Here is a 144,179-nt window from a genome sequence, read left to right as displayed (position 1 = left end):
TTTGGAATTTTTTTACTATTGACCTCATTAGTATCATGTTAGTGATCACCTTTAAGAATTTAAACCAAGTCGAATAACACCACCAAAAGAGAAAAACGAATCCAAAACAGAAAAGAAAAAAATTAGATAAGTTATATATATGATTAGATGATAGTGCGTATTCTTAAATTTATGATTGAACTCTACAGATTGCGTGGATAATCATCATCACATCTTATTCGCATACTTTCCACAGACACGATTGTTATCAGTTATCACCTATTCTTATTTGCATAAATAATGTATCAATCACTACCATACAATTTTGATTTTTTGAATTTTTCAACTCTGTAATTTTTATCATGAGATTTTTAGATTATTGAACAAACAAATTCAAACGGAGCTTAAACAAAACAGAGCTACTAAAAATAACAAAATAATAATAAGGAAGCATATTAGTGGAATAGAAACCAGAACCAATATGACAAATATAAAGTTTTTAAAATAGGTGATGGTTATGTTATGGTTTAAATATTATTTTTTATGTAAATGAAGCGATTCAATTTGCTTTTCCTTAATTCAATATGGTTTTTTTCTTTAGCAAAATTTCAGCCAAATAAAAAAAGTAGAGAACTTTTATCATACTTTCTTGTCCATGCCAATTACAATTGTCAGTTTTCCTTCTTGAGTCTCCTTGCAAAATTGTCATTCTTCTGCAAAATCATGAAAATAATTATATAGTATTTTCTTTGCGTTGGTTAGCTTCTCTTATCATTTCATTGCTATAAATAATTTAAAAATTTTGAAGAGCGAAAAATAATAATTGAGTGACACCATACATGCACAATAGATGAAATTGTAGAAGATGCAAAACTATATGCCCAAAAGTAGAAGCCAGGGTACTGTTAAACTTCAATGCGTAAATTAGTGATAATAAGTAGGGTAAATAGAAAGGAATAAACTCTATGTTGATAGCTAAGTAATGCACAACATAAAGAAACAACGGCAAAGTAATGGGCAGTTGAAACAGATAAATTTTAGCAATTTACCATTGATTTTTAATAGAGAAATGTGTGGGCATAGGAATAGGTGTGAGTTAATTCAGAAATTACCAAGAAGAGAGAAAAGTTGAATTTGACACTTTAAAAGGAAACGTCTTAGGAGAGAGGGAAGTTAGTTTTTTTTTTTTTTTTTTTTTTAAACGTTTCAGTAACAATGAAGGAGAGAGAGCGTAAAATTTTGAGACCACAACGTTTTGAAACATTGGAGACAACTATTTTGAGAGGTTATGTCTAATCATTATTTTTATTAATTAATTTAAACAATTTAAAAATGAGATAAAAAGCAAAACTTTGAGAATAAAGATAAATAGATTTCTTTGGTTTTAAAGGCATGCCGCATCGGCGAGCCTATGCCCAGCTTTATATATTTATATAGATTCTCAAGAGTTTCTAGTTGAGACTGTGCATATGCAGCTAATTAATACAATATTTGTAATGCAACACAGCCATTTTCTTTGATATACTGAGTTAGGCCATCCCCTGCTCAGGTGTTATTCTAAGTGTTGGTATGAAAAGCCAGATGCTACTGGGAACTTTAAATAAATAAATAAAAGAGTTTCTAGTTGTTCATGTCAGCATCATCATCAGCCTTCCATTAATTTATAATATGGGAATGGGAAATGTCAACAAAAATGACGCAACCAGTTTATTTCAACTCAAGATAGGTACACTGATGTTGGTATCCATGTAAAATTTATATTGTCTCCGTCCAAATTTTTGGGATATTGCTTAACCGGATACGTATTGGAGTTTAAGGAAAAAAAAATAAGACATTCGTATGATTATATATCATTTTATTAAAGGTAAAGTAAAAAAAATTAGAGTTAAAATATTTTTAAATATAAAAAATATCATTTTTGAGATCGACTAAAAAAGTGTCACATAAACTGAAACAAACAAACTAATAAAAAAAATGTCCTTGTCTTTCATCCCTCAACTCTCTCATCCAATCAGCATGTAGATCAAGGAAATATTTCCACGCCTCCCATAAGAAAGACTGCTGGTCACACGTTGACTCTCTTAGTCCATAAAAGAAGAAGACCATTTATACATCTTTAATTGGAAAAAAGATTGTATAGCTCAAAAATTCTAAGTGTTCCCTATCTCTTGACAATCTTGTGTAAACTAGCCATGGAAAATGCAAGGTTCAATAATAACATAGATGGTGAAGAAGCACCATTTGAATTTACGAATTTACTCTCTGAAATGTTCACATCTTTCCCTAATCAAAATCCAAGCAGTTCTTCATCATTACTGGAAATTCCCAAAAGTACTGCTTTGTCTTCTCCTTCTTCTACTTCAACTAATTCTTCTTCTTCATCACAGAATATTATTTCTTTTGGAAGTCAAGACTCTAATTTTCTAGAGGATGAAGATTATGATAAAGTCATTACCAGAAGCATATCTTCATCAATATCAGTGACTAAGAGGATATGTAGAAGTCCTTTGCAATCTCAAGATCATCTTTTGGCTGAAAGGAAACGCAGAGAAAGGTTTTCCCAACTTTTTGCTGTCTTGGCCAAAACCATACCTGGCCTCAAAAAGGTAAATTTATAATTTCAAATTTCTCTTTATAAATTGCTACAAGGTTTAAACAAAGTATTTCTATATGTGGTACTTCTTCAATGTATTTATTGGAATATGTGTAAATTTATACTAAATAGATACATGAATCATAAAGCGAGAACTTATAGATTAATATTCTTGTAGCGGAAGATTGGAACCGATTGAACCACGGCTGGAATCACTTGTCAGTAGAGGTGTCAATATGGACTGGCCCAGCCCAACCCAACCCACCCTAAAGGGCCAAAGAATTAAATGGGCTAGGACGGGCTGGCCCTTTTAATTGAAGAGCCTGCAAAATGACAGCCCAACCTACCCTAAGTGCGGGTTAGGGACGGCCAGTTTCTTTAAGTTATTTCGTCTTCCGAAATAACATTTTCTAAGTGATTTTTGGTACAATTTGAACATGAAACTCTTGCAATATGAAATAGAATCTTCTACCACTCATTCTTGCGCAAATTCATATCATAGAAGAAAATTTTTTAAGAAAACAAATATAAATTATTATTTTGGATCACTAATTCAGATCACGTTCAAAAGAAATTAAACATAATATAAATTCTAAGACTAAAAAGTATTATTCTAGTTTCTAATTTACTACCCAGTAGTAAGGACATATTTTTTTTCTCTTACTTTTTATCTTTTTGTTTAATTTACTTATATTTTTTAAGAAATTAATTAATTTATTATTCTTTTGGCTTCAAAGAGTCGACCTCGGCCAACCTCGAGGCCGGCGGCCAAGAGAGGCGGGCTTTTGAGCCTCACTTCTATATAGGCCAAAGAAAGAAATCCTATTAACCCTCGCTTAAATAAAGGGTTGGGTTGGGCCGGCCTCGCGGGCCAAGCCCATATTGACAGCTCTACTTGTCAGTAGTAGTTCTAACATCATATTAGACAAACCCCTCTACCATGAGAAGAGAGCCTAGAAAATACTGAATTCTATCTTTGATAATAGATTTAATCATACATTGGCCGTAGGTGTAGTACTTATCTAGGAAAAAATAGGTTAAAAACAATTACTAAAATTGTTGTATTTCTTTTTAGAGCACCCCCATATATGAACGGACTGTAATTTCACTTGAATTTGGTGTCCATTGATATTGTTATGATGGTAATCAAATTGTGAATAATCATGGACTTCTGATAGTGTATATATCTCAGAACTCGTGATGATTTATGTTATTTCATGTTCTTAATTAGTACTAATATAAAATCTATGTTTTGATATTTGGGAAGTTGCTCCAAGCTTATAATTTTTGAGAAAATTATTGGAGAGATGAGCTGTTTCCTTTATTTTTCACTGCTTTGCCTCTTCTTTAATTTTCTTCAATGACATAATAATGAACACAAAAGTAACAACAAATTAAATTTATTGTTTGATCAGTTGGACAAAGCTTCAATTCTTGAAGATGCTATCAAGTACATAGGAGAACTTCAAGAACGTGTTAGGGCTTTAGAGGAAGGTGCAGCTGGGACAAACAGAAACAGAAATTCAATTGGCACAGCACAAAAACAATATTCTTTGGCAACTACATCACATGATGACAACTCTTTTCTCACTAAGAATGTTGATGAATCCAAACCTGGGATTAATGATATAAAGGTTCAAATTATGGACAAGAACGTACTCATAGGAATCCATTGCAGCAAGCAAATGAGGATTAGCTTCTCAATAATTGCTGGAATAATGGAGAAGCTACATCTTACTATTCACCACATTAGAGTTACCCCAACCAGTCATACTTCTCTTCATTATATCTCCATTCTTGCCGAGGTAATTTCTAATTCTTTAATTTATTTTTGAAGCTAGATTATTTTTGAGTTCTTCAAACGGACAAGGTGAGCTTGTCAATATTTTGTGGCTATGCAAAAACCGATTCTAATTATAACCTGGTAGGGAAGAAAATGGTTTTCTATTTACATTTTTTATTTCTAATAAAACTTCGAAGTTTTCATTTTTGTCAATTTTTCTTTTTATTTTTTGGGGGTCAAAGAGAAACTAGTTATTTCCTTTGTTTCAATTTATGTGGCACTTTCGCTTACCAAGAGTTAAGTTGACTAATTTTTTAAGCAAAATTGAATTATATCAACGTACCTCAATATTTTAAAATTAAATATAGATTCAAATACTATACAAAAAATACTAATATAAGTTGCAATTATTCTCATATCAATATGATGAAATTTTTTTATTTTAAAATATTGGTCAATGCTAATTTATATAGTTTGAATCTACATAAATTGGGATAGAGGGAGTAAATATAGGTGCTCTAGTGAAACCCTAATGTCACAGTAATGGGCCAAAACTTTACAGGTACTAGTAGATATACTGTCTATACTAAAGTAGTTCCTGTAAATATGTTAAAAGTAAAAGGAGAAGGAACTAGTACATTAAAAAAAGCTACGAGTATTAAACTTAATCTTCTTGAATCCTTCTTTAAAAAAAAAAAAAAAAGAAACCAAGAGCATTAAAAAATCAATTTCTAAGACTATGCCTAATCATCGGATTCTACAACTGACGCATCAACAACCTGCAGTCATGTAGAATAACAGCATCAGTAGGATTTTCATTTTTTTAATAAATTGAAAATCTCTGTGGAATCCATCTCAATTTTTAGAGGGACAAGTTGTTTTTGAAGGGTCAGTGTTTAATTTGTAAAATCCTTTTTTTTTTTTGTGGAGGATGCCATTTGATTGTCATCCTAGTGAACCCGGAAACTCATAAGACGTGTAAATGCTATATATAGTTATCATTAATACTCAAATGTCTTTGCTAAAGTCTTGTCAAGCATCAAATGAATCTTCTAATACTCACACTCATTGTTGCAGATTGATCAGAATGTTGATACTAAAGTGCAGGATGTTGAAAAGGCATTCGAGTTAGCTCTTCTAAGTACAGCAAATATGATGACTTTCCAACTTTTCTTATGTTCAAGGTTACTTTAAATGCGACTTTATTAAAGTTAGAAGAACCCTTTGATTGAATTCATGCTTTGTACTATCAATATGGACAACTTCTTCAAAAATATTCTCTTTTGAGCCAAGAATCTTTGTTCTATTGACATATTGTTTAGCAATAAAACTCATTAGAGCCATTATTTGTTCATCAAGCTTTTGAGACCAATATTATTTGCAAGAATTAATTAATACATGTTAAAGGAAAATATTTTATCGATAGACTATTAATACATGCCTTTTATACTGCTTTAAGTTGCTTGTTCTTATCGCTAGTACTATTTGATTGACTATTAATACATGCCTTTTATACTGCTTTAAGTTGCTTGTTCTTATCGCTAGTACTATTTGATTGCTTCTTTTACTATGTTAGTTATCATATTATCTTGTTGCTATTACTGCTTATGCCGGGGTCTATCGGAAACAACCTCTTTACCCGTCAAAAGGTTGAGGCAAGGTCTGCGTACACTCTACTCTCCCCAGACCCCACCTGGTGGGATTATACCGGGCATTTGTTGTTGTTGTAGACTCTATGAATCTCGATAATATCTCTTGTTCTCTCTTGTTTTCTCTTATTATGAAAATAGCTAGTAACACCCCTATTTATAATAGTAAAAAACCTACTTTAACTCAAAACAAGAAAACATATTACTATACTAATTTGACTATAAATCCTAACTGGACATGAATTAAAATATCAAATCCTAACCAATTTTAGTTACAATTTTGAATTATTATTTCCAACACATGTAACATTCCAAGTTCAACTGTCAAGGTATTATTCGTTTCGGCCTCCTTTGAGTCATCTCAAGGCTTTTGGATCTCACATTTTATGTTCCTTTGGAAAAGAAGCGGAAGTCTGCGGAACTAGGATTTTGAATTTATGAGTTCGAGATTCTAGAAACAGAAAGTTACTGAATTTTTAATAAGTTATTTGATACATAATAAATGGATTTTTAATACAAATACACGATTTGCGCTCAAATTACTGTGTGTTCTGCTGATATCCATAAGCGGAATGCTCCGCCCTTGCCTTGGGCTTTAACACAAAAAACGTCTCTACAGTTTAATCCTAGACTCGTTATATGGTCTTTAATTTTCCTCAATTTACTAAGACAAGCTTCACACATAGCTTCCTTTCGAGTTCAACTGCCAACTAAGTGTGGGCATGCAGCTAAAACACACTCGAAGGATTGAGCTAGATAAGATTTGAAATTTGTGTTTGGATCAATTTTGGTTAGCCAATGATTTTTGCTTTTGCTTTTATGATTCCCTGAAACAGAACTCAGGTGCAAAATGCATAAATTAAACAAAGTTACGGTAATAGAATCCAAACATATAAAGGAATAGATTCACCTAAAACAATCTAAAGCCTCGTCCTTTTTTTTTTTTTTTCCATTGAAGAAACAAAAACTAGTTTACATCCCTTCAGAATCTCCGTCTTTGTTGTCTTGTTTCACCAAGCACAATGAATATTATACTAACTAGTTGCAGGAGGCTCGTGTTAAGCCCGAGCCCAAATTCAATATAGAAGAATAGTACTTCCTCCGTTCAATTTATATGAAGATGTTATTATTTGGCGAGGCAAATAATTTTTTCTTTTGATTATAATTTTTTCAAACTTCTTAAAATATTTTGAATCATCAGCTATATTAACTTGTAGCACTTTTCGTGTAGTTTTTCAATATGCATATTTTGGTTTAAAATATTTGAAGAATCTATACAAGAGTTCATGGACAAATTAAATGTTTGACCCTCGAACTCCAAACACCTTCACATAATTTGAGACAAAGGAAGTAACTTATCTTAAATAAGTACATGTGTCACATTTTCTACCGTGTAATTAATTTAATACCTTGAGCACAACCCTTAATAAATTAACTTTATCCTAAAAAGTAAGAGGTGTTTTCAATAAATCATCCTTAATTAAATAATACCTATTTGATACTCCCTTCGTCCCATGTGATATTTTTCACTTTTCGATAGTCAATTTGACTAAACTTGCAATTTTCAATGTGATATTTTAAAACTACATGAAAAGTACTATAAGCTGCAGCTTTCCTCATATCAATTTGTTGAAAAAATGTAATTTAAATTGTAGTTTAAATCTCGAAAAGTGAAAAGTATCACATAAATTGAGATAAAGGGGATGATCTTTAATTACTTAAAAATTCACTTATCAAAATAAGATTAATTTGAAAGAAAAGAACTAACCTTCTAGATTATGAAAAAAAAAATACTTAGCTTGGGTTAAATATAAAAACAAAAAGCAAGGGTAATCTAATAAAGGGGGAGAAGATATACTCAAAAAGTGAGTATACTACAACCCCAATTATAATCAGTGGCAGAGCCACATAGAGCCGAGGGGGTCACCACCTCGCTGGAAAAAAATACTGTTTTTATAAGGTTAAAATTATTTTTTATTTATATATAGTAGCTTTTGAACTCCCTTAGGCTTCTTCGTATGTTTACTTTTTTATATTTTGAACCCCTCGGCGGAAATCGTGATTCCGCCATTGATTATAATATCTCAAAAGTTTTCCTCAGTTATCAAATAATTTGATGTAACAGATATAATGTCGAAATGAATCGAGGGGCAACATATAAAACGTTAAAAAAGGAAAATATTAAATAATGTCGAAATGAATCGAGGGGCAACATATAAAACGTTAAAAAAGGAAAATATTAAATAATGTCGAAATGAATCAAGGGGCAACATATAAAACGTTAAAAAAGGAAAATATTAAATAATGTCGAAATGAATCAAGGGGCAACATATAAAACGTTGGACAATGTTAAATCTTAAAGTTGGACAAACACGTGTCACTTTTTAAATGTGGAACGCAAGGGAAATTAAACCAAAAGTTTGTTGGCTTTTTTGTAATTACACAAAATCTCTAGATAACTCAACAAAGAGGACAGCTCTCCCCCCAAGAAACCAACAACTCTCTAAATTCTAAAATGCCATAATTAGCCCTGTGAGGACGACCAAAAGTGTCGGATCCTCTCTCCCCCTTGGCGGAAAAAAATACTGTTTTTATAAGGTTAAAATTATTTTTTATTTATATATAGTAGTTTTTGAACTCCCTTAGGCTTCTTCGTATATTTATTTTTTTATATTTTGAACCCCTCGGCAAAAATCCTGACTCCGCCATTGATTATAATATCTCAAAAGTTTTCCTCAGTTATCAAATAATTTGATGTAACAGATATAATGTCGAAATGAATCGAGGGGCAACATATAAAACGTTAAAAAAGGACAATATTAAATAATGTCGAAATGAATCAAGGGGCAACATATAAAACGTTGGACAATGTTAAATCTTAAAGTTGGACAAACACGTGTCACTTTTTCAATGTGGAACGCAAGGGAAATTAAACCAAAAGGTTGTTGGCTTTTTTGTAATTACACAAAATCTCTAGGTAACTCAACAAAGAGGACAGCTCTCCCCCCCCCCCCCCCCCCCGAAAACCAACAACTCTCTAAATTCTAAAATGCCATAATTAGCCCTGTGAGGACGACCAAAAGTGTCGGATCCTCTCTTATATATACTGCTAGATGGCCTATGCCCGTCTTTCCACCTGACCCAACACTTTGATTATAGTGTATTTATGTATGTAGTTGTGTTTGGATAGTGATAATATATATATATATATATGATAATATATATATATATATATATATATATATATATATATATATATATATATATATATATATATATATATATATATGTTCAAAACACGATTAATATAACATTGTAGTTTGTGTTCCGTATCTAAAACTTTATTATATTCGTGTTTGCTATGAATACAAAGTCGGCAAAAATTTATTAATACTTTTTAAAAGTTAGAAGACTTGTTTAAAAGAAAACTATTTTCCTCTCTTTGAGATAAAACAATAAGAATATTTAAGATCGATACTTTCAATTTTAATTCAATTAATTTAAAGGTGTAAAATACTTATTATTTTTTATCAAATTTTGATTTGGATAATTCTAATTCAAATTATTAAATTAATTTTACACGTTTAAAACGAAACAAAGTAGAAATTGATTTTCTATTTAAACGAAGAAATACTATTTTTTAATTTTTGGTAAATATTCTCGGTTTAGCTCATTTTACTTGTCTTGTTGTCTTTTGCATGATTTTTTAAGGAAATGTGAATTAGAATTATAATTTGACTAATTTACCTTATTCATTATTTGATTTCCATTTGATATTAATCTCTTTTCACATTTATTAGAGTAAGAATAAAAATGAAAAAGTAATTAAATTCTATCTTATTTTAAACTATAAATATTTTAAGTATATTTATTTTAGTAAACATAACAAATAAATGACATGGCGGAATAGCAAATATAACAATTAAATATCTAGATTAGATCTCAGGCTAATATAAGAAAAGAAAGGAAATTATATGTATTTGCCTACTTAACCTTTTGAAGAAAAGCAATAATATGGGGTCCATATTTTTTACTGTGCAATAATTTCATTTGCTCCCACTAATGGGTTAATACGCATGTGGCAATGAATCCACTATTATTGACTTGATGGGGATACTTTGAAAATTACATGAATATTGTTTGATTTTTTAATATATGAGCTGCACTTTTTTTTTCTTTGACATTGCTTGTGTTTTTAATATGAGGTCCACTTTTTTCCTTTTTTTTTTTTTAATATTGCTTGGCGTTTTTAGTATGGGGTCGAACTACAAAGCATAGGTAAACCGATGCTTCTATATAGTAGAAAAATAGAAATATAATAAAGTATTTCTATCTACTTTTTAGAAGAGTTGGTAATATAAAGTATAAAATGTCATTTTTTTGCCCTTAAATAAAAAAGTGGATGGGATCACAAATGATTTTTTTGCCCTTAAATAAAAAAGTGGGACTAAAGGACGGACGACGATCTTGCTTACAAACCGGCTCTTCTATATAGTAGTAAAGTAATATATATTATGTTCAAAACACGATTAATATAACATTGTAGTTTGTGCTCCGTATCCAAAACTTTATTATATTAGTATTTGTTACGAATACAAAGTTAGCAAAAATTTGTTTATACCTTTTAAAAGAGAAGAATTATTTAAAAGGAAACTATTTTCTTCTCTTTGAGATAAAACAATAGCAATATTTAAGCATCAGTTGATACTTTGAATTTTAATTCGATTAATTTAAAGGTGTAAAATATTCTATTGTTAATGTATGTAGATTGGGCCAAAATAATACCTGTTATTTTTTTATCAAATTTTGATTTGGATAATTCTAATTCAAATTATTATATTAATTTTACATGTTTAAAATGAAACAAAGTAGAAATTTGATTTTCTATTTAAATGAAGAACTACTATTTTTAAATTTTTGGTAAATATTTTTGGTTTAAATCATTTTACTTGTCATGTTGTCTTTTGCACGATTTTTTAAGGAAACATCAATTAGAATTAGAATTTCACTAATTTACCTTATTAATTATTCGATCTCCATTTAATATTATTTTTTATTTTATGACATTAATCTCTTTTCACATTTATTAGAGTAAGGAAAAATGAAAAAATAATTAAATTCTATCTTATTTAAAATATAAGTATTTTAAGTATGTTGTTGTACAATAATTTCATTTGCTCCCACTAATGGGTTGATACGCATATGACAACGAATTCATTATCATTGATTTAATGAGATACTTTGAAAATTACATGAATATTGTTTAATTTTTTAATATGGGATGCACCTTTTTTTTTTACATTATTTATTTTTTTAATATGGGATTCACTTTTTTTTTTACATTATTTATTTTTTTAATATGGGATTCACTTTTTTTTTTTTTATATTGCTTGATTTTGTTGATATGGGGTCCACTTTTTTCTGTGAGTTTGGAGATGGTGGGTTTCACTTTTTTTTTTTTTTTTAATATTGGTTGGTATATAGTATGGGGCCCACACTTTTTTTTTTTTTTTTTTAATGTTCGGACGACAAAGCATGGGTCTAAACCCATGCTTCTATATAGTTAAAAATTACTAGATGGCCTATGCACAGGCCTAATACTTCGGATTATAGTGTATTTATATATATGTAGTTGTGTTTAGATAGTGATATATATATATATATATATATATATATATATATATATATATATATATATATATATATATATATATATTATGTTCAAAATACGATTAATATAACATTGTAGTTTGTGCTCCGTATCTAAAACTTTATTATATTCGTGTTTGCTACGAAAATTTATTAATACTTTTTAAAGAGAAGACTTGTTTAAAAGAAAACTATTTTCCTCTCTTTGAGATAAAATAATAGCAATATTTAAGCATCGATTGATACTTTCAATTTTAATTCGATTAATTTAAAGGTGTAAAATACTTATTATTTTTTATCAAATTTTGATTTGGATAATTCTAATTCAAATTATTAAATTAATTTTACATGTTTAAAACGAAACAAAGTAGAAATTGATTTTCTATTTAAACGAAGAAATGCTATTTTTTAATTTTTGGTAAATATTCTCGGTTTAGCTCATTTTACTTGTCATGTTGTGTTTTGCATGGTTTTTTAAGGAAACCTGAATTAGAATTATAATTTGACTAATTTACCTTATTCATTATTTGATCTTCATTTGATATTAATCTCTTTTCACATTTATTATAGTAAGAACAAAAATAAAAAAGTAATTAAATTGTATCTTATTTTTTAAATATATATATTTTAAGTATATTTATTTTAGTAAACATAAAAAATAAATGACATGGCGGAATAGCAAATACAGCAATTAAATATTTTGAAGAAAAGTAATAATATGGGGTTCATGTTTTTTGCTGTACAATAATTTCGTTTGCTCCCACTAATAGATTAATATGCATGTGACAATGAATCCACTATTATTGACTTGATGTGGATACTTTGGGAATTACATGAATATTGTTTGATTTTTTAATATATGGGGTGCACGTTTTTTTTTTTTTTGACGTTGCCTTTTTTTTTTTCATGAGTTTGGAGAGGGTGGGGTCCACCCTTTTTTTTTTTAAAAAAATATTGCTTGGCGTTTTTAGTGTGGGGTCCACTATTTTTTTTATTTTTTTTTAAGCGTGGCTGACGACGAAGCATGGGTAAACCGATGCTTCTATATAGTAGAAAAATAGAAATATAATAAAGTATTTTTATCTACTTTTTAGAAGAGTTGGTAATATAAAGTATAAAACGTCATTTTTTTGCCCTTAAATAAAAAAGTGGGTGGGACCACAAAGGATTTTTTTGCCCTTAGATAAAAAAAGTGGGACCGAACACGGACGACGATCTTGTCTCTATAAACCGGCTCTTCTATATAGTAGTAATAGTAAAGTAATACATATAATTTTTTTATCAAATTTTGATTTGGATAATTTTAATTCAAATTATTATATTAATTTTACATGTTTAAAATGAAACAAAGTAGAAATTTAATTTTCTATTTAAATGAAGAACTTCTATTTTTTAATTTTTAGTAAATATTTTTTGTTTAACTCATTTTACTTGTCATGTTATTTTTTACACGATTTTTTAAGGAAACGTCAATTAGAATTGGAATTTCACTAATTTACCTTAATAATTATTTGATCTCCAATTAATATTATTTTTCTTTTATGACATTAATCTCTTTTCACATTTATTAAAGTAAGGGAAAAATGAAAAAGTAATTAAATTCTATCTTATTTTAATATATAAGTATTTTAAATATGTTCTTTGTACAATAATTTCATTTGCTCCTACTAATGGGTTGATACGCATGTGGCAATGAATCCATCATTATTGATTTAATTGTTTAATTTTTTAATATAAGATGCACTTTTTTTTTTTGATTAAGCACCGGGTGTCCGAGTCTCTTTGAGCCCCGACTAATCCCGGGGGTGCACAGGCCCTCGGCAAGGAGTTTCCCGCAAGTGCACCACGGGTAATTCAGGGTTTCCCATCCATGGCCCTCGAATTGTTTGCACCCGTGGTTTCGAACTTGAGACCTTGAAAGGGAGCACCCCAAGGCTCAAGTCAATTGCCACCAGGCCAACCCCTGAGGGTTAGCCTTATAGGATGCACTTTTTTTCTTTTTAACATTGTTTGTTTTTTTAATATGGGATTCACTTTTTTTTTTTTAATATTGCTTGATTTTGTTAATATGGGGTCCACTTTTTTTTTCCCGTGAGTTTGGAGGTGGTGGATTCCACTTTTTTTTTTTTTTTTTTTTAATACAGGTTGGTGTTTAATATGGGGCTCACATTTTTTTTTAATATTAGTTATTGTTTAATATATATGGGGCCCATAATTTTTTTAAATATTAGTTGTTGTTTAATATATATGGGGCCCACGGACGACACTTAATATTATTTTTTCTTTTATGACATTAATCTCTTTTCATATTTATTACAGTAAGGAAAAAATGAAAAAGTACTTAAATTCTATCTTATTTTAATATATAAGTATTTTAAGTATGTTCTTTGTACAATAATTTCATTTGCTCCCACTAATGGGTTGATACGCATGTGGCAATGAATCCATCATTATTGATTTAATTGTTTGATTTTTTAATATAGGATGCACTTTTTTTTTTTTTTTTTTTAACATTGTTTGTTTTTTTAATATGGGATTCACTTTTTTTTTTTTTAAATATTGCTTGATTTTATTAATATGGGGTCCACTTTTTTTTCCCGTGAGTTTGGAGGTGGTGGGTTCCACCTTTTTTTCTTCTCTTTTTTTTTTTTTTTGGTGTTTAATATGGCCTCACATTTTTTTTTTAATATTAGTTGTTGTTTAATATGGGGCCGACATTTTTTTTTTTAATATTAGTTGTTGTTTAATATATATGGGGCCCACAATTTTTTTTTTTTTAATATTTTTTTTTATATATATAGTTGTTGTTTAATATATATGGGGCCCACAATTTTTTTTTTAATATTAGTTGTTGTTACAGTACAAATATATATAAGGCCTACATTTTTTTTTCAAAAATTGGAACGGACGACAAAAAAGTGAGCCTCAATTTCTCGGAAAAAGAATTATATTACTCCCTTCGTCCCAAAATCTAATATATATACTTATTTTACCCTTATTATTAACTATTGGGTTGGAAAGTTCTAGACAATTTTGCAAAAAAAAAAATATATTTTATTGAAACGGATGACGCAATAATTAGGGATGAAAGTAGTAAAATTATCATTCTATTTTTGGCTCATTAATAAGTGTGATATTCAATATATACAGTACAAATACAAATAATATAATCTACTACATTTTTCGAAGCTTGTATCGGGCATGTTACTTCTATTTATCCACCTGCTCAAATGAATTGCTCTAGTGGGCCGCAACCTCAGTGATATTGTTTACGAATTACAAAAATATTCTATTAGTTACTAAATAATTTCTCGGAAAAAGAATTATATTACTCCCTTCGTCCCAAAATTTAATTTACTATTTCATACTTATTTTACCCTTATTATTAACTATTAGGGTTGGCCTCTATTTAAAAGCTATATTTTTAATAAAAAAAATTTAAATTTTTATTGCATATAGTTGAAAACTTTTAAAAGTATATATTTATATTGATTTCACACATTAACTTATTAATAGGTTACTAAGCAATAATTAGGGATGATATAGTAGTAAAATTATCATTCTATTTTTGGCTCATTAATAAGTGTGATATGTCAATATATGACAAATAAAAATGGACGGAGGAGTATTATGCAGTGTATTACTATTAAATAACCCTAGAACAAAACTTGGTTTCATGGAGATCCACATTAGTCAAAACAGACAGAACTAACAATAACAGATAAGTTAATCCCTACTTATGGCTTTTTGTCGGACCTGCATTATGTTGTGCCCAACAGACTAGTTTGAATTGTCTAATTATTAAAAGGTTGGAGAGGAAGTCATAGGTATTTCAGAAGAATGAAAAAAGCAATTAAGATCAGAATTCTTTTCTTTTCAGTTTTTAATTATGTCGTTCTAAACTGAGTATTTAGAAGACAAAATTATGTTTTTCTAAACTTTTTAAAGTCCACCGACCAGACAAATATTTGAGCTTCTAGATGCAACGACGACTTAGGTAACCTTTGATTTCCTTTAAGAATGTGATGTCATTTGTTCCTTTAAGAATGTGATGTCATTTGTCGTCTTCTTCTTCTTCTTTCCAATTTGGATGATTATGACAATGAATACGAGAAACTATAGCTTCAATATTTTGAACAAGTTCTACGAAGCTTCTAACTCTAAATAATCATTTAGTACAATGAACTCAATGCGTGTCAAATCAAAGATGGGGAACGAATTTATAATTTATGCAAGGACTTTTAAAGGATTTCCTTACAATGCCTTCTCGAATGTTTATTAATATGTCATATGTGCTCAAGCAGATATAGAATCCTTAATTTAAGATTCTCTCATTGTCCTTATTATGTTAATTGTAAATTTAATTTCAGACGAATCTTTATAAAGATATTTAATTACCTGCTCAACCTTACCAATAAACACATCAACCTCATGATTATTATTTTAAAAAGAAAGGACATTTTACGTTGCAAAAGTACGAACAACTAAGACTTCAAATAAAAAACAGAATAAATAAATAAATGACACTTAAAATTGGTTGGTTGATGATTACACGTGGCTGCTATTGCCCTTTCCTTACCTATCTCACTTTTAACTCTCAATTCCTTTTCTTCAGTCTATTCACTTGGGGCTTGTAATTATTCGGTGAATCTTTGTTAGCCCCTTACTCCCTCTAATTTACATTGTATGGTATTTTTAACTTTTATATGTAGTTCAGAATAAATAGTTTTACATGATCAACAAGAATTAATAGCTATTTTTTATTTTTTTTCAAATTTATCCTTATTTAGATAAATAAAATTTTACATAATCAATGAATTATATTAAATTGGTACTATTAATTAAGGATAATTTAGTGAAAACGCTTCCTACCCTCTAGGCGTAAGTAAATTTTTAAGGGGTGCGTCCGAGCTAAAAACACCATATCATATGAATCTGAGGGAGTATTAGATTACCCTTTAAAATATTTCATTATTATTTTGGTAAAATTTAGGTAACTGTGGAGCCATATTTTCACTTCAAATGGGAGTATTTATTAGATATTACTAATTACTCTCTCTCTCTCTCTCTTTTTAAAAAAAAATTGTTTTTATTACATAGGGGGTAGGGGAAGGGAAATGGGGAGGGAATTACAATGTGGGGATTCGAACCCTCACCAACAAGGTGAAAGTTCAGGTAGCCAACCAACTAAGCTACTAGATCCCTACAATTACTCTCTCTTCATTTCAATTTATGTGACACTTTTCACCAAGAGTTAATTTGACTAAACTTTGAAGCTAAATTAAATTATATTAACTTAATATTTTGAATTAAAATTAAGATATTTAAATATACAAAAAGTACTACTCTCTAACTCATAGGGCTATTTTTGTCATTTACTAGCCCTTTATTTTCTACCTTGAAGAGATACACGTGATATCCAAATTTTACATTTTGAATCCCTCTTTTATTAATTTGCCTCTTGTCTTAATAGAAACAAATCATTTCAAAATTTAGGGCACTTTATTTAAAGGAGAAAAACTTATGGAATGGAGTCATCTTTTGCAAAGAACGTTTTACTGCTAAAGTGGGATTTCTTGGGGCGAAATCCGGATTAGTCGGTCCTCACAGTGGAAAAAAAATAAAGAAAAGTTTATGAATGAGTTAATCTTCTTCGTTTTTTATTTTTATTTTAAAAAAAGAAAGATATTAAGGAAGGTAAATTATTCCTTTTTGTTTGCATAAGCAACATGAAAAGGGAACATAGAGTAGTTTGCATTCCTCTATAAGAAAAGAAAAAGAATAAAGGAAAATATTTTCTCCTTCCAGATTATCCTTCCTTTTACACACCCGAAAGACAGAAAGAGCATTTTCAAATGTGAATGAACTTGAAAATTTTGACGTGTGAAGGGGTATAAGTTAAAAGTTAGCACCTGATCATGAGCATTTAATGTGAATAAGCTAAGGGTTCTAGAAGACGTTTAATTGGAGGAAATGTGAATAAGCTAAGGGTTCTGGAAGTATCATTTTATTTATAACAAGTGAGGTTGAAAAGATGACAGCTTTTCACACGTGGCTGGGGTGTATTACTTTATAGTATACTTGGAAAAGTAATCAATATTCGTTCAAGTTTTATTTTTTTTGGGGTGGTTGCGGGGTGGGGGAGGAGGGGAAAGGAGGTTGGGTAGTGAGCTATTCAATGGAGACCTAATCCTTCTTTTGGGTTGCCTTTCTTCAGAAGTATACGTGTTCAATTCTTGAACATTTTTGTTTCTTGTCTTTAATTTATCGTGGAAGGCAATTAGAACTCAAAAATCTTCTTTTCAAGTAAGTTAATTTCCTGTTCTCTTCTTACAATATTGTACCGATCTGTACTTTCATTTGCAACTTGTTGAACCTTAATTTCTTCTGTTAATGCTAATCTCCTGAAAAATTAGAACACCATTTTAGACCCCAAAAATCTAGAAGAGAAAATTAAACCTTGGTTTCAAAGCATTATAAAGAGATACTCCATTAACTCTTTATGGTTAGGATAACTCAATAAATGCAACCTTGCTCAATATAGGCATTAATACTTGTACTAATTAACAAGCTTTGTATTTTCTAATCTTTATATTCTTTTGTTTCTATCTTAGGGCATGGAATATACTGGTAATTTTAACTACGAAGATGACTTATTCTTCGACCTTAAGCCGAATCTTTCTCAAGATATATATTCATCAACTCCATCAGCTTACACCAATATTGAAGAGAATGCTCAAAAAGCTCTTTCTTCTCCCTTACTTTCCTCTAATTCTTCCTCTTCTGGATTTCTCATTTCGTTTTCATCATCACCGATTAATCCTCAAGAAGAAGAAGAAGATATTGTAATGATAAGCTCTCATTTGGAAGAAAATGCATGTCAAGAATCATTAGGGGAAAATAATAATAATAATAATAATAATATTATGTACAAGAGAAGTTCTGTACAAGCTCAAGATCATGTCATTGCGGAGAGGAAACGAAGAAAAAAAATGGGCGAGCTTTTCATATCTTTGTCAAAGATTGTCCCTGGTCTAAAGAAGGTAAACATCCCTACTCAAAACTTTTTCTTTTCTATCTTCCATCTTCCTAAGCTTCAACAGAGCGATATGGACACTGAATATTCATATAACCGGTCCAATATGCTTGAATTAAGTTGAGGAGTAGTACTTTGCTATGTTTCAATTTATGTAATTTTTTTTCTTAGTCTGTTTTAACAAGAATGATTTCTTTCTGAATTTGGAAACAGTCTAAGTTAAACTTCTCAATTTACTCTTAATAATAAACAATACCCACACAAATATTATGACGTGTAAAATCACACAAGTCTCAAAAGTCTTATACCACACAAATGTTATGGCATATTTAAGACCACAATTCCAAAAGTTTTTATTTCTTTCTTAAACTCTATACTCACCCAAATAGGTTCATAAATTAGAACAGATGGAGTAATAGTTATTATTTCCATTGTTCTCCTGAAAAAAACACAGAGTAAAATAAAAAGGGAGCGAAAATAGTGAAAAGGCTACATTTTCTTAACTTGTATTTGGTGCTTTTCTAGACTTTAATTTACAAGTTTCGCATTCAGGGCAAGGTTTATAAAATTAACAAGAATATCGGTTTCTTGTAAAGTGGACTAAGTAGATCTTGTAAAACTTTCAATAAAAGTTTGGGTTCTTAAAATACAGGTGGGTGTTTAGTGTTAATTAGTTTAGAAGTGAACTAATTAGTAGGTCATGCATTTTTTATTTATTTTTTACCTTTGTTCTTTAATTTACATGTTGTGAATTTGTGATGCTATTTATATTTGATTCGATCACTTATAATAAATTGTTACTTAAAAGGCTTCAATATATATAGATCCTTTGATACACAAAACTAAATATTTTCGACTTGTTTCTTGGAGAATATCATAATTATTACATTAGACAAGATATTGTTGTAAATATGGTATCTCAAAAAGAATGTCTAAGTTCATTCCATTAAGATAATATTAATGGGGGTCATTGATATGCTAATCATTTAATCTTCCAACGGTTGTCTCCATTTTGTAACAGACTCTTGTCCTTCATTTCATTGACATGTACTTCATTTTATGGTCATTAAAAATTCCTCTTCTTATAAACGTTGGGTATCTCATATTCTTGAGCAGATGACTTCTGTTGCCTATACATATTCTAGTCCTTTTCCTTGGGAGAAATACAAAAAGAGAGAGTCTTTTCACATATTATAGTGTGCTGGGTTTTATTTCTTGTGAAATCTTTGTTAGATTCTGGGTCCTAGTTTTGTACTAGAAGAGCTTGTTGAATCCTGGGGGATGCACCCATACCGGGTGAAATATCCTTAAGGACAGTGTCTTAATTGACATGCCTCAAGCTATGAGATTGTTCAAGAATTTCATATAAGTGTTCGTGATCAAGTATTTTCCGTAAAATTTCCAACAATCTTAAGGATATTTCTGACTTTATTCTTATGGAAAATCAATTACACAACAAGATATAGAGGACCGGTAAATCCAACCAATGTCAACATGTAAGACAAAATAAATTTTCTTTTATCAGAGATAAAGGTATGTGTTCCGAGCTTAATTTTTGCAGTTTAGTTGCCTTTAACTTCTGAATTAGCATGGTTATTTAGTTTCTCTTTGGATCAGTGATAAATCAATTAAATGGTAATTGAACAAATTGGTACTCTCTTGAAGAAGTTGTATTACTGTTAAACAATTTGATTTGCATATACTATCTACTTATCAGTTGAAAAGAAAATTGGTGTGTTGTGCATGTTGCTGCATGATATTTGAGGAAGTTTGAGATTTCCATATTGGTACATTAATTTAGCCTTTCCCTAAAACAAAATTCTTGTATATCGAGTAGATCTTGAGACCAGCGGCTTATGCCTTGACAAAGCCTGGTTATTTTTAGTCCTAGATAATAGTTGGGATAAGACATTGTTTACAGTGTTTTGCTCCTTTTGAGTTGAAGTATTTAAGGTTACTATTAATACTGTTATGGTTTTTAAGAATTTTCATTCATGTTCTTTCTAACCAACCATCAACACTTTGTTACGAGGGAAGAATGCTATATATAGCTTATTTTTTTTAGAGGAATAAGTATTTTGTGTGTAGCAAAAGAAACTATCAATGTAGAAGAAGTGTCGGAGAAATGAAATCCCGGTAAGTAAAATAAATTTGACTAAGCGGATGATATAGTTATTGTGGTCATTTCTCAAATGAATTTTGTGGCTAATGTGAGAGATTGGGTGTTAGACTTTGGTGCTACAAAGCGTATTTGTTCTAACATATAATTTTGTGTTCTACACCCAAGTTGAAGAAGAAGAATGATTTATTTATGTTGGTGATTCTAGAACTACTTAAGTTCTTGAATGGAAAATGTTCTTCTTAAACTCACATAAGAAAAATATTGGAATTAATTGAGGTGGTCCTAATATCTGAACCAATTTGATTTCTATGTGATTATTAGGAAAAGTTGTGTGATTATTTTATTTGAATTAGATAAAGTGTTAATCAAAAATAATATTTTTGTGGGCAAAGAATTATTATATATAATCATGCTCTATTTGTTGGGTGTTTTTTCTATGTACATGTTCTTAAGTGCTGCAATTTGATATTTATCTAAGTCTTCTTTGATATTGGATGATGGTCTGTGCAGCAATTTATTGTTTTAGAAAATTGTTAAACGTCACACGGAAAGAGGAAAAAAGGAAAAAAAAAAAAGTTATGGTCTTTGTGATCTGGTTTGCAGCAATGAAAGTGTTGTTTAAATTTTTATTTATCGTATATAATTGTTAGACTTCTCGTTTTCCTTTCTTATTTTCTCTTTGATCACTTTCTAATTTTTCTGAGGACTAGATAACTTAGTCAACCACTGTAATTATTACTTACTGCTTATTTTCAGTGTGTTATAATGTAAATGTTTTAGTGATCTGGAAAAAAAAAAAAAAGATTAGGACAATATTCTTCATTAGAAAATTGAATATGAATGTCATGATGTTATCCAAACGATTGAATTGCTTCCAATGCATTTGAATGGCTTTAATAGAGTTACAATAATGGACAGTGAATTGTTGTCAGGACGTTAACCTATGTTATTTTTTCTCTATTTTATCTTTGATATATTCTTGGGTGTAAATTTGTGTGTCACATATAAAATAGGATACCTTATAAAATTGAAAAAATCTTGTATGAGCTTTGGAAAGATTATGTCTTAGACCGAAATATTTGAAAGTATGGGGGTGTCTTGTAATGTTATGGTATCAAATATAGTAAATTTTTTGTTGTACTAAAGAGGTACAATAATGCAAAGTGGATCTTAAAATCCACAAGCGGTCCTGTGTTTATCCTTTGTGGGGATGTCATAACATGAAAATCAACTAAATAGAATTTATTATTTTGGAGTTGTTGGTGATGAGGCTAAGTGGTTACGAGACTTCTTAGGGAAGATTTCAATTGAATAAAACCAACATCTTTTGTATATATATATTGTGGTTGCAAGCAATAATAATCGTAGGAAAAATAAAATTTTATTGGCAAAAAGTAGACACATGTATTTGAGATATAATGTGATAAAACAGCTGTTGTGAGATGGGATTATTTACGTAAATAAATGATGTGAAGTCGGAGGTGAACTTGATCAATTCATAGACTATGAGAAACATCGAGGGGAATGAGATTTTTTAGTCAATTGAGAAGATCAACAATGATGGTAACCCAACCTATGTGATTGGAGATCCCATGAATTAGGTTCATATGGGTAATAACAAGTCATTAGTTGATCAACTATGCACTATTAAATTATGTCTCTTCCTATGGTGTGTGAATATAGTGCAATATCGCAAGGCAAAGTGAGGCTGAGTTAAACCTAATCTATTACCATATCCTTTATGGGTGGTGTATTCTTTCACAGAATACACTTTGAGAAGTGGACCTATATGAGTGTGGAGCGTGCCGCTCCTATGAAATTGTGACGGATTTCTAGAGCACCTATGAATACCAGGACACACCGTATGGCCTCCTTAGCGCAAAACCGCGATAACGACAAAGATTGTGCGAGTATGATGTGATAAAATAAGACAATAGGCTTACAAAAGAATTCTTAGTTCATAGAAGTTTTACACTTCACCATTTATTCTGTAAGTATAATCTTGTTTTATCTAGGTCTGGTTCATAGTCTACGCGACACCAGATTTGATGCGTTGTACTCATATGTGAAAATCCAGCAAAATATTCGTTCTCCTTCATTTCCTCTTGATATATGTGAAAACCCATCAAAACTTTTTCCTATGATATTTCATAATAAATTATTTTTGAGATATATAGGGGATTGTTGTAAATATGGTAACTCAAAAAGAATGTCTAAGTTCATTCCATTAAGATAATATTAATGGGGGTCATTGATATGCTAATCATTTAATCTTCCAACGGTTGTCTCCATTTTGTACCGTACTCTTGTCCTTCATTTCATTGACATGTACTTCATTTTATGGTCATTAAAAATTCCTCTTCTTATAAACGTTGGGTATCTCATATTCTTGAGCAGATGACTTCTGTTGCCTATACATATTCTAGTCCTTTTCCTTGGGAGAAATACAAAAAGAGAGAGTCTTTTCACATATTATAGTGGCCTTTTTTTGGGTTTTATTTCGTGAAATCTTTGTTAGATTCTGGTCCTAGTTTTGTACTAGAAGAGCTTGTTGAATCTGGGGATGCACCCATACCGGGTAAAATATCCTTAAGGACAGTGTCTTAATTGACATGCCTCAAGCTATGAGATTGTTCAAGAATTTCATATAAGTGTTCGTGATCAAGTATTTTCCGTAAGATTTCCAACAAATATATGATTGTATTTTTTTTCTGTTTGGTTATCTATAGTTAGACAAGTCTTCTATCCTTGGAGATACTATACAGTACATGAAAGAACTTCAAGAACAGGTAAAACTACTCGAACAGACAGAGAAAAATACCTGCGAAAATAATGATTCCTCTACCTCCAAGGACCAAGTTGAAGGATCAAAGATTAAGGCAAGGATTTTGGACAAAAGTGTACTTATTAACATCCATTGCAGCAAACAAGATGGAATGGTGGGAAGAGTGTTATTCCAAATGGAGCAATTGCATCTTTCAGTCCATGACATTAGGATCATGCCTTTTGGTCGGACCAACCTTGAAATATCAATTCTTGCTGAGGTACTTTAATTATTGACACTCTTAATCTTCAACTAGGCATAAATTAGCTTAATTAGTTTGTACCTGCCATTGAACAACTGTGTTTAGGTTTTTGAGATCTCAACTTATCACTTGATACCTTATTAGACATCACACACAAACTAGATCTAGAGATATAAAACCAAAATACATGAATTAATTTCAAGAGTGGTCATCAAACATTTAATTTATTCCAAAAGTCACAATTTTTCTTTGTAACAGAAAAATAACTCAACTATGATTGTATATACTATATCACAAAGAAAAAATGGCCAAAACGACTTTGTAATTCATTGAACGAAAGTACACAAGTAATTAAGTTCTCGCTTCATCAACTCACCTTACATATTATCTGTGTGACACTACTTAAGATAAAATAAAAACATCATTTTCTGACCCACTTAATTATAAAAGACCCATGGTGTATCGTAGGTGAAAACATCGGGTTAGCTTGGATTGGGAAATGAGTTTTCTTTTGTGTTATCTATGGCATCACACAGATATACGTAAGCTAAGCTGCTGACGCAACTATACTTATATGATGATTTTATGCATGTGACAACCTAACCGAATTTAGCATGTTTTGGCCTTTCTTATTTTATGTTATATATAAGCATTGTTGAGTTATTTTTTGCTAAGAATAATAACTTTTATCACTTTGGGACAATATAATAAAAGTTGAATGATCATCATTCGTAATATCTCAAATTAATGGGAGAAGGTATGCTTTATTGCAAAAAAATTATGTTCATATGTTTGTTCGCACTTCTTGCAGATGGAAAATGGATGTTGTATAACTGTGGAGGACATTGTAAAGGACCTCCAAATCAACCTTCTGGAGCAAGTTTAGCATGAATGATCTCTCCTCCTGATCTTCTCTAGGTTACCTTTTCCCTTGTTGCCCCTAGACCTCGTAAATAATAAAAAGATACATTTTTAATTACCTATGTGTATAATTAATTGAGAGCTCTTTTTGAGATTGTGTGATACTTACCTCTCCTTTAGTATGCATTTTTCTTTGTTGAAATTATATAGGAAAAAGGGTCAAATATACCCTTCTACTTAAGTTTATTGGCTAACAACTTTTCCCTCCGTTAGCCAAAGTAGTCAAATATATCCCTCCGTTAGCCAAAGTGTACACATATACCCCTTAATGGATGGAAATCCCGCATCAACCAAAATTACTCATTTAACTAAAATTATCAATGCCCTATAAGTTAGACCCGACCCGACCCGACCCAAAAAATAATTTCCCCCCGACCCTAAAAAAATAAATTAATTTCTGTAGCTCCTTTTAAAAAAAAAAAAAAATGCAAGTGATCGTATTTTCTTAAATTTAAGCAACATTTGCTATGTTATTTAAGAAGAAGAATATTATCGTAGTGTTATGTGTTGTTTAATTTTAGCTTTACTTATTTTTCTTAATTTCTAAGCACAAATTTGCAGCGTATATTTTTTTTAAAAAACTAAAAAAAAATAATCTATCGGTAAAACTATTTTCTCTGTCGAAGCTAATTTCATCATCACGTTGAATGTTTTTCAGTTGCAGATAATTTATCAATTTTAATTGTCGTTTCATTTTTGTAGAATCAATACATCACACCAGTAGTAATAACCACAAACATACTCAATTAATTGCACTATTATTCGATAATATTTTCTTCTTCTTAACATCGCAAATTTCTGCTAAAACATTAGAATAAATACACACACACTTGCAATCTCTCTCTCTCTCTCTCTCTCTCTCTCTATATATATATATATATATATATATATATATATATATATATATATATAGAGAGAGAGAGAGAGAGAGAAATTTGCGATGTTAAGAAGAAGAAAATACTATCGAGTAATAGTGCAATTAGTTGAGTATGTTTGTGGTTATTACTACTGGTGTGATGTGTTTTTTAATTTTAGCGTTACTTGTTTTTCTTAATTTCTAAGCATAAATTTGCATAGTATTATGTTAAGAAGAAACGAGAGAAGAAATTATTTGTCTTATAATAGGAGATTAATCGAGCATCTTTGCAGTTTTACAAGTTAATTTCTGTAGCTTTTTTTTTTTTTTTTTTTTTTTTTTTTTTTTTGGGTATATTATGGTGTAGGGAAATTATTTTTTGGGCCGGGTTGAGTCTAACTTATGAAGCATGGGTAATTTTAGCTAAATGGGTAATTTTGGCTGATTTGGGAATTTCTATCCATTCAAGGGTATATGTGTATACTTTGGCTAACGGAGGAGTATATTTGACTACTTTAGCTAACGGATGGTAAAGTTAACCAATAAACTAAAGTAGAGAGATATATTTGACCTTTTTCCCAATTATATATACCAGAGGAAAATTAATATTTTTCCTGAGTTTGGGATTCCTTTAATTTCCTTTTTTTTTTTTCTATATATTCCCCATTTGGTGTTAGAGCTTGATTAATCCGGATTTGCATCGAAATTGGAGATAAGCTCTTTCTATTACATTTACAGGATTTGAACGTGACAACTCTAATTAATGTTGGAGCGGTACCATTACTATCACACCGCAACTTTTGGTAACAAGTATCGTTGTCTCTTCTGTTCTCTTTGGGACTCTTTCTTCCCATTATGTTGGGACTTAAATAATCTACATATATATTAAGATTTTTAGTTATATATATATATATATTGTTAGTGTACAAAAATATTATACTATCAGGTCACTTTTACCTATCATAATAGCCTAGCAGGTAATTAATATAATCTTATTTTTAAGATTATGAATTTCACATTTTAAGAAAATTCCTGTAAATTAAGGGTGTGGTATATAACTTAAACCCAAATATTATTAACTCCTTCAAGATTGATGTAATTTGCTAAAGGAAATATCTATGGCTAATTTTTCATTTTAGGACTATAGTGTGAGAACATCATTTAACTAGACATTAAAATATTAAACATGAATGGAACCAAGTGCTTTAGTTGGTCATGTTAAAACTTCTTTCTTCTTCCCACCTTAATTAAAGCGACCACAGGAAAAACCTCAGCGTGTTGTGCTCCATGGTCGGTGAAATTGTTTTTTAATTGTCATTAGACAACAAAATAGACCTGCTTTTATATAATGGCAATATAAAAACGAACAAACAAATTCCACGCCTTAGGATCGGTGGAAACTTCAGTTGGTAGTTCTTGAAACATTACTAATTAAATAATTAAACTTTCATTAATTTTAATTTTTGCTTGTTTGTTTACAATCTCCCATGCTTCTAGGGTTCATTTACAGCACGTGGGTGAAAACGCGGTCAAACAGTGGAATTGTTAAAAAATGGAATAAAAAAGTTGACGCAGGAGAATCTATCAGAACAAATTAAATACAATACCAATTACGTACTACAAAGACACAGAATTAACTATTCAAATCTAAAGTTCAGACTTTCCGACCACTTTTGTTATGCTTGTGTATTGAAATTCACTAATTTTTAGATGGAAAAAATGGATATGGGGAATATAAAATACTAAAAGTTGGGTTTCTATTAATCTTTTAGTGGCCATTTCTTTCAACTGCATTATTATTTCTTGCAATTAATTTAATTTAATGTCCGTCATATTTGAGTAGAGGAAATGACTTAGCAGCAATTAACTTACTGTCACTAAATAATTGCCGCTAAAAGTAAGTAGGGTAATGTTGTAAATCTTCGTCTTGTGTTCTTTATTCATATTTTCTAATAATATTAACTAAAATAAGATACGCCAGTCAAGCATATCGCTCTTTTAGTGGGGATTTGTTCTGACCTCAAGATAAGATTTCCTTACGGAAGAATCAAATAAAAAAAGGGGGTCCATTTCATTATCAACGATTCATTAGTTGGATTTTCTTTGTTTAGTCCAATACTAGAGGTATAACATTCTTTTGAGAGTGTATACGGTGAAAACTGAGGTAATTTGCATACGGTGAAAAAACAAAGTAAATGTCGCGGCTGTCCAGTACGAGATCATTAGCCTTGGGTAAGATCGAAGGGGTCGAGGGCCAATGAGTTGTGAGTTTGTCCGATTAAACATCAGAAACCGAGGGTCTATGAATAGGTTCAGAGGCCCCGAGCCCGAGGGGAAGGCACTCGATTCAGGTTCGGAGTATCCATTACGAGCTAGGTTACACGTCGCCAAACCGTTCTGTGATTTGCGCTAACACCCATATGGAATCTCTGACATCCTTACGGGGCGCCGTTTTATGAATTTTTAGGGTTTTCTTAAAGGGCCTTTTTAGGGTTGTACAAGGGTCCATCTACTATTTGTTATGAATAGGGGGTGAACCCCTTCATTTTAGGGCTAGTCTTTCACACATATTCACATTTGTAATCTGAAAATCATTATATATCCAAGTCTTTTTACTGGTTTGGCTCGGCACAAAGGCGTTTTCTTTCAAATCGGACCAAATCTGCAGAGACGAATAATCTCGTTTTCTTGAGCTACTTTCGTTCTTAATCATAAATTTATAGCTTTACTTTTGCATATTGTTTTCGTAAATCATTAGTCCAACCACATATCCTATAAATCACGTATAAATTTATTCGTTATCATTTTAAGGGAAAACAGAGAGCTCAAATATATATATAAAATATAGGAGAACCAGAGTTCGATGGCACCAGCCAGCACGAAGTACAAATACCCATCTGCTATTTTCATCCCAAAACTAAGAAAAACCACAGTGATTTTTCTGAGAGAAAATTATAGAACACACAAAAGCTCAAACACACGCCAAGAGAGGAAAAAATAACTGGGTTTAAGCTCATGATTAGAAGTAACCTGTTCGATTTGCCCAGAAATTTATGTGGTTGCTTTTGTTGGTGAATAGTGCTGATAAGAAAGCAGATGATGCCATTGAGCTAAAACTTAACCATTAGATCACCAGCTGAAACAATGGGAGGCGAAGAATGACATTTTCTTGTTGATCCATTTCAAGCAAATAGTATGTGCTTTGGGGAAGAGAGGAAAGTAGCTGTAGATGTTCTCTACATGTGGTGAACCACTAAAAGGACAAATGCCCTTTCTTTTACTTTTAGATAGGTGCTTTGAATGGAACGACAGAAAAGTTTGTTTGATTGATCTCTTTTACTTTTATGTCCTTTTTTTAAGCGAAAGGTGCAACTATAACCGCCTCAACTTTGCGATATAGAGTGAATATACTCTCATTAAAAAAGTGATATATATATATATATATATATATATATATATATATATATATATATATATATATATATCTTTATCTCTACAAAATGGTGTAAATATACTCTATCCTTACAAATAATCAAAATATACCTTTTCTTTAACAAGAGTTAAAATAAAAATTTAGCTTTTTTTTTAATTAAAAAAATGTCATGTGGTTTTAAATAAGAAAGTCTACCTATTCTTTTTTTGAGTAGACAAATTTTTCTAACGCCACATGTTAAATTTTTCTCTGGCATGTTGGGTCTGGTTCGTTTAAAAAAATTATCTCCATGGATTTTTAAAAAAAAATATGTATACTCATTTTTTTAAATGAACCAGACCCGACCCACCAAAAAAAATTATCATGTGACTTTAAAAAAATATGTTTACTAAAAAAAAAATAGGTAGACTTTTTTTTTAAAGCCACGTGGTATTTTTTTTAATTAAAAAATAAACTAAATGATTTTTAAAAAAAACTCCGTCAGCAAAAAAGGTATATTTGCACAATTTTATAACGACAAGGGTATATTTACACCACTTTTACAACGGGGTATATCTACTCTAAATCGCAAAGTTCAGGAGTATATTTGCACCTTTACTCTTTTTTTTAATTATATATTATTTGTATTCCTATTTTGTCCTCGTGGTAATTTTATGAAAAGAGTGATTTTATTGTTTTACAAGAAAATAAAGAGATTGGGGGTTTTTTTTTTTTTTAAAAAAAAAAAAAGGTGCGAGTTTGATTAAAAAAAAAAAGGCACATATTAACGGTGCAAAATGCCAAGGACTCGTATAGTACACACATAGGTTATTTAGTAAACCATTCAAAAAGTTTACTTTGAAATTTGAATTATGAAACTCACATCCTATAGCTCCCGATGTTTCAGCGATCAGCACAATCACATTAAATTACGCATCCCAATGTGGTAGAAAATGCTATGTTGATTTCAAATTTTTGATCAAAATAGTGTCCTTTGAGTGACAAATTCAACAGAATTTTGTTGACCAAAATGGTGAAAACGCATCCTAGTGGAGCACCTTCAGTGTGTGGTTTGCACTTCTAAAAACAAACGGTCCATTAAAAATACTTACACTGAAGGTGATCTATAATCCATGAGCCTTCAATAGATATACATTTCAAACTTTGGAAAAAGGTCCATCTAGTGTAAAACACCGCCGTGTAAATTTGAAAAATAAGAAAATCTGAAAAAGTTAATTGTTTTGTGTGATATATAGCATGACAGCCTTTCCAAACCTAAACGCTCATATAATGCCACACACCTTCAGTGAACTTACAAAAATGCCCTTCGCCAAGAGAGCCTTCAGCATTATTTTCCCGTTCCTCTATATATGGAGCCGAATACATTATTATGTATATTCAGTTCAAAAAATTAGTGCACATTGCCCTTGAATGCACACTTCAATCTGAATTTTCAAAAATAAGGGTAGTGATTTTCTTCATAGTATATTGCTCTTCCTATTTGAGTATATAACTTACTAATAACAGACGTATTTTTGCGCAGTCTAAAAATGTCAAATGCACGTCGTGGTAGAGTTGCATTGTATTGGGGCAAAAAACAAGCAGAAAAAACAAGAAAATGCCGATGAATTCGAGTTGATTTATGAGGCAACTGAGTGGGATGGTGAAAATTGGAAGCAACTGGAGGGGTAAAAAATGGGTATAATGATTAATAATATTATAATTCTATAAGATAAAATCGGCAATATAATATAAATAAACACAACAATTAATAAATAAATGTGGTAAAAAATTAATACACAAACTAGAAAAGTAATAAAGTAAAATAAAAGCAAAAAGTTACCTCTTGAAAATGCGCTTTCTTATTTGAACGGTTGATTAATGCACAATTTTTTTGAATAGAATTGATGTCCATCTTCCAAATAATGTTTTGAAAGTTTTTTTTTGTTTTGTTTATGAAGTAGCTCTTGACAACAATGGTGAAGGGGGACCACAGAAGAGTGGTGCGGAAGAGGGACATATACCATCATTTATGGAGAAGCTCTTGACAGCAATGACTAAAGGCGTTTTTGTAAGTTCACTGAAGGTGCCTTGTATTGTGTGAGCCTTTGGGGTTTAATTTAGTCCGCGTACCAAACGATTCCTTTAGGTTTGGGAAAGACCGTCATATTATGTCACATCACTACAAAAATTTTACTTTTTTAAATTCTCTAATTTTTCAAATTTACACTGAAGGTGCTTTACAATAAATGATCCTTTCTCTACTTTACAATAGATGATCCTTTCTCCAAAGTTTGAAATATCCATTAAAGGCTCATGGGTTGCAGAACATCCTTAGTGTAAATATTTTTAACGGACCGTCTGTTTTTATACATGAAAATCGCACATTGAAAGTGCTCTATTAAGGGTGTGTTTTCACCATTTTAGTTAAATAAAATTCTGACAAAACCATTTATTGGATTTGTCCTCAAAGGACACCATTTTTTATCAAAAATTCGTTGATTATAACAGAAAATCTCACGTACGTCGGTCTTTTCCTCTTGGGAAAGGCCCTTTTTCTTTTAAAAGTAATGAGAGGTTCAGTACGTGTTCTAACAAAACAAACTGGACTAAATGGCATAATAAAACATTAACATGGTCCAAAGTGTCTAACTTCAAACTTTAATTTAAAGCTGAGAGGGACTATAAAACTTTAAAGTAGCGAGACAGTTTCAATGTTTTTTCTGCTCACAAAAACTCATAGCCGAACAGAAGTAGTTCTACTGTTTCTCATTGATGCAACGCTTATTCTTTGTTCAATGTCGGAAATACTGTTACACTCATGCAATTGCATCAAATTCTCAGATTTCTCATTTTGCTCGTTTGGGCCAAATTCAGAATGCCCGAAAGGTGTTCGACGAAATGCCCAACAGAACTGTAACTTCTTGGAACTCTATAATCTCTGGGTATTTCCAAAATCACCAACCCCATGAAGGCCAGTGTCTATTTAATCAAATGCCTGAGAGAAACATTGTTTCCTGGAATGGGTTAATCTCAGGTTATGTAACGAATAGGATGGTGAATGAAGCAAGAAAGGTGTTTGACAAAATGCCTCAAAGAAATGTTATTTCTTGGACTGCTATGGTTAGAGGATATGTTGAGGAAGGGTTAGTTGAGGAAGCAGAAAAACTGTTTTGGCAAATGCCTGAAAAGAATGTCGTGTCGTGGACTGTGATGTTAGGTGGTTTAATTCAAGAAAGGAGAATTGATGAGGCTAGAAAGCTTTATGATATGATGCCAGTAAAGGATGTAGTTGTAAGGACTAATATGATATGTGGTTATTGTCAAGAAGCTAGGTTAGATGAGGCTCGCGATCTTTTTGATGATATGCGAAAAAAGAATGTGGTTTCTTGGACTGCTATGATATCAGGATATGCCCAAAATGGTAAACTGGATATTGCTAGGAAACTATTTGAAGTCATGCCTGAGAAGAATGAGATCTCATGGACTGCAATTGTAATAAGTTATGTGCAATATGGTAGATTTGAAGAGGCGTGGAAGCTTTTCGAAGTGATGCCTGTAAAAACAACTCCTGCTTGTAATTCCATAATACTTGGAATAGGACAGAATGGGGAGGTTGCTAAGGCAAGGATGGTGTTTGATCTTTCGAAGGAGAAGGATAATGCAACATGGAGTGCAATGATCAAGGTTTATGAAAGGAAGGGTTATGAGTTAGAGGCGTTGGATTTGTTTCATCGAATGCAAGTAGAAGGATTTAGGCCAAATTTCCCTTCGTTGATAAGCATTCTTTCAGTTTGTGCTAGTCTTGCAAGTCTTGATTATGGTAGAGAGATACATGCACGGTTAATCAGAACCGACTGTGATGATGACGTGTATGCCTCCTCTGTATTAATCACGATGTACATCAAATGCGGTGATTTCGTTAAGGCCAAATTAATATTTGATAGATTTTCTCCAAAAGATGTGGTCATGTGGAATTCTATTATAACAGGTTATGCTCAACATGGTTTAGGAGATGAAGCGCTAGAAGTGTTCAGAGAAATGTGTTCTTTAGGTATTACCCCAGACGAGGTTACCTTCGTTGGAGTTTTATCCGCATGCAGCTACACTGGGAAAGTGAAAGAAGGGAAAGATATCTTTGAGTCCATGAATTCAAAATATCAGATGGAGCCAGGAACTGCACATTATGCTTGCATGGTTGACATGCTTGGTCGAGCTGGCCGGTTGGATGAGGCAATGGATCTGATTAACAAAATGACTGTAGAAGCAGATGCAATTATTTGGGGTTCTTTGATGGGTGCATGTAGGACGCATATGAACCTAGATTTGGCAGAAGTTGCTGCAAAGAAACTTTTAAAGCTTGAACCCCAAAATTCTGGGCCCTATGTCCTACTTTCTAATATTTATGCATCCAAAGGTAAGTGGGCTGATGTTGCTTCTCTTAGGAAGTCGATGCAGTCAAGGGAAGTGGTTAAATCACCTGGTTGTAGTTGGCTTGAGGCAGACAAAAATGTTCATATGTTCACTGGTGGACAAAGCACACCCCATCCCGAGCATAAATTGATCATCAAAATGTTAGAAAAATTGGGGCCTAAGTTAAGAGAAGCTGGATATATTCCTGATGGAAGTTTTGCTTTGCATGATGTGGATGAAGAAGAGAAGATGCATAGCTTGAATTTTCACAGTGAGAAACTAGCTGTGGCTTATGGACTTCTTAAATTGCCTGAAGGTATGCCCATACGAGTAATGAAAAATCTTCGGGTTTGTGGTGATTGTCATTCTGCTATTAAAATAATCGCTAAAGTCACAGGACGAGAGATAATTCTGAGAGATGCCAACAGATTTCACCATTTTAAGGATGGAGTATGTTCTTGCAAGGATTATTGGTGACTGCGCTGTTACTTCTGTGCATAATTCATAAAATGCAGCTTTGGTGCTGTGGTCACCGTCAGTGGTGAGAATTCATCTAGCAGCCAACTCTATACATTCATTTTTAATAGATTATGGAAGAGTATCATAAAACCCACTAATGGGGAGCATATCATATCAAGTTACCGGAGATATAGTGTATGCTGTGTTTGTAGAACAAATATAGAGGATTATGTTGTCATGACTTTGCTAATTTTTTTTATTTTACTGACATTAGTTGTGTGAGGTTTCTTTTTGTCTCACAAAAAAGTGGACCCAAAAATGTAAGATTTGGGTCCACTTTTTTTGTGAGACAAAATGAAACCTATGTTAGTTGTGTGAGACACATAATACGGTTTTTCCTAAATTTGCACGGTCTGTCAACCTACTACAACTCTCCACCTTTATGCTGACTTGGTACTTGCTATGTGAAGCTCACTTGATTTATAACCTATCTACCATACTGTTCTTGGTATTATGTGAAATGATTTACAGTTTATATAAGCTTTAAACTTGGCTTTGTTGCTATCTTCTTTTGGCAACTTTGTATTGCTTTCCATGGAAAAGATGACATGACAACAGTCAAGCGAGAGTATTAAAAAGATGATCACTGCAATCTGAGTGTAAAATTCAACTTTTAATTAGTTGAATTTCCATAAGATCTTGAAGATTCAACATTTTATTAAAAAAACACATCTTATTTTGCAGACAAATATCAATATCCGTGCTGTAGCTCATGGTTGTTCAGAGTACAATGTTACAGTAGTTGTTAAGCAAGAAGACTGTGTGAGGGCTTTACGTGCTGTGCACTCAAGATTCTATTTGTCAAGAACTACTATTTCTGAAGGGAGTACATTGCTTGACCAGCTCAAGGATCAGGTCTTTCATTTCAAGTTTTATGCTATATATTTTGTATTTTCTACAACTATTGAAGTTAAAATAGGCTTTCTTCAATTGAGTACCATTATTTCGCCTATTAATTTCCATGAGTTAAAGGTTGTAGAAAGTTTTTCAACATCTTTTCTTTTGATTGGCAGTCAGCTGTCTTAAAGGAAAAAATTCAACATTGACTTGCGCGCGATGGGTATGATCGGAATAGACTCAATGCTATTAAGCGGCATGTAAGTCTTGAAAATTCATCTTTCTTCTAAATGCTCAGTAATTTATGTCTTACAGATGCATTCTTTGGCCCTTAGAATTTTTTATCGAGTGATTTTTTGTTTAGAATGAAGGAAAGCAGCATTTTACTGAATAAAACAGTTCAAGTGCAAAAAGTCGGAAACTTGAGTTATGATTTCTAAAATTGTTACTCTAATGGATAAACAGAATAAGATTGTTTCAACAATTTGAATTTGACGACTAATTGCAGAGATAATCCTTTTTCTTTCAATCAAATTTGTTTCTTTATAATCACTGCAGTAAAAGTTGGAGGTTACATAGTAAATTTAAAATCTTAACTGCTTAACTGCAGCTACCTATCCCGGAATAATACATTATGCTTTTGCCATTGGATGACATGTTTCCAACCTTGCTCAGGGTGCTGGTCACTCAGAAATGAAGAATGAACCTTCTATTAGTCAAACTTAGGGAACCATTTGGTCTCTTAGTTCTCCCTTCATCCCGTCTTTTGATTAGTGTGAAGATTAAAAATATAATATTTGATTTTTTTTTAATTAGATATACCTTTAAGTTAATAATTAAAATGAACAAATTCAGGTGGCTGTTGGATTAAATTAGCAGGAAGGTGAAACAAGTATATGTTTAGATTAGATGAGTTGCCAAGTAACTTTTACCTTTATAAACAGGGATCAATGATCAATCTTCTTGGGTGGAAACAGGAAGGTTGGTCACAGAAATTGAAATGGGAGGGGTACTTGCTAATTGGGACTTTTGATTTGAGCTTCCTTTACAAAATTAGTAATTGCGTTTAAGTGGAATAATAAAAAATGAGCAGCTGCTGACCAGGCAAAGAAAAAAAGTGCTCCTAAAGGTTTCATCTAAGCTAGACTTCTAAAATATATAGACTTAATACTTCCTTGTTGTTCATATAAAGAAGCCTGGATTATCTGTCGTTGGTTCTTGAATTTTGCGTGTTGACTCATAATTCATTTATTCCCTCTCTTCCTGTCCTTTAAGCTGATCTCATGTTTTTTTGTGTCTGTAGCTTTTAGGTTTATAGTTTCAATGTGACTAAGGAACTTCCAAGTTTTTCTATGCTACTGATATTTCCTCAGTGTCAATCTCTGTGTGTCATGGTAGGTCTTTAATGAGATTGAAAAATTGTAGTTTATTAGGAACTTAATATCTTCTCTTTCCTTCTCCTTAATTTTCACTATCACCAATCTAATGTTCATTACATTGTTCTTGCTATTGGTGAACTTCTTGGGTTCCAAAAGATACATAGCCTTTCCAGCTAATTACAAGACATTCTTTTCAATGTTGATAGGGGTATTGATTTGTCGAATTTGAAAGAGCTGTTAAGTCAAAAAGGAGAAATGGCTGACTTGAATAAGTTTGTTCAGCATGTGAGCGAAACGCACACGCAAGTATACGTGGTCGTACAAGTAATATAGAACTTTTAAGTCCAGATATCGATCCCACAGAGACTTAGATTTTACTGTTAAACTAATTCAAATTCGAATAAAACTATTCAAGAGAGTGAAAATCAAAGTGTTTGTTGTGACTAAACTAAAACTGAAAAGTAAACAATTTATGATGGGTGTTTTTGTGACTGAGAATATTTCGACAAAGATTGTAAGGTTTACAGATGATGGAGAGTTTCAGGGTCATGGCTTTCGACAATCCAGTTGATCTTCTGACAATTCTACCTATCTTATTTCCTGGGTTACTGGTTGACGGGTTAATTATAACTTTATGAGTATCTTCCGAGTTGCTCACAAGCCTGTAGATGCTACTATAACGCCTATATCCTTATGGTCGTCAAAGGTAACAAGAACGCATTTCATTCTCCGTATTCAACTAAGCAAGGCTAAAGGGTATATTCCTATCCTCATTAGCGAAACAATTATATCGAACAAGCCCTATTTATTCTTATTACGCATGCAAATTCCCTATCCCTAGTTCAATTCACACACCACAGATAGTGTTCAACTATTGGCCAGATAATCAAACAATTAAGATCAAGAATAAATAAGCAACCCAAAGTATGGAAATTTAATAGATAATAATTGTCGCCAAACCAACTATCATGTCTTTCGCCACAACCCCAGAATTAAGAAGTTTAGCTACTCATGATTCTATATGAAGAACAAGAATTCATGAAGAAACTAGGGTTGAAACGAAGAAAATAAAATAAAACTAGAGAGAAAGTTAAGATGACGGCTTACAAGTCTTAGAATAATCCCAACACGTTGTTTACCACTAATGATGCCAGTGTGGTGGCAAGATTTCTGAAGAACATTTTTTCTAGGTTTGGAACCCCTCGAGCCATCATCAGCGATCAAGGTACGCACTTTTGCAATCGGCTTTTTGATAAATTGTTGCTTAAATATAGGGTGAAACACAAGGTAGCGACTGCTTATCATCCTCAGACGAGTGGTCAAGTGGAGGTATCGAATCGAGAAGTTGAGAGAATTTTGGAGAAGACTGTGAGCGTGAGTAGGAAAGATTGGTCGCTGAAGCTCGATGATTCTCTGTGGCATACAGAACAGCCTACAAAACTCCTATTGGCACATCTCCTTATAGGCTCGTTTTTGGTAAGGCATGTCATCTACCGGTTGAGGTTGAGCATAGAGCGTATTGGGTGATAAAGAAGCTGAAAATCTAGACATGGTACAAGCTAAAGAAAAGAGATTGTTGCAATTGCACGAGTTGGATGAGTTTCGCTATCATGCATATGAGAACGTGAAGATGTGCACGAGTTGAAATAGCACTTTGATAAACTATGTCAATAATCAAGTTTTCAGCCCTTCGTAGTTATATTTTCTTTCCGCCGTCTTTCCACTCTATCAAAGAAGGGAAAAGATGACAGTCTTTGTGAAACAATTGTTTTTATATCTATTTGAAATGCACCTCAAAACAAGACAAGCGAGTAAAGAATAATAATCAAGTTTTCAGCCCTTCGTAGTTATATTTTCTTTCCGCCGTCTTTCCACTCTATCAAAGAAGGGAAAAGATGACAGTCTTTTTGAAACAGTTGTTTTTATATCTATTTGAAATGCACCTCAAGACAAGACAAGCGAGTAAAGAATAATTATATTAATAGCTAGAAAAGGAAGCTTCTCATGCTTTCTATTTCATATTTTCCTTCCTTCAAGCGAATAGTGCTGCCTCGCTTTAGCTAGGCTGAGAATACGATTTCACTGCTTCCAGTGCTTGAAGCTGAGAGCTCTACAATGGCAATCATATACACATTACTTCTATGAAGCTACTGTTGGAGCTGGACTACCAAATATTAGCACCTTACGTGGTCTTCTTGAAACTGGGGACAAGATTTTGCGGATTGAGGGTATTTTTAGGTTTGTATCACTGATATGAAAATATGAGTATGCACTTTCCCGGGATTCATATGAAATTCATCTATCCTAAATTGCATATTGTTATAACGAAGCTATCTTTGTCTTAGCTAGAAGACGCACCAAGGAGTGCAAAATTTCTCTCTTTAGTCTGATTCCTTTGCATTCATTTTCATGCATTTATTCTTTCCTTTTCTTTTTTGGGCAGTGGAACTCTGAGTTACATATTCAGTAACTTTACGGGAACAAGAGCTTTTAGCCAAGTGGTGAAGGAGGCGAAAGTGGCTGGTTATACTGAACCAGATCCAAGCAATGACCTATCTGGAACACATGTTGCTAGGAAGGTATAGGCTGATAAGTTTGAATGTTTTGATTCATTGTGATTAAGTTTTAACCCAACACAAGATTACATTCTTCAGTTTCCATTTGTTCAATGCTTTGGCTTAGTGTTGGCATTTAGCTGAAATTAACATTTTGGAAGTGCCACTGGTGATGAAATTTCCAACCATGACTTAGTGTATCATAAACAATAGCTTTCAATTGACTTCCATCCTGATCCCACCTTGATGTGTTTACTCACTTATGCCGATTTTCCTTCTCGCCTGAGAAATAACAACCAAGATTTATTTTTGAGTTTGCTGGTTCCCCTCGCAGTTACTCTCTTAAATAGATCGAAAAGAAAACCAACTTCCTGGAAATTGATGCTGAAAGAGTTGGTTTTTTTGTCTTGTGATAGAAAATCCATGTGACAATTTTAGTTGGATGATTTCTATTACTTGGAGCCAAAGGATGATTTACTTGGAGCCAAAGGATGCATTGCTTGGAGCCAAAGATGTGGAGGAGAATTGAAATGCCATGTAGCACACTTGGAGCCCAAGTCATTTTATGCCTATAAAATGAGAGGCAATTCTTCTTTGTTCATAATCCCAAAAATCATACAATCCATTGTAGTGAGTAGAGAGTTGAGAGAGCAATTCTCTTAAGTGTAATTGGGAAATCTCCCCTTCCTTTGTTAATAATATAAAGACAACTGTTCTCTGGTGGACGTAGGATCATTTTGATCCGAACCACGTTAAATCTTGTGTTCTTTCTTTTACGTTTCCGCTAACAGATGCTACCTAAATCATGGCTGATGTTTTTTTGATATGCAATAACTTTTCTGTTCCAGGTGATAATTCTTGCTTGAAAAAGTGGATTCGACCTAGAGCTTTCAGATATCCCTCAGAGCCTTGTGCGAGAACCATTAAGGGTGAGTACGCAGCTTATATACATGTAATATTAATTGAATAGGCATATTTGTTCTCTATAGAGTGACATTTGGTGGGTTTTTCAGGCTACTGCATCTGCCGAGGACTTTTTGCTGAACCTGCCAAAATTTGATCAAGATTTGTCTAAACAGAGGAAGGAGGCTGAAGATGAGGGGGAAGTAAGTACTCCGGACTTACATAATTGAGCTCGAGTATTGTGATGAACCTGCTATACTCCCTCCATTGAAGTTGATTTTTCCCATACCTTTTTAGACCGTTGAAATTCTTTTAAAAAAATTATCCTAAGCATGCAAGTTTTACAATTAGTTTGGGGTTGCTGCGTAGTTGATTCATATATCGATTGATGCAAGCTTTCAATTATATAACAACGTTATGTCCACTTTTACAATTTGCCAAGTAACGTCTTCTTAATATTTGAGAAGCCAAATGTAACTTGTGTATCCTGCATGTTACCCAATTTAATATCAAAAGATAAATTTTCAAGCATCATTTCAGTACCTTTGCCAAGTAAGATGGGAACATTTATTTCCGCATTGGAGCAATATGACTTTATATAGGACTCAGAGCCCTTAGAATCCCAGTGTGGAAGAGTTGTTCATTTTACACATTAAGTATCTTGCATAAAAAATCGTTGACTTTTAGGATTGGTTATGAACCAAATTTCCGATTTTAGGGTAGAACTTATTTAATTATTGGCCACCGCTAATATGATTTCAATCTTTATTTTCTGCGTTGGCCAAATAACTGACTGCTGCTTTTGTATGTATTTGAGAGAGAGATTTCCTTTCTTGTATTTATATTACCCCATTTGAAAATGTTGATATTCATGAAGGTATTAAGGTATGTTGGAGTAGTAGATGTTGTCAATGGAAAAGGCTCTGTTGAATTGGGGAGATACAACAAGCAGCATCCATTCACCCAACTCTCTGGATCAGACAACATAATTGCATTCACACTGAAAGATATTGTAAGCACCCCTAATAGTTCGTGGTCCGGGAGCTGGGGCTGAAGTGACTGCAGGCGGAGTATTCAGTGATATTGCGACTGGCCTCATATCTTGGTGCTCCGTCATAATTCATGGACTTGCACATACTCCTTATTCCACGTTTTGTCAGTCATCACCTGCTCCTAGTTGCAGTTATATAATTTCATGATTGTTGTGAATTTTAAGCAACTGATAGTGTTGCTCATTTTGTAACATGGCACTTATCATCTATTGGAAATCGTAGGTTGCTTATTTAGGAATAAATCTGATGGTATTAAAGCTGTATCATGGTCATAAATCATGATGGATATATCGTGTAGAGGATACACCTTGTTAGTGAAGCATGGTGCTGTTGTATATCAATTCAACTAATTAACTGTCCAAGGCATTGTATCCTGTTGCTATTTTTGCTCTCTACTGTTGATTACTACGTATTATGGAGGTTTTTAGAGAACCAAAAGTTCAGCACTTTTTACTTTGTTGATGATGGGAATAAAAAATACGAAATACTCAACAAAAGTTTGCTCTTCACATGGCATAGGAGGAACGATGAGCAGGAATGAATCCCAGAAGAATGTGATAACAGTAAAATACAGCAAAAATGATAACTGGTACATTAAGCCAGTGACTACTACATACGGTTGCATTATGGAAACCAATTACTATAAGTTTACGGGAGTAATTTATAGAGAAAGAAAACAGAAGGCACGCAATGGCAGGAAGATCAAAATATGGTTGGATAAATGACTGGAAGTGTCTGCATTGAAAGAGCTGTTTCCCGAATATAGTCATCTTCAAGAATTGCACAATATCAAGATGCTACATCAAAAAGGATGGAAATTGAATCTCAGAAGAAATTTCAGTGTCTGGAAATAGAAAGGTTTAATTTAATCCTCCGTTGCAAAAACTGGAAGCAGTATATATGGAGGTGGATAAAGACTCCATAGTACGGACAGGCTGCACGGATGGAGGATTCTCAGTTGACTCCTGTTACAAAAATTTGTTTCAACAGAAAATGCAGTAACTCAACTCACTGTCCTTGGAAAATGATTTGAAAGATAAAGAGTTCCTATAAAAGCTGCAAGCTTTTTATGGATTACAACTCATGGTGCCCGTTTGACACAAGAAAGCTTACAAAGAAGACGATATCAGTTATGCTGCAGCAAGGATCATCAGTATGTTTCTGCCACTTATTCGTCCCTGAAGTTATTTGTTCTGCTTCATGTAATCGGTTTTCTTTCTTTTTCGGTACCGACTCTTTCTAGCTTTTCTTGTGTTATTCATGTCTACTATAAATTGTTCTGCTCCGAGTCGATTGAAACTAATATTTTGTTCATTTCTTTTTCCTTTCTATTATGCATGATTTGGATGTCGCCTGAATGGAAAAATAGTATGATTCTACACATATAGCTACTGAGAACCAGAGAATGATATTCTATTTTAAGGAGAAATAACTCCTAACTCCTAGAACTTTGCTACAGAGGCAACAGCGCAGATAGGGGCGGAGCAAGCGGGGGCGTGGGTTCGAAGCCGGCTAAAGTGAGTTTTTATCGAATCATATATTTGTATTAAATTTTTTGTCAAATATTTACAAATTATTAATTAAGAACCCAATAACTATAAAGAATTAGAACCCCGAACCTACAAGCTTCGAATCGTGGCTCCGCCTCTGAGCGCAGAGGTGACCAAATAAATGTGCACATGAGTTCTTAAATTCCTTCATGCTCTATTAGCAATAAGATAAAATTCTGCATACTGCATGCAACATCAAACTCATGGATTGGGAAAACCACTAGTTCCAAATTTTAAGTAAGTGGCAATAAAGGAAAGTTATGCAAATGAAGACCATTTATCCAACAAATGATCACACAAATTCTTTGACTCTTGGAGCCACCCTTAAGCTAGGCAGCTGCTACTGAAGTCTGCAAAATTTACCATAAAAAATTGCAGATGGTTTGCTTTTTTTCTTTTTGACTGTACAAGATTCTGAAAAACACCTTCAACTCTAGCTCAAGAACCAAAATAAGAAGGAAAGCTCAATAAAGTCTTGGAAAACCATACTTCAAAGTATCATCATCCAAAAGGATCCAAGATCAGCCACCTTAACATAAGACATCAGTTGCTATAGAAACTCAAGTGACTTCACCATATCCGTTACTAATGACCAGACAACTGAATCAACCACATGTCTCGAGGGGAAAACAGGAAAGGGTAGGAAAAAGATCAACTCAAATGTACTATTTACATTCAGAAAAATTAAAATTCCTGTGGATGTTTAAGTACTTGCAACCAAATGCTTAAAAGAAGTCACTTTATAGGGAGATCCGATCAGATTATCAAGTCGAAATCAACCCAATACTGTCCCAAACGTGATGAAGAAGATAAAGAAGAATCATTAGATTCTTGATTATATGATGATGAAGTAAAAGTAGTGTGAGAATAACTTTGGTGGGAATTAAGGTTAAGAGGGAAACAGAGGAAAGTCCAAAAACAGATACCAATCTGTTGAAGAGGAAAACAGATAACAAGATCCAATAGTTGCTGGCTGCTTATTGTTTCGGGCAGACATGCCAGCATCTGCCAAATTTCTGCTGATATTTTTGCCACTGACACCACCAATACCCCATTGAATGTCATATTTCTATGTGCATCAGTGGTATTTTCTTCTTCTGTTCTCTTTGAGTTCTACTCTTAACACTTCTTTTTCACCTTTCTGTCATTTTCCCCAGCAGCTTCAAACAAATTCTTGTCTGTCAGTTGAGGGTGTCAAGTGGGAGAAAGGGTCACAACTGGAATATATATGTCACAACTTTTTCTGTAGACCAAAAGTGAATTTTAGGTGAGTAACTGTCCCAAAATGTAATTGATAAAACATTCAGATCTGGATTGAAAATAATCTTACATTGGTTATAATGGAGTATATAAAAGTATCATGTTAATAATTCACTTGAAAGAGGACAATAATTAGTAGCTGCCACTTTCCATCATGATAAAAACTATTGCTTTATTTGGACATGCATATCATCTAGCCTGACTCGTATCCCAAATAACATGGGATGATTTGCACAGATAAAGATTCCGGGTGCCATCATTTAAATTTTGCTCCGGTAAAAAAGATGGTGCAAAAATAACCGTTTCGCCAGATTATGGGAAGCTAGGATTTCTTATTTGATATAGGGCAAGAAGTTCTGACGATCACCATAACTTGTTGCAAAAAATTTCAATAATACTTTTTTTCTTCAAAATAGATCCAAATTGTTCCAGATCAATTCCAAATTTGATTTTTCCAGCCTCCTGATATCAATCCCAAAAATTTCAATCATTATATTCAATTCGAACCTTCAAAAATTAATAGACTCATTTTGTTTTATTCTACAGACAAGCTCAATAGAACTCATCAACGATGTTCTTTAAGTTTCTTCAAAACCAATTCACAATAATCGCAAATAACCAAGGAATCTCCAATTTTCTACTACATATATAAAGAAAATGAAAAAGAAGAAGAAGGAAGAGGAGAAAGAGAAATTCATGGCAAATATATATATATATATATATATATATTTGCACAATTTTTCTTAATGGTGTTAAAAAATGAAACACCAACCATTCAAAAAAAGCCACTCGCATAAATTCCTGAGTAATATTAGAACGTTAAAATAATAGGAGTATCTTTTTAACCCATAATTCACATGGGTCTTTTTGCTTTTTGAAAGAAACAAAAAACCAGTAATGTAGACACGCAGTTTCCTATTTTCTTGGAATAGTTAACTAATCAAAATCAAGCAACTCATCACAATATAGATGGTGAGGCACAGATGAGTTGTGCATCATGAAATATGCCAGTCAGCATATTCAACATTTAAAATAATTTTTCCTTGCAGATCAAAAAATTGAACACAAACAACTAAGTCGTTTGACTCCATAAAGTTACTATTGCTTGTTTTATACTAGTAAAATCACTCATGTTTTATTTTCTCACAAAATAACTTTTACACAAAAAGCACTACAAAAAGACATAAATGGTCTCATAAATTCGAGTGTAGAACTAAAATTGTCCTAAAAATATACCTTTGTACATATTAAACCTTTTAAATTTCTCAGAACTAAATATTTTGATCTCCTGTTAAAATTAACGAACAATCACCTAGGAAAATGTTGTGCAGATTCAAGCAGTATTGTGACATTAACTAAAAATCATGACTATAGATATCATCAGCTTATCTTTTGTATATTAATGAGTATAGAGTAATGCTAAACTTAGCAATTTTAGCAGGGACAATATACTTTAACGTTACAACCAGATTTGAAACAGAATTGGCTCTTCTAAAAGTATAAATAAAAACAAGCACTATTGTCTTAACGCAATAAATACTGTAAGTTAGTAGTATGCTCTTCTTCTTCTGATTTCACATATATTGAAAAATAGTAAATAGTAGTTAGTAACACTTATGTTTATAATAATACGAAACTTATACATTTTGTGAACTTTCTAAAAAACTTTATTTTAAAAATTTTTTTAGAAGTGCTTTTCAAAAAAGTACTTTTGGCTAAAAAAGCAATTTGTGTTTGGTCAATTAATTTAAAAATACTTTTGAGCAAAGAATTAGTGTTTGGCTAAGCTTTTAAAAAGTGCTTCTATGTGCATTTTTCTCAAAAGTACTTTTCAAAAAAGTGCTTTTGGGCAAAAACTATTTTTTTAACTTCTGAAAAACTGCTTCTACTACTCCTCAAAAGTATTTATTTTTTCCCAAAAGCTTGGCCAAACACCTCACTTTTTTTAAAATAAGCACTTATTAAAAAAATAAGTACTTTTAAGGGAAAAATAAACTTGACCAATCAGGCTATTACTTTGATTAGAAATTTAAAGATTTGTTTAAAAAAGAACTAGCAAATACCAAATCGTATACAATTTGGACTTTTATTCCAACTTTGAATCAGTCTCCCAACCATTGGAGTGTGTAAAGTGTGGAGTAGGGATCTTTTGGGGTGGTCTTTAAATTTTGCCTCTCATATTTGAAATCTTTAAAATTTGCCCTTCGGCTAACACCCATAGGTTTCTGTTCGAACCGCGCGAGGCAAAATTTTAAAAAAAAATTCGCAAAGGCGAGTTTAAATTTCGCTATGTTTTCACCGGCATCTTTTGTTAAGGAATTATAAAGTTATGCCGGACCGGCATACTTATGCCAGGTGAGCTACTTGGCATAAGTATGCGGATAAAAATCTTTTTTGATAATTCCTTCAAAGTTATGCCGGTCCGCATAAAAGTTTATGGATAAAGTGGATCCATGCCTACTATGTCAAAGAGTAGGATTTGACCAATTTAACGATTGAGGACATATTGGATGGTTAGACAAATTATTGGTTCTTGGAGAATCCTGGAGCAAGTGCATACTTCTTCTCAACTTTGGAAAAAGCTTGATTCGAACTAAATTCTTGCAATTATTAGGTAATCCTGAAAGAGTCAAGGCGAAAATTTATGGTGTTTCAACATGCCACTCGACCAAAATATATTTCACAATGTGATTGTGCTTACATGGAAGATATTATTGCTAATAGGATCATACAATGGGGCTTGGTGTAGAACCAATTTGTGTTATGTGCAAGTGTTGTGATGAAGAAAGTTTGCCCATTAAAAGTATGCCCCCAATCGATAACTTTGTGAAGGAATTATCAAAGTATATCTTGACCCAGATACTTATGCCTTATGGGCAGACTTGGCATAAGTATGCGGATCCATGATTTTTGATAATTCCTTCATAAAGTTATCGTCGGTTGGCATAAAAGTTTATGGATAAAGTGGATCCATGCCTACTATGTCAAAGAGTAGGATTTGACCAATTTAACGATTAGCAAAACAACATATTGGATGGTTAGACAAATTATTGGTTCTTGGAGAATCCGGAGCAAGTGCATACTTCTTCTCAACTATTGGAAAAAGCTTGATTGGAACTAAATTCTTGCAATTATTAGGTAATCCTTAAAGAGTCAAAAACTGAAAATTTATGGTGTTTCAACATGCCACTCGACGAAAATATATTTCACAATGTGATTGTGCTTACATGGAAAAAATTGGCAACGCTAATAGGATCATACAATGGGGCTTGAGTGTAGAACCAATTTGTGTTATGTGCAAGTGTTGTGATGAAGAAAGTTTGCCCATTAAAAGTATGCCCATTAACTTTGTGAAGAAATTATCAAAGTTATGCGGACCTTAACATACTTATGCCAAGTACTTATATATTATAAGTATCTTTGGGTTCGGCATAAAATTTGTAATTCCTTAAACAAAAGTATGCTGGTCCAAGATAAAAAATGATATCAACCCTTGTCTTCCCATTTTTTTTTAATTTTTGCTTGAGCCATATATACTAAACCGCGAAGGGCAAAAATTAAAGAACAATATGAGGGCATAATTTAAAGACCACAAATATGAGGGGCAAAATTTAAAGACCAAAAAAAAGAAGGGCACTCCAGCGCAAAAATTGTAGGGATCATCTGGAATGATTTGGCAATATATGTATACTAGTTATGTAGGCCGTCTTCCGGCCCAAACTCAAGATATAAACGTAGATATTTTAACTAAAGAAATATAATTTGTGTTAGTACAAGTGTACAACAACAACAACAACAACAATCACCATATACCCATTGTAGTCCCATAAGTGGGTAGTTATATGAAAGCAAAATTTTCATTCCACTCCTTTAATATTTTAACTTTCATTTTGATGAAATTATTTAATTCAAATCAAATTTGGAATCGAAATTTGACATTATAACTTATGTATCCTAATTTTCTGAAGTTATTTAGTTCTAAATAAATAATCTATACATAGTTAATGAACTTTTAAGACAAATACATAATTTAAAAAAAAAAAGATGGAGCTACTCTCTCTTAATCGGGGATTAGGGGTTCGAACATGGATATGGAAAAAAATCTTTGGAGGAAGCGCTCCCCCGAATAGGCGCGATGCGGACCTGCGAATTATCGGATTAATTCGGCTCAAATGCGGATATCGAGCACCAATCGGAAAATCAAAGAACGTGAAAAAAATGAGGTAGGAGGTTCGATAGCTTTTGAAAAGTAGACTTTAAAAACAAAAACAAAAAAATTGACTTAAATAAATAAAATTAGGACCTAAAAGTAATTAATTAAAAAGTTTTAAAAAAATTTGAAAATTATTGTGAGGACTACAAAAGTCCCCAGGTTCGATAGCTTTTTGAAAAGTAGACTTTAAAAACAAAAAACAAAAAAAAATGACTTAAATAAATAAGATTAGGACATAAAAGTAATTAATTAAAAAGTTTTTAAAAAATTGGGAAATTATTGTGAGGACTACAAAAGTCCTCACATTTGCTCTTATATAATATAGTAATGTTGGTTTTAATGTAGTTTTTTTTGTTTCTCACCTGGTGTTCGGTACCCGCATTAGAACCCGACCATTACTAGAAAGTTTCTATTTTCCCACTAAAAAATGATCGGTGGCTATTTCTCACTGAATGTCGGTGGAAAAAATTAAAAAAGTAGTGTTTTCACATGAAAAAATTAAAAAATTTCCCAGTGTTTCAATGGAAATTTGTTTCCCACAATGCATTTTATACTTTTAGTTAGGTGGGAATGAGGTGGAAAAATCTTATTTTGTAACACAAATTTCCCACTAAATGTTGGTAGGAAAAACCTCGGTTTAATAGTGGATTATATCCGGATTTCGCGATCATTTTTTCATATCCAAGACTTGACTACCAAATCTCTAGTTAAAGAAAAGGAAAATGGGTGCACCACATCCTTTTGTTGGTAGGTTTTAATTAATGGAGTAGTTAAAGTATCATGTTTTTGTTCATACTTCACTTGAATGGGGATATCATTAGTATAGTTGCTATCATGATAAACCTATTGCTTTATTTGATATGTACAGCGTCTAGTCTGACTAGATTACCAAATAGTATTTGTATCAAACCATTAAGAAACTATTCTTTTAAACCATAACTCACAAGGACCTTTGGCTTTTTCAAAGAGACGAATTGAAAAACCAGCACTGTGGACACGTAATTTCTTATATTAAATAGATAACTAATCAAAATGAAGCAACTCACCACTATATAGACGTTGAGGCATAGATGAGTTATCACTGAGAAGCAAGCAAGTCAACATATTCAACATTAAAATGTTTTTTATATGACATTTTTTTCTACTAGAAACGTCAGTTTCTATACATGCATCGTCGTCCGTTCCAAAAAAAAAAAAAAAACGTCAATTTCTATACATGGATCATCGTCCGTTCCAAAAAAAAAAAAGGTGAGCCTCATATTAAACACCAAGCAATTAAAAAAAAAATCCGATCATCTCCACCCATATTAACAAAATAAAGCAATATTAAAAAAATAAAAAATAAACCCCATATTAAAAAACAAATAATGTCAAAAAAAAAGTGCACCCCATATTAAAAAATTAAACAATTTTCGTGTAATTTCTAAAGTATCCCATTACGTCAATAATGATGGATTCATTGCCACATACGTATCAATCCATTAGTGAGAGCAAATAAAATTATTGTATAACAAAAAACATAGACCCCATATTATTGCTTTTCTTCAAAACGTTAAGTAGCCAAACCATACAATTTTTTTTTTTTTTTATATTAGCGCTGAGATCTAATCTAGATATTGAACTGTTGTATTTGCTATTCAGCCATGTCATTTATTTGTTACGTTTACTAAAATAAATATACTTAAAATATTTATATTTTAAAATAAGATAGAATTTAATTACTTTTTCATTTTTATTCTTACTCTAATAAATGTAAAAAGAGATTAATGTCGTAAAAGAAAAAATAATATCAAATGAATTAATTGACGTTTCCTTAAAAAATCATGCAGAAGACAACATGACAAGTAAAATGAGTTAAACCGAGAATATTTACTAGAACCAAAAAATAGTATTTCTTCGGTTAAATTGAAAATCAAATTTCTACTTTATTTCGTTTTAAACATGTAAAATTAATTTAATAATTTGAATTAGAATTATCCAAATCAAAATTTGATAAAAAATAATAAGTATTTTACACCTTTAAATTAACCGAATTAAAATTTAAAGTATCAACTGATGCTTAAATATTGTTATTGTTTTATCTCAAAAAGAGGAAAATAGTTGCTTTTTAAACAAGTCTTTCTCTTTTAAAAAGTATTAATAAATTTTTGCCGACTTTGTATTCATAGCAAACACTAATATAATAAAGTTTTAGATACGGAGCACAAACTAAAATGTTATATTAATCGTGTTTTGAGCATAGTATGTGTGTGTGTGTGTGTGTGTATATATTATCACTATTAAACATAACTACATACATATAGATACACTATAATCCAAAGTGTTGAGTCCGTGGACAGCACGGACATACGCCGTCTAGTTTATTTAGAAGTCCAACACGAACAACTAAGTCATTTAATTGAGTTGAAACTGCTAAAGACAAAAAATAGGAATTTACAGTAGAAAATTGTGCTTTATTAATTAAGTCGGTGAATGATGGAGGTAAGAAAATGAATGTTTCCAAACAGAGAAACTAATAGATTAATCTTGTGTCAAAAATGTGGAGACAAGATATAAATAAGGGAGATTAACGTGGATGCTTATTTTACAAATTCTTTGTTTAGGTTACAAAATTTACCCCTAGTTCTGTGTATATCAATTTACTTGTGCATACTTATTTTATAAAACTTGTACGCAACATGTTATGTTGAATAACTGTATAGGTTATCACAAGGTTAGACTTTCTAGCTCCTATTGTTTGAAAAATATTTGGTTCTCTGTATTAATTACCATCTGAAATGATTATATATAGCTACGGCCAGCTCATGTTGATCCCTTTTCAAGAAGTTAATAGAATATGTCGTCCCTTCGTCGAGTGTACCAACATAATTGATTGGAAACTATTAACAATAATTTAGACTATGGAATCATCAGTGTTTTTAGGATAAGGTAGGATCACGCAGGATTCTAGATCTGAAAGTTAATCTCCAAAATAGCCCACATTCAATGCATCTAACCGCCTCTAGAAGTTTATTAATTTATTCTTTTCGTCAGTTTAATATTGTGATTAAATTAATTGTTTGATTACAAAATTTACCCTTTTGTGTACAACACTTATAACATGTTATTTGGGATAACTGTATTGCCAGCTCATGTTGTTTCCTTTAAAAAGTTACATTGTCCCTTTGAATTGAGTGTATCAATCATATCATCTCATATCATATGGTAACATTTTTTTTTTATTACATAAGAGGTAGGGAAAGAGATTACAACGTGAGGATTCAAACTCTCATTAACAAAATAAAAGTTTAAGTAGCCAATCAACTGAGCTATTAGATCCCTACATATCATATATTATCACATACTTGTGCCTCATAAAATAAAAGCAATGTACAAATAGGTCATAGTTAATTTTTCATCTTTGCATGTGCATGATATCCAATAATTAGTTGGCCACTAAAGGAGCATCAGTGCTCCTAAGATTTTCAATATTCAATTTTTTTTAATTTTTTTTTAATATTAAGCCATCATCAATGGTTGTGAATCCTTGATGTGGGGTTAGGCTTGACTCCTACCATGTCTATTTCAATGCACAAAAAGTTACATAGTTAGAGGGGAACATGTACCAAAACCTCTAATAGGAGAGATTACATTGAGAGTCAAAAAAAATAAAGGAAGAAAGGAATTAAGCCTATACAGTTCCCTTTCTTTAGAGTTCAAATGACTAGCGGTAACTTTTATATTTTATTACCGTAACATATATCATGTATGTAGATAAAAGTTTATGAGGTACAAATTTTGTAATAATTTACACAAGATAGCATGAACAATATGTGTGTCCAATGACAAGATTTATAAAGACACAAAAAAACTCATGCAAACTGTTATACCTATTACCAAAAGCTGCTAAGAATTGAAAAATATAGCGAATTGCATACATTTTCTATTAACAATTAACATATAAAATTTAGGGGTCGATCTTACTCTTCTATCATATGGAAGCTGAATTATATATTGCAAATACAGTTTTCCTTTTTTTCTTTTCTTTATTCCCACCTCCAAATCTAGGTGATCAAGAGTTTAAGAACTTATTTTTTTAATTTAAAATTGATTAAGTGGAAAATGATCATCCCTTATAAATTTATTTGGTCAATGATTTGTCCTAATTTGCTTCAATTGATTTGAGCCCGCTTTAGGCTCCAAGCATTCAACCTGGAGATCTCAACATGTTGGGATCCATTGTTGAAAACAAAAATATGGGCATCATTGCTGATGGCTGAAGTAGGATAAACTCTTGTTGTGATGCAAACTTTTCCCCCGCCACCAAAGTTTTCTACTATGGAATGATCAATCTGTTAAAAGAAGAAAAAAGGTAAAGGAAAAAGCATATAAGTCTAGCTAGCTCAAGTGACAAAATCTAACATCTCATAGTCAAGAAGTAATAGATCGTTTCGGATCTCACGTGAAATTTTTGTGCTATTTTCTGTAGAGAAGAAAGATGGGTAAATGTTAGTAATTGATCAGGTCTCAGAAAAGCTTTTGCATAAGGGGACTTATCAGTCAAGTTGCTAACTTACAGCATATTAGGGAACCAGCAACATCAGCTATATGTCAAAGCCACACAATTAGCTAACATTCAATGAATAGTTGGATAAGCAAGACACTGCTTCACCCACAATTAGATCATGCCTACATTTTTGGGGATAAAATTTGGAAAATGTTTGTTTTTGGGGATAAAATTTGGAAAATGTTTGTGACTTGAGCATGTTAACAACCAATCTTTTTTGCACAAAATAGGATCATTTGCACTATGATAGAGATCACCAGATCAATAGAACAATCACATGACCCAGATGCCTTGCTCTCAATAATCACACACAACAGTTCGAGCTAGAATATGTTACATGTATTGCATTATTCAAAAATTAGGATATTTTCATTTTGATAGTGAACCTTACCAAAGTCCTCAGTGACAACTTTTCCGTAACAGGATCAACATCCAAAAAGGCTCCGTAGTTGGTTTTATCATACTCCAAACCTAGAGATGACCTGCATTTGGAAAAAAGAGAGAGAGAGAGAGAGAGAGAGAGAGGACTGAGAATCAATTAACTTTAGATTTGTTTTTCCAGAATCCTTAATATGTGATAAGGAAAGAGAATGTCAATTTTTATTCATACTCTAGGGGTAAGATCTGTGTACACTTTACACTCTCCAGATCTCACATTGTGGGATTTCACTGGGTATGTTGTTGTTGTTGTTGTATTCTTGAGTGACCTTCCTCCTCCTTTTGCAATGTAAACCTAAACCTAAAATGATTTTTGTGTACAATAGATTATGTACCCTATACGTATCCTAAAGGAGAGGAAAGGAGGGACATACCTTTTCAGATCACTGCACATTAATACAATAAACTTGTCATTCTTTCTGAAAATCCTAAAGAACACTGCAGTAAATTCTTGAATGTCACTTGAGGCCAAGACTAGCAAACCAAAAGGTCCTACACCAGTACTGTTGGCTGATGAACCTCTTTGGCTGCATATCTCTTGTGGATTACTCCAACGTGATTCGAGCACCTCTGCTTTCTCAAGCAGTGGGATTGAGAAGGAGATTTCTACATCCGCCTGAAACAATATCAAGTAGCAGTATAGAACCAACATATATCCGTTTGCAAAAATAAGAAACGCCACTTGTATATTAAGTTTTGAGGAACTTATGGACCAATTTACCCCCACACACACATGCGCACTCTAATTTTCACGCCTACCTTTGTTGCCCCAACCAGAACAAGACAATAACTACGTTCATATGCATCAATTTGACCTCCAAAAGCTGTGTCAAGAAATTTCCAAATGATTTTAGCATTTAATGACCATGTTCCACTTCAATTGCCATTCCGCTTTAAAAGAAAACTAAGAAATGGAGAAGGTAAAGATTTCCAATTTAAAAGGCGTTTTGTTGCACAAGACATTTGTATTTAGTACTTTCCTGAAAGTTCTTGAAATGCAATGGAAGTTTGTGCAATTCAAGCCTATGTTTTAATGCCAGATTGACAGAAGTATACCTGTGCACCGGTGACACCTGATACTTCAAGTACTGAATTTTTTTTAGTGTTGTAACTGGTAAGTTAACTTTATTTGTCCTTAGCTTTTCGATTTCCTCAACTGGCCATTGAACCAATTGTTTTCCAGCTTTATCGAGCCAAATTTTCCTCAGAAACGACTGTAAGAAAATGAATATATTACTGACCAACAATGAAGACAATATTACAAAAGCATATCAATTAAGTAGTTTGTTAGTACTATCAGAAAAAACTCAGACTAGATAGGGGCAGTGAACTTTATAGTTGTTCTCCAGCGTGAGTGCTTAGTACTGATCAGTACTGGCATGGCAACTCATAAAACTAGATGGATATTGGGAGCAGTGTATATTATCTTTGATGTAGAACCAAAATTAGGCCAGACTACTCAATAACACTGTTCTCTAGGCTACCAGTCACGCGGCCAGCAAAATTATGGTCAAATGAACAGAACATGAATCTAGTAAACGGTAGGCCTAGTCTGCTTGAACATTTATCATAGTATTTTCACTTGCTGTTATATATAACATGTCCAGGAAAAATGTAAAGATGAAACTAAGGTCAGAATACCTTGCAAGACAAAGAATCCAAAATTAATCCTAATAATAATTCATTAGATTTTGTGAATTGTGCCAAAGAAGTGGATTAGAAGAAAGGCAGCAAGCAAATTACCTGAAGATCAGACCATCCTTTCATGATATCGATCTCCCTACTAGTAGACTCATTGATCCAAGCAATAAAGATCCTCCTCTTCTTGTCACTGTCAAAGAAAGACTTGGAAGCATAGTACTTTCCGTAATCTAATCTTAATCCTGATTCATTGTCTACAGATCCCACATCTGGTATAAATATATCGTTGTGATGGTCATAGGTTCCAATAGTGTAATAATCAACAGAAGAATGAGCTACGCTAACCTTGAGTACATGTTTAACTCCGGGAAAATCCACTGAAGCATCAAGTCCCTCTTCCCCGTCATTTGATACAGGGAAAAAATCAGGGCACTCCCACATTCCAGTTTCATTTGACGAATGCAAGGGTTGGTCAGCTTCAATCCAATGATTAAAATCCTTGCTTTTGTATAAAAGAGCAGTTCCATGGTGTTCTCTTTCGTTCCCTATGATAACTCTCCAACTTCCATCAGGCCCTAACCATGCGGTAGTTGGGTCCCTAAACAAAGTTTTGCTTATGGCGTTAGGTTTCATGATCGGATTATAAGGCGATTTAACCCATTCTACAAGATAAGGGTCGGATGGATCTTTGGGCATGGCTAGATTTTGAAATTGGGTATTTTGTGAGTCGCCTCCTGTATAGAGTATAGCTGGTGTGCCATTTTGGAGAATTGTAGCTGAACCTGACCAGCAACCGTTGCTGTCATATGTGCTTTCTGAAGGCAAAAGTGCGGGAGGATGAATAGTCCAGTTGACAAGATCAGTGGAAGTAGAATGACCCCATGTGATATTTCCCCATACTGGACCTTCAGGATTGTACTGGTAAAATAAATGGTATATTCCCTTGTATATCATCGGTCCTGCAGGTTTCATTTAACTTATGAAATATTTTATATTACAACCATAACTCCTCTAAACAAAAGGTCCACAAGTAGATAGACAAGAAAACTTACCATTAGGATCTGTGGATCAGACGATAAGTATTCCCAATTCACCAGCATTACAAGTCCACAACACGATCAATCGGTCAAACAGAAATCATTCATAGAAAAATAGTTTAAAGAAGAGTAAAAAAGAAAAGTTCTGAAAAAGGAGGAGCTTTATATTACAAGAATATACCGTTCATCCACGATTTTTGGGAGGTTGGAAATGATATACCATTTCTGCAAAGGTTGACAATCATTCCAAATATCATTAGACTTGAGAAGACTAAGACATTGATTCATACTGTTGAAAACTTCATGCCCGAGAATACCTTCACCAAGTACAGCTAATATTGTTGAAGTTAAGAGCAGAAAAACATAAGAACAGCCCATGAATCTGGCTTGGTGAAACCAGTAAATCTTTCTTTCTTTTTCTGTTAGTGCAAAATGATGCACACAATTAAAAAAGCACTAACTGTATACCTATCCTCCGTTGTACAAGTCAAAATATATATCCACAAGCAAGTGGAGACGTCCATATATCTTGTAAGGGGTCGTTTGGTATATGTATTTAATTTAAAATTTATTTTCGAGCTTTTTGATCGTGTTTAAGAATGTACCATTCATCCAATTTTTGGGAGGTTGGAAATGATATGCCGTTCTGTAAGGTTGATCTTCAGTACTATTTGTTGACTTAAGAAGAGGAAGATAATGATTTACACAGTTGAAAACTTCATGCCCGAGAATACCTTCACCAAGTATAGCTAATATTGTTGAAGTTAAGATCAGCAAAACATAAGAACAGCCCATGAATCTAGCTTGGTGAAACCAAGAAATCTAACTCTCTTTTTTTGTTAGTGCAAGATGATGCACACAACTAAAGAAGTATGTATCCACTATCCCATGCTACTCTTTTGTACTATTCAAAACAATATATTCCGACTAATCCCAAGACGCCAATCAAAAGAAACCATATACTCGCATCTTGTACAAGTGAAAACGATATAATCCTAAATTGTCGGTATGTTTGAATTCAATCATCATGTTCACAAAAGACACTTACCTACTTATTTTATTGGCTTAATACCTAAACACGTACTTTATCAGTGTCCCTCTAACTAAAACTTTTTCCAATTTAACACGTCTACTTATCTCCTGTGGCCAACAAAGACAAACCCTGTTTCATCCTCCTCTACCTGTGTCAGTAACTGTCTGTCCAGCAAATAAACCGAAAGATCGCTGAAAATAAGTAAGCAACGATTGATTCTCAAACAAATTCTAAGTCCATGTGTTAAACTAACGAGCTAAGTCCACCAGCTGAGATCTAAATTGACAGTTCCTATTCCGATTTAGAAGTGGCCAATCATTAACTTTTAATTTTTAACAGTCTCATTTTCAGATTGATCCAACGAATTGGAAATCAAGTTGGTAGAAAATTGGATGGATGAAACGTCTCACTTCTTCCAAATTTCTACTGTGAATGCGTAACGTACCACACCTAACAAAAGTCTACAAAATAATTCTATAGAAAAGATAGCTTGTTCCAAATGAACCTTTTTTATCCATCAATGAACAAAAAATGGATGAAACTTTTGTAGCACGAACGAACTCTTTTATCTACAATTGACATGTAAGATTTACTGATATGCCATTACTGTTCTAAATCTAAATATCTGGATTTATCGAGAGTTACTCATAAAAATAATTTAAGATTACTTCTTTCTTTTTTTTTGAATTTATCACCAATTATACCTCATAAACATATTAAGTTATTAAACTCATTCAACTCCAAATGAAATTGATAATTTTTCATAAAAAATGAAACAGATATACAAAAATGACAAGAGACCTTATTCCTTCTCCTGAGTAAATTTATCGTTTAATAAATTTATTATTTCGTTAGCGAGGGGCACTAATTAAATAACATCATGAAAAAGATATGTGGTACTCATAACTTGTATCACTTGCATGATCATGTCTTATATCTAACAGCCATATATACTCGCTGCCCAACTAATATTTTTATATAGTAAGAGATATTAGTAAAGCTAAATAACGGCAAACAAAAATCATGATTATAATTACAGAAAATAATAAATAAATAAATAGCATCAAGTACGTAATGATACTAGAACAGGAAAGAACTTACAATTCTTAAAAGATCACAAAATAGAGATGTATTATATGCGAGAAAGAATATATTGATGAAGATACCAAAACACTAAGAATTGAGTAGGGTTAAAAGTGTAAAAAAAAAAAAAAAAAAAAGAGAGAGAGAGAGAGAGAGAATTATCAAATAATAAGGAAATAATGGTAAAAAGAAATAAGGCAGCGACTTCACCACATTAAAGCTGTCGTTACATGAAATGGTGATTAAGGCAGTGACTTCACCACATTAAAGCTGTTGTTACATGAAATGGTGATTTATAAATACACCTTTGCATTTTTTGAAACAGTGATTTTAACAATATAATGCAATAAAATTTGTATAACAATCGGAACAATTATTATATTAAATAATCATACAATACAATACAATACAATATGATGTGTAACATAAAATTTATATAACAATTGAAACAAGTTTTATATTAAAATAACGATACAATACAATATACTGTGTAACATCCATCCAAACAAATAATATAATAAAATGGTGAACACCTTTTTTCGTACCTCCAAATCTATTGGAGATCGAAAATTTTAAAACATACATTTTAAATTTTAAATTGATTAAGAAGAAAATAATCATCCATGATAAACTTATTAGTTAATGATTCAATTGATTTGAGCCTGCTTTAGACTCCAAGCATTCAAATCGGAGATCTCAACATGTTGGGATCCATTGTTGAAAACAAATATGTGGGCATTATCATTGATGGCCAAAGTAGGATAAGCTCTAGTTGTGATGCAAGCTTTTCCTCCTCCACCAAAGCTTTCTACTATGGAATGATCGATCTGTTAAAGAAGAAAAAAAAAATGTAAGTCTAGCTAGTTCAAGTATACAAAAATAAATATCTCATAGTCAAGAAGTAATAGATCTTTTGGATCACATGTGAAATTTTGGTGTTTGTGGTGCTTTTTATGGTGGCGGTGCGACAGATGATGTGTGAAAATGAGTTTTCGAAGTATGATCGTGCATCTGTATATCTATCTGTATATTCATGTATATCATCATTATCCAATTATTTCATGTATATCCATAGATACTATGTATATCTGTGTACATATGTGTTTGATATACAGTGATATACATGATATACAGTCATGATATAGATTATCGCGTTTATGTTCTTCCTAGCCGATTTCAGCTCTGAATTTTCATTCATAGCTAATCTAAATAACTTCCAAACTTTGTAAATAGACTTGTCCAGGTGTTTCCGATAACCAACCCACTTAAAAATTGTAGAAGTATTTTTAGTTGGAAAAGTAGAATCAATCTTGGCTAGAAAATGTGTTGGAAATGGGATTTTCTGACGACCTGTCATTTTTCGGCTGCAGAGGTCTACGTTAAAACTATATGGGTTATCGAGGAATTGTTGAAGAAGAGAACAGTGGTGGTTGAGAAAAATGTGAAGTAAAAAAAAAGAGGCAAAGTTATAAGAATTACTTATTGCCAAATATTTTTTCAGTTATAGGTACCAATGTCAATAATTTGTAAAAGTTATATAGAAATGTTCATTTCCCTACATTTTAGGATAAAATTTGGAAAATATTTATAATTTGAGCCTCTTAACAACTAATCTGTTTGTACAAATATGATCATTTCGTAGTATGATAAGATCCCATATCAATAGAACAATCACGTCACTAATTACAAGTCTTGCTCTAACAATCACACATAATATTTCGAGTTTGAATATGCTATATGTGTTGCACTATTCAAAGATTATGATATTTGCATAATTTGATAAAACTTACCAAAGTTCTTAGTGATAACTTTTCTGTAACAGGATCAATATCCAAAAAGGCTCCATAATTAGTTTTATCATACTCAAGCCCCAAAGATGACCTGCATTTCAAAAAATTATAATGATTTCTAAATCTACAAACAGAAAAATAATAATTTGTTATTATAATAAAACTTACTCTTGAAAACCAACTTAATCTAAACTAGTCTTTGTATGCAACATATCATGTACCTTGGCCTATAGGTTTCTTAAAAGGGAAGAAAAGGGAAAGATACCTTTTTTGGTCACATCCCATTAGCACAACGAACTTGTCATTCTGTTTGAAAATTCTAAAGAATACAGCAGTATATTCTTCAATATTATTTGATGCCAAGACTAGCAACCCAAAAGGTCCTACACCAGTGTTGGTTGATGAACCACTTTGGTTAGCTATCTCTTGTGGATTAGTCGAATTTGATTCCAGCACCTCTGCTTGCTCAAGCACTGCCAATGGAATTGAGAAAGAAATTTCTACATCCGCCTGAAACAATAATAAGCAACAGTATAGAACCATATATCAAGCCAACATAAAAGAAAGTTATTTTGTTGCACAAAACATTCATAATGAGTATTTTTGTGAAAGTTCTTGAAAAACTCAGTGGAAATTCGTGCAATTCAAGCCAAGTTTTGTTTTGTAAAGATTTAACCTTAGCGTTTCGATTTCTTCTATTGGCCATTGAACCAATTGCTTTCCGGCTCTATCAAGCCAAATTTCCCTAGGAAACGACTGTAATAGTATAATAATTACAATAATGACCAATAATTAAGATAATATTATAAAAAAGAAAACTAATTCAGTAGTTTGTGAGTACAGCCAAAAAATATTTAGAGATGGATACGGGCAATGAATATTATAGCTATTTTCTAATTGGTACTTATAATTAGTACTGAGTATTGGCAACACTTAGCTTAAAGCAGACATATCAAGCCAAATTTTCCTAAGGAAATGACTGTAATGTATAAATGATTACAATAATGACCAATAATATTTATATATATTTTTATACAAATCAAACAATTTAACTTTAGCAATTAAAAATTATAAATATTAGTTAACCATGTTTAAGTAGTAAATCCATGTATCAAAGATATATATTTAGGAGTTTTTATTTAATATTCAATAACAATGTTGAATTTTATAGTATTTCAAAAAAAAAAAAAAAAAATATGAGATTAGACATGTTCGAAAGAAGTGCTCCCGGTCTAAAAAGCTTTTCATTAAAAGTAAAATGAAAAATTTAAAGTCAAAATTATTTTTAAATATAACAATATCTCTATAAAAACCTTTCATTGAGAATGTCATTTTTTTGACGGTTTAATAAAAAAAATAGTGGCACGTAAAATTACACGAATGGAGTATATGAAAGGCGTAAAACGAATTAATTACCTGAAGACCAGACCATCCTTTGATGCTATCGATTTCAGGACTTGTAGACTCATTGATCCAAGCAATAACGATCCTCCTGTTCTTGGCACTGTCGAAAAAAGATTTGGAAGCATAGTACCTTCCATAATCCAATCTTAATCCTGATTCATTGTCTACAGATCCCTCATCTGGTGTATATATATCGTTGTGACAGTTATATGTTCCAATGGTGTAATAATCAATAAAAGAACGAAACACGCTATTCTTTAGTACGTGTTTAATTCCTGGAAAAATCACTGATGTGTCAAGTCCTTTTTCACTGTCAATTGATACAGGAAAAAAATCAGGACATTCCCACATTGTAGTTTCATTTGACCAATGCAGGGGTCTCTCTGTTTCAGTCCAGTGAATAAAATCCTTGCTTTTGTATAAAAGAGCAGTTCCTATTTTTTCTCTTTCGTTCCCTATGATAACTCTCCAAATTCCATCAGGCCCTAACCACGCCGTGCTTGGGTCCCTAAACAATTCTTTTTCCTCTTCATTAGGTGTCATGATTGGATTACTAGGCGATTTAATCCATTCGACAAGATAAGGGTCGGATGGATCTTTGGGCACGGCCAGATTTTGAAGTTGAGTGTCTTGTGAATCGCGTCCAGTATAGAGCATTGCTGGTGTGCCATCTTGGAGAATGGTAGCGGAACCTGTGAAGAAAGCAGAGAAAAATTAGAGAAGAAAACATATATTTCATTGCCATCAGTCCCATATATATAGAGCTCAGAAGCTAAATAACGAGGGAAAAAATCAAAATGGACCAAAATAATAGCAAAAAAAGATAGTATCCAATCTACCTATAGCGCATGACACCTAATGAAGAGGAAAAAGAATTGTTTATACTTAATGCGGATCTCCTAAAATTGAGCTACAGGGAATATACTTAATATTGGCTACAGGAAACATATTTATACGAAAGAAATGATAAGGATGTGAAGCATGGTATCAAGAAAAATATAACAATACAACAGCGAGATAAATAAAGTAAAAACTTAACACAATATTTTCACAAAATCTCAACAACCTGACCAACAACCTTTGATGTCATATGGGTCTGAAGGCAAAAGAGTTGGTGGATGAATAGTCCAGTTGATAAGATCAGTTGAAGTAGAATGACCCCAATGGAGGTTTCCCCATAATGCACTTCCAGGATTGTACTGGTAAAATAAATGATATATTCCCTTGTATATCATTGGTCCTGTAGATTTTATTAATTTTGTAAAGTTAGTGCAACATATAACGGAATTTAATTAGTAGCTAAAGAGAAAGGATTAAACGGGCCAATTGCAATGTTTTTGTTCATCTAGCAGCTCCGTGATTTACAAGAATGGTTTTGAAGTGAGAGGTCTTGAACATTTTTATTCATGTCGTTTGGGTCAGTATTTGTAATGATTTGACTCGCGTGGATAAATTAGGTAGCACTGTTCTTTTTAATTACTCTACTAAGTGGTAAGGAGTACAATATATTTCTATTTTTCACCAAAAAAGAACTAGATTTTGTGAGATACTTTGGTCATTACTTAGAAGACCTTCATTCTAATGTACAATGCACAATTCTTTAACTCTTCCTTAGCTAGTTCCGGATATACTATTGAAAACCTTTCTACTTCAGTCATAAAAGTGGTGGCATTATTGGACAATGAAATTCTGTAAAAAGTTTTCTAGGACAACATACAGAATAACATAAATTATTAAGGCCAAATGCATAAACAATGTCTTTTCCACTCCGTCTTCCTCTTGTTTACTCCTCTAACCACCGCCTTAAAGTTGTCACAAAATTTCAGTTTGACACCTCAACTAAGACTTGTTCCTATTAGACACTTCAAGTATATTCAAAGTGTACCAATTAAATACAAAATACTCACATGGCAAAAGATTTGTTCCTCAACTTCCTTTAGGCACGTGATTGATAAAAAAATATTATTTTACTTTTTTCTTTCTTAAAAAGCTCACATTTTATATAATTTATATCTAGGAGCAAGAACCGGTCACCTTCAAACAACCCATCAATCTCTAAACAGGTGTGATATATTAATTTTACTGGTTGAAATTTTAATGAATTTCTGAAACTCTTGAAGATAGTTATGTTGAGAAATGAGAGATTGAAATTGATTAGCATGATACACTTTTACTGGTCTCATGATTGTTTTACTTTTTGAAACATTTCTAATGTAAAAAAAATTCTCTAACTGTTGTAAAACACAAATAATTACCAGCGGAATTTTCCTTAAGATTGTTAATGATCTGTTACTTTTGAACCCATCTCCAACTCTCTATTTGGGTTTGGCTTAACAATATGATAATGTCGTTTGGCGAGGAAGAAGATGACGAGCGGAGGAGAAATCTGTATTTATTTTGGGAAATAAAAAAATGAGGGAAGGGTGATGATTGAAGGGAATGGCTTCTGTTTGGGGAAGAAGACCATAAGGATTTTTTTTGCTTTTCTTTTCTGTTTATTTTTTTGTTGCTAAAACCCCACTTTTTGGTTAATTTGACTAATAAGCCACGTGGCTATTTTTGATTCGTTACTTTTTTCATGTCACCGCGTGTGAATTACACCCACTATTTCTGTTTAACTTGTTAGTCACTAGATGTTTAATAGACACACTTTAAATATACTTGAAGAAGTGTCTAATAGGAACCAACCTTAATTGATGTGTCAAAATGAAATTTTATGAATGACTTTAAGGGGCTACTTATGTATTTGGCGAATTATTATATTTAACTTAAATACCGATGTAAATTTACTGTGGTATCCCGATTATGGCCAAAATCAATGTGGCAGAAAGACCTTTGCTATATAGAAAAAGGATAAGACAAAAAGAACATTCATTTCTAAGTCCAAAGGATGAGACAAGAAGAACATTGATTTCTAGGTCCAGGCATAACTTATTTTTAGTCGTGAGCTAAAGATATCCAATCATCCCCATTTCTCTTATCCAATCATCCCCATTTCTCTTTCTTTACAATATTATTGGAGGATAGAGTTGGAAAAACAACTTCAACACTTTGCCACTATTACTACTTAATACGATACTGCTAAGAAAAAAGTAGATTCGTGTAATAAAACTATAAATTCTCTAAACAGAAGATGATCATGATTAGACAAGAAGACTTACCATTAGGATCTATAAATCCGACGCCATTCCCAGTTCACCAGCATTATAAGTCAATGACATGATTCATCGATTGAACATAAATCAATAATAAATAAAAATATAAAAAGAAGAGTTCAGATTAGATTACACAAACTTAAGTATAATTATGAAAAAGAATGAGCCTGTTAAGAATGTACCGTTCATCCAATTCTTGAGAGGTTGGAAATGATAGGCAGTTCTGTAAGGTTGAGCCATAAGGAGATGAAGATATATATTGACTTACAATATTATTGAGATGAAGAACAGCAAAATATTAGAAGAGCTTATGACTCTTGTTTAATGAAAGCAAGAAACTTTACTTTCTTTTTTGTTAGTGCAAATGTTACATACAACTAAAGAAGTTATATATCTCCTATATCATATCCTCTATTGTACAAGTCAAAATAGCATATTCACAAGTTAAAATAGCTTATTCCAATTAATCTTAAATAATACTAATCCCAAAGAATATCTTCCAACCACTGCAAGACGGCAAGCAAGAGAGGAGACTTCCATACAAGTCAAAATATTATATTCCAACTTGTCTATTTAAATTCAATGGATGAAAATCATTTACATTACCAATTTTGCTTTAAAAATCAAATTCCTCCTCAAAAATCTACAATAGATATTTTCCTCCTCGTATCTCAATCGACCTTTTAAATGCCTACTTTACCCACAATATCATCATCGGCATTTTTCTCTTTCTTTTACTTCTTCAATATCATGACCTTTTTTTTAAATATATGTCACGGACTTACAAATTGAACAAATAAATATTATTTCAAAAATTAAAAAAAAAAGCAGTGAGAAATATTAATCAAGTATATAAGTTAATGACGCTCAATAATGAAATAAATGAGCAAACAGAAAAATTTAGAGTAAAAAAAAATTGCTTGTATATATAAGTAATTTTATTATTACCAATCAAAACTCAAAATTTATTTAGGGCCTGTTTGGAAAGCCACCCAGATAATTGGAATTGGGTGTAATTACACAGTTTGACATGTTTGTTTGACCAAGTAATTGCGCAGTTAGGTGGGAATTGAGTGTAATTGAGAGGGTGTAATTACACTCTTCAATTCTTAAGGGGGGATTGAGAATTGAGTGTAATTACACCCTGTAATTACAGAGTTACTTTTTAGTTTCTTTCTTTTAATTTATTTTCTTTTAAAATTTATTTTTTATTTCTATTTTTTAATTTCTTTTTTATTTTTACTTTTAAATTATTTTTCTTTTTTAAAATTTATTTTTCTTTTTATATTATTTATCTTTCATTTCCTTTCTTCTCAGTCCCAACCTTTACTTCTTGTAGTTCCATGTAATTGCTCCTATTTTTTTTATTCATTTAGCATAACTGTGTTATTATTCTAATTTTTTAAACTACACCTCTTAATATTAGAAAGAATGAGTCATTAACAAACTTGGCATGTAATGAGTGACGTTGTTAAAGTAGAATTTCGTTGTGAATGAGGTTATAGACTTATATTTTCCCTTTCTTTTGAATTATTTACTTAAGTTACGTTGGAATTTACTTATGTAATGTTAAAATTTGACATAAGAGTATTACGTTAAACTTTTTCTTTTGGATTCTGAATTTAGGTTATATTTTCGATTTTAATTTATTTGCTTTAGTACTATTGACTTGTTATTCTACATTGCATGTTATTTATTTTTCACTTACAGTTGATAGATTTTTTTTTTTTGTCAAACATTTGAATAATGTTATGGCATTATATTTATAAATTTTTTTTGAGTCAAATATCCAATCCATGATGTTCTCACAAAAAAAGTCTGTTTTTAAGTGTTATAATTAATTAAAATTAAAATATTATTAATTTGAAAAATATATATCAATTATTTTTTACAATATTAGTTACAAATATATGATTATTATTAATATTTTTCAAGAAACAATGTGTTATTAAATAACTAATTTAATATCATTTATAAAGACACATATTTTTTAAATATTAATTTTAAATTTTTTAATTAAATTTTATTTTTAAATTAAACTAACTGTGTAATTACACTTGTACAACCAAACAACAGGCTTGTAATTACATTATCACAAACAAACAGGTCGTTGTAATTACAATATTGTGTAATTACTAGGCTGTGTAATTACTACCCTAGTAATTACACCAATTCCAATTACCAGGTGGCTTTCCAAACAGGCCCTTACATAACTGAGAGTAAAAGAGAACGAGAGCCTTGTAAACATCTATTTACTCAATGCAGATAATAAGAAAAATTATTTAACATATCTGCAAATTTTATAACAAATTCTTACAAGATTATCTATTTATACTAAGTAAACTTTAAATAAAAATTTAGAAAATATTTCACTAATGACATTCAAAACTAAAAAAAAATATGCACGATAGAGAATAAGAGAGAAAGTAATACTTAAATAAACACACATGCATACTTAACGCACCTAATATTAAAACAGTGATCTTAGAAAATTAGGGATATTGTTAATGAACACAAATTAAACTCTATATAAAAATATGACACTATATTATAGGTAAAACACCAAGGTGAAAAAATATATAATATATCACATATCTTATAAAAAAGGTATTAAACATATGAATGATTGAAAATGTCAAGGTAAAAAAAAATATTGTAGGATAGAGAATGTCTATTGTCTTAATTAAAGAGAGATTTCGATTTTTTTAAAGCAGAGTTGGAAGGTGTAATGGATTTTCAACGGAATTCAATCATGTTTCTAAGAGACGCTTAGGTGTTGAAACAGTGCGGCAATTTGAGAAAACAAATGTGATAAAATTATACCATCTTCCATGGCCGTTAAGAAAGAAGATAAAGTCAAAGACATTGAAGAAGGATAAGACATTGAAGAAGGATAATGAACAAGTACAGATCACTTCAGACACTTTGAGGCTTTCTTTTTGCTGATTACATATTTTTGGGTCATTAACTCAGTTGGACCAATTCTGTGTATTGGCCGGTCCATTTTCAGCTGAAGACATCTTATCTTCAAGCCTAACATAAAGGATACACAGCATAGTTAAGATATACACTAGCTTATACTATAAATGGCACTTGTATAGGATACCCTTAGGTAATAATGAGCTGTACAAAGTTTGTTAGGATCTTTTTCTGATTTGTTTTATTTATCTACTTTCCTTGTAATGTCTAGTATTTAAATTTGTGGTCTTTAGACAAATAGCATAAATAGACATAGAATTGTATACATACAGGTAGAGAAATATACAATAGAAAATTTCCAAATTGTTTCTTGTTTTGATTTCTCTCAAATCTTTCATGGTATCAGAGCAGGTTTGGATACAAATCTGTTCTCCATTTTTCTTCTCTTCTTCTTGAATCAAAAATGGCTGATAACTCTTCTCCCAGTCAGATTTCTAGTGGATCCGTTGATAAAATAGGATATGATGTTGTTCATCCTAATCATCCCTATTACTTGGATGCTTCAGATTCACCTGGAATGAATCTATTGAATGTAAGTTTTGATGGATCTAGTTTTGGAAATTGGAAAAGGGGAATACTGATTTCACTCTCAGCCAAAAATAAATTGTGTTTTATAAATGATAAATCAGAAGTCCCAGATGAGAAGTCACCTTTATTTGAGCAATGGAGGAGAGCCAATGATATGGTAATAGCATGGTTATTGAACTCTTTAACCAAAGACATCTTAGAGAGTCTCTTATACTCTCAAACAGCTTCAGAACTGTGGAATGAATTACAAGAAAGATATGGTCAGCCAGATGGATCAAAATTATTTCAGCTACAAAGAGATCTGAGCAACATCACACAGGGCACAAGTGATGTTGCAAGCTACTTTAACAAATTGAAGAAACTTTGGGACCAATTGAGAGTTCTCAATATTTTCATAAGATGCACTTGTGATTGTAGATGTGGAGCTAAGGAACACAATAGCAAAATGAATGAGGACATCAAACTAACGCAGTTTCTAATGGGTTTAAATGAAGCATACTCAACAGTTAGAGGAAATATTCTCATGATGAAGCCACTTCCTACTCCTAATCAGGCCTATTCCATTATTCTCAATCAAGGATCACAAAGAGAAGTGCATTTTGGAAACTTAGTGACATCTGATTCATCTGCTTTTTATGCAAGTAAATGGAATGATCCAAAGAACTTCAACTCAAAAAGAGGAAACCATCAGCCTTCCTATCCACAATCTTCTAATCCTAGAAATTTTCAGAACAACAATTCTTCCAATAATTTGTTCTGTACTTACTGTAAGAAAACAAACCGCAATATAAAAAAAGTTACAAATTGATAGGTTACCCTTCTGACTTCAAATTCACGAACAAGCCAAAGAAACCCTTTACCAATGCAAAAGCTAATGCAGTTAGCACAGTTGATGATGTAAGTTCAGTTTCGATCCTCAAGAGAGATCTGTTGGTATGACAGATGGACAGGGATCTAGGATGAATGGAAACAACAATTTTTTTAACTTCAATGCTCAGAATTTTTCAAAGGATCAATGCCAACAGCTGATAGACATGTTCAGATCTGTGCAAAATGGATCTGGTACTGAGGAACAACACAGTGCTAATATGGCTGGTATTTCTAAATTTTTCACAGCCTACACTTCATATCTCACAAAATTTCAGTCAAGCCCTTGGATAATAGATACAGGGGCTTCACATCACATGACTTTTGACAAAATCTCTATTTCACAATTTCAAGTTACTGCCTCATTCTATTTCTGTTACCTTACTAAATTCTTATAAGCTGTTGGTAAATTATGTAGGAGATGTAGTTTTGATAGAGCAAAGGGGAGAAATATTTTCTAACTATTGTTGATGACTTCTCTAGAACCACCTGGACATGTCTACTATCTAGTAAATCAAATGCTTTTTCCATTCTTAAATCTTTCCTAGCCTATGTAGAGAGGCAATTTGGCAAAAAGGTTAAGATAGTGAGATCAGACAATGCTTATGAATTGGGGTCTGGGAATCTGCCTACTGAATACTTTTCTTCTCAAGGGATTGTAAACCAAACTTCTTGTGTTGCCACCCCAAAACAAAATAGGGTGGCTGAAAGGAAACATAGACACTTGTTAGAGATTTGCAGGGCTCCTATGTATCAATCACATTTAAAATCTAGATACTGAGGGGCAGCATTGTTGACTGCCACTCATATTATAAATCTACTTCCTTCTAAAGTCCTACATGAGCTTACCCCTTATGAAAAACTATTTCACAAACCACCTAGTTACACCCATCTCAAAACCTTTGGTTGCCTATGTTTTGCATCAACCTTATCAAGAATAGAGACAAATTGTCACCTAGAGCCATTCGTGGAGTTTTTCTAGGATATCTTTTTGGTAAAAAAGGGGTATAAGCTCCTAAGTCTTATCAGCAAATAGGTGATTGTCAGCTGGGATGTAAAATTCTATGAGTCTATTTTTCCCTTTGCCTACACAGTCCCAATCTCACAACTATTTCCTGGTTCTTTTAAACCTGAAGTTTCCACCAGTCTAGAACATGTACCTAATATCCCTGCTCAATCCACTACACCTCCTAATCCGCCTTCCTCCACTCACTTACCTCCAGATCACACTCATACACCTCCAGTCTCAATTTCTTCTCCTTCTACCCTATCCTCACCTCAACCAACTGATTTTACTATAGCTAATTCTGGGTCTAATATGAATCAGTTGCCAGTTTTTGATCCACATTCTACTCCCTCTAATCTCTCCCCTATGCTGGATGTGCCACCTACAGTGAAGGACTTGCAAAGAACAACCAGAAAGATTGTTTTTCCCTCTCATTTGTCTTATTTTGTGTGTGATAATGCTTCTTTAGCTTCTACTTTACCTTTAAATTCTTTTTTCTTTTCTCTTTTAAGCACAGAGAACCAACAACTCTTAAGTTCAATTGAGAAAATCACAGAATCTATCACTTTTCATCAAGTTGCTTGTTATCCTGGTTGGAAATTTGCCATGGATAATGAAATCAAGGCTTTCATTTCAAACTCTACCTGGGAAGAGGTAATTCTACCCCCAGGTAAGAAACCTTTTACAAGGTTAAGTTGAAGTCAAATGGTGATTTAGAAAGATTAAAAATACGTTTAGTTGTGAGATGAGATATACAGCGTGAAGGTATCGACTATACAGAAACATACTCACCTGTGGTTAAGATGACCACCATACGTTGTATCCTTGCTGTTGCTGTCAAGAACTCTTGGCCTTTGTTTCAATTGGACGTCAATAATGCCTTTCTACATGGCGACTTTGATGAAGAAGTTTTCATGTTTTTCCCTCCATGTTTGACACCTCCTTCTCCTTCACATGTGTGTCATCTGAGGAAATCCCTTTACAGGCTAAAACAGGCATCACGCCAGTGGTATGCACGATTATCTTCAGCTCCGGGGACAAAGGTTTCACTTCGTTATTGAATGACTACTCCCTTTTCTATAAGTCTTCTGATCAGTTTGTCACCATCATTGCCATCTACGTTGATGATAGACTCTTGATTGGCAACAATCAACAAGAGATTACTGGGCTTAAGTCTTTTCTAGATTGCGAATTTAAAATAAAGGATTTGGGGTTTGCAAGTTACTTTCTTGGGATGAAACTACTACACATTCCAGATGGTTTAATTTTGAATCAACGCAAGTTTGCCATGTATCTCCTTCTCGAATACCCAAACCTTTCTTTTCATCCAGCTTCCACACCAATAGATCCTACCCTTAAACTCACTGTCAAATCTGGTACACTACTCCCAGATCCCACTGTTTACCGTCGTTTAATGGGTCAACTTAATTTTCTCACCCACACACGCCCAGATCTTGCCTATGCCGTTCAATCCCTCAGCCAATATATGCAACAACCATGCTCTGGTTATCTTCAAGCAGCTTTGCACACCCTCAGATACTTGCGTAAAGATCCAAGCTTGGGTCTTTTCATGAACTCCTCTCCTTCCCTTCAAGTTCTAGGCTTTTGCGATGCTGATTGGGCTTCGTGTTCTGACACTCATCGATCAGTAAGTGGTTTTTATATCAACCTTGGGGGTTCGCCGATGTCTTGGAAATCCAAGAAACAACCAGTTGTCTCACTCTCATCGGCGGAATCTGAATATCATTCCATGCGCAGACTTGTCGCCGAAATCTCTTGGCTTATTCGTCTCATTTCAAATCTTGGTGTTTCACCTTCCCTTCCCGTTTCTTTACACTGTGATAATAGAGCTGCCATACACATCGCAAAAAATCCAGTTTTTCACAAACGAACCAAGCATATTGAGCTTGATTGCCATTTCATTCGTGAAAAACTGCTAGGTGGCCTTATCTCTCTTTTCTTCGTACCTTTTTCCTCCCAAATAGCTGATCTCTTTACCAAAGCTTTAGTTGGTCCTCTTCACCGTCTTTTTCTGAGCAAGTTGGGTATCCGGTCACCGGACACCAACTTGAGGGGGAGTGATAAAATTATACCATCTTCCATGGTTGTTAAGAAAGAAGATAAAGTCAAAGACATTGAAGAAGGATAATGAACAAGTACAGATCACTTCGGACACTTCGAGGCTTTCTTTTGGCTGATTACATATTTTTGGGTCACTAACTCAGTTGGACCAATTCTGTGTATTGGGTCGGTCCATTTTCAGCTGAAGATATCTTATCTTCAAGCCCAACATAAAGGATACACAGCATAGTTAAGATATTCACTAGCTTATACTATAAATGGCACTTGTATGGGATACCCTTAGGTAATAATAAGCTGTACAAAGTTTGTTTGGATCTTGTTCTGATTTGTTTCTATATCTACTTTCCTTGTAATGTCTAGTATTTACATTTGTAGTCCTTAGACAAATAGTATAAATAGACATAGAATTGTATACATACAGACAGAGAAATATACAACAGAAAATTTCCAAATTGTTTCTTGTTTTGATTTCTCTCAAATCTTTCAAAATGTTATTTTCATGGTGCACGATTTTGATTTCTTTATATACTTATTTTAATACGATATATGGAGCAAATTGTTAGGTGGCTAAAAACAACATGATTGGGTAGCTGAGAGACAATGAAACATAGAAATGATCTTTACACAGTTAATCCACGAATATAACAATTTTACCAAGAACAAGCATCATAATGTTTTCGTTGTAATATATAAGATATTTTTTTCCATAAAAATTGGCTCTCCGTCAATAGACTAGTGAGGTACAGTAAGGGAGAAGAATGCATCTCACAAGATTTATGTAACACGTTAGATGTTTGTACCAAATCATGCGAGCTATTTTATATTTCTAACACCCATATGTATTTGTTGCCGGACAAATATCTTTAGTAGACATTAATGAAAATAAATAATGACAAAGAAAACTAATGACAAATAATGATTGCACAAAGTAAAAATAAATAGATAAAACAGATAATCATCAACTACGTAATAATTGCCAAAGACGTAAGGAAGGGGTGTGTACATAGACCGGGTTGGTTCGGGTTTATTAAATACCAAATCAAATCAATTATGTCGAGTTTTTAAATTTACAAACCAAACCAAACCAATAAAAGTCTATTTTTTCAACTTCGGGTTTTCTCGGGTTTTTCGGATTTTTTCCGGTAAAGTCTTCAGGCAAAACATATAATTTGTGCTTCAAATATTCTTTAGTTCTAGTAAGACACAACTATCTAATTAAGGTGTTTCTTAAGAAAATAACACAAAATGTGAGATGAATGATGACACTGTACTAAAATATTCAACAAAAAATATAATCAAATCGCTAAGCCATAAAAAAAATGATCAAATCTAAAGGTACTAAGTCATGCTAAAATAAGTACGGCTAATAAGTATTAATTACGGCTAAATACTAAAGAAAAACTAAATTAAATTATGTATTTTACAATGTCTAAACCAATGCAAAACTAAAAAGTAAAAATCCAACATTATTGTTATTCCTAGCGTTAGAATTGAATTTCTTTTATTAGCGTTAGTATGAATTTGGTTTTGATTTGAACTTTATTTGAGTTACTAACATCTATAGGCTGTAAAACTTATTGTAGCCTTCAAAATTACAAGTCCAAGCTTGAATAATATGTGAAAAGACACAAACTATGAAAAAAATTAAAAAAAAATTTATAAATTATATTACAAATACATGTTTTTATGTATAAAATATTTTTTAAAAGTGTATATGTGTAACGTTGGCTTGGTTCGATTTGGTTCGGTTTGACTTTTTTTAGTTAAAACCAAATCAAACTAATTATGATCGGATTTTTATTTTCAATACCAAACCAAACCATTATCAGGTTTTTTTCTCAGTTCTCGAATTGTCGGTTTGGTGCGATTTGTCGGTTTTCTTTGTACACCAGTACTTGTAGTTTATATTTACATTAGATGCAAGATCAAAAAATAAATCCGAAACATATATGGTAGAGATGTCTACTTTAATTTAGGCGATAAAATAGGTCTTATCTTTTTTTCTCTACTATATAGAAATGGGAGTTGGGTGGGACAAACAAGGACCAACACAGCAATACATAGTTGTACCCAAAGCCTTACAAATTATACACGCAATGAATGTTTTTACCAAAAGCTATATAACTTGTACAATTTAATCAACTGTTTTTTTATTCCACATAGACATATGTTATATTGCTTAATATTAATATTTATTCCCTTCTCATGTATAAACGTTTGCACTTCAATTTTAATTTTTCGAGACATTTATTTCCTCCGTACATTTTTACTTGTTCACTTTTTACTTTTTACTTTTCACTTTTCACGTTCTTGCTGAATATTTATGCTCTTCTCATGTATAAATGTATGCAGTTCAATTTTAATTTTCCTACACAAATTTATTTCCTCCGTATATTTTTACTTGTTCACTTTTGACTTTTCACGTTCTTGCTGCATATTTATTCTCTTCTCATATATAGACGTATGCAGTTTAATTTTAATTCTCCTACACATATTTATTTCCTCCGTGCACTTTTACTTGTTCACTTTTGACTTTGCACGTTCTTTACGAATTACTGAATATTTATTCTCTTCTCATGTATACACGTATGCACTTCTCTACTATATAGAAATGGGAGTTGGGTGGGACAATCAAGGACCAACATAGCAATACATACTTGTACCCAAAGCTTTACAAATTGTACACGCAATGAATGTTTGTACCAAAAGCTATATAACTTGTGCACTTTAATCAACTGTTTTTTATCCCACATGGACATATGTTATAGTGCTTAATATTAATATTTATTCTCTTCTCATGTATAGACGTTTGCACTTCAATTTTAATTTTTCGGCACATTTATTTCCTCAGTGCACTTTTGCTTGTTCAGTTTTCACTTTTCACGTTCTTGCTGAATATTTATTCTCTTCTCATGTATAGATGTATGCAGTTCAATTTTAATTCTCCTACACAGATTTATTTCCTCCGTGCACTTTTACTTGTTCACTTTTGACTTTTCACGTTCTTTAAGAATTAATAAATCCCACGTGGACATATGTCATAATACTGAATATTTATTCTCTTTTCATGTATACACGTATGCACTTCAATTTTAATTTTTTGACACATATTATTTCCTCCGTGCATTTTTACTTATTCACTTTTGACTTTTCACGTTCTTGCTGAATATTTACATATGTCATAGTGCTTAATATTTATTCCCTTCTCATGTATATACGTATGGAATTCAATTTTAATTCTCCGACATATTTACTTTCTCTATGCACTTATACGTGTTCACTTTTAATTTTTCACGTTCTTGCTGAATATTTATTCTCTTCTCATGTATAGACGTATGCAGTTCAAAGTTAATTCTCCTACACAAATTTATTCACTTTAACTTTTCACGTTCTTTAAGAATTAATAAATCTCACGTGGACATATGTCATAATACTAAATATTTATTCTCTTCTCATGTATACATGTATGCACTTCAATTTTAATTCTCTGACACATATTTATTTCCTCCGTGCACTTGTTCGTTTTTTACTTTTCACGTTCTTACTGAGTATTTATTCTCTTCTCATGTATACATGTATCCACTTCAATTTTAATTCTCCGACACATATTTATTTTTTTCGTGCACTTTTACTTATTTACTTTTGACTTTTCATGTTCTTTAAGAATTAATAAATGAAGTACTCCCTCTGTCCCATATTACTTGGCCACATTACTAAAAATATATATCTATTCTTCTATTCTATATTTTTTTATATGTCTATTATATATAAATGTCCAAGGTGGACTAACACAGTAACAATAAGTTGTACAAAAAGCAACTAAAATTGTCTTTCTAAGCAAGGATTAACGTGTGTACATTTCAAATGTTGAACATTAATTCTACCTCTGGTAAGTTTACTTTTTAAGTCCCACGGGTCCGCAGTGTCTCAATTGTCCTTTCATTTCCTTCATTTGACATATACTCCTCTGTCTCAATTTAAGTGTTTGCATTTGACTAGACACGGAGTTTAAGAAATAAAAATAGACTTTCAAATCTTGTGATTCCAAATTAAAAATATGTATAATATAATAAAATATCCTTTGAATCTCGTGATTATAAACATGACATGTAGGATATTTAAATTGTCAACTTACTAAATATAAAAAGAGGCGGATATAACTAGAATAAAATAAATTTTAACAACAATTTGAGAAATTAAGAAGAAAAATAAGAGGAAAAGAAAAAAATATGGAGACTCACTAAGGAAAATAGCAGTATCCTTTGCAAAATATACAAACTATAAGACTAACTAAATTGAGTAACAAAATTAATCATATTGGGCCCCGTGCATCGCATGAGCATAGTTTGCTAGTTTCTCAAGAAATGAGAGTTGTGAAGTACGTACAAGTCCGAACAGGGGCATTTTTGGAATTATTGTTATTTATCATGGGTATTTTAGTATTTCTGATTTCACTTACAACTCTTTCATGTTCCTTCTTTTGGTCAGTTGGTATTGCACGATGAGGTACCAATCTCTCTCGGCCCTCTTTGCTTAATTTCTTCCACCTTCTTCTTCCAATATTTCTCTATTCCAGTGGTATCCAACGATCATCAGTATTTCTGATTTATTTTCTTTCTTTTGATTTTAGGTCTTCTGTTGATTTTTTCATTCGATTAGTTTGATTTTAGGTTCTTTTGCTCCTCCTTCTCTCCTTCTTCCCCATTTAGTGTTTGTATTTCAATTTTTATTTTATTTTTTGTCCTTGGCTATTGAAATTTAGTGTTTCTTCCGCTTTGTTCATGATGTGGGTGTTTTCCCAATTTGTAATTATTCATGTGTAGGCCTTTGCATTCACTTCTAGGAGAAAGGAAAGGAATTGCAAAGATAAGATGTAGGGATGGAGCAGAGGAAGCTTCAAATTCCAAAATTCTATCCATTTTTCCGGACAAATTGCTATGTCTTTATACTGCAGGTACACCAAACTTAATTTTATTACTTGGTGTAAAAATTTTCTTTTGTTGGTGTTTTTTCTTTTGTTATCTTTAATTAAAGCTTCTGATTTTTGCTTTACTTGGAACTTGGAAGGCTTTTGCAAGTTTCTGGACATGTGTTATGGAGCTTTTTCCTCATTTGCTCATGAACAAAACATTTTCTTTGGTTGTCTTTTTGGCTATACAGGAATGCACTTGAGAATAACTGAAATTTCACTTGAATTGGTAAAATATCAGTTGTCACTTCCTTTTAGAGATTTGATTGGATTAATTTCAGTTTCAGGTCTTTCTCTAATCCCAACACCTTCTTCCTCTACTGCTATTATGTGTATAGGTTAGTTCCCTATTGTTTTTTAATAAAATGTCTTGCTAGAGTTTTTATATGAATTAGTGATTCTGTCTGATTTGCACATACATTGTGTCTATTTGATGAATTATGTAATTGTTAACAACAATTAGTGCAGAATAAATGAAAAACCCGAGCCGTCAAAAATGTCTAGAATTTTGAAATGAAATATGCACCAAGGGTGTTTTATGATATGTCTGCAAGGTAATATGAACTTTTACCATGGTCAGTGCCTCTTTTGGCACTTGAGAAAAGAAATTTGCTTCTTACTTTGTTTTTGAAGTTTTTGATATATGTTTTCTCCTCTTCCTTTTTAATAGATAGAAACGTATTCACTAATGTAATTTACAGAAATGCATGTATACATCAGCCATCTTAAAAGTCTAACCAACTACGCGAACAAGTTGAGAATTCTTTTAAACACCTAACTATATTACTGACAGTAGGGATATTTTCTCTGAATATTGGATGTTCAACCTTCAATGATAAAAGAGACTCATAGGAAGTGACCAACCATTAATAGAATAGTCCATACGTTTGATAGGCATTTCTTTTGAATAAGGTGTTATAAAAACTACCCAATGAAGTTATTTTTGATGCAGTGTTTGACAGGAGTTGGGTCATTTTTTACCCTCACTTTCTAGATATAGACGGATTTCCTTTTGATCTCATAGAATAGTAGTAACCATGAAATGCATTTTAGAGAAATGAATAACGATTGTCCTTTGTAATTTGTAGTAATCTCTTAGCAAACAAATCCTAATTACATCTCTCGAGAGAACTAAGGAGGAGTATACCATTAAATATGGAAGAAGCAAAGCTGGGTTTCAGGTTTTGCTAGCTGCTTGAACAGGGAATCTGTATAACTTACGTTTTCTTTATTATTTCCTACTTCCTCCTCCTCTTTGATTGAGGGTATTGAGATGCTAACTGTCTTCACCATAACAATAACATACAGGCACAAACTTAAGGAGCAAATAAAACACTCTGTGGATCATCTAGAGGAAGTTAATAACCGCAGACTCAGGTTTCAGAACTTAAAAGGTGTGATGATGGAAAATGTTAAGGAGATAGACTAAACTTACTTCCTCTTTGGATTATACTCTTTCAAAAGACTTGATTTCCTAATTGGAAATTGGAAAAATCCAAGAAACTTTAATGTGACTGGTTGATGTGAATTACGAAATTGCAGGTTCTTGATCAAGGGAAGAAGATTGAACTTTTGTCACATGAATCTAACGGTAATTCTATGTTGCTCCGACTTTTACCCAACTAGGAAGATACTTCTTACATCAAAAGGGTATATTAGGTACCCTGCATTCTAACTTAACAACTCACAAGTGCTCCACTATTACAAGGTATTCACTTCTGTTTGTTTAAGCTGAAAAATTGTCTATTCATTTGTAACAATGATTGTCACCTTTCCTGTCTCGCTACTTATATATTAATTCTTTTGTAAGTACTACTTATATGATCATAGTTGTTATGTTATATTTTGAAGTCAAAAGAGACATGAAACAGAAAGAAGCTTTCAGAAAAGGTAACTTTCTGTAGCTTAGAGAGAATTTGGTTCTTTCAAGAATGATCATAGAGAAAGTTGGTCCTTTTGAGCAGTAGTGATGAGCTTAGTGATTGAACAAAAATATTTAAAAAGTTTATGATTGAGATGATTTGTTTTTGGATAACTTAGTGCCTTTTTTGCGGAACGAGGAAAAAATGTTGTCCCAAAACTTGATTTGTTACTTGACATTGATAGAGAAGTGATAAACACAAGAAGAGTAAAAAATCAACTCTTTGACAAGCCCTAAATCCTTAATCGTAGAATTCCTTAGTAACTATTTTAATTGATCATGTTACTTAACTCTTTAAAATGTTTCAATTGTTGAAAACATAAATGAAGAAAATAATGTAAAAAGTTATTGTTTGAGGTCACCTGAATATGTTTGGTGTTTTGTGGTAATACTAAGTGCTACCTTCAAGTTTGCATGTTAGCTTTCTGTTACCTATGAATAGAAAGACTTAGACAGATAAGAAAGGTGGTTTCCATGTTCTATGGTAATATGAAGCTTATATTTAATTTGTCTTGCATTTATCTTGATTTCAGTGTTTCTACAACGTCAATTAGCATAATATGTTCCACCTTCAATCCTACTAAAGCATGTATAATAGTATAGAGGAAAGAGCATATAGGTGAAAACAAGATATTTCACCTCTGGAATGTGAGCTTAGTTTGTTTAATCATCTCACCTATACTTTTGCCTTATCCGGTGAACAAAGAAATTGTTACCAAGACATCCCACAATATTTGGATTCAAACTATCTTTGCCAAGACCAACATAGGTCACCTTGGGTTTCTGCTTCTCGCTACCTCGGTTTCCAATTTGGGTACCTTCCATGCAAATGTATTTATAACAATATATTAGTTACATATTTTTTTGCATAGGCAGTCATCTTAATCTTACTTAACTGATGATCTAACAATAAGATGGATTTTTATTCTTAAAGAAGAACCTTGAGAACATTGCCCTTGCTCATGGATTTGTCTTTCTTCTACATGTTTTTGCAAGAAGATGCTACAGTACAAGCCTAAGTTACTTTGAGTTGTGATGGTTCTGTTATGCATGTTTTACAAGTTGTGACAACAATTACTTCAACTACAAGGAGAATGATGAATGTTGAAGTTCTCCCACTAATTTTGGCTCTTTCTGATGTAATTAATCAACATTGAGAAATATCAGCTAATCGGATATTGGCATCCTCCGTCAAAACTTAGTTTGAAAGGTTACGAAGTGACTTAACTGTTACATGTGTTTATTTTTCTTTTTAGTCTAACCTATATGTTTCAAACCAGAATCTCTTTGTGCTTCCTATCTTTCACATTTTCCTCTGCAATTTAACTTCATAAACTTTGGTACTTGAAAATGGATTTGAAACACTATAATATGTATTGCCACCAGGTTACGGCTCCAACTCTTTTTTTTATCTTCCAAAGGTTTTCATATCACTCACTTGTGGTTTCAAATGGCTGGCTGCAAATGGACAAACAAGGGATTTGCATCAACTTTGGAATGTATATTTTTAGTTTTTCAATCTCCCAAGTTTATGTAATTATAACTAAGGTGGTGGTACATAGAATATCTTTTGTATATATGCCTACAATATAGAGACTATCATGACTTTTTCGGAAGTTGTACATAACATTGTTCTCAACTTTGTTTTTGAAAGACTTCTTCTCATCTGTTGTATACATTCCTTAGCTAAAATATTACTATAAACCATGTCGGGCCTGTGCATCGCACTGGCTTCCCTGGCTAGCATATAATATGATAAAGTTCACGAAAACAGAAAGAAGGTGTACGAATAGAGAAATAGGACTCTTAAACAGTAAATAAGGAAATAATGGTAAAGGAAAATAAAGCAAGGACTTTACTACACCAAATCGGTTGTTTCATAAAATGAATTTTTTTATTATTTCGTAACCGTAAATTTAACAATACAATACGATACAAATAAATTTTAGAGAAAAGACATCTTTTCACTCCTAATTTCACTCCTAAACATGATCGTAAAATTCGAAACTTTGCTTGCATAACTTTAAATTTTATTGATAATTATTTATCCCTCTAAACAATTTATACGTGAATTAAACTCAACCTTATATTATTCAGACCAATCTTACAATGGGCTATTTAGGCAAACTTTTCTCCGCCACATCATGAATCTCAGCTTGCATATCAGTCCGCGTCATGATCGATTAAGTTTTAAATTTTTACTATTTTTTCTATATTTTTTTATTTTCATTCATCTTTTTTCTTTTTAAAAAATACCAATTCCATTCTTTCTTCTTCACATCCCCCACGCCCACGCAAACCCAACTTCTCCATTCCTTCTTCTTCACACAACCCCCCCCCCCGCCCCCCCGCCGCCCCCGCCCCCGCCCCCAACCTCCAACCAAACCCACCTTCTTCTTGCTGCTCCCCCGCACCCCTACGCCCACCCAAGCCTCCCACAACCCGCCTTCTTCCTGTCCCCCTCCCCCCACCCCCACGCCTCCCACAACTCACCTTCTTCCTGCCCTACCCCCCACCCCTACCCAGGCCTCTCACAACCCACCTTTTTCCTGCCCCCTCCCCCCAACACGTATACCATATGGTTGTATTCTCTACCCCCCTTATTGTCTCTTCGAGTTTTAAGAATGATGAGATTTTTAAATTAAATGCCCAAATCTTTTTATTTAGGCAAAAGATCATGTCAACTTTTAAACAAGAAAAACCCATTTAATGCATTAAAATCAAAAGATACTCTTTTGAATTCTGATTTCTTTTCCTATTTTATTAACAAATAACAGAAGTAAGAATTTCCCCTACCTCAACTACCACCTTATTTCGTGGTATACTTTATCTTTGACAGTGTCAATTTATTTTATACAACATTATTATATTTATAGTCGTTAATTTATTTCTCTCCAACCTTTAATCCATGGAAGAAGAATAGGGTGGGTTAGTGATGAGTTGTGCTATGAATTGGGGAACGGGTGGAGTTTTGTTAATTTTATACAATTAGTTTTTTTTTTTTTTTTTTTTTTTTTGGTTTGGGGTGGTATTGAAGAAATGAATGTATTTCAATTTGGTGTTGATTCTGGTGTTGTTCATACGTGAATGTTGAAGAGATCAATTTTAGCCAATTAGTTTTCTTTTCTTTTTGTTTCTTCCTTCTTGCTGAGACAACAATGATGACTTCTCTATTGGAAAAGACAATAACTAAAGAAAAGAAAAATTAAAAAGTTAAACAAAAAAGTGGGACCCACAAATTTCATTTGTCTCAAAATAAGAAAATTCATATAATTACAAAAAAAAAAAAAAATCAAGAAAGATATTAAGAGTATTAATTATATGTTGGCCATTAAAAAAATAACATGTGTATGATTTCTGATTTTGTCAGTTTTTTAAATATTTTTTTCTTATCTCACTCGCTACTTGGAAGGTGAGTCCACTCTCTCTGTCATGTCAGCTCTTAGGGGTATTTAATTCACGTTTAAGTTGGTTAGGGGGTAAATAATTGTCAGTAAAGTTTAGTTGCTAAAGTGAGTTTAGAGGTGAAATGATGTCTTTTCTCTAAATTTAAATAACAATCAGAACAAACATTGCATTCAAAATAACAATACAATATAATAGGTTACAATCATCCAAACAAGCTGTAAAATAAAATGATGAACACCTTTCTTCGTACCTCCAAATCTTTCAATGATGGTGAATTAAAAAACTTAAAAGAGTTTTAACTTAAAATTGATTAGGAAGATAATGATCATCCCTTATAAACTTATTGGTTAGTTGATCTGAGCCTGGTTTAGACTCCAAGCACTCATACAGGAGATCTCAACATCTTGGGATCCATTGTTGAAAGCAAATATATGAGCATTATCGTTGATGGCCAAAGTAGGATAAGCTCTTGTTGTGATGCAAGCTTTTCCTCCTCCACCAAAGCTTTCTACTATGGAATGATCGATCTTTTAAGAAGAAACAAAAAGGTGAAAAAATATAAGTCTAGCTCAAGTGACAAAAACTAACATCTCATAGTCAAGAAGTAATAGATCATTTTGGATCTAATATGAAACTTGTGTGTTGTTTCCTATATCAATTTTAGGAATTTTCTATATAAACTTTATTATTTTCGTCGATCCCACGTTAAAATAGTCACAAAAAAAAAAGATAAAAATTACTAAAGAAATTAAAAGAAAATATTTTTTCAGTCTTCTTCTATTTCTCGACATATATTCATGATTTTTCTTCTAATTTCTGTATTTATTGCTATGCCATCATCAAGTTAAGGAAAAAATATTTTAAGGCAGCTCTATAACTCAAAATAACTTTTATAAAAGCATATATATGTACTCCTAATATGGCAAATTAGGAAAGGAACACCAGCTAAATGTCAAAGCCAGCCCACACTATTACATACAACAATGTAGCTGGATGCCCTGGATAAACAGTACATTGCTTCACCTTCAATTGGATCATGCCTAGAAACTTCAGGGATAACATTTGGAAAATATTTCTGATTTGAGCCTTTAAACGACTGATCTATGTTATGAGCATTTTGTAATACGATAGCAATCACCAAATCAATATCACATCACCTAGCTATAACATGCCTTGCTCCAATAATCACACTTAACATTTCGAGTTTGAATATGCTACATGTGTTGAATCATCAATTAATTACGAGATTTTTATTTTGATAGTGAAACTTACCAAAGTCCTCAGCGACAAATTTTCTGTAACAGGATCAACATTCAAAAAGGCTCCATAATTGATTTTATTATCATACTCATTACCCAAAGATGACCTGCATTTAAAAGCTTCATAATGAATTTCTAAATCTACAAGTAGAAAAATAATTAATTCTTAAAATAACACTTATGCTCTTGAAAAATACCTTCCTTTTTTTGCTATGTAAAACTAAATTGAAAATGCTTTTTGTGTAAAACATATCATGTACCTGGCCTAAGTTTGCTAAAAGGGAGAAAATGAGGGAGATACCTTTTTAGGTCACAGCCCATTAGCACAACAAATTTGTCATTCTTTTTGAAAATTCTAAAGAACACTGCAGTATGTTCTTCAATGTTATTTGAGGCCAAGACTAGCAACCCAAAAGGTCCTACACCAGTGTTGGTTGATGAACCAGTTTGGTTGGCTATCTCTTGTGGATTAGTCAAGTTTGATTCCAGCACCTCTGCCTGCTCGAGCATTGCCATTGGGATTGAGAAGGAAATTTCTACATCCGCCTGAAACAATTATAAATAGGACTCAATAGGAGTATAGAACCATATACCAAGCAAAATAAAAGGGCAATCTAGGCAATTAACACAAAACTGTTTTTCTACATAGAAATTCAAATTGAGTACTTTTGTGAAAGAATTATACCTGTGCACCGGTAACACCTGAGATTTCAATCTTTGAACCTGCTTTTAGTGTTATATTTTGTAACTCGACTTTGTTTGTCCTTAGCGTTTCGATTTCTTCGATAGGCCACTGAATCAATTGCTTTCCAGCTCTATCGAGCCAAATTTCTCTAGGAAATGACTGTAATAAATGATTACAATAATGACAAATATCAAGAATTCAAGGCAATCTTCTTAAAAAGCAAATTAATTAATTAGTAGTTTGTTAGTACTGCCAGAAAATATTCAGGGTTAGATAAATGCAATGAATATTATACTCCCACCGTGCCAATTTATGTGATATAATTTGACTGGGCACGGAGTTTAAGAAATAAATGAATACTTTTGAATCTTGTGGTTTAAAAAGATATTTGTATGGTTATAAATCATCTCGTTAAGCGTAAAAGTTACTCCTTGAATCGAAAAAGAGTGTCACTTGGGCTTTTTTTTTTGAGTCAAAAAGAGCGTCACTTATCAAATCGAAAGAATAATCTTATTTTTTTCAGCATTTGCCGATTAAGCGTTATGTGATCAAATCACAATACCTATTTAATTAGGAGCAGTTTAGTCAAATTACCTATTTTTTTTGTAGGAGTTAGTATTTTCTTAAGGGGTGTGCAAACGGCTAAGTAGACACTCTTTTTGGTCCGAAAGAAGTAAAGTTTAAAGTTAAATTATTGTCAAATAAGAAAATATATCATTCTTTTGGGACGGATTAAAAAGGAACGTGTATTAGTTATTTTCTAAATGCAGGTGTATAAAATTAGTAAGGAGTACTGGCAGAGGCGAATCCAGGATTTCAGGAGGATGGGTTCACCGTTAGCTATGATTTTTTTTTAATTCTTTTGCCTTTGGTTCGTTGCAGCTTAGCGCCTATGTGGTTTTTTGATTTCTTTTTCCTTTTGGGACTTGGGTAATTAGAAATAAAGAATTTTTTTTATTAGAGGTAATATAAAATAGAAACACGATTTTTACTTTTGGGTACTTAGAATTATAGAAGAAAAAGGATTTAGAATAATATAAAAAGAAAGTTAAAAGGTTTGCTTTAATAAATAGAAACACGATTTTTACTTTTGGGTAATTAGAATTATAGAAGAAAAATGATTTAGAATAATATAAAAAGGAAAGTTTTTAATAAAAGCATAGAAACGTGCAAGAGCTCGAGTTCAATCCCGAGACCTTGAGGTAATAAACACAACCCCTAACTAGTGCTCCACTCATCCTGGTTTGACCATATATTCTTTCAGGTAATATAAGATATATTTTTAGAATTATACACATAATATATCGAGTTTAGTCGAGTGACCATGTGTTCATGTGACCCAAAATTAATGCATAAATTCGCCACTGAGTACTGGCAACACTCGGGAGTAGTGGTCATTGTTATTTTCTAGCTCATAAATTACTTTAGATACTCTATATTCAAGGTAAATACTTGGTGTTTGCACATATCAAGCAATTTAATGAAAATTAAATTGAAAATGCACATCGTCTGACCATGATTATAAGTAAATTTATGTATAGAAGACACATATCTTGCATTCACCTATTTGATATAGATACCGGATGGAGGTAAATTTTTACATATTACTCAATGACATTGTTCTCTAGGCTAACCAAAGAATCCATCATAATAAAAAAATTTAAAAAAAATATAATAATAATAATAATAATTCCTAGATTTTTGTGACTTGTGCCAAAGGGATACTCCCTCTGTCTCATATTACTTGACCACATTACTAAAAATATCGGTGTTTTAAAAACCAAGATAAAATTAATTAAATTTTTTCATCTTACCCTTAGTAGTTATTGAAATAATCGATATTGATTAGAATGTATTTATTGGGAGAGTAAGGGATGGGGTTTTAATTTTTAGTATTTTATAAAATGATATAATTATAATAAATATTTTTAAATAGGTGAAATAGCGTAAAAAAATTGAAGAAAACTATAAATAAGTGATATATATATGCTGACATAGTTTGATTAGAAAACGGATTAGAACAATCTATTATACGCTACTTACAAGTTATAATTTCGTTAATTTTTTGTGTAGCTATAAGATAAATAATTGGAAAATAATATATATATTGTGATTATAAATGCAATAAAAAAAGTAAATGACTTTTAAATTTAATGTTTCATTCTTTTTTAAAACATTTGAGTAATTACATGTTCATTTTACACACTTTGGGCATTATATTAAGGATTTATTTAACAAATTTCATTTTAGTTTGAAGAAGTTTAATTACCTGAAGACCAGACCATCCTCTAGGCTTTCATCGACCCTTGTAGGGGCATTTTTAACCCAAGCAATGAAAAACACCTTTTAAAACACTGCTAAAAATATATGTCCTAAATTACATGTTCATTTACAAAATCAAGATAAAATTAATTAAATTTTACAGATCCCTCATCTGGTATATATTATTGTGATAATCAATAGATTAGAATGATTTATTCAACAGATAGGGATAAGGCGGCACTATTCTTTATTTATGATTTTCTGTAAGAAAACATTTTGCAATATATTTAGTGCAACCAAACAAGGAAAAATAGGACGGAGAAAACACTTTCTGGCTCTAATTAATGTGACATAATTTTATTAGATTACGGATAAAAAAGACTTACGAAATTTGTCATCATGTCGAATTCAGGGGTCGTTTGCTTCGGTCCAGTGAATAAAAGACTTTTTATAAACTTGTGATATAATATTTATGTGGTTATAAATGTTCCTCATCGGGGAGTAACCACGCCGTGAAAAATTTAAAGCATGTAATTCTTTTCTCTTCATTCGGTGTGATGATTGGATTGTAGGGTGATTTAACCCATTCGACAAGATAAGGGTCGGATGGATCTTTGGGCACGGCTAGACTTTGAAGTTGAACTTTTTGTGAGTCGCCTCCAGTGTAGAGTATAGCTGGTGTGCCATCTTGGAGAATTGTAGCGGAACCTGTGATGAAATCAAAGAAAAATTATAGAAGAGAAAATGTATTTTTCATAATCAACAGTCTCTTATATATACAAGTATAAGAAATTCTTATTCTATGGTAAATTTCTAAACTTGGGCTGTGATGAATAGGAAGGTCTCTAATGTTAGATTAAGTGATCAATTAATAATATGCAAACGAACGTTCTCTCATTTCCGTGACACCGAGCTCCACGTATTAAATTGTGCCAACTCATTTTAATTGTAAATTCATAAAGTAAAAATGCTAAATTCGTGAAGTTTTGACCAGCAAAATTGATGTCATATGGGTCTAAAGGCGAAAGTGCAGGAGGATGAATACTCCAGTTGACAAGATCAGTTGAAGTAGAATGACCCCATGCAATATTTCCCCATAGTGGACCTTCAGGATTGTTGGTAAAACAAAATGATATATTCCTTGTATATCATTGGTCCTGTAGATTTAATTAAAAGTAAGCATATATAGTAGGAAAACATAGGATAAGACAAGACGAACATTACTTTCTTAAGTCCAGGCACAACTTTAATAGTAAGCTAAAAACATTCAATAGTTTGTCCTTGGACTATTAGCTTATACCACCAGTTTTGGTGCTTGTGTTATTAGGCCAAGCACATTAAACTTTAATTAAAGAAAGCATGTTATTTTAGCCCCTAAACCAAAATAAAAACTAAAGGACTTAGACAGTATCATGATACACACTATCGAGCGGAATATAAGAAAGTCATAAAACGAATTAATTGACATGAGTTTCCATAAACCAGACCATCCTCTGGGAGTAGGAGAAGGAACCAAAGCTATTCTCATGGGACATGGGTGGACTACCAGCAGAGTATTTTGCCTCTATTAACCCAAGCAATGAAGATCCTCCTGTTCTTAGCACTGTCAAAGAAAGACTTAGCAGCATAATACCTTCCATAATCCAATCTTAATCCTGATTCATTATCTACAGATCCCTCATCTGGTATATATCTATCGTTGTGATGGTCATAGGTTCCGATGGTGTAATAATCAACAAAAGAACGAGCCGCACTATTCTTGAGTACATATTTAGGGGAAACATTTTCTGTAAGAAAACATTTTGCAATATATTTAGTGCAACCAAACAAGGAAAAATGGAAAAGCATTATCCAGAAAACACTTTCTGGCACCCCTTGCGAAATTACTGAAGTGTCAAGTCCATTTTGACCGTCAATAGATACAGGAAAAAAATCAGGACATTCCTACATTGGAGTTTCATCTGTCGAATGCAGGGGTCGTTCTGCTTCGGTCCAGTGAATAAAATCCTTGCTTTTGTATAAAAGAGCAGTTCCTCTTTTTTTTCTTTCGTTCCCTATAATAACTCTCCAAATCCCATCGGGGCCTAACCACGCCGTGCTTGGGTCCCTAAACAATTCTTTCTCCTCTTCATTCGGTGTCATGATTGGATTATGAGGCGATTTAACCCATTCGACAAGATAAGGGTCGGATGGATCTTTGGGCACGGCTAGACTTTGAAGTTGAACTTTTTGTGAGTCGCCTCCAGTGTAGTTAGCATTTTGGTCAATAGCTGGTGTGCCATCTTGGAGAATTGTAGCTTTGGAACATTTTGATGAAATCAAAGAAAAAAATTATAGAAGAGAAAATGTATTTTTCATAATCAACAGTCTCTTATATATACAAGTATAAGAAATTCTTATTCTATGGTAAATTTCTAAACTTGGGCTGTGATGAATAGGAAGGTGTAGTAATGTTATGAATGACCCTTGGTATCGAATACCTTTTTAATAATATCATTTTTTTTTAAAACGAACGTTCTCTTATGCTTCCTAGGAATACATTATAGAACAAACTTAGAGCTCCACGTATTCTTGTACAGTCAAAGAAGGAACATATTTATACTTAATGTGAATCTCCTAAATAAAGTAAAAATGCTACAAAATCTCAAATACCTGACCAGCAACCTTTGATGTCATATGGGTCTAAAGGCGAAAGTGCAGGAGGATGAATAGTCCAGTTGACAAGATCAGTTGAAGTAGAATGACCCCATGCAATATTTCCCCATAGTGGACCTTCAGGATTGTACTGGTAAAACAAATGATATATTCCCTTGTATATCATTGGTCCTGTAGATTTAATTAATTTTGTGAAGTTAGTAAGCATATATAGTAGGAATTTAACAAAGGATAAGACAAGACGACCATTACTTTCTTAAGTCCAGGCACAACTTTCATAGTAAGCTAAAAACATTCAATAGTTTGTCCTTGGACTATTAGCTTATACCACCAGTTTTGGTGCTTGTGTTATTAGGCCAAGCACATTAAACCTTTAATTAAAGAAAGCATGTTATTTTAGCCCCTAAACCAAAATAAAAACTAGCGGAGTTAGAGTCACGTCCTTTTTTGTTGCAAAAACGAATCCGCTACCCCCCAAACACAAGGGAAACTTCTCCCAACTCTCTTAATGCTTCAAACTTTGATTCTTATTTACAATATGATTCTTTTACATGAAAGAAAATTAAAATAAAAAGCTAACACCGTTAGCTTCAATTGGGTTGAAGGACCAAAAGAGCACAAGAACTAAAATTGGAATAAGTCAATGACTCAAGGACTAAAACTAAATTGGTATAAGCCAATAACTCAAGGACTAAGACTATTATTTTCCCTTCTTTTTCGTATGTTACCGTTGACTCTTTTTAGTAAATACTAAGTATGTCATTGGAGGATAGAATTAAAAAAAAACAACTTTAGCAAAATTTGATAAATTTACCACTTAATACGATATTGCTAAGATAAAAATAGATTGGCGTAATAGAATTGTAAGTCCTTTAAACAGAAGGTTACGACTTACGACTAGACAAGAAAACTTACCATTAGGATCTGTTTATCGGACGATGTGCATAATTCCCATTTCACCAGCATTACAAGTCAATGACATGATCCATCAATCGAACAGAAATCAATAATAAATAAAAATATACAAAGAAGAGTTTAGATTATATTACACAAAACTAATCAGAATCCTGAAAAAAAAAAAATGTTAAGAATGTACCATTTATCCAATTCCTTGGAGGTTGAAAATGATAAGCAGTTCTGTAAGGTTGAGCCATGAGGAGAGGAAGATATTGATTTACAATATTATTGAATCTTGGCTTGGTGAAAGCAAGAAAACTTACTTTCTTTTTTTGGTAGTGCAAATATTGAATACAACTAAAGAAGGTATATATCAACTATCCATCACTTCTCTCTTGTACAAGTCAAAATATTATACTTACAGGTCAAAATAACATACTCCAATTAATCCGAAATAATAAATTCTTCCAACTAATCCCAAATAACATATTCCAATTAATCCGAAATAATACATTCTTCCAACTAATCTCAAATAATATATTCCAACCAATCAAAGACGGGCAAGCAAGAGGATACTTCCATATATCTTGTACAAGTCAAAATATCATATTCACAAGTCAAAGTAATATATTCCTACTTGATTGTTCAAATTTAAGTGGTGGAGGTCATTTACATTCCTAATTTTGCTTTGAAAACTCAAACACTTCATTCATATCTTATAAAGGGAAAAAATGTTACTTTCACGGTGCAGGATTTTGATTATTTACTTATTTAGTACATGCAGAAAATTGTTAGGTAGCTAAAATCACCATGATTAGGTCACTGAGAGAAAAAGTATTTGTGATCTATACTGTTTGTGCACAAATTGGCTCTCCCTCACTAACCGAGGATGTACCAGAGTCAGCTACTCTTGTGAGGTACAAATTAGGGAGGAGGGGGTACGAGTGACAAAAATGCATATCACAAGGTCTATGTAAGTAATGTAACACATACAGTGGTTTGTACAAAATCATGCTAATTTGCTATGATTAATGCATACTGATAATACCATAATTTTGCAAAATAAAATTTCAGTTGAGAAATATTTGATAAACGATTTGGTGCAATTTCTACGCACGAATAGACATTTTATTAGAATCTACTAGTACTCTTTTTCATATTAGACCACCTTCCAATGTGTAATGTGTTCAGCTTTAACCTTTGATCCTATTTTACTTGCACCAATTGTTTGAGTTCGCAATCAACCCTATACCAGCAACAAGATGGATACTTCAATACAAAATTTACTTGCGTCTATTGTTTGAGTTTGCAGGCAATGGATACTCCAATACAAAACTAGTTGTTCAAAATTGTAAACAGCTGAATGTCTCATGATAAAGGGCTAAAACCAGATAATGCAAAAAACAAAGAAAGCGACAATCTCTCAAGAAGGTCAAGCAGATCAACGGTAACGGCGGAGAGACAAAGTCTGGTTCCTTTTCCAGGTTGCCCTTCTTGAAGGACGAGCTTTGTGGTGGAGATGTCCTCTTCCACGGAGTCCCCTGTATTTCTTACCAGCCGAAGTGAGACCACGTAATTCTCTGTGCTTGTGCACTGGGTTGCAGATCCAGTTGATCCTTGGATCGTTGCGAATAGCAGCATGGGCTTGGTCAACCAATATTACCTCAAAGTACTTGTAGGTTGAATCCTGCATTAGAGAAGGATAAGATCAATGTTATTCCCATAATTAAAGCATGCATATAAAGACTCCAAGTGAAGTAAAAAACCTAAAAGTAACCTCGTGCGCGGATAAGATCAATGTTATTCCCATAATTAAAGCATGTATATAAAGACTCCAAGTGACATAAAAAACCTAAAAGTAACTCAGCGCGCGAAATAGAACCATTTACAAAGTGGCATTTGCATATTACGGAAAATAACTCAACCACCTTAGAAGCCATGTTAGAATTAAACTCCTCAATTTTAAAAGTCTGCAGTGCATCAAGAAATGCAACTCTTTCGTATCAATTATAAATGCAGATACCTTTACACTCTAGCGTGTAAGAACACAAATATGCACTAGAAGTACAAGCAAAAAACAGGTATAAAGTTTCAACATGTACCTCATTAATCCAGTAAGAGTTGAGGACCCTAAGACCACCCAATTTCCTTCCGGCACGCTCCTCAGCAACAGATCGCTTGCTGCGCTGGAACTTCAGTTGGGTGACTCCCTGGTTGGTGGGTTTACCATACACAATACCCTTGGAAACTGGCCTCTTCCTTCCTCCACGTTTCACACGAACACGGTAAACGACATAGCCCTGGAAAAACAACGGTCTTAATCACAACTCAGACTTCGTCTATACTATGAAAAGGACTTAACATGGTGAATCAAAGACTTCTGCATTAATACTGCTCCTTGAAAGACCAAAAGGAACATAGTATTATGATATGGGTTTCCATCCTTTGCATTAAAGTGAACAGAAAGGATGAACGACTACAAGGTTGTACAGCCTTCACAAGCATCTTGGCAGCCACAGATGTATGGCTCAAACATAACCAACAACAACAACATAACTAGACTATTTCCAGAAGTGGGGTCCTGGGGAGACCTTTCCGACAGACAAATATAACTAAACTTTAAAACCCATAGCCACTTAATGAAACAATATTAAACAGAAGAACATGATTCAAGCTTCATTTCCACAAGATATCCAAAATCACTATTTTATGGGCAAAACTAGCAAAAAGTTAAAATATATTGACCATCAAGATGCTTTGTGAAGTAAATTACTAGATATTTACCTGCTTGGCCTTGTATCCCAAGCGGCGTGCCTTGTCAGGACGGGTAGGCCTGGTGACACGGACGATAGATGGGAGCTGGCGGTACTCCCAGCACCTCACCCTTTGCAAGAACCTCATAACATCTGACTGCTTCTTCCTCCATAGCTCCGACACATAAGTGTAAGCCCCTACATTTCCACCAACATAAAACATCAAAGCGTTATTCTAGCAATACCAATATCCATAAATACCACTATCCAAAACAACACTTTCTCATTTAAACTATATAGCTTTTAGAGTAAATACAAGAACAATTATATTGGCTATCAAAGAACAATCATGGGGTGGGGTTGGGGGAAGGGGGTGCAGCATATTCAGTAAAATCAAACTCTAGAATTGAAACACCGTTCATTGTCAATTACAAAGAAGAAGAAATCTCATTTTCCCATGATTAGAGGCATATCTATGTATGTGAGTAATTCGAATGCTAGATCTGTCTATCTTCAGTTCTAACAAATTATAATGAAAATTCGGGGGTTTAAGAAAACTATTAGAAACAGATAAGCAACTACCTAAAGATTGTTCGCATTAAACTAGATTTTTGACATGAATCAATACAGCAAAGAGTAATTTTTTTTTTTTTTTTTTTTTTAAAGACATAAGAGAGAGTGGATGGACGAACATACCCATTGAATCACTTGTGCTGCTCTTCTAACCTCTGTGCTGCTGGACAATAGAGACTAGGGTTTTGAGTGATAGCGAATTATAAAAAGGACTCTCATTACGCCCCTCCTGGGCTACACTTTTTGGCCCATTTTGGTTATCAACTGGCCCAAATCCTATTTCATTGAGGTGGAAGTGCACACAAATAGCCGATTTCAGGGGCCTCTTTTAAAACGTAATCGGTTTTTAAGTTTATTTAGGGGTCGTTTGGTAGATAGTCGAAATTATCCCGGGATTATAATCCCGGGACTAATTTATTCCATCTATTGGGATTATTTTATACCATCTAAAAGATGGTATAAAATAATCCTTAAAGATAAAATGGGATAAGAAGGTATAAGGTCTTTATATATTTGGGATACCTTCTACCAAACCCCTTAAAGTTTAGGCACTTTGTATTGAGTAGCCAATATTTGGATAAAAACAATCTTTCAACTAGACATAGATGAACTTCAGACCTAGGGTTTAACGTTTGCACTGTTACGTATTAACATTAGATTGCGAATCTGAAGTGAGCTCGTACAAGTAGATACTTACTATATTCAAGTTTATGTTGAGACGTTGCGATAACATTAATATGTCGGTCCTCATCTAGCCAATCTTTATCCAACTCAGATCGATAGTTGGACCAAAGTATCACGTATTGTGTGTCTGATTGAGTTTCTGAATGTGTCTTTGGATTGGTGGCAGCTGCAATCCTTTTTGTGCTTAAAATTCCTTTCGAAATTAACTGTCGTGTTTCCAACTAATGTAGGCCTGAAATGGCGCGAATAAACCAACTATTTTAACTATGCAAAACTAACTATAATTAATGAATCTACATAAGATAGCTGGTTATGTGAAGTTTCTGTTTTGCGCCCGACTTCTTAAGTTCAACTTCAAGACCTAGAGGACTAAAGTGGACTTCTATCACAGCCTAACTTTCTACTTGACTGAGAAATACAAAGGAACCCCCTTTACACGAGTAGGGAAGACTGGAGGAGAAAAGAGAGTGTGTGTGTGTGTGTACGTCGGCAATTTCCAATTTCACAGCGTGCCAGCGATTTCGAGAATGGAGCTGCATTTAGAAAAATCATACCTAGGGTTGGTAATTTGTAAAAATAGGAATCAATGTTGTTCCCTCTTCCTTTCCTGGTTTTCATCAAATCTGGTAGACTAGTGACTACTACATATTGCTGCATCCACTACTCCGTGACAATGATGGTGAATGAGTAATTCGACCAACTTCCTTTATTATGGTGTGTTGGCCAACTTACACGCAACTCGGTTAATTCGACCGCTATCTCCCACCAACAGATACTATGTAACTCTGCCACCAAGACTCAGGAAGGTGAAAAGAAATCACCTCGTGTTGTGTTTATGTTTCGGGCATATATTTCATTGCAATCTTCTACTGTCACACTCTTTTTATGCATTTTAACAGCAACAACATACCCAATGTAATTCCACAAGTGGTGTAGGGGGAGGATATAATGTCTGCGGACACTTACCTTAAACTTTGTGGGTAGAGAGATTATTTTCGATAGACCCTCGGCTCAAAAGAATGATCACTGTAACAACATTTCGCTATAGCAACCGAAAAAACTTTTTATGCATTTTAACATGGTACAAAAATTCAGTATATGATTAGTATACATCTTTTTAGCTCTAAACAGGACCAAACACATAAAAAGTCAACATTTAAAAAGTTTCACTAGTTAAGGTATACAAATATCTGCTCTAGTCAGGCCTCTGGAAGAGGATTCATTGTACTTTGGTTATGTGGCTGGCAATCGATTTGTTAAATTCCTCTTTCTTTATTTGTGAATAGATCATTGTTTTATGCAACACACAAGAAAAGTTTGGATCCATCCGAGAAGGAACTGCAGTACATGGTTTTAGTCGCATGATTTAGTTTTGATAAAAACTAACGACTATATACATTTGAATCAATTAACCACCTTAACTCCGCTCTAGTTTAGGTTGATTTTACGAGTCTCCTTCATCCATTCCACACTACTCTGGCACATTTCATTCCAAAATAATGGTACATAATTTTGTCTGCCAAGGCAAATTAAGAAACGCTTTAAAACAAACTGTTCTCAACATCTGTCACACGTATCTCTGCACTGACTCTCATAACAGACAATAGGACTCTTCTCTATCCATTACTATCTCGGCAAAATGGATACTTCAATACAAATGTATTTCTTCAAAAATGTAAACAGCTGAACTTGTCTCAAGATAAAGGAACTAAAACCAGATAATGCAAAAAACTAAGCCAGCAACAATCTCTCAAAAAGATCAAGTAGATCAACGGTAACGGCGGAGAGACAGAGTCTGGTTCCTTTTCCAGGTTGCCCTTCTTGAGGGACGAGCCTTGTGGTGGAGATGTCCTCTTCCTCGGAGTCCCCTGTATTTCTTACCAGCTGAGGTGAGACCACGCAATTCCCTGTGCTTGTGCACTGGGTTGCAGATCCAGTTGATCCTTGGGTCGTTGCGAATAGCAGCATGGGCTTGGTCGACCAATATTACCTCAAAGTACTTGTAGGTAGAATCCTGCATTAAGAAAGGTTAAGATTAATGTGATTCCCATTATTTAAGTATGTGCATAAAGAGTCTAAGCGACAAGAAAAAACTATAAGTAACTCCGCCCGCGATATATAACCATTTAAAGTGGTGTTTGCATATTCAGAATATAAATTCCACCACCTTTTTTTATTTTAAGCCATCACCTTCAGGCATAGAGCCTCTTGGTGTCGGGGTTTGGCTTGACCACTGACATGTCAGGAAATAAACTCCACTACCTCACAAATCATATTAGGATTAACTCCTCAAGTATAAACGTCTGCTGTGCATCAAGAAATACAGTTCTTTGTCTCAATCATAAATGCAAATACTTTGCACTCTAGCATATGAGAACATAAAAGTGCACTAGGAAGTACAAGGAATAGGAAAAAGCGTAAAAACATACCTCGTTAATCCAGTAAGAGTTGAGGACTCTAAGACCACCCAATTTCCTACCAGCACGTTCCTCGGCAACAGATCTCTTGCTGCGCTGGAACTTCAGTTGGGTGACTCCCTGGTTGGTGGGCTTACCATACACAATACCCTTGGAAACTGGCCTCTTCCTTCCACCACGTTTCACACGAACACGGTAGACCACATAGCCCTGGAAAGATAATGGTCTTATTCATAACTCTAAAGTAGTCCATATTACGGAAAGGAGCAAGTGTAGCATTTAAAACGGAAAAAGAGGAGACTTCTGCATTAAAACAGCTCCTCATATGAGTAAAAGAAACATAGTATTATGGATATGGGTTTTCATCCTTTGTATATAGAAAGTGCCAGAAATGATTAACAATAGGTCATACAGCCTTCATAAGCTACTCAGCAATCACTAATGTATGTTTCGAACAAAACCGAGAAATAGAAATAAGATACAACAGTGAGACGCACCATGTCTTTACACCAAACCAATGAATGTAAGACACATCTCTTGTATATACACTTTGCATCATCTAACCATGGTTAAGTGATATACAATTTCACGTTGAATTGTTAATTCTTTAAGTTAGCTATATCTAGTTAAGTGTAAACACCCGGTGCAGGCAATTATTTACCGACAAATACAAGTAGACTTAATTCAGAGCAACCTAGTGAATAAATAATATTAAACAGAAGAGCATGAATCAAATTTCATTTCCACTAGATATCCAAAACTCAATATTTTATGGACAAAACTTGCAAGAAGATAAAATATCTGTGATCTACCATCAAGTCTAATTGTCGAGTAAGTTACTAAACACATCATAAATGTACTAAACACATCATAAATGTACCTGCTTGGCCTTGTATCCCAATCGGCGTGCCTTGTCAGGACGGGTAGGCCTGGTGACACGGACGATAGAAGGGAGCTGGCGGTATTCCCAGCACCTCACCCTTTGCAAGAACCTCATAACATCCGATTGCTTCTTCCTCCATAGCTCTGACACATAAGTGTAAGCCCCTACATTTCCACCAAAAATCAAACATCACCCACTATTCCAGTAGTATGAATATCGATAAATATAATATCCAAAACAACATTGTCTTGTTTAAACGTTTTACCTATCCAACTTTTGCAGTAAAATATAAGAATAATTATGAGTGTGTTTGGTATGAAGGAAAAGATTTTCCATGGAAAATCTTTTCTTGGAAAACAAGTGGCTTTCTTACTTATTTTCTAGTGTTTGGTATGTAAGCAAAACTAATATAATCCCAATAATATTTATATGTGATCAAGCAGAACATTATGGGGTGGGATTGCGTGGGGAGTGGGGGTTAGGGGATGGCGGGGGTCAAATGGTAAAGGCGTGAGGGTTTGGGGCGTTGGGTGGCGAGGAAACAACGAAGTTAACTTATTTTCCTTGCTTCCATTACGGAAGTCATTCCTCGTTTTTTAAGCAACTTGTTTTCCTAGAGAAAATGTTTTCCAAAACATTCACCTACCAAATGTTCTGCTAGATCACATTATTTTAGGAGCTTAAAAGAACACATTCAATCAAATCAGCATTCATAGTCCATTAGAAAGAAAAAGATATCATTTACCCACGAAGAGTAGTCAAAGCTAGTTCTCCATCCATACATGCTAGATATATATTTGTTCAGTTCAAGAAACTATAGTGAAAATTAAGTGGTTTAACAAAACCATTAGAACAAAAGAAAAGCTATCTAACAACAAGAGATAATTCAAAATACGGACCTATTCCAAACCAAAAAAAAATAAAACTAAAGAAAACCTAAAGAATGTTATTTTTCAACTAGGTTTTCGACATGAATCAATTAAGCAAAGAGTATAACAGGGAAGAGAGGGTGGATGAACGAACATACCCATTCTGCTGCTCTTCTCCTTCTGTGGTGCTCGGCTATGGCGATTAGGGTTTTTGAGTGAGACGCGTTATAAAAGGAGTGTCATTTCCCTGCTGGGCTATTTTTTTTTTTTTTTGGGCCCATAGGCCCATGGAGCAATTTAGCTAGGTTGGTTTACACAAATGTTCCATTTTTAGGCTACCATTTAAATTTTATCTCTAATTTTAAAAATTGTGCAAATATAACTCTTGAAATTGAAAATATATTATATTGTCGTCTAATGTTTTTTCATAAAATTTTCAGTTTGCTGAAAAATAATTTTTAAATCGCGGTCTAAGGGGTCCATAAATTACAAAAGAAATTATTTAAAAAAAAAAAAAAAAAAGTTATTTACTAGACAGTCATCCCAAGAAGAGAAACGAGCAAAATTATTGGTTTGGTTATAAACCAGCACAAATCCCATTTCATTAAGGAGAAGTGCACAAATAGTTGATTTTAGGCATCGTTTAAAAGATAATCATTTTAAAAAAATTATTTAAAATTTAATCACTTTGTAGTAAACAATCAATATTTGAACAAAAATATTCTAGACTAAACATGAACGAACTTTAGACTTTTGGTCTGAAGTTTGCACTACTATAAGTTAACTTCAAACCTGTGAGTCTGAATTTTGCATGTATGAAGTTTGTTGTTATAGCAATTGGAAGCTCAAGTTTAGCTATATATTGAGACTTTCAAAGACATGAATATGATAGCCTTCATCTCTCCAATCCTTAACCAACTCGGATACTTGGGACAAAGTAACATGTATTGCTTGTCTAATTAAGTTCGTCAACATGTTTATGGGTTTGTGGTAACTGTCAGCTCTTTAGGTGCCTAAAGTTCTCTTAAAAAATTAACTGTCGTATTTCTAATTGCTGAACTATGGGTAATGTAATAGCCCAGTCCGCTAGTGATATTGTTCACTTTGGGCCTAGGTCTGCATGGCTTTAAAACGCGTCACTAGGAGGTAAGACATACTTACTTATATAAAACTAGTGTGTCACATACTGAGGTTTGCCCCACCGTATGGGATTTGCCTAGACTCAGCACTGAGGTTTGCCCCGCCTACCCCGATTTGCCTAAGCTCAGTTGAACTGTAGCCCACTATCCACAAGGATGACACAAGAGTGGCTCTGATACCATCTATAACAGCTCATTCCGCAAATGATATTGTCTGCTTTAGGTCTAGGCCCGTACGGCTTTAAAATGCGTCATTAGGAGGTAAGACATGCTTACTTATATATCAACACCTCTCATGTATTATGTTGATGCAGGACTTTTCCTTCTAAGCTGGGGTGCCACATGTAAAATTGTCACACCCCGAACCTAGGCCTGGACTTAACACTGCACCCGGTGCCTGACTGCATGTGACCGAGCGAACTAACTGGCTGATTGAATCAACGTGTGATATACTGATATCTAAGTATAATAAACACATGCTAATAGAGTGAGAATAACTGACTGATATATATATATATATATATATATGTGTGTGTGTGTGTGTGTGTGTGTGTGTGTGTGTGTGTGCGCGCGCGGAAGAAATACGAAAAGTCTGCAATACTAAATAAGTGGTAGCCAAAAGGGCTAACTCAATACTCCAACAAAATACTAAAATATTTGACTGACGGTAATATATGAAACCTCTACTGAATAAGGAAATACTGACTAACTATCGGGACAAGGGCCCCGGCATACCTTAATACTGGAATACTGTCTGCTAGCTGACTGAATATAAAGATAAAGGTAGGGCCTCGGAGAACTGAGGCTCACCACTGACTAGCTGAATCTGAAAGCTTCCTAGCGAGCTGCATCTGCACCATATATATCGACCTCTGCATCATGAGATGCGCAGTTCCCCGAGCAATGGGATATCGGTACATCGGAATTGTCTTGGTATGTAAAGCAACCGAATGAAATAATAAGTTGAACCGAAATCGAATCGAAATATCGATAACTGAACTAAAACAGAGAAGTAAAGATATGGATACTCCCTGTTCTGAATAGTGAATAACCTGTTTATTGTCTGTGACCTTAGGTCCAATAACAATAATATGCATGCAAAATCTATGGCATGGTGCCTAAGTATACGTATAAATAATTTGTGATCTTAGGTCCATATCTGTGGCCTGATGCCCTAATACATGTATTCAATAACAAGCACCGAGACTGAGACATAACTGATAACATGATACTGATTTCTGATTTTGAAGATAAAACTAGCAATTGTTCATAATAATTCTAAGTATTCATACTGAGACTCATGAGATACAATTCACAAGTCTATAATGATTACGTACTGAGTTCATGATATTCAAATTAATCACCATGAACGAATTCTGAAACTATAAGCCTAGAAGATAACAGTTCTACAACTATTCAAGAAACTAGGGCTAAACTGTATTCTGAGTCAATTTACTGATAAGTATGAAGAATGAGACGTAGGGAGAATCATTAACATTCCCTAACGTAGATAGCTAGCCTCACATACCTGTAATCGCTCCAATCCAACGAACTGAACAACTTTTCTGACGTAGAACACCAAAACTCTAGCTTTGAATCACTTGGGAAGGATTTCACTTAGTTGAAGAATCATGTTACTAATCATGAATAATTGTTGGAATTACTTAGGAATCGTTAAAGCGATCTTACCTTGATGTGAGAGGAAGAGGAGAGGAGGAAAACGGCTGCTTAGGGATTTAGAACGAAGTTGTAATGTCTAATAACTGAAATTTCGAGTTAAGTGTTGAATTTATAGCATGGGTCATTTTGGACCCCCTGGCTCGCCAAGCGGTCTATGGCTTGCCCCTGCCTCGCTTTGGGCCTTGCTCGACAAGCTCCCTTGTCCATTTTACACTTAGACAATTTTCTTGATTTTTTCCCACTTTTGGACCCCTACCTCTCTGAGCGCGGTCCAAGGTGAGCCCTTGCCTCGCTTTAGGCCTCGCTCGGTGAGCTCCCCTGTCGATTTTATATCAAGTCAACAATATTTAGTAAAATGGGCATAACTCTTAGCGCAGAGCTCCGTTTGGGCTTCACAATACATTGTTGGAAAGCTATTTCAAAGGGATACAACTTTCATGTTTTATGTTTTCTCAAATTCTTAATAGATTTTCACTAAATCGGGCTGGAAGGCAGACCTAGCAAAAACTTAGCCGATTCTATCAAATCTGAGCACTCCTCTATTAGCCATTTTGAGATGATCATATCTCCTTGATCCGGACTTCGATTGGCCTGATCCTTATATGTAAGGAAAGGTATTTTTATATACTACAACTTTCATTAAGGAAACTTTTCCAAATTCCCAACGAATCAAGGTGTTATGATTACCCGAAGTAGGCCCCATCAGCCACTTTCGTAAAATGTTCAAACCTTCAAATTTCCTCTGAAACTCTAACGATACGAGTCTAACCTTTATTTTAAGATATGGGATGTTACAAAAATAATCAATTTAATTATAGAAATTAAAAAATAGTTATTACTTATGAACCTGCGTAAGATAGTCGGTTTACTTAAGTGTTTTCGCTTTTACCCTAATTTTAGATATCGAGTTCAACTTCAAGACCTTTAAGTCTAAAGTTGGTCTCAACTAAAGCCTAACTTCCACCAAATGTAGTTCAAAATAAACCTCTGGGTGCAAAAGTTAGGTTATAACATGGCCTAAATTCTGATGGTCTAAAGTTTTGATTGTCAATTTAGGGCTTCAGACTTACAACACTAAAGTCGAAACTTCAAGCTTGAAGTTACAAATTTCATATACACGAGTTTGAAGTTGGGAATTGCCAAATCATACTTTAGATAAAATGTCATGTTGCTTATACAGTTCGAACTTCAGAGGTATGAAGTTAGTTTTGACAATCCCCAACTACAAACTTGTATATCTGAAGTTTGAACTAACAAATCTAAATTCATACCCATATATTTAAAGCTACAATAAATAAGGGGGGTTTCCGATTCTTCAGTCTATTGCAAGGGTTAGAGAATTTTTTGAGAATTTTTTTTCCCCTAAACTTTGTATCCATTGATCATTTATGTGCAAAAAATTACAACTTTAAGTTTGGTATACCAAAGTTTGTACATGATCATTGAGGTGAGACTATGATATGTCCCAACCAAGATTAAAAAACAAAGTAGTAAACTAAGAAGGATCATAAACTATTTGGGCAGCTTTTAATAGTTTGATCATAAATGATAGATTCCACCTATCAATGTTAATGAGGCTTCCAATGTTATTGGAGAGATCAACAAAAGAATTGAATATATGAATTTCGTCAATGTTATGATTTATATTGGCTAATGTGTCTGCATGTTGGTTGGCTTCCCTGAAGCAGTAATTGTTATTGAATCCATGTTCTTCAACCAAGTTTTGAATGCCATTGATGTAGCTAAGAATTATCCAGGGAACCTTGCACTCACTTCTTGTATATTTAGCAAGTAGAAGTGAGTCAGTTTCCCCCTAAACAACTCTACAACCATTACTGACACACTATTTGATTCCAAATAACATGATTGTTGCTTCTGTCATATTCTTTGGTTCCTACTCCCAGGAGGATTGAGTATGCAAATATGAATCTTCCTTGATAGTCTCTGACCAGTCCACCTCCTCCACAAGCACCTTGAATGCAACTTCCATCATTATTAATCTTCACAGCCTGAGGTAGAGGTTTAATCCATCTGACCACGATGCTTGATTTTTGTTGTAGTGTAGCTTCACAAGCTTGACATATTGTGTTTCAGTCTCTAGCAACATTAGCATTTCCAAATTTGTTATTGATGATCTGCAAGAGAAAGGAGAATATTATATTTTGTTTTATAGAAAGAAGGGTTAATGTTTTGGCTGCATTTGGATTTCCATAGCTCCCAACAAACGATGAGAGGTGGGATCCTTCTAGCTCAAAAAGAGATAGAATTGTGTTTTATACACACACTTGAACATTGCAAAAATTTGTGTCCCGTGGCCATTTTTTAGATCAAGCATTGTAGTCTTATAGACAGGCATGTTTTACTCAAATAATTTACTCTTGCCAACCCATCAAAAATATTACTATTATTATTATTACTACTACTACTACTTTTTACCCTCTGCAACAATTTTGAAAATATTTTTATTTTTTATTATATACTTGTGCCTTTTATAATTCTTTTGGTAAAATTCTTTGTATTTCCATGTAATAGACGCTCCATCATTCTGAGTGGTGAAGAAAATGAGTTGGGGGTTGTAATTTCGGCGCGCTCTTAAACGAAATACATATCTCTTGGAGGGGAAAAAGTGTTTGTGTGCCCCTCGGTCGCTCCGTCCCACTCTCTATTTCTTGTCTCTTCCAAATTATTTTTTGAACTTAGTTTGAACCTTTGAAACTCTCTCTCTCTCTCTCTCTATATATATATATATATATATATCTCTCTATCTCTCATCTTTAAATTAGCTGCCCAAGTTTCTTTGGAAGGAGAATTTGGGCGGTGTTGTTCAGCGATCCTTCTCCAAGAAACGAATTCAAGATTCAAGAAATGTCGGCCATTTCCAATTTCACGGCGTGCCGGCGTTTCGAAAATGGAGCTGCTGCATTAAGAAATGACTTACCTGGGGTTAGTTTGATTAATAAGAATGTTCTAACAACCAAGATTTCTACACCATTCCACAAGGTAATTTTTTTAGAAATACGAGCAATTTGTTCTGTCCCTTTCTTTCCTGGTTTTCACGGTATTTGGTGGACTAGCGGGTACCATATATTTCTGCAACCACTACTCCTTCCTTACAAAGGATGATAAAATTTTAAAAGTTTTATTTTTATGCTTTCTTGGTGTCTTGTTTTAGCATTATTATTAATGAACTATGCCCCAATTCTAAACTAGTTGAGTTATATACATATATGCTCCATAAGAAAAGACTTACCTGGGGTTGATTTGATCATTAAGAATGTTCTGACCACACCATTCCAGAAAGTAATTTTAGAAGCAATTTGTTCTGTGTGTTTTTCTTTCCTGGTTTTCACCAAGTTTGGACTAATGGGTACCAATATATTTTTGCACCCACTACTCCTACGTCACAAAGGATGTCAACATAAAAAAGTTCTAATTTTTATGCCTTTTTAGCATCATTAATGAATTATGTCCCAATACTAACGAGTTGAGGTCTACATATATATGCTCTATCCGGACCAGTGGAAGAGGATTCATACTTTGATTACGTGTATGCTGGATTGCTGGCTATCAATTTATCAAAATTCTCATTCTTTATTTGTACATTGGACTGGCTATGCTCTGTGAACATAGGTGTATTTTTCCTGGTTTTAGTGTGATATCGCGGAGTTTGGTGACCCTGGTTTCTTGTTAAATCTGTTGGTCCAATATTGGAGTTATTTTCCTATTACTATTGTGTAGTGTTATATGATGTTTTGCAAAAGTGACTGGATTGTCTCAGACTCTCAAATCATATCATGTTTAAAGCTCTTTTTATTTAGTCAGACTCGAGCAGCCGCCTGATTTGAGAGCAACTACTCACTCCAGTCGTGCTATTCTTATTCTACATAGCAGATGAGCTTTAAGTGGACCATTTCTTTTACTTTCATATTAATGACTGAATTCATAAAGTTCTACAGTTATCCATTTTATAATGATAATTTTCTCGTCTTGATTTTAGTTTCTTTGTTAAAAATTTAGAATGTTACATGGTTTGAAGTTAAAAGTGATTCTATTTAAAATAATGAGCGGCTTTGCATATTCTGAGGAATGTTGTGGTTCACTTTGCTCTTCTCAGGTGTCACTTGTTCATTCAAAAAGGATATTTAAAGGTTCAAATATAAGAATGACAATGGTAGATGAGAGACTTTCCAGGGGGAAGGTTGTTGTGCCATCTGAAGTATTGGTAGTGGATCTCTGCTATATCTCTTTTTATCAAGTACTTATTTTGGAAAATTTGGAGTTGACTTCTCTTATACTTTTGTAAAATTGTAGAGACCTCCCATTAAACTTGTGACACTTACACTGCACGTCTTTGTCCCTCCAGAAGGATTATACACAAACATTTGATTCCATAAGGGTGCTAAATTTAGTTTACATCATCGAATATTTTCTGTTTAAATACAACTTTTGAAAAAGTTAGTTGACATGATAAAGGAACATTTACATGGCACTTGATTATTAAAGAATGTTTGTCTTGGAAACTGAAGAAAGGAAGAGTTAGGAAGGGAAAGAGAGTGATTTCCCATTCTCTTGTTTGGGTGGTAGAGAAAGATCTGAGGATCATGGAGCATGGAAAATCTTTTCCAAATTTGTCCCACAAAAGTTATGTTCAATAACATGATCTTCCCGACTTTCTCGTGATTTCTGCCTAACAAAAGAAAGGAAGTGACGGCTTTTCTCTAATTCCCTAAAGTTTTTACTTTCCCTTCTTTCTCTTCCCTTTCTCTGTTCCAAGCAAATGCTTAACAATTGATATTCTCGTTTACTTTCTACTCATACTCTTGTTTCTTAGATGAAACGAAAAATATTACATTGTTTTTTACACTTCTACACAAAAGTTACTCATGAGAAAGTTCAATGGCTATCTAAAACCTGGAGGAAGGTAAATTATCAAAAAGGTAAAAGTAAAACCTGAGGAAGGTATATCTGTTTTCTTTCATAAACTACGTACTATGAAAGTAATTGTTATTTCCCTGAAAATGTGATTATTGAAGAGTGTGACTACCAAAGTTGTTTGACGTGCAACTGAAGCTACTGCTGATGGGATGAACTTTATATGCAGGCATATGAGCTCGTTCAAGGAGCAAAAGTAAGTTTTTTTAAGTTGAAAAGTAACTAATTTATGTTTGCTGTATTTATATTTTCCTTTTTTATTTTTTTATTTTTTTTATTTTTTATGGCCCTCTTAATTTGTGTTCACATTTGTATTTATTTCTGAAGTATGCATGTGGGATGTGTCAGTTCTAAAAGTATTTGCAGCTCAACAACAACCTGAGAGTTTGAGTAGGGAGGAAGTGTATAGATGGTTATATCCTCACTATTTTGGCACATTTCATTCCAAAATATTGGTAAATAGTTTGTCTGTCCAGGCAAATATTCTTTGAAACTAAGTGTTCTCTAAATGTCTCACACTTATCTCTGCACTCACTCTCATACCAGAAAATAGGACTCTTCTTTATCCACTCCGTAGTACTCGGGCATCGGTTATACTTTGTCTCATAAGGCTAGTTAAGAGGTTCTCTAGATCCACTGTTATCTCTACACCGACTCACTTAGCAGAGCAGCGCTAAAATATGCCTATAAATAGTGGACTAATGTGAGTGTATCAGCAACAACCAAGGCAACAATTAAGGCTTTATTTCAATTGGTATCACCTATATGGATCCTTTGTCTCCATTGTCTTCTGTTCTTAGCTAACTCCACATTGATGTGCATATTTCAAACTTCCAAGTTTCTAGTGAATTTTGAAGTGGGTACACATAGGGAAGTACGTTAATTTTACCAATTTGGTTGTGTCATTATTATTGTTGTTGCCTTCTTGCTATTGTTTCTTTAGCCTCGGTTACCTTATTCTCTTATTTTTGCTACCGCCTCTTTTTCTTCTTTCTTTGAGCCGAGGGTCTCCGGAAACAACCTCTCTGCCTTCTCAAGGTAGAGGTAAGGTCTGCATAAACTCTACCCTCCCCCGACCCCACTTTTGTGGGATCACACTGGGTATGTTGTTGTTATTGTCATTGTCATTGTTATTGTCATTGTAGTTCTTATTATGCTGTCATTATCATTATTGTTTATTATTCTTAATGTTATTGTTGTTAAGTCATCCCTGTCAAGCAATTTTAAAGTGTAAACTAGAAATAATTGAATCCCCAAAGGCTTTGGTTCAACGACAAAGGTTGTACAACAAGGAATGCGTAATAGGCAGTGTCATAAGTTTGAGTTCTGGCTGGTGAACTAAGTATGGTATTTAAGTAGACAAGGGTCCTGCTATCCATTGAGTTACGAAGATGAAATATCGGATTTCTCGGTTAAGAAAATAAATACATAAAAGAACATACCAAATAGTTCAATGAATAATATGAATTTTCCCCAAGGCATGACAATGGCCCTCCCATTCAACTCTTAGTCATCCTCCTCTCCTGGAGCTAGATATAACTTTAGGAGGACATCCCTTTTTGCTGGATATCATCATAATTATTAAAATTATGACTTCAGAAAAATATCTTCATAGTCTTAAGGTTCATTATTTTCAACAGATAAGCTTGCTCAATTCTCTAGCTTATTTACATTTTCATTAATTTGTACATTCAATCATTTTTCAGTTTACTTCACTCATTCATCAATATGCTCTATAAACTAGCAGAATTGGTATTTTCTCAAGCACATTAAGAGTTTTTCTGCTGTTTTCCACATATGTCATTGACTATGTGAACTTGGATTGATAGGTAAGATGGAGTTATATCACGGAGGGATCTTTGCCCGAACCACCAACTGCTGTTCTCTTGCATGGTATTCTTGGCAGCAGGAAAAACTGGGGTAATGACTCATTTAATTTGTAAGATTGCTGCACAATACACGCTCATTTCTTGTGTGTTCACTGAATCACTCATGATACTTTCGAAGTGCCTGCCTTTCTTATCCTTGTTTCTCAAAGCATATATTAACATTGGACGTGCAGCTATCAGTTAAGCCATCTTATTTAACTAGCAGGTGGCATTTTGCTTGAAATGAGAATAGTTCAAACGCCAGAATGTCTTAATGAAATTGACATCATTTCCGAAATAGCGAGGAGGTGTGGAACTAATTTATGTGCCATCTGTTGTTGTTGTTGTATTCTTTAACTACCTCTTTATAAAAAGGTGAAAAAAAACATTTTGCTTCCAGATTTCCAACTGCACAAATTAATGATCTCTTTCCTTAGTTTTCCATCTTAATGCTCTAAATGTCTCAATTTTTATAGTGATTACTGGTCAGAACAATCTTAGCTAAAATTCAGAAACTCTTTCTTGGATAGGGTTATGACAGAAATACTTGAAAGAGACATTCCATATTTTTTTCCTTTTCACCCCAACCATGAACCAAGTTTCATGATGCATCATGCTTATTGCTCTCTGTGGGTTCTCCCTCCATCTTCAAGGACAAAGGGCGTAATCAAATTCTGTTTTTCTCTTTTTGTTTTGATATCTGAAAAGTATTCTGAAAAAAATCTTTCTCATACTGCAATAAAATGCAAAATTATTTGTTTATGGAAAAGAATGATTTAAAAAGTGTCTCTATTGCTGCACAAATTAATAGATCTTATCCGTAGAGGTTTGCTTGTTAAATTATTGACACACTATTGCTTTAGACAGTTCATTTTTTTTGGTTATAGTTTCTATTTTTACTAATTCCTCCAATTTGCTTAAACAGTATTTGTGCTTCAAGCTTCTTACAGTCTTATCTTCGACCTTTTCGATGGCAATCTGAAATTTTCAGGAAGCTTTGCAAGGAGATTGGCCCAAGAATTTCCGAAATGGCAGGTATTATAGATAAACATTTATTCTTTCTTGGACTAGTCATTTATGCTAACAGCCCAAATACGTTAATGATTAAAGAAATATCTTTTTAATTTTTTCTGTTCTTACTTCGCTGTTTTTGTAACATCAGTTTGACACTTTCAAAAATACTGTTATACGATGAAATCAATAAAATTAACTTATAAATAAGTATAAATTATTAAAAGCCTTGGTATTGACAAATACTTTTGTAGATGTTCTTTCAAATTAAACCACACAAAAAAAATACCGAAAGTCAATGAAATTAAATTGTTGTTACTTTAAGCTTTCTTTTTCCTTCCAATGCATGTTAAAACAACTTCTTTCTTAATTTAATGAACCATTTTATGAAATAACTTTTTCATGTTAAATTTAACTATTTTGTCCTAAATTGTATAAGATATTAATATCCCATATTTTGCAAAATATTTAATATTAAAAAAAGTAAAATATATACTTCTTACAATTGACTACAGTTTCTTCTCAAAAAAGTTCAGTATATATACAAAATTATATTTTATAGTTCCTCTTTTAATATGTAGTAATTTATTAGATATATTTTACGTTGAAAGTGTGTGCACGTACAATTTGATTAATTAACTATCCTACTTTGAAATTCATTTTTCGATTGGGACGAAAGGACTATAATTTACATTTTTTATACTTTTGAAAGTATTTAATAATGATATAAGTTATTTGTGTCTATTTTTTAATTTAAAACTTAGCCCTATCTTAAGTGAAATTTTGTTAATTGCTTGTTAAATTATTGACACATTACATGAGAAATTAAAAAAAATATGATCGAACGAATAAAAATTTAAAATAGCAAATGATAAATGGTAAATAATATTAAGAATAACATTTTAACTCAATAATTTAGCCTATATTAAGATAGAATTTAAATGACATGATAATTTGTTACGTATCTATAATAAATTCTTAGGAAAAATATAATTTAAAATAAGCTTAAATTGTAATATTTTCACATAAAAGACACAAATATGTATGAGTGTGCTTTGTGGGGGCCACAACCTTTTTCATGGCATGACAAAAGTCCTTAAAATTTATCAAAATGTGTCAAGATTTGTAAAGTAATTAATACTTCAATTAGGGGTAAAAAAGACAATATTTATGTGAGGACTACAAAACTTTGAGATCCTCTCTTATATATAGTAGTAATGTGGTATCTTAAAAAACTTTGCTTCATGTTTAACTTATCCAAATTGGATGGGGAATGTGTTCTGTTGTATGTTGTTTACTGTTGGTTTGAGAAAACAACGAAGGAAGGAATTGACCCCATTTTCTTCTATACTTGATCTGCGAAGAATGAAGATAAAGGAAAATTTGATGTGACATTAGTATCCTTGAGAGATTGTATCTTTTTATATTCATAAAGCAAGGGATTGGACACATTGAAAAACTTCAAGAATAGGTTTTTCACATAACCATAGATTAGGTAGCACCCGGGCTGCTCAATTAGTGGCAGGAGAACCATGAGGTCTCAGGCTCAATCACCTCCCAGTGGAGGCAAAAAACACTATGGTGATTTCTTTCCATCAGACTAAGCCTTGATAGGAAAAGTTACCTGGTACTTTTGCCAGTGAGAGGTACGTGGTACCAGGTTGCCAGGTACCTAGTAGAATAGTCGAGGTGAGAGCAAGCTGGCCTGGACACCACTGTGATTAAAAAAAATCATAACCATAGACTATGTAGAAACAACACTTGAGCGTTCATGGTAAAGAGTGCACAAATGCCTTCCTCTTCTCTGCTTTTCTTCTTTCCTATATTGAACTACAGTTTATTAGTAATATGACACATACCAGAATTTTTTCTTTTTGGTTGCTGTGAAGACAAATATAGGCGCAAATTCAATTCCAAACTTCATAGAATTCATTAATCAACTTCCTTTAGAAACTCTTTTGGGGACACATAGTTTGGAGCAAAATTATGTTGCGGAAGTTGTGGGGGGAGGAGGGTATAAGTGTTCTCTTTTTATTGATTTATTTGAACAAAAAGCTAATATTAAAACAATAAATGAAGCTTTAGAAATTAAAACAAAAAAATATGAAGCTCCAAAAAAAAAAAAAAAAACATATGAAGCTCCAAAATTTTTTTGGGTTCTGATTTCTGAGGGATGCAACTAGAAACAGATTGCGATGTATTGCACTGTTCTATGTGAGCTTCTTTGAGTTATCCTGAATATTTTTCAGTAACTCTTGGAAACTACTATTAGTTGCGTACAATCATTCTTAAACCTATCTTTTCTCCTCTTTGTGGGGATCCTGAATTCATTTGCTTTTGACTCCTTTCGCCACTTGTAGTCCTCAAGCCCTGATTCTTCTGTTGATATCTTATGGTTGACTCGTATTGATATGATATTTGGGTGATTTCTTGCCGACAATCTTATAGTAGGTTTACTTTTCTGCAGTTTCTCTTGGTGGACTTGCGGTGCCATGGCGATTCAGCATCTCTCAAGAAGAGAGGCGCACATACAGTTGCATCAGCTGCTCTTGATGTCTTAAAGCTGGTATAGTTTCTTGACCATGACCTGCTGCACCCTGCACATACTGCATTTTCTTTAGTGTCGTTTCTATGACATCCGTATCAGTAAAACTGCTTAAGGCATGTCTTGCACCTATTTCTTATATGATCTTTCTGTTTCTTTACATCCCACACTAAGATTTTGTGGGGTAGGCATGGCAAATTTTGGTAGACATTAGGAGTCAAGTCCTTGACTGTACTCCTATTTGATTAGTTCAAGTTAAGAAGAGCATGGACAATTACATTATTTTCAAAAATCAAGGAACATTTCTTTTGATGTTGGTAAAGATATTGTCTTTCTGCAAGTGAATATGAGGCCTGCATGCATACTTGTGCATGTGCACACGTGGCAACATTTGCTATTGCCATGTCATCCTAGAGGCCCTTTTGGCAGCGGTATAACCGTTTGTTGTCAGTAGGCCTCCATACCTACCATTACCAGCAACTTCATCCACCCAGTCTATCCATCTATGCCCCAAATAAACGTCCACTTTCCATTTGTGAACTCATTGAGGGTCATTCAAATAAAAGTAACCCGATTATGGTGATACATTGCTTGGGCTCAGTCTTTATTTCTTCTTTGTGTAGCTTGGCCAGCTCAGACTGACTCCCCGAGTTGTAGTTGGTCACAGCTTTGGAGGAAAAGGTAACTTTTAGCTCATTATAGTGGAAAGCTACTTGGAGAAATCAATTGATATTTTGTTGTTCGGACATTCATCTTTTTTATTAAAATGCAGTTGCATTGAGCATGGTTGAGCAGGTTGCGAAACCTCTTGCACGGCCAGTTAGAGTAAGTATTCTGTGTGAAAACTCTACAAGCATGATTGCAGTAATATCAAACAGAGTTTGGATATAAAGTGAACTTGTGAGTGGTTAAAGCAATGTTAAAAACTCAGTTAAGGCACGATATACCATTTGCTTCGCAGTTCTCTCATTTACAGTTGGTGATTTTGGTAATTGGTTTTTAGGGGTAAGTATTCTGTATGAAAATTCGCCAAGCAGACTTGCAGTAACATCAAACTCAGTTTGAATATAGCTTAAACTTGTGAGTGGTTAAAAGTAATGTTAAAAACTCATTTAAGGCAATATATACCATTTGTCAACCATTCTTCTGCTTTCTTCTTTCTAATTCGAATACTTTGGAGTAATTCAAACTAATTGGGACATAGGTCTGGGTTCTAGATGCTACTCCAGGAGAGGTTCGAGCTGGTGCAGATGGAGATGATCATCCAGCTGAATTGATATCATTTCTGAGTAAATTACCAAAAGAGGTGAGTGCTTTTGGTGATTTCAGTTTGTATAAAAATGTCTCCACTACTTTTTACTTGAATCATTTTTATGCTCTCTTGTTGTCAAATCTCCATGATATATTTATTGTGTCAATATAGATATATGTTCCTTTTTTAGAGTTTTGAGTAGAAATTGGAGTGGGAGGTACAGTGGGCCTTAGCGTGATGCCATTCTCTGACGTGTATAGTTTAAAAAGGGCAGAATAGGAGCACATTCCGCAGAATGAGAATTCTTGTTAAGTGCGTATTTTTTTGGTCTACTTCTGGAGTCACAGGACATCACTTGCGTAGATATTTGATCAAATTTGTGGATGCTGTTCCTACGTATAGAGTTGAGATTTGCTTAATTCTTGTATACAATAGCTATCTCCCTCCTTTGTAATAAATGTTTTACCTGTCCAAAAAGAATTCGCGAAAATTACTCTTTTGTAATAAATGTTTTACTTGTCCATTATTTCGTAAGTAGAAGATGAATGTGTCAGAGCAATGGAGAACAAGCCTTTCTCCTTCATATTTTAGCTTGCTTCTTGACTAATTCTTTTGTTCTTGCATGATTTTTGGCTTATAACAAAAAGCATATGATGTTTTATCTGAACTTTATAGCCTAGGCTAAATTCACCCACTCAAATGTTGTTTCTCCTTCCTGTCCGTCTCTCTCTCGATTTTATTACTGATATATTCACATAATTTGTGTTGACATCAATTCTTCTTATGACTATTATTTTTCAAGGAAGGTCTCTTCAAAACGAGATATTGTGGAGGCCCTTATACAAGAAGGTTTTTCCAGGGATGTAGCACAGGTATCCCTTGGCCTCCCATTTTTCCTCTCTAGGAATTCTGAAAGGTTTAACACTTACACTTAAACTTTGCAAACTTAAATTGCTGTATAAGATAAGGCATATTTCTGCATCTAGTGAGGCACTGAGCTTGATATTGAGTAACTGAGGAATGGGATGTCAGGAATTTGTTAGAAACATTATAAATGCACTTCTTTAAGTTATAATGTGTTCCACCCTTCTCAGTGCCCCGGAGGGTGAGGCAGTATATATCTCTTGACTATTGTGATAGAAAAAGTGAATGATGATTTAGTCGGTTGAGTACCAGAGGATAAGTTGTCCCAAAAAAGGGAAAAGAACTAATGAATACCCTATCTCAAACACCTCTGACATGTCTACCTGGGTCCGGAAAATATTTCTTGTTCTTCTTTAATGATATGCCCCACGTATTGGAAATAATTGCTGACCTTGGGGGAAACTTCTAATTTTACAATGCCTTAGGCCCCAAGGTTTAACTCCAACGAACACAAGTCCATTATTCTAACTGTTAATTTGCTTGGACATGAGACGCAAATTGGCGAGTTCTCTTTTTCTCAACCGCTGGTTTCCTTTGTAATTTTTGCAGTGGGTGGTAACTAACCTTCGTCAAACCAACTCTGCTGGCTCATCTCCTTCACCTTTGTCATGGGTGTTTGATCTCAACGGTATTGCTGAAATGTATCAATCATATGAAGAAACAAATTTGTGGTAGGTTTCTCATGTCAGTTTTAAGTATGCGGATTTTATTATGATCATTCTTTTGGCTTCTTGTTCATTTCTTTACCATTATAAAGTGTGTACAGTTGCCAATAGATTCTGGAGTCGCCTGGACACATACTAATAGTCATTCAACAAACAAACATGCACAACATTTTTATCTTGTTGCTATAAATTAAATAAAAAAAATTTAAGAAAAAATACATGGAAATGTCAATAAGTTGCTGGAATTTTTTTGACAAGATTAAATTTCAACATCAATATAAGAATAGCAAGATGATCGGGAATTTTTCAATGAATTCTACGTGCAATGTACTGCGGAATTGGTCGCTCAATTCAATACCTAGCATGGCAATAGACAAAAATAGAAGGAAAGTGGAATATTTGGAATTATTAGAGCCTAAAAGTATAAGTATTGACATGCTAAGGATAAATGTGAACCAATAACTTATTTTATTCATGTGATAATGAATTTGTAACTTTGCAATGACTACATTCGAGTTAGTTAAATCGTAGGTGAATGTATCAATGGTTTGTTTCACATCTTTTATATTTTTTGTTCTGTCACCAAGCTTTTGTTTTATTTTTTTAAAAAATAATTTAATTTACGCCATAAGGTGGCACTTACCTTCTATTACCGCCAAAAAAAGATACACCTATGTAGAGTGGGTTAGCACCAAAACTCTACTAATGAAATACATATACAGCTACTACCGTCAGGCATCACCTAATGATGGTTACTAATGCTAAGAGATATTCACTTAAAGAAGGATGTATCCTTTACTTGGTGCTAGATCAAATCAATGGCTCATTCTCTATAAAAGAGGAAATTGTAATTGCAAGAATCTTCTCGCAGGAAAATTGTGGAAGATGTTCCTCGGGGTGTGCATGTTAACTTTTTGAAAGCAGAAAGAAGCCTGCATAGGTGGGCCCTTGAGGATATCAGAAGAATCCATGTTGCTGAGGAACAAGCTGTGGAGGAGGGAGGTGGAGTTGAAATGCATGTCCTCGAAGATGCAGGTCATTGGGTAGGTTGCTTCTTTCCTAGACATTTCAGCTGTATGTTGCGTAAGTTCTCAAGATGCAAATTGCTTTCCATTTTTAGATGTGCATCAGATTAGGGAACTGGTAATTTATCATACTCCCTCCCTTTCAAATTATTAGCGTAGTTTGACCAGGATCGGCATTTAAGAAAGAAAGACAACTTTTGAAACTTGTGGTCTTGAACATGCCATCAAGGATAAAATGGAAACTTTATTAAATTGTTGTTTCTAAAAAAGAAAGGTGCCATTTTTCCTGTTCTTGGTACGGACTAATAAGAAAATAGTGTCACTTAATAGAATGGAGGGAGTACCTAGATTGACTCGAGTTCTTAAAGTACACGGTGACCCTTCCAAATTGTGTCTCATGGACGGATGGCTTATCGTTCTTCCAGTCTTAGACCATCTACGCTCTGCTTACAAACTGATGATATAGAGAACAGGCTGATCTGATGGAATCAGAAAAAGAATAACTTTCCAGTGTTACTTGAAATTACTATTGGATAATTTTATTAATATTGATATTATGTTCTGCATCTTTCGCTTCCCATTATCTGGCTTTAAACGCATCTTTCGCTTCCCATTATCTGGCTTTAAACTATGTAAAGCAGAAATTCTAAGAAGGCAATTACTATTCTTATACCTGAACAATGAGCTTAGGGTACACATATTTTGTTGTTGTTTACAGCTATTGACTTGAAAAAAGCAGAGGTGAAACAATTACTTTTGAGCTATTGTTATTCCACCTTTACTCCTTCCTGAACAATGATGAACAATCTTGAATTTTAGTGCACTAGCTCTCTGACTTTGCCTTGCTGAAGGAAATCACACAAGTATGCAGCACTTGATCCTTATCCTAATGACAAGGTTATATTTTTTCCAGGTACATGCTGATAACCCAGATGGGCTATTCAAGATCCTTTCATTTTCCTTCCAAGGATTTTAGGCTTAAGGACTTCGAAAAGCGGTTGTGAACCCCTTCAAGACCTATAGCGATTGCAGAAGGTCCAATTTTTTTGTAGCATAGTGTATATCATCTCATTATGATTGCTTGTTCTAGAATGTGCTTTGCAGAGATTAGATTGGTGGGCTTCACCTTTAAAGCTGAATACACGATACAGAACTGGGCAAAGAACTTCTTTACCAGTCAGTCTGTTGGGGTCATTTGACACTAGCTTTACTGGGTAATTTTCCCCATGAATGTAAGAGAATTTATCTGTCTTCAAACAAAAATACTACCACTTCATACATCGAATGGCATTCTGGAAAACTGAGGCCCACTAAATACTTATTCCTTTCGTTGAATCTATTATTTGAATGAAATAAATACCTGTGTATGCACATTGAAATCAGATGCAACATTCAACCATTCAATGTGATTGAAGTGATAGACCATTATCGACTTTAAGAATAGAGACAGTGTGTGGGAAACGCCTGTCGTCAAATCAACATTGTATTTTTGAAATGTTTGACGGATTCTCATATGAGCAACTGCTTTTCTATGAAAACTACTGATCACTACAGTGAAAGAAGCAACCAACAGACGAGGCACGTAGTCTTAGATGTTAAAGTAATGGCGGCCATCTATACATGTAACTAAGGAAAGCTCGCTTGGGAGTGGACAGGATATAATTGGTGGAGCAATACATTCAAAAGAGTGGTATCTAAAGGGACCTTGGTCGGGGTCGGATTTAGATGGTGGGATCCGAACACCCTCGGTAAAAAATTGCATTTCCCGTGTTTATATACGTACAATAACTTTTGAATACCTGAACAAATGCAAAACGTTATCTCAAGTGGTCCAGGATGTTCGAAATTGTCTCTAGCGTCCTAGGTTTGATTTCCAGGACAACATTATTTTTTATATTTGGCTCTAGGTTCAATTCCCAGTGAAAACATTATTTTTTATACGGAAAAGGGCCAAATATACCCCTGTACTATCGGAAAAGGGCCAAATATACCCTTCGTTATACTTTAGGTCTAAATATCTTTATATCTTTGGGTCCAACAACTCGATAAAATTGTCAAGGTGGACATCTAATCTGACATTTGATGATATTGCATGCCACCTTAGTACCGCTAACCCATTTTACCCTCCTCTCTTTGTTCTTTCAGTTACTAAAATTTCTCCAGGACAACTAATTTGCGTATTTGGTGAAATAGAGATTTACGTTTTTACACATTGATTTTTGTGCTTGATGTCTTTAAATAGCCTTTTGTTTCAGGGAAATGGAATTATTAAAAGCACAAAGGTTGCTTCATGATAAACATTACCTAACCCTTTTTTATTTCCAAGAGAAAAATCTCATGTAAATACGAAAAAAAAAAAGAATCAGTTATATAGAGAGCGATACTATTATTCCATTTATTTTGGGATTTAAGATATAAAAAGAAGTCTGGTGAATAAATGGGCAATATTTTGTTATCATATAATCTAATTTACTAATGAAAACAAATTAGCGAAAGATTTGTTAAGTGGTCCACATGGTAAGGTTGCAATTTTTAATTTGATGGCTTATAATTCTTGATGTGTGTATGCACTCTAATGGGGGTTTGCACATGTGTGATCAGGGTCTATTTAGAATTTTAGATATAGAGATGGTCGTGTGGCGGTAGCGGTGGCAATAGTGGTGGAAGGGAAAGGAAAATTTAGTGGTGTAAGAACAAATAGAGGGAGGGGTAAAATGGGTTAGAGATGCGAGGTGGCATGCTACGTGGCAAGATCTGAATCCACATAAGATTGAAACCTTGGACAACTTTAACGGATGAAGGATATATTTGAACCAAAAATATGACGGCAGGGATATATTTGAACCTAAAGTATAACTTTACCCTAAGAACTTTGTACGTTTATCCGCAATCATATGCTAAAGCAGATGATGATAATTCTACAAAAGATTTGAATGAGGTGATGTAAAATCCGAGCATATCCAGAGATTGTTTACAGTGGAAAGGCTCAACCTGGTGTTACAGCAACTCTAAGTCAATTGGAGGAGGTAATGAGAAAGATACAATTTAGTCAATCATTCACCCTAAACGAGTAAGAAAGCAACTTCTAATCTAGACTGGTCAAAAAGTTTCGACAAATATTTAATCCTGAAGTTGCAGTCTATAGTTGCGACTTGAAAACGTATCCAAAAGCTTTTCCAAACCAAATCCAAACATTCTTAAACAAGCCAAGTACAACTGTTTATTGAGCCTATTATTGATTGTAGTATCTTGTGAACTCTTACAATGATATCCACAAAATCTTGACTAAAGAAACACAACAGTACCCTGGAACACAACCACTGCAAAATTAAAGTAACGAACTCGACCTACTCCTTCACTCCATCTGCTGCATCGGAACAGGCCCCACTCTCCCCACTCGTCTTCTAGGAGAAGAGGACGGGTGCTGTGGAGAAGAGGATGGATGCTGAGGAGAGGATGAACCAGAAAGAGACTGTCGCCGAGGAGAGGATGACTCGGAAAGAGGCTGTCGCGGAGGAGAGGATGTCTCAGGAAGAGGAGGAAGAGGAGAAGATGACTCGAGAAGAGGCCTTCCAGTGCCAATGAGAGAAGTTCTCCGGGTACCTTGGTTTGCAAGTAGCATTCGAAATGTCCATTGAAGAACATTTGGTGTGAATACTCTATAGAGAAGGAAAATGTCGTACCAACTCGGATATTTCACATATGGATCTCCTCGGCAGGCCCCGGATATAATCAACTTCGCAAAGTCCTCCACTGAACTTCCAGATGAATGAACCTTCAACAACAATGCACGTAACAACTTTTAATTACATTTTAGATAAAATATTACCAATCCAAGAAAATCAAGAAATTAGAGGTTAATGAAATCCATGATAAATGAGAAAGATAAATGTAGGTTATATGATCTTGCTATTCTTGCCCGATCCTTAACAGTATTAACCCTGTGAAGAGCTACTAGACAGAATTTACTGAGCAAATATTAATAAGCAATTTCGGGCTAGTAACACAATTTCTGCTTGGAAAAGAGAGACTTACTTCTCTTTCTTCCTTCCACTGCATCTCGGCACCTTCCTCTAGCATGAATCTTCCACCTGTCATTTCAGTCCCAATCCATCCGTGTGTCGCTATTGTGACCCCTACGTCACTGTCCACCTCGTATCTCAAGGTCTCATAAAAATTTACAAGTGCTGCTTTTGCTGCCTATTTTATAGGACGAAACATGACGCGGGTATTATCATCTCTCAAAGGCAAAATATAATAAAAGAACCACTTGGGGACAAAGGAAATACAGGGATGACAAAGAAATATTGAGTAATTCAATTCTCAAACTGGACAAGTTCCAGGAATAGATATCAATGGGCAGAATTACTAACTGAATATAAGCTCATCCTTGGCAAGGGCAACCAGCTCTCCACTGAAGCATTCACTATGACTCGGCCTCTGCTTTGCCTCAGGTAAGGTAGAGCTACATAGGTAGGATATACATTTCCCCAAAAATTGATATCCTGAAAAACGGACAATATTCAGACATCTACAAATTTGAAAAAGGTATTTGGAGCAAAATGTAAACGTTGTACCTCTGCAACAAGAAACTTAGGAAAAATCATTATACCAATACATTTGAAAAGAAGCTAAAAGAGAAATAATTGTGAATGATCAAGAGTAGAAAGACTCTACATACCATCAAAATGGGGAAGACATTTGTATCTGTGGCTTCTTCTAGGTAGAAGGTATGACCCAAACTTGCTGTATTTACAAGATGATCCACTGAAAATAGAAAAATGAACGGAGATTGTTGTCAGAATAAAATTGAGACAACCTTTCTGTTACTAGGTGTTTTTCTCCACCATTGAAACATGTCAAGCTATACACACTACTATATCCATCCCTATTTTAGTCTTAGTTTGCTTTCCAAGTATCAATTGACCAATGCAATCAAAATCATAGAACATAACTTGGAGATCTGAAACTACATAACAAATTATGTTAGTTAGAATTTGTCATTTCAGAATAGCTGTAACATTTATTGGTTTTCCTAGGCAAAAGTAATTGTATTTGGTTCATGATAAATGAAATAGGACGTAATATCTAGATAGTAGTACTAACTGCTCAGTAAAATCAGTCTCACTGTAAAACTCGACACTAGAAAGTTCTAGAAAACGTATTTAACTAGGACGGAAAACTACCTGCCAAATGGGATGTAGATTACCTTTGCTTTGAAAATTGAGTGTTTCATGTAACTTACATATGCTCTGCATGAGCGAAAACATGGAAAGGAAATAACAGAGAAATATCATTCATATCATTTCACCAACAGTGAGAGGTTTGACTAAGCATATATAGTGCTCGGGCCATATTATATTCTTGGTACTTTTGAATTTTGATTACTCAAAAGGTCACACTTTCACATTTTGGTTTGACAACTTATTGGGAGGGGGCGCAAGCCTGCATTTAGTTAGTCAAATTCCTTGAAATCCCTGTGTCCATTGCTTACTCATTTAAATGAAGTGAATTATTAAACGACATACTTAATGCTATTACAATGGAGATGCAACAAGTTATTACAGCTGAGGGAGAACCACACCCCCAAAGCTAGCTATTGAGGTGGGAGAGTCCAAGGCTATATAAACTCCACATCAACACATAATAGTACCGATGTGCGATTGGACCATAACACAAGTGGATCCAGCACTGCTCTATAATCAAACAAAAGATAGTATGAGTTCTGTCCCTTTAGTATGAAATGAGAAGCAAGTGCTTACCACGGCCGTATAAGTTCACAGTCTCGGTGATGAATCTCCTACAATCAGCTTCCTTAACAACATCTGCAGCTGTTATCAGGACACTTTTTGCACCTAGTGCTCTGGCACTCTCACTGATTGCCCAGAGCCTGTTTTCTCTTCGTGCAACCAGAACTAGATGAACTTTCTTCTTTGCATATTCATATGCAATTTGCTAATATTACACAGTAAGAACCAAATATTTGTAACTTGTTCAATACTCTTCATGCACAAGAAATAAAAAGAACAGATAAATAGCATGCTTGCAGCTTTAACACGGAAGGGCAAATTAAATTTTCATATCGTTGTCACAGAAATCAGTAATGCTCGCCTAAATGTATATGCTGATGCATCTTCTAGGCGAAGAACCAAAGTTATCAAATTACAACCTGTATAATGGAAATCTGATAATGAAGTACTAAGTCATGGATTAAACGTTGCATCATCACGTTTTCAAAGATTAAAGGCATACTTAAAGAAAGATTGTACGCTAGAATGGTGGTTTTTCCTGTGACAAAGAAGCAGAAGCTGGAAAGGTGAATTGCATCACATAAAACCTTTAAAGATCATGTTTTGTCATTATTACAAGCTAGAGGTAGTTTTAAGTACTTTCATATACAATAGAAAGGAGGTCTCTTTTGTAAGTTGAAATTCATCAGTTAACGTTATTTAAGAGGTAAATAAGTACTATTAGTATCATTAGGCGATATGGTTAAAAGTATTCTCTCCACTTCAATTTCAATTTATGTGTTTTACTTTTGTTTTTAGTCTTCTATATTTAGTGTAATTATTTAATTCCACGATGCCACATGATATGTTTAAAATCACAAGATTAAAAAGTGTCTCTTACTTTCTTAATTTCGTGCCCAGTCACACTAAGACACATAAAATAGAGTAGAGGGAATATTCTTTTTAAAAAAATCAGGAATGCAGTTTCTCTTATTTGGACAAAGTAAAGGTAAATTAGTCACCATTGGCCTATTGTTTCGGGTACACATTGCTACTGTTTTTTTTGGGCTTCTTTGATTTGAAGTGCTGAATTTGTTTTTAGTTATTCCAAAAGACCTAAATTCCAAAAAAATATCGACTGCAATTTCAGTCAAACTAGTATCCCTCATCTTTATTTGGTTGAGGGGCTTATATTTCTATGGCGCTCGTTTTTTTAATTATGAAGATTTCTATGGTGCTCGTTTTTTTAAGTATGAAGCGCGGTTAAGTGATCCAACTCATATTGGGTCTAGTGCTCATGTGATTTGACTAATAGTGGGCCTAAGAAATATTAAATGGTGACATAGGCGGAGTTTCCAAGGAATTCAAATAACCTTTGATATTTTTTCCATATTTGGCAAGCATCTCTGGAGTAGCAAGTGAATTACAACTCTATTGTGCAGCAATTGGAGCATTGCTCTTTTACAAAGTGAATACTTTTCGCTGGTTGGTTTATTATTATAAAAAGACCCTAAAATTGGTTTGATTTCAAGAGGTAGAATTTATACTGAATCACCATTTGACCATTTGACCATTTGACAGCTACTAGGACTCGTGTCTCTCTCTTGAGAGAAGATTAAATACATGTATTTTTACCGATTAAGCAATTTGTAGCCGCTAAGGAGATAGAAAGAAATAAATTTGACACACGCAAATTACCAATTCCATGTCACAAAACGATATAAATCAGAGTGATCTTTTGAAGGTTCAGATTAATTGTTTTTTTTTTTTTTTTTTTACCTCTCCAATACCAGAAGAAGCTCCAGTGATGATGACCACCCTGTCCTCCATATCTTCTCCAAAGAAAGAGTTGTAAAGCCATTCACAAGTGTTGATGAAGGACAAAGCTGGCCATGCAAAGGCTAGCATCACCATACTTGCTGGTGGAACCACAAAATTCAACACTGAATTCACTAAATCCATCATCATCTCTCTTTTTTGTTTTGATCAGTTCAACAAGAAGATTAGATGAGAAAGAAAATGAGAAGAGAGGGCGGTTTTAATTTGTTCTTGGTTTTTGGTATAGTTTGACGTTTAGTGTAGGAAGATAAACATTAAAGTGAGTATTACATGCATGGAGCTGAACACGTGGTACGAGGTGCTCTAAGGATTTGGTGACGAATGGAAGGTCTTGTTTTTGGAAGTTAATGCATGAGATCGGACCCAGTGATTATCTTAACTTCAATTCTGTTTGAGTATATATTCTCATTTGAAACTGCTTGCTGGAAAAGAATTTTTAAAATTTCCTTTTGTTCTCTCTTTTGGTTTGGCTTATTTTGCCAAATTAATTCTGTAGTTTTACCTCAAAATTTATACTTGTATTACTCACTCATTCTCAAGTTATGTGATACCGTTCGAATTTTGAGAGTCAGTTTTCTTATTTTGACCGGAAATTACGACATACAATCTTTAAGTTTTTTTAAAAATAATTTACATATTTAGAAACTACATAAAAAATACTATAAGTCACAATAATTAACAATTTAAAATATTTAAAGGGCATACGAATAAATCGCGTTAAAGATTTTCTTATTTGACTCTCGAAATCCGAAATGTATCGCATAAATTGAGAATATGAGTGAGTAACAAATTTGTTTTATATGTGTACTATTCAATATTTAATAAGCAAAAATGATTAATATCGATGATTTATAAATTAAAAATTTTAAATCCGTCACTGAATATAGTTTTTCCTTCTAAAAATATGATAGAAGAATTAACTAGTTATAAATATTTACAATAATGACAATTTCTATATTTGCAAATAAATTTATTTAAATTTAAATTTTATTTTTAATGAGAAGTTTTTATAGCCACAAATTTTATGACCTACTCCCTCCGTCCTATATTAGTTGTCTACGTCACTAAAAAACTTGTCCCAAAATATATATTCATGTTACAAAATCAAGATGGAATTAATTAATTTTTTTGTTTGCCAATGATATTAATTATTCTTGAAAGTAAACAATATTAATTAGCTTAGTCTTGTTTATGTATGAAGAGAGATAACAATAAATTAATAAAAGGATACTTCTTATTTATGATTTCTTAAGGGTTTGCAAAATGGAAACATGACAACTAATATAGGTTGGAGGGAGCACTTAAGATCACAAGTTTCAAAAGTATTTCTTTTTTTATTAGATCCGTGTAGATACAAACTATGCCACCTAAATTGAACAAAGTACTATAAAATTTAGATGGTAAAAACTTAACCGTATCCGATATGTATCACAATCCACTGAATACATAATACATAACATACAGTCTTATTGCTAATTTATACGTAGTTAATTAATACATATTCTAACCTTAATTTTGATATAATCATAATAAAATAATATAATTGATGTAAACACCGAATACAGATAAGTTTTCGTTTTTTTTTTAATTAAGTCTTACGTTCAAGCAATAATTGGTCCAAATTAAGTTATTGTGAGTCAAGAAAATTATTTAATTATTTAATCTGATACATATGATTAATTTCACTAAGGATTCAACTGCTCTTTGTTGGGCGTATTCATTGATCACATAATGAGCACAGTTCACTAACCCAAGGTGCATTTTACACGTTACTTTTTATTTCTATTTTTACGTAAGTGATGTGTCAAGTCAAATCCAAGGCAAGTAAATTTAATGTGTAAATTTTGCAATGGAGTAACAAGCTGCTCCCCATCCATTTTTACTTGTCCACTATGCTAAAAATAAATATTTACTTTTATTTGTCCAATTTAAAAAAATTAAGATAGAATTTATCACTTAGTTTTTAATTTACCCTCATTATTAACGATAATGATTTCCTGATGCATTTCCCTAAACATTGAATTTATTGTACTCAAAGGATGATATAGTAAACTTGTTATTTTATTTATTGCTTCTTAAGGGGTGTGCCAAGTCAATACTGGACAAGTAAAAATGATCGGATAAGTAAATCCAAAATCACATGGTAGGTCAATCAGAGCATAAGTAGTAGCCCCTCAAATTCATAATAAGTGTCCATTTAGCCTTTTTATTTTAGTTCAAAATAAGTGTCCACCTATATAATCATGAAGAAATTAATAATTTACTTTCAAATTTACCCCTATTTACATAAGTGAGTTTTTGCGTAATCAATGTAATGGGAAGAGTTTATGCCTACGAGATAGTACAGCATATAGCTATATTTTCAACAACTATAACAAATTAATAGGTGTAATCAGGAGCGGAGGGAGGAAGGATCAAGGATTCGGATATTTTAAGATTAAAATTTATATTATTGAAAGGTATATATGATTAAAATTGTATTTTATATATATATATATATATATATATATATATATATATATATATATATATATATATATATATATATATATACAACACTAAAGGAGCCAATGTAATGAAGGGAAAGAGTTCATGCCTACGAGATAGTACAGCATATAGCTATATTTTCAACAACTATAACAAATTAATAGGTGTAATCATTTATGTGTATGTAGTTGTGTTTGGAAATTTATATATGATTATATAATATATATATATATATATATATATATATATATATATATATATATATATATATTCAAAACACGATTAATATAACATTATATTTGTCATCCACGAAGTTAAAGTGCAAATCAGTATCTAAAACTTTATTATATTAATGTTTGCTACGAATACAAAAAATGCCAAATTTATTAATATTTTTTATAAGAAATGGGAATGCAGAATTTGTTAAAAATAGCTCCGCAAAAATAATATTCCTCTCTATTGAGTGATAAAACAATAGCTAATTTATTTAAAAGCATTAATTGATACTTTCAATTTTAATTCGATTAATTTAAAGGTGTAAAATACTTATTATTTTTATCAAATTTTGATTTGGATAATTCTAATTCAAATTATTAAATTAATTTTACACGTTTAAAACTCAAACAAAGTAGAAATTGATTTTCTATTTAAATGAAGAAATACTATTTTTTTAATTTTTGGTAAATATTCTCTATTTTAGCTCATTACTTGTCATGTTGTCTTTTGCATGATTTTTTTAAGAAAACGTCGATTAGAATTATAATTTGACTAATTTACCTTATTCATTATTTGATCTCCATTTGATATATTTTGTTTTTCGACATTAATCTCTTTTCACGGAATCTTTTTGTCTCCGTAGCATCAGAATAAAAATCGACATCAATGTGTTTTGTTAATTAAAGTTCTTCTATCTTATTTTAAAATATAAATATTTTAAGCAATAGTTATTTATTTTGAGCCATATCATTTCTTTGCCGGCTAACAGCCGCAATAAATGACTTCCGTTGAATAGCACAACCGCAACATGATATTCCCCCGAAAAAGTAATATCTGGTGAGTGGATCGTTATCAAGGTCACCGCCTAATATCAAAATTGGATTTGATCCTCCAAAACACAAATTGTATGGCTTCCTCTTGATTATCACTTACTCCCCATGCTTTTTTTAATGGATTGATACTAACACGTACGAGCAATACGGTCGGTGAATACCATTGCATACATCAAACTTGACGAGAGGAATAAGGAATCTTGACCATTCTCTCTTTTTTCCTCCGAATATTGTTGTAGGACAATTTTTTACCGGGGAGAGGTGTGCTAACCCACTTAGCATTCTTTTTGAAGCGCTCTAGTACAATTCTGTGCACTTTCTTGTGACAAATAAAGCTTTCTTTCATATATATATATATATATATATACCCAAGTCTTTCATTGCAAAGACTTACTCGATCGTTAATATAACTCGACCGGAAGCATTCTTGCCTTTTTCCTTGAAGCCCTCAGGTTGTTCCATATAAATCTCCTCTTAAATCATTATATTAGTGTTCGATCTCCAAATCGAGACTAGCTCAAACCAAGCTGTTTTTTTTGACAGGAGAAAATATTTCGTTTTTTAATATGGGGTTGACCAAATCCCTTTTTTTTTTTTTTGTTTTTTTTAATTTTAACACCCATTTTTGTTAATATACCCTTAGGCAATTTCACCAACTCATAAGTATGGTTCTCGTACGAGAGATTTGGAGATGGTGGGTTCCACTTTCTTTCTCATCTTTGACCTTTTTATTTTTACTCATTGGTGAATGTTGTTTAGTAGTGGGTGCTCATCCACTTTTTTTTTGGACATTATTAGTTTGAACATTTTTGGCATCGCATATAATATATACAATATTTGTTTGAGAACTTGATCAAGATTAATATATCTTCTCCGCTTTGTTAATATCTTGTGTTTGATCCTCCATGAAGATAACATCACGACTATGAGCTTATTATATTGGATAGTGTAACCAAACTCATCGAATACAAAGTTTACGTTAATTTTGACCTCTCTTTTTTTTTCAAAAAAGCTTTGCAACCAAACACTTTCAAGTGGTCATAGGAAACATCTTGCCATACCTTTTTGGAACATCATTGCTTGATTTTGTTAATATGGGGTCGAAGAAAGCAAACATCTAACTCTTTCCATCAAGGTCTGTTCATCTCTCTGCTAAACCATTGGAGAAGGTGGGTTCCACTTTTTTTTTTTAATATTAGTTGGTACCTTTTTTTTTTTTTAATATTGGACACCCAACACTTGGTCTTTAGTCTTTTTTAATATTGGTTGAGCAATCATTAATATGTACCACCCACACTTGTTTTTTTAATGCTATTTTTCATACTCAAGCAATGTCTTCTTGTTTAGATGAGACTTGAAAGAAACTCTATTTTGTTTTTTTTTTTGGACTTTTCTAATTAGTTTCGAAATTTGACAATAATTTCTTTTTGGCCAGAACATTTAGTCCTTTCTATATATGGCTAAGCCTCTTATGCCATGCGTTAAAAGCTACGCAACCGCATTCACCATATCAACACGAGAGGCCGTAGTCAGATAGACCACGACGTTTTTCGTTTCGAGCCACAATCAGCGGAACCTTTATTAAGCTTCCACTTTAGTGTTTTACCGAGCATATCCCTCATCATCCAAAACAAGTTTACACTTTTTTTTACTTGTTTAAAAAGTTTAGTTTATACTTTTTTTTTGACATTGTTTGTTTTTAATATGGGATTCCAAACTTTTTTTTTATAGGATGAGAAAAATTCCTTGTTAATATGAGATGCGGCACCGCACACAACCCATTTTTGACTCATCACAAGCAATATTTATTTCAAGGATAGTGAGTTTGGAGATGGTGGGCAACACGATTGCCATCTTCTTTCTTTTCCTCCTTATCTCTATTCTTTTTTATTGGTTGGTGCCCTTTTTTTGATAGCACTTTTTAATATTGGGTGGATGTGATGTTCTTTATTTTGAGAACCACGATTCTTGCCTCTTGGTGTTAATATGGGGACCTTGAGATTTTTTTTTTTTTTTTTAATGCTAACGCTCTTGGCAAGATCCGAGGTCACACCATCCGGAGAATTTGATAATGAAGTTCTAATAATTTCCCAAAAGGGGAACCAAGTAGAAACAAGCCTTGAATTTCTTTGTCAAAGTTAATGCCCATCAGATAAGCTTTATTATATTAGTGTTATTCGGATGATACAAAGTTGCGGAACCTTTTTTTAAACCCAAATTTTGTTTATCAAAAACATCTTGTTTTTTTTTGCATACAAATGGTGCTCCCATGTCCGAGCATGTGTTTAATATAGGACACATTATCGTTTTTATATAAACTTGATTTTGTTAATATGCAACAAATTCCACTCTTCATTTTATTATCGTGCTTTTTATTTGGAGAGTTCATGAAAATTCTTGACATAGAGCAAATCTTCCATTTTGTCCTTCCAAATGGCATAATTTACGCCACTCAAAGTAATCATTCTACTAGTGTTGGCTTCCATTTTTTCACAAATACAAATGCTATTTTATTGAAGACCAAAGTAATTAACACGATGTTTTTTAATATTGGTTGGTGTTCGATTTTTTTTGGGAATAAAATTGGCAAAAATAATATTGGTATTAATGATAAACGCGGAACACTAATTTATGGTTAAATTAGCAAGAATAAAATGCAAAGAATAATGACACCAAAGTTTTACGTGTGTAAACCAATATATATATATATAATATATATATATATATATATATATATATATATACCCACTACACCCACAAAAGAAAAACACTCTTTTGATTTTTCCCACCTTACTACAATATCACTCACATATTTTTCTTTGAACGATTTTCTTACAATCTATGGTATACCTCACTTTGCTCTAAGTCGGATGTCATCCACGAGATTTTTTTTAAAGTGTCCTTTCCAAATGAAGCTTAGAACTCGAGAGAAACGCGCGTGAAATTCAGTTTGTCTATGCGTTGCACAGCAAATTCAAACAACCATGGTGCCTCTTTCTGCAACTGCTATTTGTATAATATTTCTATACAGAAATGGGAATGCAGAATTACATAAAGAGACCAAAGGTGAAGCAAAAACTCAAACAAGGAAAAAATGAAAAAAGGGTGACATTTCTTCTTTTATTTCATCAAAAAAGAAGAAGAAGAAAAAAACTTAAAAACCTATGGCTATACGTTTTTGTAGGTCTTCCCAACACGCTGGATTACTCTACTATTTTCTTGAATAATAATCTCAAGTACCCAAAATATAGTGAGGTAAAAATAAAGTCTTTTTCTTATTTTATGACAAAAAATTATTTTTTCTTGATAAAGCAAAATAATGGCAAGTAATAAAACAGTTGAATTTCCTGGAAAAAATAAAACTTTTTTCGAAGCCCAGAATACCCTCATTAGGTACCCCTTGACCAGCATTCCTGCATTAATCCAACGTAGCATAACAATTTACATACATATTTATGATTACATTGTGTATGTTGGAATCTTGAATTTTGTGTTTGGCTGCAATGCTGGATGTCTGGTCTTGGTTTTTGACTTTTTAATCTTTTTAAGGTCTGTCTCAAATCATTTTAGTTATGTACTAATTTCAAGAAGGACATATGATATGTCCTGAGGCCTGAGGGTCCTGGAAATTGGTTCAAATTTCTTTCAATCTTTGATTTGTCTTTGTTGGCATTCTTGAATGCCTTGAAATTGTGATCAAAGGTGCATTGATTGTCAAGAGGGATTTTGAGGCCTGTCTAAGTTGGTAAAATGGAAAGAGAAAACTGGAAGATCAAGAATCTCTTATGAAAAACTTTCCATTTTGGTTAGCTGAATATGATACTAGTGAAAGATATTGTGGAAAGCTTGGCTCTTTGGTGGCTGATTATTAGGGGGCTTAAATGCATCTGTTTGACAGAATAAATTGTTGCAGACTTATGGGCTGCATTTGTTCAAAAGGTTCTTCCAATGATGATAATGTTGTTGAAGATAAAAAGGAAAAAGAAATACAAGTTGATAAATCTTCTGTACAGTTGGTTGCTCCATCAGTAAGAGAAGAGATTAAAGAAATAGTTGAACCCAATGTTGTTTCAACAAAAGTTGATGATAATGAGGAAACTAGAGGCCGTTTCAAGAGGCAATCGACGATAGATTTTGGACTGATACGATCAAGGTCTCGGGTTGTAAACATGCCTCACGGTGTAAAGGGCGAGCTGAGTGCTGCAGGTTGGCCGTTATGGCTAAGTTCAGTTGCACAAGAGGCTATTCAAGGGTGGGTTCCTCGAAGTGCAGAATCATTTGAAAAATTGAACAAAGTCAGTTCTACATTATCTTTAACTTGCAACATTTACTGCTTTCTGAGTTTCATTACAATGACTTTGTACTTTTCACATGACACATGACTAAACGAAATTATCCACCTAAGGAAGATTATCATATTGATAAATTGAACCTTATTGATGTGTGCAATATTGTTTCACATCCCACTGTTTCCTTGTCCTCTGATTGTGTTAGTAACCAAATTTTCAAGATATTTTTGTTACACTTGGTCTCAATGTGTCAATCCATCAAACGACAATATATAGAAATGGCATCAAAGTGTTCCTTACTCATAGAAGATTTCTTCTCACTTCTTTTTGTTGCTTTCAATTTCTAAACATGTGAAAAATGCGTTTTCAACTTTAATTACGGATGTAGTTATATACATATGTGATAACTTGAGAAAACATAAGTAAAGTATGTTCTATCAATACTCTGACTTTGCTTGGATACATAACTTTTTGTTGGTGTCAGCTTGATTCAAGGTAATCTGGAAATAAGATTACGAATTATTGAAAAAATGATGATTCTGTTCCAGTTTTTTAGCTAACTCTCAATTTTTGGAACTGTAATAGCTCCTGATGTTTATTGTCCAATGCAGATTGGTCAAGGAACGTATAGTAATGTTTACAAGGCACGTGACCTTAAAACCGACAAAATTGTTGCAATGAAGAAAGTAAAATTTGTCAATATGGATCCGGAGAGTGTTCGCTTTATGGCAAGAGAGATTTGTATTTTGCGTAGATTGGACCACCCAAATGTAATGAAACTTGAGGCTTTGGTCACATCTAGGATTTCAGGCAGCTTATATCTTGTATTTGAATACATGGAGCACGATCTTGCTGGACTTGCAGCAGCACCTGGGATCAAGTTCACTGAACCACAGGTATTTCTCTTTTTGTTTGATAAATCCCAGGGAGTTCATTATGTAGAACATGATTGACCTCAACTCGGTCCAAGACAAAATCATCTTTTATCGGAAAAAATTGAACATAAATCTGTAAGAGTCATCTCAATGTCAAGTCCCATTCAAATTCCTTGTTAAAGTTAGAGAGCGTCGTGATGCAAGTGAAAAATGATTTTCGTACAAGTTGAAAAGTAAAATAAAATGGAAATATTCTAATGGAATTAAGTAGGTGCATTTTTGTTAAAAAGTAGTTGCACGTTCTTTATATCCTTATGTTGCACAATTCGAATTGTATTTCAGATAAAATGTTATATGCAACAACTGCTCTTTATATCCTTATGTTGCACAATTCGAATTGTATTTCAGATAAAATGTTATATGCAACAACTGCTTCAAGGACTCGAACACTGTCATAGTCAGGGTGTACTTCATCGAGACATTAAGGGTTCAAATCTTCTAATTGGTGATAATGGTATTCTAAAGATCGGAGACTTTGGTCTGGCCACCTCTTTTAAGCCCAACCAAAAGCAGCCATTAACAAGTCGTGTAGTAACTCTGTGGTATAGGGCTCCTGAGCTTTTGCTTGGTGCAACAGAATATGGAGTGGCCATTGATATGTGGAGTGCTGGCTGCATCCTTGCTGAATTATTTTATGGAAAGCCTATCATGCCTGGAAGAACAGAGGTACTCCCATTTGGGGCTTAAATTCACTCCTTGATCTCTACTTTCTAGATTATTTTGCAGTTTCCTCCCTGCTGACAATCTTTTCTGGAAGAGTTTTTGGTGATTTTCCTATCAACAAAACGACAAAGAGTTCAAAGCTATCTTCTTCATTTTAGAGATAATTACAGTTCCATGCCTTTCGCGGATCTAATTTACAAAATAGCTAGCAAATTTTAACTATAAATATACATATAATATATACATGTAATATACATACAATAACGTAATCTACATCAATATACATAATCAGTGTATATATTTTGTATATTCTGGCTAGGCCATAATGAAATTTGGCCTATGGGTCAAAAATGAAAAAAGCCCTTCATTTTATCCCGAGTTAGTTGTAGCCTTTTGATGTATCACATTCTGAGCACTACCATTTTTATTGAACAGATCATATCAGCAATTTTTGAATTGTCGATTCTTTCTACTTATAGGAAGACCAAAGGGATTTCCAGAGGGGTTTATTTTTTGTCTTATTAACTCTCTGCAACCAATGTATAATCATCAAGCACTAAATCCCCTATCCATTTGTGACATTTGTTTATCTTATTACGAATTAGCACCTGTTTCTTCATGCATTTATTAACTGAGAGAGTTGAAACAACTACAAGGTGGAGCAAATGCATAAAATATTCAAGCTTTGTGGTTCGCCTTCTGAGGAGTACTGGAGAAAATCAAAACTTCCACATGCTACTAGTTTTAAGCAACAGAATCCATATAAGCGCTGTATCGCTGATACATTCAAGGACTTGCCTCCGACAGCTTTGGCCCTTGTTGACGTCCTACTTTCAATAGAACCAGAAAAGCGCGGTACTGCTTCTTCTGCACTCAATAATGAGGTAATATCTACAACTCGCCTCTCCTTTACATAAAGTAGTGGGTGCCGCAAATAGATTATCACTGATTTCAAGAAGCTAACTCTTTTAGCAGTATGGTGTGGAGTATTAGGCAGCTAAAGAGAGAATGAATTAACATGTCATTGTTTGTTGTCAAGCCATGCATTTTGTGATGATCTTATGTGGCTCGGCTTTCTTGTTTGATGTTAAAAATCCAAGAGAAAAGCTCTTCATCTGGTCAATCCTTTTGTGAAGCATCTAAAGTTGCATTCTGTAGAAGCAATTTCATTCAAAAAAAAATAACATCAACACTAGTGCTAGCATGATATTATTTGTTTGCCAAGCTATGCATTTTGCAATGACCTTATGTGGCCTGCCACTGCCAAGTGATGATAAGAGGCAACTCCGTTGTTTTGTTTTTTGTTTTGAGAAATCATTTGTTCAATCTATTAAAATATGTTGTTCATCTCTATAATTTCACAACCAAAAGAAATGCTTTATATCTTTCTTTTGGGTTTTCACTTTTCAGTTCTTCAAAGCGAAGCCCCTGCCTTGTGATCCATATAGTTTACCAAAGTATCCTCCAAGCAAGGAATATGATGCTAAGGTTCGAGATCACGAAGCAAAAAGGTACACCACGTTAGTTGCATATATATTCATTTTTACTGCTCAGTAATGTTTTCTGAATCCAGCATATGCTATTTATATGTCACATTAATATATTCAGTATAACTCCTTTCATCTTCTTCTACTTGTATCAAACTTTCCTGTTCTTTGATATAGTCTCACAATTACGTTATCTTAATCACAGGCGAAAGGCTGAGACTGGAAAAGGACATGGAGGCGAAGCAACTAAGAAGTCACCAAAACAATCAAAGGAAGAACCTACAACAGAATTCGATACTCACGGACAGGTTTTATTTTCTTCTAGTTGTCCAAGACTTTTACTGACTCGTTACATTTCTTGCTAAAGATCCCTATTGTTTGTACCAATGTCTAAATGATATAATTTGCAGGGACAGCCTAGCAAAAACATCAGTGTGAAATACAATCCTCTCGAGGACAATAGAGCTGGTTTCTCCATAGAGCCACCAGCATTAAGATACAGGAACGGACTCACTCATTCTAATTCAGTGGTCCATCCTAATACAGCTGGTTACACGTGGTCTAACAAAGCAAAGGAGGATTCAAGTGCAATCAATGAACGGGCATATCCCACTTCCCAACATGGTGTAGAGCTTCTAAGACAGGGTTCTCACAAGTCTCGAGCTGCAGGAGAGTTTTCAAACATTCACACAAGGAGAGATGATAGGTCCTCTTATGGAGATTCCACGGTGTGTTCCCAAAATTTCTAGTTTCCTTTTTGTCTATTCAAACATCAGCCAACTCATCTGACAGACACAATCACACACACGTGTTTTGGTTTACGCTTTCTGTAGTATTTTTAAAAAAACACACACACGTCTAATAATCAAATTTTGAGTAAATTGATTCATTTTGCAGCGGCAAAAAATGTAACTGATCCCACACAACACACACAAGCAGAGATATAGGATGTTCTGAGGACTAATGATTAAGGGTGTGTTTGGTATGAAGGAAAGTGTTTTCCAAGAAAATAAGTGGGTTTTACGAATTATTTTCTTGTTTTCGGTACATAAGCAAAAGATATAATCCTAAAAGCATCTATATATAATATAGACAAATACTGTGGGAAGGGGTGGGGGGGGGGATGAGGATGAGGTGTGTTGGAGGGCGGTGAGAACACGATCAATGTGGAATGCCACTTGTGGAACTTGTTTTTCCTACCACTAGGAAGTCATTTTCCTTATTTTTAAGGAACTTGTTTTCCTAGAGAAAATGTTTTCCAAATATTTTGACCAACTGAACATGGGAAAATTGGAAAATGTGTTCGAGAAAATATTTTCTTCCATACCGAACACACCCTAAGTCATCCAGTATACACTGCAGTTGAGCTGCAGAGTTAGCTTAGGATAATTTGAAAAGAAATTTTGATCTAATAACTAACCTCCTGTTTTCCCATGTGCTATTTTGACATTTCGAAACGTTTCTCCTGCTTTTTGAGCTTTCTTGAGTTTGACTTGCCCCTCGTTTCAGGTTTATCTGCCAAAGAGAAACAGACTCCTTCACTCTGGACCACTAGTGCCAGCAGGGGGAAGTATGGAAGACATGTTAAAGGAACATGATAGACAAATTCAAGAAGCAGTTAGGAAAGCACGTCAAGACAAGACAAGGACCAAAGAGAACTGATAATTGCTCTCTTCTGGCGGAAGGATACTCGTATAATTTCACTCTTTCTGCACATGAAATCCACATTTGTACAGGGCCTAAGAGGAGATATATCTATTATCCATTTGAGGAGTAAGGTTATTTTCATTTAGTGACTTATACCTTTGAAGGTGGGAAATTTGCTTTGTATAGTTTGAGGAATTTGTTATGTTCACAATGTAAATCCATTTCTTCTTTAATATCTAGAAAACTGAAATTCACTAGTTGGTTCTGCATAGTTTTAGAGGGGAACTAAATCCTTTTGTAATTTATTCAGGGGATTGATTGAAAATCTGTAGTTGAACTACAATTGTCCGATTACTCTACTTCAGAAGTTAAAGAAGTCCATTTTTTGTTTTTGCCTTAAGCAAATCAGGCCAAGTTGAAGATTCTGCAATGCAAATCAGTCTAAAACTCATATGCATCTCTTGCAAGAACAATTCAAGTAAATATTTCATTTATTCGTTCTTTTATCCACTTCCTATATTGAAGAACAAAATACAACAGAACCATGAAGAGTTGGAGCTTCCACATCTCCACTTGTCAAGCACAATTCCCCTTTTTCTTCTCTCTAGCTAACTACATTAAGAGGCGGAGCCAGAATTTTTAATTTGTGGATTCTGAATCACAATGTTTTGCTTATTGGGATATGGATAAATTATTTATACATATTAAATAATTTTTTAAAATTCAAATACAGGTTTTGAGCCAAAGCTATTGGGTCCTCCCGAACCCGTAACCACAATTCTGGCTCAATCCCTGACTGCATTAATTAATATACTATTCGTCTGCAACAATTTTGACTACTGCCTTTCCAATGTTTTTCCCATGAAAGATTCCAGTAAAAGCAGCAGGTGCACTTTCAAGGCCTTTAGCAATATCTTGGAAATAGACAATCTTGTTGTCCCTTATAAGTGGAATGGCCCACTCAAGGTATTGAGGATAGAGTTTCCAATAATTAGTATTAGCAGAAAATCCTTCCATTCTTATGCATTTTGTGATAAGGTGGAAGAGGTTTTGAATACCATATTTCTCCTTGAGTCCATACTGTGAAATCATTCCACAAACTGCAATTCTACCATGGCTCTTCATGTGTAAAATCACCTCATCTAGCATTGCACCTCCAACATTCTCAAAGTATACATCTATACCATTTGGACAAACCCTACAAAACATGGGCATGGGCAAGTTACATATTTAGCCGGTCGGTCGAAAATAGTAACACCTGCCAGCCAAATATATAAAACATATACTCTATAATATATAAAATATGTATATTTTACATTGATATACAAAAAATATATGTTTTTGGTCTATTATTTTGGTGGGTGGATATGTAGTGTAAAAATCCCAAAAACATATGTAGGAGGATAACAAGAGAATTTAATTAGATAGGCATATAAAGATAGAATACTCTCACTGTTCCATTTTTCGTGACACTCTTTCCTTTTTAGTCTTTAAAACAAGGCACATTTCTAATAATTCAACTTTAAGCTTTTAATTTACCCTAAAAGACATGATATTTTAGGACTACAAGTAATCCCAAAAATCTTTCTTTATTTCTTACTACGAATGTACTTAAATGTAACACCTTCACGTAAAATGAAAAGAAGGAAGTAATTTCCTACTGATAAGTGAAGCATAGGAGAGTAGTATATCAAATTAGTACCTTTTCAAGGCTTCACCTAAATCTTCCTTCTTATAGTTAAAAGCATCATCAAATCCAAGTTTGTTTTTCAAGAGATCAACCTGTACATGCATTTATAATTAATTCGTATTGGTGTGAGGAGGATTTCTTGAATTAATTTATTAAAGGAAAAAATAATTACTGCAAATTTCCCTTTACCTTCTCATCAGTACTTGTACTCCCAACAACATAACAGTTCATCATTTTTGCAAATTGTCCAGCAAGTAGACCAACACCTCCTGCTGCTGTAGATTTATATACTACTTCTCCTGCCTTGACTGAGGACATGTTGTTAATACCAAAATAAGCTGTAAGTCCAACCATTCCTGCATGTTTAAAAAGTCAAATCAAATGTATTACTCCCTCCAATTTATTTTATGTGTCTTAAGAGCCTATTTGGCCAATCTGCTCAAAACTGCTTATTTGGAGAAACATTTTTATTAAAATAACTTTTCAGAAAAGTACTTTTAGAGAAAAATAGTTTGTGTTTGGATAATTCATTTGAAAAGTGCTTTTGAGTATTTTTGATAAGCAAATTGTGTTTGACTAATATTTTTTAAAAAGTGTTTTTGAGTGTCAAATTACAAAAAAGGACAAGTATATTAAAATTATTTTATAGAGAAAAACTCTTTTAAATATCTATTATGAAAGGCTTTAATTAAAGTTTGTACTTTTATTTAACTAAATAAGAAAATACATATTAAATTTTCAATCCATATAATAAATAGATAAATAAAAAATATATTAAATATTAATATAATATTAACATGATTATTCAAATATACAAAAAAAATATCAAGCAAAATAATTTTATATGAAATGCATGATTAAAAAATCAGAAGGATATGAGTTGCTATACGTAGTAACAAAACGAGTTGTTTTAGAATTTAAAATTAATGAATTAACGAGGGATATACTTGAAAAATGTGTATTTATGATAGGGATATTTTTATCTTGACAAAAAAATTCTGCTTTTGCTTTTTTTGAAGAAGCAGAAACTTTTAGTTTCTTCCGGACAGCAGAAAAACTATTTCTGCTGCTCTTGGAAAACACTTTTTTTGCGGGTCAAAAACCTCAAATCTAAGAAAAAAGTGCTTTTGGAGGAAAAAAAGTGTTCCTAGCCTGAAAAAAACTTGGCCAAACAGTTATTTGATTGGACACGGAGTATAAGAAAATAAAACTTTTAAATCTTATGATCTTAAATAAAAAATAGTGAATGTACCAAAATGCTTTTTGAATCTTGTGGTCTTAAACATGCCATAAAATGCCAGTAACATTTAAGATCGTTTCTAAATATAGATTTTTTTTTAAACTAACTTAAAAAAAATAAGACAACATAAATTACCCCCCAACTTTGCCTTAAAATCAAACTCCTCCCTCAAATTTGAATAATTGTTATTCTCCCCCCTTTATCTTAATTGGCTTTTTGAAATTCCTATTTTACCCTTACATTATCAACTTGTCTTTTTTTACTTCTTTAAATCATGATTTTTTTTAATCTCTTTAATCTACGTAACAAATTTCCTATAAAATAAATAAATATTATTTTCAAGATGGAAAAAGAAAAGTGAGAAATACTAGTTGAGTATATAACTTAATGTTGTTCTATAATGAAATAAGTGAGAGGAATAAGAATATATTTTGATGTAATAATAATATAAAATAATTAATAAAAAAATAGAAGTATCTTCTATAACAAATTCTTGAAAGATTATATTATTAATGGATTTTAAATTATAGTTTAAAATATTTCATTAATGACAACCAAAACTCATTTATATATTGACAACAGAGAATTAGAGAGAAGTGAAACTTAACTATAACCCCCCCCCCCCCCTCCCCCCAAACACACAGAGAGATATGTAAAAATAACGGTAATATGTGTGTGTACACTTAATGCATGTAATATTAAAATATCAATCATAAAAAGTAATATTTGATTTCGTGATAACTTCATAAATTAATTATTCTACTTATAATATGCTTTAAAATAAAAAAGTATAAATACTCAGGTTAAAAAAATAAATTTTATATAATATAAAAAGGTATCACATAGATGGAGCAGTGGCGGGGCTAGAAATTTTGTCAAGGGTGTTCGAATTCATATAATCTATATATTAAGGGTGTTGATATGTAATATATACGTAATACGTAATAATTGACATGTCTACACGGTATAATTTTCAACGAAGGGTGTTCGCTTGAACACCCTTCTTAAAACTTCGCCGAGATGGAGGATTAAAAATGCCAAGGGTAAACTAGACATTGCCTAGAATAAAGGGAAGATAATGTCTAGTGTTCATAATTGAGGGAGGAATCTAATTTTTAAAGCAAAGTTAGGGGAGATAATGTCTAGTGTTCATAATTGAGGGAGGAATCTAATTTTTAAAGCAAAGTTAGGGGATGAAAATGATTTTCACCCTAAATTAAAACAGGAGGGATTATCTTTTTTTTCTTCTTTTTTTTTTTTTTTTTTTTTTTTTTGGGAAATATTCTTTTCCTTTTGTACTCTTTAGCAACATCTTTTTTTGGTTGTGAAGGTTCCATATAGTTAGATTAGGCAGTACCTAGAATTCCGACATAATATGATAAAGGGACGTCCGTATATTTGATTGTAAATAAAACTTTTGGATTTTCAATCATACTATATTCTTCCCATCCAACGACACCCCAAACGTAATTTCCCTCTTCAAAATCTGGAATAGTAGATTTGATTACTTTTGCCACGCCAAAACCCTCAATAACCTGCCAAAATATTATGGAAAACAAAAATAGTCATATGTACATAAATATATACCAAAAAGAATATGTAAGGTGGAAAATAAAAATAGTCATATGTACATAAATATATACCAAAAAGAATATGTAAGGTGATAGTGATAAAAGAATGGACCTTGGCTTAACTGTTTCTTAGTTTTGAAGATTTTGCTTTAATGAATAATATTGAAATGTCTAATCCTTTAGATATTTCTTTGAGACAAAAGAAACAGTTTATATTATCTTCTTGTCAGTGTGACAATATGGAGTAAGGAAAAATCCGAGTTACTGCTGCAACAGTATAGCATACGTGCATTAGTAACCTTCGTTTCAACTTGATTGTCTTAGTTTAATTAGGCATAAAATTTAAAAAATAAAGATTTTTTTTTTTAATTTCGTGATATTAAACTAAAGATGTGTAATGTATCAAAATGCCTTTTGAATCTTGTAATCTTAAATATGCCATGTAGGATATTGGGTGTAGAGAGTTACTCCCTCCATCAACCAATTAATTTTTCTTTGACCGAAGTTTCTTTATATGCTTTTTAAATATTTCAAGTTGTTACTTATTGTGATTTATAGTACTTTTTACGTACGTAATTTCTAAATATATAAATTTTATTTCAAAAACTTAAAGCTTCTATGTTTGAATACATAGTTAAAGTTTATAAGTTTGAATCCCGAAATTCCAACTGTGCTACATAAATTAGGACAAGGGAGTACAACCAAATATAGAAAGTGACATTATCTTTTAAACAAACTAAAAAATAAAGTATAGACAAATAAATTGAAAGGGCGGCAGTAATTTTCTTTTTCTTCTTAAATTCTGTGTTCAATCTATATAGCGATCGAGAGATTAGTAAGCAGTACAGTGTGAAAACTCACAGATCCGAGGTTGAATGACTTAAGTAAGTCAATATTGTCTGAAAGATCATCAGCTGACAAGCGAAAGCGCAAAGCAGGATCACAAGCCAAGTAAATGTTCTTAAGAAAAACAGCATTACTTCCATGTGGAATGTGTGAACTAGTGTATGACATTTTCAACTCAAAATCATCTTCACTTGGGTTTCCCTCCACATAACTTTTCAACAAGACTTGCTTGTTTGCTAATAAGACAGCATCCATTTTCTCCTCTTCTTTAGTATATATAGCGATTAGAAAAACCTCCGTTTCTAATAGCTAGTGTGATGCTGTGTGGAGAATGAAGATGAAAGCTAGCTATGTGAGTGAGAACGCAAGAATAAATGATTGAAGTTTGAAGCAGTAGTACTCAAGATGATTATATATAGGCGTAGGCAGATGTGGGACCTAAGAAAAAAGCCAAAAAGAGAAGTACTAGTAGATAATATCGGAGAAAGGGAAGCGATGTGGGCGCGGGATGTAAATAGATCGGGTTGGTTCGGGTTTTTTAAAGACCAAACCAAATCAAATTAATTATATCGGGTTTTTAAATTTATAAATTAAATCAAACCAATAAAAATCGGGTTTTTCAACCTCGAATTTTTCTTGATTTTTATTCTTCTGCTTTTTTCCGATAAAGTGTCATACAAAACATATAACTTGTCTTCAAATATTTCTTTAGTCCTAGTAAGATACAACTATCTAATTAAGATATTTATTAAGAAAATAACACAAAACGTAAGATGAGAAATGAAATTGTACTAAAATATTCAACGAAAAAAATTAATGAAATTGCATAAAATAAAATAATCATAATTTAAAAGTACTAAGTCATGCTACAATAAATACGGCTAATTTATAAGGCATGTAGAAAATGATCATAATCTAAAAGTATTAAGTCATACTAAAATAAGTGTCATGCTAATAAGTATTAATTACATGACTAGATATTAAAGAAAAAAAAAAATAAGTTATGTATTTTTATTTTCTAAACTAATATAAAACTAAAGAATAGATATCAACATTATTGTCATTCCAGTGTTAGATATGAATTAATTTTGTTAGCATTAGTATTAATCTGATTTTTTGTTGAGTTTTATTTTGAGTTACTAATATCATTGGGCTATAAAATTTATTGGACCATTCAAAATTCTAATTCCAAGCTTGAAATAATATGTTAAAAGATAAAAAAAAAACTATGAAAAAGTTAAAGAAACGTTTATAAATTACATTATAAATAAATATTTTTATATATAAAATATGTTTGAAATTTTATAAATGTAATGTTGAGTTGGTTTGATTCGGTTTGACTTTTTTTAGTTAAAACCAAACTAAACCAATAGTGTTCAGGTTTTTCTTTTTAAAACCAAATCAAGTCAAGCCAAAACACTAGTCAAGTTTTTTTCTCGATTTGGTTCAGATTATCAATTTGGTGCAATTTATCGGTTTGCTTTGTACACCCCTTATGGGCGCCTACTATTTTTAGTAGGAGTTGCATAGAGTGGCAACAAGTTGTGTAATTTGCATTTGGAATAGACAGGTTTTTGGGCTACTTCAATTATAAATAGAAGTACAGTCAAACCTTGTCTAAAATTTCATTATTGTTATATTGAGGCGTTAGTTATGCATGTATATCGTATACTGACATTTGATGTTTAGTCTCATTTAGCTATTATAAATAAAAGTACGCAAAAGTTACTTTTTTGTATTTTTTATTTTATGGACGAAAACATGATACTTGTTAATTTTAAAATATCAATTGATTTTTATAGTTCATTATTTAAAAATTGAAAAGCTTAATAAATTACCAATAAATTCATGACTAGTTGTACCGTACCGATAAAGAATAAAAATTTAAGGAACCATTAGAAATAAGAATCAGTAGAGTTTCAAAAAGAAAATGCTCTAAGCAAGGATTGAATCAAAATTTCACTTAAATTTATTTCCTTTACTTCTTTATCTATAAATAATGATATAATCTTCTGATTAAATGCAATGAGGTAGTATTCTTTTCATATTTTTTTTTTAAAACTCCTCTGATTCCTTTAACAGTGTCCTTATTGGATGTGCCTATGGGTGGCAAATGGGCGAGTCGAGTGGGATATGGGTCGGGTAGAAAATAGGTTAATAAAAAACGGATCAATTATCTAACCCGCTGATAAAAAATGGATTACACGTCGGATAATATGGATATTCATATTATCCATATTATCTAAAGCTACTTCAAAGTTATTGGCTTCGTCTAGCTAATATGGAAAAGATTAATTTACCTTCTTGTCCACAAATCCAATTCCTAGTACATAGTTGCAACTAGTGGGAAGAATAGAACTTTGAAACCTTCCAATGGCACGACCTCCAAGGAAACCTTTTTCTAAAAATACCCACCCAAGCCCCGTCATTCCCACCCCACCATCACCACCCACCACCCCCCACGCAAACCAAGCACCCACCCCACCCACTCCCCAACAAAATTTCACCCCCACCCTCGAACGCAATTCATCTTCACCTACCCCAACCATCCCAACCCGCGCTCCACCCAACCTCGCCAATCATCCCAAATTTTCTATTTCATATATTTTATTTTACTTTTATAAAAAAGTTATAAAAATGAAAAAAAATTTACCCCTAGCCCTATCCCCCCCCACCACCCATCCCATAAATTTGTATAAATTCTTAATCTTTATAAAAGAAATATATAAAGTAGAAAATTCGAGAGGGGATAGGGATGCGGGGGGTGGGGGTGGTGAAGAAAACCAAATAAATACTTTTTAGAGTGGGTGGGGTGTGTGGGGAGGGGTCGCAGGGCGGTGGGAGGTGTAAAAAAAAAAAATTTAAATTTTTTTGGAGGGGGTGTGTTTGAGGGAGGGTTGAGTGGTGTTGGGGTGGTTGGTGAAATGCCAAATGTGGGACTTATTTTTCCTAATTTTATTAAGAAAGTCATTTTCCTGATTTTTTTGGAATTTGTTTCCTAAAAAAAATATTTTGCAATTTTTTTTACCAAAGGAACATGAGAAAATTAGCATACTGAACACACCGCATATATTGTGAGTTTTATCCATATTATCTATTAAATTACCCATATTTTAAATGGATAATATGGTTTGACTCATATTGAACCCATTTTAAATGAGTTGGGTATCCAATCCATTTTAAATGAGTTGGGTCGGGCGAATAACCATATTTTTTACCCATTTTACTGCCCCTAGATGTGCCCAAAGATACAAAGAAACTTATCAGAGTGGTTGGCATCAACAAAATAGATTATTTGATCCACGTGGCCAAATTTGCACCATCATTTTACGTACCGACAGTTTTATCACAATTCCCCTATCATACATCAGACTAGGATGATCGAGTAGACAACATCCGTCTTTTATTGCATACAATAAACATGTCTATCTTTGGATGATTAATTCAAACTTTTGTCAGTACAAATTAAACCGCATGTTTAATTTTGAGGTGGTAGTGGGAATCCGAGTGTGAAAAAGTACAGTATCTCTGTGCTGCAAGGACGTCCACTAGCTCATAATTTGGCTAAACAAATCTTTCAATGGCTTAGATTCTTGGTTTAACACCTTTGCATGAGCTAATAAGTTTGAAACAATATTTTTGAGAAAGACATGAGTTTCACAGTTTGGGAAAGTTCCGTTACATTGAAATATTGCATGATTCCCATATTATTCTTGTGCCCTGATTATGGATTTATATGGTATCATGATCAATTGGCGCTACTAAAATATTTCTATTTTTCTACTGATTTCCCACTGAAAAATGTTCGGTGACTATTTCCCATCAAATATCGGTGAGAAAAACCTAAATTATAGTGTTTTCACACAGAAAAATTAGAAAGTTTCTTAGCATTTCAATAGAAACTAGTTGAAACCAGTTTCCCACGATGCGTTTTCCCAGTGAACTAGTTTTAGCATAAATTTTCAACTGAATGTCGATGGAAAAAAACTCTATTTCTAAATGTGTGTTGTGAAAGACACTTTCTATGCCACTAGGTTTTAAATAAGGACAATTATTACATAGTTCAAGGAGTACTCATGTGGACACCCAATAATTTAACTATGGAAGTAATGAAACATAGCAATAGTGGGGATTT

General features: G+C 33.1%; 12 protein-coding genes, 1 long non-coding RNA gene and 2 pseudogenes across 17 annotated transcripts; 6 read left to right on the top strand and 9 right to left on the bottom strand.

Annotated features, from left to right (window-relative positions):
- The first annotated feature begins 2,171 nt into the window (after positions 1–2,171).
- LOC132053905 (transcription factor bHLH18-like) lies at positions 2,172–5,549 on the top strand. The gene is made up of 3 exons (XM_059445998.1): positions 2,172–2,585; positions 3,988–4,377; positions 5,433–5,549. Exons 1-3 carry the CDS (start codon positions 2,172–2,174, stop codon positions 5,547–5,549), a joined length of 921 nt encoding a protein of 306 aa, XP_059301981.1.
- A 12,234-nt stretch (positions 5,550–17,783) lies between these two features.
- On the top strand, positions 17,784–24,857 carry LOC132052118 (transcription factor bHLH18-like). The gene is made up of 4 exons (XM_059443491.1): positions 17,784–17,959; positions 18,268–18,696; positions 23,541–23,855; positions 24,649–24,857. Exons 2-4 carry the CDS (start codon positions 18,271–18,273, stop codon positions 24,721–24,723), a joined length of 816 nt encoding a protein of 271 aa, XP_059299474.1. The 5' UTR covers positions 17,784–17,959; positions 18,268–18,270; the 3' UTR covers positions 24,724–24,857.
- Positions 24,858–31,599: 6,742 nt separating this feature from the next.
- On the top strand, positions 31,600–41,132 carry LOC132052116 (pentatricopeptide repeat-containing protein At1g56690, mitochondrial-like). 4 transcript variants are annotated; one of them, XM_059443489.1, is made up of 8 exons: positions 31,600–33,755; positions 33,837–33,980; positions 34,643–34,813; positions 34,972–35,055; positions 38,618–38,753; positions 39,578–39,658; positions 39,743–39,835; positions 40,510–41,132. In XM_059443489.1, the coding sequence occupies exons 1-2, from the start codon at positions 31,802–31,804 to the stop codon at positions 33,914–33,916; spliced, it is 2,034 nt and encodes a 677-aa protein (XP_059299472.1). In that variant the 5' UTR covers positions 31,600–31,801; the 3' UTR covers positions 33,917–33,980; positions 34,643–34,813; positions 34,972–35,055; positions 38,618–38,753; positions 39,578–39,658; positions 39,743–39,835; positions 40,510–41,132. The 4 variants fall into 4 exon arrangements, with proteins under 4 accessions (XP_059299472.1, XP_059299471.1, XP_059299473.1 ...); XM_059443488.1 differs by adding an exon at positions 38,267–38,412 and having other exon boundaries at positions 31,600–33,980; XM_059443490.1 differs by lacking the exon at positions 33,837–33,980.
- Positions 36,650–38,759, top strand: LOC132053904 (bifunctional aspartokinase/homoserine dehydrogenase 2, chloroplastic-like). The gene is made up of 4 exons (XM_059445997.1): positions 36,650–36,693; positions 37,449–37,650; positions 38,267–38,412; positions 38,618–38,759. The coding sequence occupies exons 1-4, from the start codon at positions 36,650–36,652 to the stop codon at positions 38,757–38,759; spliced, it is 534 nt and encodes a 177-aa protein (XP_059301980.1).
- Positions 41,133–43,208: 2,076 nt separating the features above from the next.
- On the bottom strand, positions 43,209–44,178 carry LOC132052115 (uncharacterized). The gene is made up of 2 exons (XR_009413937.1): positions 43,565–44,178; positions 43,209–43,477 (listed from the first exon to the last, which is right to left on the bottom strand). It is a non-coding gene; the product is annotated as an uncharacterized LOC132052115 (long non-coding RNA).
- Positions 44,179–51,555: 7,377 nt separating this feature from the next.
- On the bottom strand, positions 51,556–56,255 carry LOC132052111 (beta-fructofuranosidase, insoluble isoenzyme CWINV3-like; annotated as a pseudogene).
- A 1,667-nt stretch (positions 56,256–57,922) lies between these two features.
- LOC132052114 (beta-fructofuranosidase, insoluble isoenzyme CWINV3-like) lies at positions 57,923–64,074 on the bottom strand (annotated as a pseudogene).
- Positions 64,075–81,758: 17,684 nt separating this feature from the next.
- LOC132053903 (beta-fructofuranosidase, insoluble isoenzyme CWINV3-like) lies at positions 81,759–86,198 on the bottom strand. Its single transcript, XM_059445996.1, has 6 exons — positions 86,187–86,198; positions 85,808–85,831; positions 83,539–83,697; positions 83,155–83,399; positions 82,867–82,960; positions 81,759–82,121 (listed from the first exon to the last, which is right to left on the bottom strand). Exons 1-6 carry the CDS (start codon positions 86,196–86,198, stop codon positions 81,942–81,944), a joined length of 714 nt encoding a protein of 237 aa, XP_059301979.1. The 3' UTR covers positions 81,759–81,941.
- Positions 86,199–86,278: 80 nt separating this feature from the next.
- Positions 86,279–90,170, bottom strand: LOC132053902 (beta-fructofuranosidase, insoluble isoenzyme CWINV1-like). Its single transcript, XM_059445995.1, has 3 exons — positions 89,371–90,170; positions 88,453–88,626; positions 86,279–86,508 (listed from the first exon to the last, which is right to left on the bottom strand). Exons 2-3 carry the CDS (start codon positions 88,619–88,621, stop codon positions 86,279–86,281), a joined length of 399 nt encoding a protein of 132 aa, XP_059301978.1. The 5' UTR covers positions 88,622–88,626; positions 89,371–90,170.
- A 406-nt stretch (positions 90,171–90,576) lies between these two features.
- Positions 90,577–92,935, bottom strand: LOC132052112 (large ribosomal subunit protein eL15). 2 transcript variants are annotated; one of them, XM_059443484.1, is made up of 4 exons: positions 92,802–92,935; positions 92,137–92,303; positions 91,455–91,652; positions 90,577–91,039 (listed from the first exon to the last, which is right to left on the bottom strand). In XM_059443484.1, exons 1-4 carry the CDS (start codon positions 92,803–92,805, stop codon positions 90,794–90,796), a joined length of 615 nt encoding a protein of 204 aa, XP_059299467.1. In that variant the 5' UTR covers positions 92,806–92,935; the 3' UTR covers positions 90,577–90,793. The 2 variants fall into 2 exon arrangements, with proteins under 2 accessions (XP_059299467.1, XP_059299468.1); XM_059443485.1 differs by having other exon boundaries at positions 92,798–92,906.
- Positions 92,936–94,822: 1,887 nt separating this feature from the next.
- LOC132052110 (large ribosomal subunit protein eL15-like) lies at positions 94,823–96,845 on the bottom strand (the record flags this gene model as incomplete). Its single annotated transcript, XM_059443483.1, has 3 exons — positions 94,823–95,376; positions 95,792–95,989; positions 96,660–96,845. Coding segments are annotated over 3 exons (630 nt in total), but the record flags the coding sequence as incomplete, so codon positions are not given.
- A 6,240-nt stretch (positions 96,846–103,085) lies between these two features.
- On the top strand, positions 103,086–115,907 carry LOC132052109 (uncharacterized). Its single transcript, XM_059443481.1, has 13 exons — positions 103,086–103,350; positions 104,465–104,572; positions 105,452–105,478; positions 107,112–107,202; positions 108,142–108,185; positions 110,629–110,727; positions 111,330–111,387; positions 111,479–111,531; positions 111,911–112,012; positions 112,765–112,830; positions 113,432–113,553; positions 114,419–114,590; positions 115,486–115,907. Exons 1-13 carry the CDS (start codon positions 103,216–103,218, stop codon positions 115,546–115,548), a joined length of 1,140 nt encoding a protein of 379 aa, XP_059299464.1. The 5' UTR covers positions 103,086–103,215; the 3' UTR covers positions 115,549–115,907.
- Positions 115,908–117,717: 1,810 nt separating this feature from the next.
- Positions 117,718–122,376, bottom strand: LOC132052108 (11-beta-hydroxysteroid dehydrogenase B). The gene is made up of 6 exons (XM_059443480.1): positions 122,081–122,376; positions 120,335–120,527; positions 119,254–119,339; positions 118,946–119,077; positions 118,608–118,772; positions 117,718–118,347 (listed from the first exon to the last, which is right to left on the bottom strand). Exons 1-6 carry the CDS (start codon positions 122,267–122,269, stop codon positions 117,928–117,930), a joined length of 1,185 nt encoding a protein of 394 aa, XP_059299463.1. The 5' UTR covers positions 122,270–122,376; the 3' UTR covers positions 117,718–117,927.
- A 6,581-nt stretch (positions 122,377–128,957) lies between these two features.
- Positions 128,958–135,392, top strand: LOC132054537 (probable serine/threonine-protein kinase At1g09600). Its single transcript, XM_059446522.1, has 8 exons — positions 128,958–129,971; positions 130,577–130,861; positions 131,249–131,566; positions 132,220–132,447; positions 132,974–133,074; positions 133,256–133,358; positions 133,461–133,778; positions 134,560–135,392. Exons 1-8 carry the CDS (start codon positions 129,558–129,560, stop codon positions 134,710–134,712), a joined length of 1,920 nt encoding a protein of 639 aa, XP_059302505.1. The 5' UTR covers positions 128,958–129,557; the 3' UTR covers positions 134,713–135,392.
- A 102-nt stretch (positions 135,393–135,494) lies between these two features.
- On the bottom strand, positions 135,495–143,266 carry LOC132053901 (2-alkenal reductase (NADP(+)-dependent)-like). The gene is made up of 6 exons (XM_059445994.1): positions 143,251–143,266; positions 140,060–140,280; positions 138,985–139,162; positions 136,577–136,743; positions 136,400–136,479; positions 135,495–135,895 (listed from the first exon to the last, which is right to left on the bottom strand). Exons 1-6 carry the CDS (start codon positions 143,264–143,266, stop codon positions 135,511–135,513), a joined length of 1,047 nt encoding a protein of 348 aa, XP_059301977.1. The 3' UTR covers positions 135,495–135,510.
- Positions 143,267–144,179: the final 913 nt, after the last annotated feature.

Source organism: Lycium ferocissimum, chromosome 4 (genome assembly GCF_029784015.1).
Source record: "Lycium ferocissimum isolate CSIRO_LF1 chromosome 4, AGI_CSIRO_Lferr_CH_V1, whole genome shotgun sequence".
NCBI lineage: Eukaryota > Viridiplantae > Streptophyta > Magnoliopsida > Solanales > Solanaceae > Lycium > Lycium ferocissimum.
Note: the sequence above shows the minus strand (reverse complement) of the source record. Positions and strands in the feature narration are given on the sequence as shown.

Coding starts and splice junctions, on each gene's coding strand:
- LOC132052112 (XM_059443484.1), bottom strand. Junction 91,653..92,136: donor TGGGATACAAGGCCAAGCAG/GTAAATATCTAG, acceptor TTGTTTTTCCAG/GGCTATGTCGTTTACCGTGT. Junction 91,040..91,454: donor ACTCTTACTGGATTAATGAG/GTACATGTTGAA, acceptor TCTCTAATGCAG/GATTCAACCTACAAGTACTT.
- LOC132052109 (XM_059443481.1), top strand. CDS start 103,216: ATGTCGGCCATTTCCAATTTCACGGCGTGCCGGCGTTTCGAAAATGGA. Junction 108,186..110,628: donor AAGAATTTCCGAAATGGCAG/GTATTATAGATA, acceptor ACTTTTCTGCAG/TTTCTCTTGGTGGACTTGCG. Junction 112,831..113,431: donor TTTCCAGGGATGTAGCACAG/GTATCCCTTGGC, acceptor TAATTTTTGCAG/TGGGTGGTAACTAACCTTCG.
- LOC132054537 (XM_059446522.1), top strand. CDS start 129,558: ATGCATCTGTTTGACAGAATAAATTGTTGCAGACTTATGGGCTGCATT. Junction 131,567..132,219: donor TCATGCCTGGAAGAACAGAG/GTACTCCCATTT, acceptor AACAACTACAAG/GTGGAGCAAATGCATAAAAT. Junction 133,359..133,460: donor AATTCGATACTCACGGACAG/GTTTTATTTTCT, acceptor TATAATTTGCAG/GGACAGCCTAGCAAAAACAT.
- LOC132053903 (XM_059445996.1), bottom strand. Junction 83,400..83,538: donor CAGGTGTTACCGGTGCACAG/GTATAATTCTTT, acceptor TAATTGTTTCAG/GCGGATGTAGAAATTTCCTT. Junction 82,122..82,866: donor ATTTGTCGCTGAGGACTTTG/GTAAGTTTCACT, acceptor TCTTCTTAAAAG/ATCGATCATTCCATAGTAGA.
- LOC132053904 (XM_059445997.1), top strand. CDS start 36,650: ATGGGTGTTTTTGTGACTGAGAATATTTCGACAAAGATTGTAAG. Junction 36,694..37,448: donor ATTTCGACAAAGATTGTAAG/GTTTACAGATGA, acceptor GCTTAAATATAG/GGTGAAACACAAGGTAGCGA. Junction 38,413..38,617: donor CGGATTGAGGGTATTTTTAG/GTTTGTATCACT, acceptor TTTTTTGGGCAG/TGGAACTCTGAGTTACATAT.
- LOC132052118 (XM_059443491.1), top strand. CDS start 18,271: ATGGAATATACTGGTAATTTTAACTACGAAGATGACTTATTCTTCGAC. Junction 18,697..23,540: donor TTGTCCCTGGTCTAAAGAAG/GTAAACATCCCT, acceptor GGTTATCTATAG/TTAGACAAGTCTTCTATCCT. Junction 23,856..24,648: donor AAATATCAATTCTTGCTGAG/GTACTTTAATTA, acceptor CACTTCTTGCAG/ATGGAAAATGGATGTTGTAT.
- LOC132052108 (XM_059443480.1), bottom strand. CDS start 122,269: ATGATGATGGATTTAGTGAATTCAGTGTTGAATTTTGTGGTTCCACCA. Junction 120,528..122,080: donor CTTCTTCTGGTATTGGAGAG/GTAAAAAAAAAA, acceptor GTGTAATATTAG/CAAATTGCATATGAATATGC. Junction 118,348..118,607: donor AGTGGAAGGAAGAAAGAGAA/GTAAGTCTCTCT, acceptor TTGTTGTTGAAG/GTTCATTCATCTGGAAGTTC.
- LOC132053901 (XM_059445994.1), bottom strand. Junction 139,163..140,059: donor AGTCATTCAACCTCGGATCT/GTGAGTTTTCAC, acceptor ATATTTTGGCAG/GTTATTGAGGGTTTTGGCGT. Junction 136,744..138,984: donor ATATTATGTCGGAATTCTAG/GTACTGCCTAAT, acceptor TTAAACATGCAG/GAATGGTTGGACTTACAGCT.
- LOC132052116 (XM_059443487.1), top strand. CDS start 31,802: ATGCAACGCTTATTCTTTGTTCAATGTCGGAAATACTGTTACACTCAT.
- LOC132053902 (XM_059445995.1), bottom strand. CDS start 88,621: ATGATATACAAGGGAATATATCATTTGTTTTACCAGTACAATCCTGAA. Junction 86,509..88,452: donor CATCAAAGGTTGCTGGTCAG/GTATTTGAGATT, acceptor ATTTCATCACAG/GTTCCGCTACAATTCTCCAA.
- LOC132053905 (XM_059445998.1), top strand. CDS start 2,172: ATGGAAAATGCAAGGTTCAATAATAACATAGATGGTGAAGAAGCACCA. Junction 2,586..3,987: donor CCATACCTGGCCTCAAAAAG/GTAAATTTATAA, acceptor TTGTTTGATCAG/TTGGACAAAGCTTCAATTCT. Junction 4,378..5,432: donor ATATCTCCATTCTTGCCGAG/GTAATTTCTAAT, acceptor TCATTGTTGCAG/ATTGATCAGAATGTTGATAC.